Source organism: Trifolium pratense, linkage group LG2 (genome assembly GCF_020283565.1).
Source record: "Trifolium pratense cultivar HEN17-A07 linkage group LG2, ARS_RC_1.1, whole genome shotgun sequence".
In the NCBI taxonomy this organism is placed as follows: Eukaryota; Viridiplantae; Streptophyta; class Magnoliopsida; order Fabales; family Fabaceae; genus Trifolium; species Trifolium pratense.
The window spans coordinates 52,050,241-52,193,014 of record NC_060060.1 but is presented as its reverse complement, the minus strand read 5'-3'; the positions used below and the strand labels follow the sequence as shown (position 1 = coordinate 52,193,014).

General features: G+C 31.7%; 16 protein-coding genes and 2 pseudogenes across 20 annotated transcripts in view; 9 read left to right on the top strand and 9 right to left on the bottom strand.

The window, feature by feature from the left end:
• LOC123905964 (cyclin-dependent kinase G-2-like) overlaps positions 1-1,796 on the top strand; it is a 6,462-nt gene extending 4,666 nt beyond the window's left edge. For both annotated transcript variants that reach the window (XR_006808655.1, XR_006808654.1), the window contains exons 8-9: positions 550-627; positions 802-1,796. The gene's annotated coding sequence lies outside the window, so the exon portion shown is untranslated. The remainder of the gene's footprint in view (positions 1-549; positions 628-801) is intronic.
• Positions 1,797-5,059: 3,263 nt separating this feature from the next.
• Positions 5,060-12,107, bottom strand: LOC123907718 (urease). The gene is made up of 18 exons (XM_045958086.1): positions 11,578-12,107; positions 11,408-11,481; positions 10,980-11,025; positions 10,734-10,839; positions 10,450-10,595; positions 10,088-10,198; positions 9,727-9,890; positions 9,247-9,625; positions 9,048-9,156; positions 8,686-8,825; positions 8,440-8,577; positions 8,086-8,177; positions 7,514-7,643; positions 7,261-7,419; positions 6,749-6,916; positions 5,996-6,130; positions 5,673-5,744; positions 5,060-5,534 (listed from the first exon to the last, which is right to left on the bottom strand). Exons 1-18 carry the CDS (start codon positions 11,701-11,703, stop codon positions 5,313-5,315), a joined length of 2,517 nt encoding a protein of 838 aa, XP_045814042.1. The 5' UTR covers positions 11,704-12,107; the 3' UTR covers positions 5,060-5,312.
• A 4,729-nt stretch (positions 12,108-16,836) lies between these two features.
• Positions 16,837-21,974, bottom strand: LOC123904260 (ankyrin-1-like). The gene is made up of 4 exons (XM_045953943.1): positions 21,496-21,974; positions 19,914-20,189; positions 19,518-19,655; positions 16,837-18,675 (listed from the first exon to the last, which is right to left on the bottom strand). The coding sequence occupies exons 1-4, from the start codon at positions 21,814-21,816 to the stop codon at positions 17,104-17,106; spliced, it is 2,307 nt and encodes a 768-aa protein (XP_045809899.1). The 5' UTR covers positions 21,817-21,974; the 3' UTR covers positions 16,837-17,103.
• A 5,379-nt stretch (positions 21,975-27,353) lies between these two features.
• On the bottom strand, positions 27,354-29,735 carry LOC123907669 (OVARIAN TUMOR DOMAIN-containing deubiquitinating enzyme 4-like). 3 transcript variants are annotated; one of them, XM_045958026.1, is made up of 5 exons: positions 29,506-29,735; positions 29,095-29,216; positions 28,336-28,376; positions 27,847-27,945; positions 27,354-27,692 (listed from the first exon to the last, which is right to left on the bottom strand). In XM_045958026.1, the coding sequence occupies exons 1-5, from the start codon at positions 29,531-29,533 to the stop codon at positions 27,566-27,568; spliced, it is 417 nt and encodes a 138-aa protein (XP_045813982.1). In that variant the 5' UTR covers positions 29,534-29,735; the 3' UTR covers positions 27,354-27,565. The 3 variants fall into 3 exon arrangements, with proteins under 3 accessions (XP_045813982.1, XP_045813983.1, XP_045813981.1); XM_045958027.1 differs by having other exon boundaries at positions 27,354-27,706; positions 29,506-29,731; XM_045958025.1 differs by having other exon boundaries at positions 27,354-27,762; positions 29,506-29,729.
• Positions 29,736-30,594: 859 nt separating this feature from the next.
• LOC123907668 (U-box domain-containing protein 45-like) lies at positions 30,595-35,380 on the bottom strand. The gene is made up of 6 exons (XM_045958024.1): positions 35,082-35,380; positions 34,398-34,573; positions 33,876-34,061; positions 33,592-33,699; positions 32,222-33,384; positions 30,595-31,602 (listed from the first exon to the last, which is right to left on the bottom strand). The coding sequence occupies exons 2-6, from the start codon at positions 34,449-34,451 to the stop codon at positions 30,807-30,809; spliced, it is 2,307 nt and encodes a 768-aa protein (XP_045813980.1). The 5' UTR covers positions 34,452-34,573; positions 35,082-35,380; the 3' UTR covers positions 30,595-30,806.
• Positions 35,381-40,756: 5,376 nt separating this feature from the next.
• Positions 40,757-42,369, bottom strand: LOC123910994 (annotated as a pseudogene).
• A 4,245-nt stretch (positions 42,370-46,614) lies between these two features.
• Positions 46,615-50,020, top strand: LOC123910995 (protein kish-like). The gene is made up of 6 exons (XM_045962307.1): positions 46,615-46,748; positions 47,062-47,120; positions 47,346-47,452; positions 47,979-48,013; positions 48,788-48,878; positions 49,675-50,020. Exons 2-5 carry the CDS (start codon positions 47,118-47,120, stop codon positions 48,853-48,855), a joined length of 213 nt encoding a protein of 70 aa, XP_045818263.1. The 5' UTR covers positions 46,615-46,748; positions 47,062-47,117; the 3' UTR covers positions 48,856-48,878; positions 49,675-50,020.
• Positions 50,021-58,834: 8,814 nt separating this feature from the next.
• Positions 58,835-63,499, bottom strand: LOC123910006 (nuclear pore complex protein NUP54). The gene is made up of 9 exons (XM_045961029.1): positions 62,941-63,499; positions 62,776-62,829; positions 62,135-62,194; positions 61,931-62,041; positions 59,906-59,971; positions 59,724-59,810; positions 59,517-59,618; positions 59,297-59,446; positions 58,835-59,148 (listed from the first exon to the last, which is right to left on the bottom strand). Exons 1-9 carry the CDS (start codon positions 63,343-63,345, stop codon positions 59,026-59,028), a joined length of 1,158 nt encoding a protein of 385 aa, XP_045816985.1. The 5' UTR covers positions 63,346-63,499; the 3' UTR covers positions 58,835-59,025.
• A 3,445-nt stretch (positions 63,500-66,944) lies between these two features.
• Positions 66,945-70,722, bottom strand: LOC123907858 (F-box/kelch-repeat protein At1g67480-like). Its single transcript, XM_045958276.1, has 3 exons — positions 70,545-70,722; positions 68,061-69,105; positions 66,945-67,848 (listed from the first exon to the last, which is right to left on the bottom strand). Exons 2-3 carry the CDS (start codon positions 68,594-68,596, stop codon positions 67,221-67,223), a joined length of 1,164 nt encoding a protein of 387 aa, XP_045814232.1. The 5' UTR covers positions 68,597-69,105; positions 70,545-70,722; the 3' UTR covers positions 66,945-67,220.
• A 19,706-nt stretch (positions 70,723-90,428) lies between these two features.
• LOC123908675 (small ribosomal subunit biogenesis GTPase RsgA 1, mitochondrial-like) lies at positions 90,429-94,398 on the top strand. Its single transcript, XM_045959389.1, has 5 exons — positions 90,429-91,203; positions 92,626-92,847; positions 92,939-93,133; positions 93,214-93,407; positions 94,003-94,398. Exons 1-5 carry the CDS (start codon positions 90,583-90,585, stop codon positions 94,181-94,183), a joined length of 1,413 nt encoding a protein of 470 aa, XP_045815345.1. The 5' UTR covers positions 90,429-90,582; the 3' UTR covers positions 94,184-94,398.
• A 2,782-nt stretch (positions 94,399-97,180) lies between these two features.
• On the bottom strand, positions 97,181-99,095 carry LOC123908623 (probable signal peptidase complex subunit 1). The gene is made up of 2 exons (XM_045959316.1): positions 98,936-99,095; positions 97,181-97,645 (listed from the first exon to the last, which is right to left on the bottom strand). The coding sequence occupies exon 2, from the start codon at positions 97,643-97,645 to the stop codon at positions 97,364-97,366; it is 282 nt and encodes a 93-aa protein (XP_045815272.1). The 5' UTR covers positions 98,936-99,095; the 3' UTR covers positions 97,181-97,363.
• A 1,602-nt stretch (positions 99,096-100,697) lies between these two features.
• LOC123910105 (60S ribosomal protein L17-2-like) lies at positions 100,698-102,684 on the bottom strand. Its single transcript, XM_045961153.1, has 7 exons — positions 102,566-102,684; positions 102,438-102,474; positions 102,290-102,330; positions 101,439-101,669; positions 101,221-101,323; positions 101,056-101,123; positions 100,698-100,977 (listed from the first exon to the last, which is right to left on the bottom strand). The coding sequence occupies exons 1-7, from the start codon at positions 102,566-102,568 to the stop codon at positions 100,912-100,914; spliced, it is 549 nt and encodes a 182-aa protein (XP_045817109.1). The 5' UTR covers positions 102,569-102,684; the 3' UTR covers positions 100,698-100,911.
• Positions 102,685-104,420: 1,736 nt separating this feature from the next.
• On the top strand, positions 104,421-107,747 carry LOC123910134 (probable arabinosyltransferase ARAD1). Its single transcript, XM_045961186.1, has 4 exons — positions 104,421-105,184; positions 105,763-106,059; positions 106,162-106,257; positions 106,642-107,747. The coding sequence occupies exons 1-4, from the start codon at positions 104,723-104,725 to the stop codon at positions 107,056-107,058; spliced, it is 1,272 nt and encodes a 423-aa protein (XP_045817142.1). The 5' UTR covers positions 104,421-104,722; the 3' UTR covers positions 107,059-107,747.
• A 2,391-nt stretch (positions 107,748-110,138) lies between these two features.
• LOC123910192 (ELMO domain-containing protein A) lies at positions 110,139-114,522 on the top strand. Of its 2 annotated transcripts, XM_045961273.1 has the most exons (10): positions 110,139-110,383; positions 111,445-111,557; positions 112,466-112,534; positions 112,732-112,847; positions 112,946-113,000; positions 113,355-113,478; positions 113,780-113,827; positions 113,938-114,032; positions 114,122-114,259; positions 114,299-114,522. In XM_045961273.1, the coding sequence occupies exons 1-9, from the start codon at positions 110,323-110,325 to the stop codon at positions 114,218-114,220; spliced, it is 780 nt and encodes a 259-aa protein (XP_045817229.1). In that variant the 5' UTR covers positions 110,139-110,322; the 3' UTR covers positions 114,221-114,259; positions 114,299-114,522. The 2 variants fall into 2 exon arrangements, with proteins under 2 accessions (XP_045817229.1, XP_045817228.1); XM_045961272.1 differs by having other exon boundaries at positions 114,122-114,522.
• Positions 114,523-124,708: 10,186 nt separating this feature from the next.
• On the top strand, positions 124,709-129,089 carry LOC123908091 (TSET complex member tstD-like). The gene is made up of 6 exons (XM_045958604.1): positions 124,709-124,818; positions 125,412-125,477; positions 126,518-126,631; positions 126,736-126,815; positions 128,156-128,280; positions 128,750-129,089. Exons 2-6 carry the CDS (start codon positions 125,425-125,427, stop codon positions 128,819-128,821), a joined length of 444 nt encoding a protein of 147 aa, XP_045814560.1. The 5' UTR covers positions 124,709-124,818; positions 125,412-125,424; the 3' UTR covers positions 128,822-129,089.
• Positions 124,709-133,502, top strand: LOC123908092 (TSET complex member tstD-like). The gene is made up of 6 exons (XM_045958605.1): positions 124,709-124,818; positions 129,816-129,881; positions 130,931-131,044; positions 131,149-131,228; positions 132,569-132,693; positions 133,163-133,502. Exons 2-6 carry the CDS (start codon positions 129,829-129,831, stop codon positions 133,232-133,234), a joined length of 444 nt encoding a protein of 147 aa, XP_045814561.1. The 5' UTR covers positions 124,709-124,818; positions 129,816-129,828; the 3' UTR covers positions 133,235-133,502.
• Positions 133,503-134,166: 664 nt separating this feature from the next.
• LOC123908093 (TSET complex member tstD-like) lies at positions 134,167-137,918 on the top strand. The gene is made up of 5 exons (XM_045958606.1): positions 134,167-134,294; positions 135,347-135,460; positions 135,565-135,644; positions 136,985-137,109; positions 137,579-137,918. The coding sequence occupies exons 1-5, from the start codon at positions 134,242-134,244 to the stop codon at positions 137,648-137,650; spliced, it is 444 nt and encodes a 147-aa protein (XP_045814562.1). The 5' UTR covers positions 134,167-134,241; the 3' UTR covers positions 137,651-137,918.
• A 370-nt stretch (positions 137,919-138,288) lies between these two features.
• Positions 138,289-142,256, top strand: LOC123908095 (annotated as a pseudogene).
• Positions 142,257-142,774: the final 518 nt, after the last annotated feature.

Below are 142,774 nucleotides of genomic sequence, written 5' to 3'. Positions count from 1 at the left end.
TTAATTTTGTTAAGGTCATGACTATGAGTTATATATCTTAGACCTCAACATTTTAGAACCAACGTTTACTTGTGGATTTCAAACTGCCGAAACTTCATGTAAACTACAAATGACCATTGTTTCAAGGAAGTATCATGTTTAGAAAGGAATTTGTTAGTAATTTATTTATTTATTTTGCTGCCTTTGTAATATTGAAGTTTCTCGAATCTAAGTGTGAGCAAAGTGGATGAATTTGGTAGAATTTCATGTAATTTTTGGTGTAAAAATTTGGTACCATTGAATAGGGATGGCTCCAGGTTTCATTGTTTGCAAATTGGCTTTTTTGGTTGTATCTTTTAGTTATGAGGACTCAAGCATCAAATGAACATGGGAATGTGATTTTCAGTATGTTAATCTCTAACGTGTTGTAGTACTGAAGAATATTAACTAATGCTTGAGCACAAGTTAAAGTAAAATATATTATTGTAGTATATATTCATCATATAAGGATTGAAATTTTCAAAAGTTTGAATATTCTTTCATGACATTTGTGTATGGATGTCACTGCAGTATCAAAGCTAGCAGGTTGAGGATGTTACCTGTATACCCTGGAATATATGGAACTTTGTTCCATCAGGCTCTCTAGAGGTACCATCCAAAACTTGGTTTGTTATAATACATCTCTGCAGTTCTATCAATTACCGAGAATTTTAAGATCACAATCGTTTATTTATCTTGCATGTTCTAGTGATTCCTTGTATAGTTTATTCTTATTTCTTGAAATGATGCTTCACTGATATTTGGTGGATTGCAACATTTCAGTGCTATTGCTTATTCAAATGGCTTGTTAAATTGACGGTCAATTAAATGATTCAGCAGTAATTCATGGAAGAAGTCTCGTCATTAAAATGGATTACCTAGGATAATGGTTGTCAAACATTAACTGAGCAAGTAGGAAGATAATTGACCTCAGTCTGGATTTAATTAAAATTGATTTTTTCCCCTCTGGCTCTAACAACTGTAATCTGTGCCTAAAAAAAAGGTAAAACATGGTTTTTGGGGTTGGATGCAGTGAAATTCGATCTTGGTAACTAAAACTGAAGTGAAAATTTCATCATGGCAAATAAAGTCTGTTTTATTTGTCTAAAATGTTGTCAACATTTTTATGGTAGTGTTGATATGGAGTCTTGAACTGGGTCTTATTTTATTAAATCATAAAATTTTATGGTGGTCAAATTTAGTGGAATTATTTGGAAGATGGTAGTAAGGAGCAGTTGAAGCGTCTGTACTTGACGGATGGTAACAGTTTGAGAATAAATGGTTACTCTATTCTTTTTATCTTTGATTTCTTATTTTCCCAATTTATGTTGACAATTGAAGGGGTGCATCTACAGCAGTTGTGGACTGTGGTGCATTATTTTGCTGATGGCAGGCTTTTAGTCATTTTATTTGTGCCACAATACTTGACCCTTATGTTAGAACTATGTTTTTCTTCTGTTTTCGATCTTGGTATGATCGATGCCATTCTCGTCAACTTAGAAGTGGGATCCACTTGCTGCTTGATTGCTTTATCCAATGATGGAAGAATTTTGACAACCGTCTGTATTAGTTTATACGGCTGGCTGGGAGACGGGCTTGCTAGAAGGTGCAAGTGTCGTGCAATTAATAAAATCTAGACATTTTGTTGTATTCCCCAAAATCCTTCCCCAGCTTTTTTTTTTGTTTGTTGCATTGGGCATGCTGTAAGTAAATAATAATTTTTTTTTACCCAACTATATTTTACATATAGTATGTTACCAGCCGGAAGTTTGTAGCAATGTGCACCCTGTATGTTATTTCTTGATTACAGTATGAGGCTTGTAGCAATATGAATTTACCGGCATGGCAATTGTCACGATATTTCACTACCATGATTCGAATGGGTTGGTTTATGTATCTACTGTCTAGGATTGTTGTCTAGCCACATCTCAGTTTGGGTGGCATTTAGTATGGCGAAGTGTATTTTTTTTTCCACCATGGTCAAGTTAGATTTTAACCATTAGATCAAATAAAGAACACAATTGTATCATAGTCTCTCAACACTGAATTTTTCCCCTTACACTATCTTCCACAATCCACCACTATTCTCCTCAACTTCCAACATTTTCACGGTACAGTACACTACTACACCCCATTCCTAGTAGGGGTGGGCAAAAAAACCCAAAAATCAAACCGAACCGTCAAACCAAACCAAACAAAAAAAATTGAACCATAACTAACGGTTTTAAAACTGAACTGAAACAGTTCGGTTCATGATTATCAGTTTGGTTCGGTTCGGTTTGGCTTAATGGTTCAGTTATTTTTAGTGAAAAATTAGTTATGGTTTGGTTTAAAACCATAAAATCGAACCACTTTAACAGTTCGGTTCAGTTCCAAAGACAAACAGTTCGGTTCAGTTATTATAAATTTTGAAAACAGTTTGGTTCGGTTTGATTTTCTTCCAAAACCGAATCATGCCCACCCCTAATTCCTAGTATCACCCCCACCACACCAAATAATCCATATGAACAAACTCTTGGTTTTTTACCCAAACTAATAAATTTGACCACTAGATTTAGACTGTGTGCTTGATTTTTTATCTTATAAAACTTTATTATTTTGAGAATTGGTACCATTTATACTAAGAATGAAGAACAGATAAATAATGGGTATAAGTATGTTATGCTTTGTAAATTGTTGAACACTTAAATCTCTTAAGCTTTAAAACCATTATAGGTGTGATTAGATCCGGAAAAAAAATACTCCATTTGTACCATTTTTTCCAACAAAAAATCATCAAGGTTCAGATCTAAAAACTTCAGTGTTGTAATTCATTTTTGCAAAAGAAAGTAATGTCTCAAATTCCATATCTCACAACAATCTTTTAAATCCAAAGATTGTGTTGTTTGGGATGAATCAGTTTAAGTGAAGTTGCTAAAAGTATTTTTAGTCTATGAAAATTTGTGTTTGGTAGAAAATATAGCGAGGTTGAATTTGAAGATAGTGTGAGAAAAGATATAGTGTGCACATACTATAAAAAAACCCATGGTCTTGTAGGATCTAATGGTAAAAATGTAACTGGACCATGATGGGAAAAAAGTATACTTCCCCATGCTAAATGCCACCCTCAGTTTGGTATTTAGATGGGTTGGTTAAATGTATTTGGCACCCGTGATATTAGAATTTTCACAAATACCATACGGTAAAAGAATATTCAGATGATGCAAATGATCAATGGCAATTCTTCTTTTTAACACTTTCAAATTGATCCTGTTCTATGCATGCATGCAATCGGGCACCAATTGGATGGGTATAAATGTGGATTACCTGATTATCCAGTTAATAGCAACTGACAAGGAAGTTGGATTGCTTGGGTTTTTCCTTTTCTACTTTAATTAATTGGTTTTGTCATAAATTAAACCTAAGAGATCGAAATCAATTTAATGTTTGTTTTGTTTAAGAATTTTACTATATTTTTTCAGTCACTTTTCCAGTGTAGGATATATTAGTGGATTTTTGAATCTTGTTTGAGTTTTTAAAAATTAACATATCAAGATAAGACAATGTGTCAAAAAAGTTATATTGTTTGAGTATGTAACAATTAATCTCATAATTTTCCTTAGAAAAAAAATATTAATAATATAATATCTTTAGTTTTGTTCACTATTTAATGAGTATGTTTTTCTCATGGTAACTCAAGTAAGCTTGTTTCGATTTTAATTGTTACTATCCATGAAGCACACTAAAAAAAAATCAAGGGTTAAATAATGTTTAACCCTTGTAATGTTAGCGAATTTTGATTTACCATTCTATAATATTTTTTTTACGATTATCCTCTTGTAATGTCAAAATTGTGTTGTTTTAAAGTTCCGTCCTTTTCCCCTATGTAGTATTAGCGAATTTTAATTTATCTCATTTACTAAGCATGTCACATCATCATTTATGAGGAATTTTAATCCAACATATTTAACGAAGCGTTAAAACATAATCTTGACATTACAAGAATAATTGTAAAAAAAAAATAGTACAAGGATAAATCAAAACTCACTAAACGATATAAACACTATTTTACCCAAAAATCAATGAAGCACACAAACAATTTCTCTCGTGATTCAATATTTTTATATAATTTTTTAAAATATCCATGGATTTGCCATTTGAGTTTTCTAAAACCAAACTAAGTCAAACTATATAATTTGATTTAGATTACCAATCCAAATTAATCCAACTCGTCCACCCTACAAGAAAGAGTACCACATGACACACTGTTGGATCATTAAGAAAGAGTACCACATGACATGACATAACTGATGGATTTGCTTGTTGGAGAAATAAAGAAAATCATGTGGAGGATTTTATACGACCTGTTAATACATTACATCAGGTCCTGACAGCAGCAAAAGAGTATTGGCATGCTTCTAAAGTTCATGGTGTGCTCTAGGCTACTTAACCAAAAAAGTTCATGGTGTGCTAGTGAAGAGAAGGGAGGATACAATACAAGTTGGGTGGCAGCCTCCTAGTGAGTGTTGGGTTAAATTGAATAAGGATGGGGCTTGTAAGGGTGGAGGATTTGCCGGTTGTGGTGGTGTGGTTAGAGGTCATCATGGAGAGTGAATCGGAGGTTTTGCTAAACGGTTGGGGGCTGTGTAGTGCTTACATAGCGGAGCTATAGGGTTTATATGAAGGTATTTTGTATGCTAGAGAGTTGGAATTGATGCGTGTTGAGGTGAATGTGGATTCTGAAATTGTGGTCAATGTGCTCTTGTTGGGTTTATATGAATTCGGATTGAGATGTAGTTTTACATCATGCTTATTGGGAATCAAATCATTGTGCAAATGCGTTAGCAAATATGGGGTGTGCTTTGGAGTGTAACCGTATAGTTTATGTGACATGTCCGTCTCAATTTGAGTCATTTGTTGCTAGCTGATTTGTTGGGGATCGCTACCCCTTGTGTTGTCGTTGTTTAGTTTTCTTCTTTTCCTGGCTTAGGCCTCATTGTAACCAAAAAATAAATAAATGATAATGCATGTGTTTAAAAACGAGGATAAAGAGATTGAATGATGAAGATTTAAAAACATGACCTCATTTTATTTTCTAACATGAGACAATCCATTCCTGGTTCTCATGGCTTTTTGCTGGACACGGGTGATTCAGTCCCGATTTTACAGCTTATTTGTTGTGAAATCAAACACAAATTACAATAAAATATCAAAAGTCCTTCTCCTTCTAAGTTGATCGGATACTGAACGCAGGATGAAAACATGTTGCTCTTCTAAGTCCCATGACCGGTCACAGTGCGGAAGAGAGTTCGAGCTTAGAAGAGGAAGTAATTTCGAGAAAGAGGAACAGTAGTGGCTGGAGTACATGATAGAACCTCTCCATCTGCAGTGACTGTGTATGTCTCTGGGTCCACAGTGATTTCTGGAAGGGTGTCATTCAGTTTCATGTCTAGTTTGGTGAGCTTCCTCACATTGTCCACGGCTTTCACCCGCTTGTTAAGTCCATATAAAGCTTTTACACCGTAGTCCAAAGCTGCCTGTTTGTGACAAAGCAACAATTTGTGATGTGAGTATGTAACATCGTTGATCACCCTTGTGATGTGAGTTTGTTTGTGTGTGTGCACACACGTGGATGTGTATATGTGAAAGAGAAGAAGAAATGAAGGGTTACATGCCTTGCTCACAAAAGCAATAGAGTTTGCACTGCCAGCTTTGCCAAATGCTCCAAACATAGGTCTCATAATCACCTACAAAATCGAGTTTTCTAGTTTAGTTGAAGCATTTCAGATTAAACAACTGTAAGAAGACCGGTTACATGTACACTCTCCTTGAAATTTTGTAGTTATGATCTAAAGTAATGAGAATTTTCATTTTAACAATTTGATTTCCTAATTTCATATTTTCTTTTGTTTAAATTTGTTAATTTTATATTTTACACAAAATTAATGAGCTACGCTAAGTTTGACGCCTAATGTCAAGACATATAAGAAAACATTACCGGTTCAGGTGTTGGGATGCTAGCGTTTGGGTCACCGATGTTAGCCCATGTAATGTCACCACCTTTGATCACCATTTCCGGTTTTGCTCCAAAAAAAGCCGGTTGCCATAATACAAGATCAGCTAACTTTCCCACCTGCAAGACTAGGTATACTATAAATGAGGCACTCAATCTGGTAGCCAAATTAGAAAGACGAGCATCGGCTTCATAGTTGCCGACCAATAGATATGAGAAAATTGTAGTTAAATTATGAAAGAAAGAAGCTTCCTACCTAGACGCACATCTATAAAGGGTGAGAACTCCATCCAGATAGTTAAAAGTTCACCGAGGACCACTTAAGTTATAACTTATAAGCACGCGCGAGTGCACACACACATATACATATCAGAAGTTAGAAAGTTAAATTTCTGAAAATCAGGTCCCACTTTTACTAAGCCAGTAACTTATAAGTATTGTAATTAGAACTACTTATAAAGTATACTCATAGTTTTGTAAAATTATGGACACAAATACATATCAAAAGCGAGATTTCCGAAAATCAGGTCTCACTTTTGATAGGCCAGTCAATCGCCTGTGTATGCTTCTACAGTTTTATTTATTTTTTGCTTTGTATCTTTAATTACAGGTGAGTAAGTTCTGATGGCATTGACAACCATGTTTTTCACATGATGTATCAAAAGAACTTCTTGTATCTGTGTTTTCCAAAAAAGTTCATGCTCGACTTGACAAAGGACGAACAATCAAACAACATACCTCAACTGAACCAATATATCGTGACAAACCATTTGCTATAGCTGGATTTATAGTATACTTTGCAACATAACGTTTGATTCGAAAGTTGTCATTGTCTGAATCATCAGGCTGCAGAGGTCCTCTTTGCGACTTCATCTTATTGGCAGTTTGCCAAGTTCTGCTTATCACCTAAGGAAGAAATTATTCATCAATTTAATCCTGAGGATACAAAACTATTTTCAATTATCAAGGGTACAGTGTATTATTTTTCCTCTTCAAAAAGTGAAATCCAAAAGACAATTATGGGAATTTCGTAGTGACAGTCGCATCGCATCAATAACAGATATAAAGGTACTGCTCCACAGACTACACGAGACAATAACATGAAAGATCTTCAAACAAATTGAGAAAAATGCCGCTAGCACACACCATTTCTTTTTTGTGATTTAATTCGGCAGTTTTAAGCACTCAAATTCTTTATTTCATAATAAATGAGTATAATATAGATGAGAGGACTTGAGTAAAGGAAGGACCTCTCCAATTCTACCCATAGCCTGTGAATCAGAAGCTATAATGCTAATTGCACCCATATCATGCAAAATATCTTCAGCAGCAATTGTTTCGGCTCTTATCCTTGATTCTGCAAAAGCAACATCTTCTGGAATATTCTTATCAAGATGATGGCAGACCATCTGTACATCAACAAGTCTAAAATAAGAATCAAATATTAATAACTTAAGTCTTAAGCTACAATGTTGCTACTGTGTTTTTGTCTTTCTTTCATACCAACATGTCAAGATGCTCATCTATGGTATTTGATGTAAAAGGGCGCGTAGGATTTGTGGACGAGGGTAAGACATTCTTCACACCACATACTTTGATGATATCTGGAGCATGGCCACCACCTGCACCTTCACTGCACAGGAAAGTAATAGAGAATAGTAAATAACCAGCTAGCTTTGGTCGGAAAACGAACTCAATAAGCCATCCGGTTTTCCGTTCTGATGGGAAGCAAGATGTGAGCATATACAATATAATGAATCGTGGCCATCTTGAACCCTCCAAGGAGCTCGAAAGAAGCGTTGATGATTTAAATTTTTAAAAAGACAGAGTATGTACAAGCACCGACATGTACAGAAGTGAGTGTTCTATTTTGAGGAAAACAAAGGTTTGAGTATAACCTACTACCTATTTCACATTACAGATAGGATTAGAGTCATAAAGGATGAAAACAGTGTTCTACCAAAAACTTTTATATTAGCTCCTTTTTGCAATGGTAATACTTCTATACAATGAAATTAACAAATAATCGTGCCACATCTGTGCTTAATGTTTTTCTTTCCAAAGTTCGCATATACCTGTGGTAAGTATGGATAGTTCTTTCTTTAAATGCAGCAATTGTATGTTCCACAAATCCAGATTCATTTAAGGTGTCAGTATGTATGTTAACCTGTTATCGTAAAAGTCAGTAAAAAATAAGTAGAATACTGTAAAGATGAGAATATTACACTTAGTGAGTGGATACATTAAACCATAAAGGGTTAGAATGAACACATTAGGGACAAAGTTGGAGTAGCACCAAAAGCAATTCCAGTATTTAGACATAATTTATGATTAAATATTGTGTTGTGTGGTTGTATAGTAAAAGTTAAGAACAAAAATAAACCAAAATTACAAAAGTAAATAAGTAAAAATATTGAAGAAAGTTGTGCCTGTATATCATATTGTTCTGCAACAGTCAAACAGCTGTCTATTGCGGCTGGTGTAGTTCCCCAATCCTCGTGCAGTTTCAGTCCCATAGCTCCGGCCTTGACTATTTCATGTAATTCATCAGGCTTGGCACAATTTCCCTAAAACAATGAAGAGAAGTTATGATTTAATTAATTAATTTTAAACATAAAAAGGTGCAACACATAACAAGCATTGTATATGCAAAAACGGAAAAAGGAAAAACAGACTTTTCCATTAAAACCGAAGTTCAGAGGCAGCTCATCTGTTGATTGCAGCATCATTTGCATCTGAATCGGTGCCGGTGTACAAGTTGTAGCACGCGTTCCATATGCTGGTCCGGTTCCTCCTCCCACTAACGTTGTAATCCCTATATAAAAAAGCAAAAAACGACTTGCTAAAATCTACTAAGCGAGCTTTCAAGACAGACAAATATCGTATTGCACAGCCAAATGATCTAAAAGTCAAACAACTAAAATTTCATTTACTACCAGTCACGAATCCAACACATTAGTGCAAGCGTGCATTAAATATTTAAAATACATGTTAATGAACATTTTCAGCAGAAATTGCTTTCAGTTGTGAAACTCACCACTTGATACGGCTTCATATACTAATTGAGGGCATATAAAATGCACATGACAATCTATAGCCCCGGCTGTTACAATAAAGCCCTCTCCAGAAATAACTTCAGTATTAGCCTAGATATCGGACGATGCACATATAAGCTGTATCAAGATAATGATGTAAAAATTCAACTCATTTCCTCGGATATTTGGAATGAAACTTACCCCAACGATCATATTATCAGATACGCCAGTCATAACGTCTGGATTTCCTGCTTTTCCAATTGAGGCAATAAGGCCATCTTTAATACCAATATCTGCTTTGTAAATTCCGGTGTAATCAATGATCACTGCATTTGTTATAACAGTATCCAAGGAGTGATCAGGATGATGGCCACACGACTGACCCATTCCATCTCTTATTGTTTTCCCACCTCCAAAAACACATTCATCACCATAGACAGCAAAATCTTTTTCAATTTTCGCAAACAAGTTAGTGTCACCAAGACGAATTTTGTCACCAACAGTGGGACCATACTTGTTAGCATATTCCTCTTGAGGAATTACTTTAGTCAACGAATAGTCTTCTCCGGTAATACCTTCCCTAGGAAATTCACATTTGAGGTAAGAAATCTTCTCAGACAAGGAATTGGTGAAGATGTACGCAAATTTATATAACAATAACTTAAATAACAAATCATAAACCTTGCATTTTCATCGTCTTTATGCCCGAACCCCCTTGTTGTCACAGCTTCCATAGCTGCTATGCAATTGGAATCGTTAACTGGACCATCAACAATGTTGTTACCTCCTCGGATGACTTTGTTACCTCCAATGCTTACAAGTACAACACTTTTACTTTCCCCTGGCTATCAAGAGTAAATGTTTTACGATTAATGGTTTGTAATCTAATAAATGAATTAGTTCACCAGAAGGTTGTGACCAGAGTGCTCACATGAGAGACCGACACTGAATAAAAAAATATCGACAGTGCGAAAAATTCAATGAACTATACATTATAATTACTGTGCTAAATTAAAAAATTGACATAAGCATAGAATTTCACCTCAAAGCGCGTGGTAGTCCCAGAGGCTATATTGAGGCGTTTGCCAAATGCTTTTCTTCGATCAAAGGTTAAGTAGGGATTTACTTCAATAAAATGATAGTGGCTTCCAACCTGGAAATTTTCAGAAATATTGTAAAATGGTTGCTTCAGTTATTTTCTATGGTCAACAAAGGAGTCAATTAGCTGGAATATATGAAACAGGAAACTTTTCATGTTAATATTTGACAAGCTTCAACAATCAAAATGCATGTTTCACTGTTTCAAACATTTTTAATCTGTAGAATAAACAAAAAACGAAAAAAATGCATAATTTATTTATCCAAAATGCTAAGGTGCTAGGTGCGCAACACACTGGAAAACACCTGAACTGGCCTGTCTCCATTGTTTACAACTTTAAGAGAGACTGCCTCCCTTCCAGCGTTAAGAATCACGCTTCCATCTACAGATTTTAGCTCACCGGGAATGATACTATCTTCTTTGTTCTCAATAAACATGTCAAGTGAAGGTACTGTAAACACAATTTCCATCAATCAAAAGCTAAGACACAATATAGAGTGGTTACCATATAGCATATGCTTAAAGATGGAAGCACTCAGAAGAAATACATAATAAAACCTGTAGTTTTAATATCAAAATAAAGGCATACCTGGAAGAAAAGAACCATATAATGCTAGTTCAAGGTTTCCATTTTCACTTGCAATTGGGTTATGAACCGTGATTAACTTAGTCCCATCATGAAATGTAGCTTCAACCTACATTCAATTTTATTCGATAAAAACGATTTTAGGCACAAAAGACGGAAGAAATGCAATATATTAACAAGTTGTCTCAGATGAGTTCATGCATGAAGCCATTTGGGAAAGTGGTTTTTGAACAGTCTCTTAAAAAGTACCTGAACAGTTTCCAAGAGATGCGGAACAGCCGAAAGAACTTGTCTCCTGTTAAAATATGAAGACAGATAGATTTAGGCTAAACAAAAACACTACGAAAAATATGAAGACAGATTTAGGCTAAACAAAAACACTACGAATGTAGACCAGATTCATTAATTATTCAATGAATCTGAAAAGCAGTTTTTTTTGCTTAATCCCTCTGATTAGTAAAAAAAGCCTGATATTTGGTTGTAAGAAAACATAACCAAAACTGAATTAGTTCATAAAATAGAATAATACCTTTGAATTATTATTATAGACTTTATTTTACAATTGAAAAATAAATAAATCCTAATTAGCATAATAAATTTAGATAGTTTTGTTTATAATCGAGATCAGGAGGATATGGATGAAACAGGTGATGAATGAGCATAGTCATAAATAATACCTTCCTAATAGTTCTCTCCCAATTGACATTAGCTCTGCAACAGTCTTATTGCCATCACGAACAAATTCCACAATCTATTATGCAGAAAACAAAAACATAAAAAAATTGAATCAGATAATAGTTTTTATGCTTGTGCATGCAATTAACATCATAACTAAGTAACTGAATACCTGTGTTGCTATGAGAGCAAGAGCTTCAGTAGAGTTGAGTTTCAAACCACGAGCAAGACGTTTCTGAGCAAGATAGCCAGCATTGTGAAGCACTAGTTTTTCGATTTCTCTTGGACACAGTTTCATTTCCAACTTCTCACAAATCAAATCAAATCAAATCAACCAAAGTTCTTGTGTGTGTTGATAATAATGGAGAGAATTGAAATTGACTAAGCTTATGACTTAGGAGGACACCATAAATAAATAATAATATTACTTTATTTATGTTGTGCAATGAGAGAGAGAGAGAGAGAGAGAGAGAGAGAGAGAGAGAGAGAGAGAGAGAGAGAGAGAGAGAGAGAGAGAGAGAGAGAGAGAGAGAGAGAGAGAGAGAGAGAGAGAGAGAGAGAGAGAGAGAGAGAGAGAGAGAGAGAGAGAGAGAGAGAGAGAGAGAGAGAGAGAGAGAGAGAGAGATCCTCAGAGCACAGCGGACACAAACAAAACAACAAATGAAACAAGAGCTTCAGAAACTACAAATCTTTTCTGAAACCTGCCACGGTCTCACAGTTTCGTTTTATATTTATTCTCGTACTTGGAGCCTCCCTCATAGTCACATTTACCGTTATAGTAATTATTACTGCCGGACTCCGGCCAAAATGAGTGAGTCATTTTGACCATATGCACTATTCACATATCTTATTTTGACCATAATTTGATGTTGTTGGATTCATATCGATAGTATTTTCAAAATATCATATTTTTATAATTTTTATTATTATACAATTAAAAATATTAATCGTCAAAGTTATACATTGACATGCATGACGCAGTCAACTGACTCACTCATCGTGGGATTGAGGGAGTATTATTATTTTGTTGTCAAGTATGCTGTTGCTAGTCATGTTTCTTACCAATCGAGGTAAGCTCACGATGATTTTACCGATATCATAGTTTTAAAAATCGGACCGGACCAGCCGGGAACCGGTGGGGCGGCCGGCTCAGTTAGCATACAGAACCGGTTCTGCTTTTAAACCGCCGAAAACCGCTGTGAATTGGACCGGTTTGGAAAGGAAATGAAATTATTTCAAAAAAATGGGCTAAAAGTATTGAATCTTCGTATTATAGGGGATTTTTTTTTTTTTTGCAGGGATAAAGCAAAATTCAACAACTTTGCTAGGGGGTAAAAAATGGGACGGAGAGAGTATATTAGAAGTTCTGATTTTCATCTCCAGCTTCATTATAAAAAAAAATCATGTTAATACAAATTATATATTAAAAAAAAGGTAAAATTTTGGCTTTTAAATAAATACTCCACTTTTAGAATAAATAAATATTTCTATATTCATATTAACCAACGGTGCGGCTCCTATCCATGTGTCTCATGTGCCATGAGCCCATGACATCGGGTAAAAATGAAATTGTCAAAAAAAAAAAAAAAAAAATTGTAAGTGAATTACTATCTCTCTCTGATCTTTTTTATAAGAAACTTAACTTTTTAATTTATTTGTCTATATTATAGATTAGGTACATGATTATAATCTTTTAAAAATAGTGTACTACTAATAACTAGAGGCATAATTGAAAAAAATTATTTAATTTTCCGTTTTTTTTTTACTAAATTTAATTTTACGTTGAAAAGTGAAAATAACGTTTATTTTGAAACAATTTTTATTTGATAAGTGATATGATGGTAATTGAAAAGATTATGAGAACGTTGATTCCTGAATTTGATCATGTGGTGGTAACAATTGAGGAAGGAAATTTGATGGACACATTGAAGATTGAAGATAAGAAAAATATCCAATGTTATAACTGTGAAAAATGGGGACATTATGCAAATGATTGCTGGCATGGAAATGGAAAGCGGAAGGCAAAATATAGTGATGATGATGATGCAAACTTGGCACAAGATGATTCAAATGTGCCTATGATGATGAAGCTTACTAGCTTAGTTCCTTGATTCTAGGTGCTCAAACCATATGACTAGTCATAGGAACTAGTTGATAAATTTTGATGAATCAAAGTCTAACAAGAACAGATTAGCATAAAAGCTGAAGGAGCTGGAAATATGATCATCAAGAAGAATGATGGTAAGAATGCTATCATAGAAGATGTTATATGTCCCAGGCATGAACTGCAATCTTTTGAGTTTTGGTCAACTAGCTTAAAAGGATTTTTCTGTCATAATAAAGAATAGAGTATTTGAACTTTTTATCCTGAAGGTAAACTGGTTTTAAAGTCACCATTGGCAAGGAATAGAACCTTTCAGACGAACTTCAATGCAGCTGATGAAGTGCAATGCATGAAGGTTGTAATTGAAGACAAACAAAGTTGGTTGTGGCATCTAACATTTAAACTTTAGATCTCTAGATCAACTATATCTCAGCAAGATATGGTAATTGGATTACCTAAGTTCAAGTACCAGAAAAGCTATGTGAAGGATGTTTAATTGGAAAGCAGCCAGGGAAAGCATTCAAATCTCATCCTCCGACTAGATCAACAAGGATATCAAATGTGGTACACTCGTGGTTATATCTCGTTAAGTCACTTGGTGGAAACAGGTACTTTACCTCATTTGTTGATGAACATAGCAGAAAAATGTGGATATATCTCATTAAGTCAAAGAATGAGGTGTTTGGTGTTTGATATATTCAAAAAGTCGAAGGTGCTAGTTGAAAAACAAAGTGAAAGAAGCATCAAAGTTTTAAGAACTCATGGAGGTGGTGAGTATACCTCAAAGGCTTTTTAAGCATTTTGTGTTGATCAAGGTATCTAACATGAGATTACATTTACAGCTCCATATACTCCTCATCACAATGGTTTATCTGAGAGAAGAAATAAAAACCATTTTGGATATGGCTAGATGTATGTTAAAACAAAACAAAAAAAACTTCCCCAAGTCATTATGGGGAGAAGTTGTCAATACTACTGCAGCTTATGTTCTCAATAAATGTCCAACAAAGAGATCAAGGAAACAAAAGTACCAGAAGCAGTTTGGAGTGGTAAAAGGCCTGGTGTGAATCACTTGAGAGTATTTGTATCACCTTGTTACAGACATGTACTTGATGCTAAGAGAAAGAAATTAGATGACGTGAAGTTTTGATTATAATAGGTTATCATGTGACTGGAGCTTATAGACTACTTTATGAACCTGTTAATTAGCAAATAGTAGTTGGCAGAGATGTTATCATAGATGAAAATGAGACCTGGGATTGAAGCTTAAAAAACAAGTCTGTCACACCAACATCAAACACTTTGTTTGATGGCTCTGATAGTGAATCAGAAGACAACATCAGGGAAAATGATGTGGCCATAGTAATTGGGATTGGTAGAAGTCATAGAATTAGAACATTACCAGCTAGATAACAAGATTGTGAAGTGCTAAATGATAATGAAGCTACAGAAGATGGTGATTTAGTTCACTTTGCTTTGCTAGAAGATGCTGAACTTATAAATCACATAAATGTTATGAAGAAAGATGAATGAAAGTTTGCTATGAAAGAAGAGTTAGCAGCTATTGAAAGAAATAACACTTGGGAACTTGTAAAGTTACCACATGAAAAGAAAGCTATTGAAGTCAAATGGGTGTATAAACTGAAGCACAATCATGATGGTTCTATCGCAAAGCAAAAGGCAAGACTGGTAGCAAGAGGTTTTCTTCAAAAGGTAGGTCTTGACTACTCTGAGGTTTATGCTCCGTTGCAAGGACAGAAACAATAAGGTTGGTGGTAGCTTTAGCTTGTTCAAGAAACTGCCCTACTTTTCATCGAGATGTTAAATCTGCATTCTTAAATTGTCCTATAGTAGAATTAGTTTTTGTTACTCAACCTCCTGGTTTTGTAATAAAAGGAAAGGAAAGCATGGTGTATATACTTCATAAAGCTCTCAATGGTCTTAAACAAGCCTCTAGAGCTTGGACAAGAGGATAAACAATTATCTACTGGAGCTGGGTTTTGTCAAGTGCAAGTCAGAGTATGGTGTGTATGTAACCAAGAGGTTCTGATATAACACTATGTTGATAATTTGTTGGTGACTGGTAGAAATGTCAACAATATGAGAAAGTTCGAGAGGCTAATGATGGCAAAGTTTGAAATGACCAATTTAGGAAATCTATCATATTTCTTAGGCATGAGTGATTCTGCATCAAAGAAACTATGCTAAAAGGTTTAGAATATGAGTGATTCTGCATTAAAAGGTTTAGAATGATTGATTGTATAGTCCTGCAGCTTCACCAATTGAAACAAATATAAAGCTTGAAAAGAATGATAATGAAGATGAGGTAGGTAGATCCCACCTTGTTCAAGCAGACAGTTGGCTCATTAAGATGCTTGTGTAACAGGCTAATAGCAGGCCAGATATAGGATTTTCAGTTGGTCTAGTAAGCAGATTCATGGATGATCCTAGAAACTTCTCACATGAAAGCTGCAAGGAGAATTTTGAGATACTTGAATAGCACACTCAACTATGGAATTTCGTTACCAGGATCTTCTGACCAAACAGATGCAGTGATATCACATTATTCAGATTTCAGATGCAGATTGGTGTGGGGATAAGATAGATAGGAAAAGTACTACGTGCTATTTCTTTAACGTCTTTGGAGCACCTATCTCATGGTGTTCTAGAAAACAACTTGGTGTTGCATTATCCTCTTGCGAGTCTGAGTATATTGCAGGATCTTATGCAGCTTGCCAAGCAATCTGGATTGAATAAGTGTTGCAAGAGTTGAAGGTTCAAGTTAAAAGGCCAATCACTGTTGAAATTGATAATAAATCAGCAACAAACTTGGCAAGGAATCATGTTTTGCATGGCAGACGCAAACATATTTAAGTCATGTCCCACTTCTTGAGGGAGCAAGTCAACAAGGAAGACTAAAAGTAAAGGATTGTCCTAGTGAATCTGAGCTTGCAGATATTTTAACCAAGGGTTTGAAGACTGATAGGTTTCTAAGTCTTGGAAATAAGCTAGGCATTATAAAACTGTTTGAATGATGGATGTTACAAAGTTGAATATAGGGAGCATGTTATTGTATTAATCAATTATAACTTAGGAGTTACTTCAATATAATTAACTTGTCCTTTTGTTAGTTGGTCAGTTACTTAGCTTACAAGTAATATGGCTATATATAGATGAATATATAATCCAAATGAATCACTTAATTCAATAGATTCATTTTTCACCAAATATCACCTCTCTCTCTCTCTCTCTCTCTCTCTCTCTCTCTCTCTCTCTCTCTCTCTCTCTCTCTCTCTCCCTCTCTCTCATCATTTAGAATCTACTCTCTCTTCTTGTAGTGCAAGAAACCGCTTCTTCACTAACAAATAACAATTTTACACTATGGTTGTATCTCAAACTCAATTTATAATCTTACACACACACACACACACTTGAAGATATTAACAAAATTAAAATCTACAATTCATACAGTCAATTAACCATAACCATGGTATGAATTATATATGGACATATTAATCTATATGTTCAAAATAAAAAATGAAATGATATCAATCTCAAAACAGAAAATGATTTTCTATCAATGACCATAATCCCTTAACCAGTATTAGCTTTAGAACCAAAAATAGCTTCTCTTGTTACTAATCTAATCCCTCTAACCCATAACTCAGCCATTTCAACCCCACCTTCACAAACAAAATGTACCTCCTTATTTTTAGCAGTAACAATATAAAACATTCCTGGCTCATCAACATCGAACTTCTTCCTACGGTTCCATCGAAATCTTTCACTTGGTCCAACCTCAGCCACTTTACAAACAACATTTCTCTTATTCGATTTCCCCCAACGTAATATTCCAGCAGCACCAACCATTACCAATTGTTTCTTATGAGGAAACCCTTTACCACATTTTGTATGTTTCTTCACACATGCACCACACGTCACTACTCTTCTAGCTAACTCATCTAATATCACACTCTCTGCATCATTTCCTTTGCCATTTTTTCTTGCAAGTAAAAGTGCTGTTTCATGTTTTTCATTCTTGATATCGAATTTCGCTCCATAAGATATCAAAATCTCACACATTTCTCCTTTGTTTTCTCTTGCTGCTAACATCAATGGTGTATACCCATTTCCATCAAAACCATTCACATCATAATACCCTTGTTTTAATAACTTTTCGACAATGTTTATGTCTCCATAACAAGCTGCACGGTGAAGAGGATTCGCCTCGGCTAAGGTAATAACATTGCATCCCTTTTTAAGTGCATATTCAAACATCACCTTATGGAATTTTTCACCATTTTCACCTTTTTGGTTCAAGTCTATGAGATTAAGAGCTGTTAAACCATGTTTGTTTTTGAGATTAATTACATCGGCTCCAGCATAAAGAAGCAACTTGAAAGCTTCCACATTACCCCCTGCACAAGCTATCATTGCAGCTGAAAATCCATTCTCGTTTTGTTCATCTAGATTTATGTTTTTATTTTCAATGAGTTTTTTCAAAGCCTCTATGTCATTCGCGTGAGTGACCAATAACAAAGCTGAAAATCCAGACGCATTGCTTGATTTAACAACCTTTCCGCCTCTAATTATATCCAAAATTGCTTTCTGATATTCGTTACTCCACTGAACAAAATTTGCTAATGAAGTTGCACATTGACCAGACGAATTTACAATCCCCAAATCAGCTCCCGAAGATACTAAAAGTCTTAGACACTTCTCATTTTTATACCTTGTACAAATCATCAATGCTGTGTCACCAAATTTTGTTTGTGAGTCCAAGTTACACTTACCATCAATCAAAGACTGAAGAATGTTGCATGATCCAAGTCGCGCAGCCATGTGAATAGGGTGTACATTGGTTTCTTCAGTAGTTTGAAGTACTAATTCTGTATCCACGCCATTATTGAGAAGTATATTCAATGCTCTTTCATTGTTACAAACAATGGTGTGGTGCAAGAGAGTTCTTCCGATGTGGAAACCATTAGGTGAGAGGTGTTGGAGAAGCATATGAAGTATAGTTCCAGTGTATTCAAAATATTCTACAGCACACCATGTGATTGGATAAGGCTCGGCTAGTCCAACACCGACTCGAAATTCTTCTCCTGTATCGGTTTCCCAAGACCAAGCTCCCAATTTCACCTTGATATCAAGTCTTACACCAACCTGTATGCAGAAATCAGAAAATTAGTACCTCTTTTAGAGATTGATAGTGCAATATAAAACAATTGTACTCGATGCAGAAACTGGCAGGCCAATATTTTGATTTTTAATCAATTTTGTTCAGAGACCAGTAGGTTAAATAATTAATTGGAGCAATGCTGAAGTTGGCATCATGTTTTTGAATATGGCAGCAATGATTAATTAATGCTGCTAAAGATGATGTTTATGTCATTTTAATTTACAACTTTCTTCCTTGTTGAGTTGAACATAATGTTTGTTTTCTTTTGCACAAGTGTGATAAATAAGGTGCATGTTGGCTCTTTCTCAAATGAGATGAGAGGAAGTGTAATAAGAAAAACTTAACTCCCATGTTAAAGAGAGATAATGTTTGAGAATAGTTTATAAAGAGAGACATGACTCATTTTATAAACGATTTTGTAAGTATGAATAAAAGCAAAATAAAAATCTAATAATGTATCATAGCTATAGAACTAGGTCACCAACCAAATTATCCATGCACCAAGCCCAACAGTGTCGGACATGAGAGTGTATTGGAAAAAAAAAAGATCTAAAAAGAGTTTATAAAAAGTGAAACTCTCATCTTACGAATCAATTTTGTAAGGATGAGTACCAGACTATGTTCAAGACTAACTTGTACTATCAAAACAGTATTTTCCTTTTCCATGATGATGATAATGACATTCCCAAAAGTTAAAAAATAAAGTTGACTTGCTGTGCCGTATGAACCACCACAATTAATCAATCAATTATAACTTCAAAAGTTAAAACCTAGGCTTGTTATTATCCTATGTGAAGTTTATTACTTATTAAAGTCAGAACCCCACCTGCAACAATAGTCTAACAACATTAATCTGCCTGCTGACCACAGCAGCAAATAATGCATTGCAATCAACATTAGCGTGAAGAAATGGCTTTGAAGATTGAAGCAGAATCCTATCCATTGCATTGACATCCACTCCATGCTGCAAATAAACCGAAGAAAACTTGTCATTTAGTAATCAATTATATTCATAGATATTTATTTCTTTTTGTATAGTTGAGCTACATTTACCATAAAGCGGATACCAAGTTTTGGCGTAACCATTTTTTATTCCAATTTTACCTTTCATTTTAAATAAATGCACGAAATTTTGTACTTGTATAATTTTTTGACAAATTATTAATGATGTACCGAAAAAAGTGGATGTCAGTACGCCCGCATGTAACTATAATGGTCTTACCTTGATGAGTACATCAACAACCTCAATGAAGCCTCTGCAACAAGCAGAAACAAGGGCGTGAGTTGCAACCGGAGGACGGATCATGTTGGACTGCATGAGTAGTTCCGCAAATGTGGCCCGTCCTACGTAGCTTGCTTCAAGTATAGCTTCTTCACATGCAAGTTGTGACGCGCCACCGTTGATAAGAACCTCCAATACTTTAAGATGTCCTTCCCTCACTGCTGCTGTTGTAGCATAGCCCCGGAACAATCTCACATTTACATTAGCTCCCACATTCTATCACATGAAAATGTCAAAACTCAGTTAATAATAAATAATAATGAATGGTGTGACAATTTGAACACAGTAAGATAAGATTTGCTGTAACACAGGACATCACATCTAATAACCACCATCTGACAAAGATGTATGATATGATGATGAATATCTCATAACCATATTAAGGTTGTTAGGTTAAAAAGAAATAAATGGTCAAATATGAGAGTAGACCAATTATCCGTACGAATAAGGATTGAAAGATACCCCTAACATAGATGAAACTAAATCCAACCAAACCCACACAATCTGAATTGTATGTTTTTCACACAATTTATAACATTTTGTGTAAAAGCTGAATATCATTAATCCAATCATTGCCTTGTGTGTGAATAGTAGTAACATTGTTGAAATATGCAAATCACTCAACTTTTCTTTCAAAACTAGTTTAGCAACGAAGGGAAAAATTAAAATAACAAATGTTTTAAGTTTTATCTGTTTTTTTTTTAACCGATAAATAACCAACACATATATGTTTTGTTTCCCTTCTAGAGGGGCCAAAATTGTAAAATTGATTCTATTTGAAGCTAGAATCAACTAAGTTTTAGTCGGAATCAATTCACTCAAAACTTAAATTTTTTTCTCCGAAGAACCAAACATACACTGTGAAAAGAAAATAGAGTGAAGATCCATTTTGGTCATTTAGAAATTTTAGACAAGACAATTCACCTACAAAAATAACAATAAAACCCAAATTGTTCCTAACATTTTCATATTGTGGACAAATTAGTTTCTCTGTCGAAACGAACAGGAACTAGTTTGTCTTCAATATGAAAATGTCAGGACTAATTTGAGTTTTATTGTTGTTCCCATAAAAATTTTGTGAGGAATCAAAATGTAACTTCAGTACTTCTCTCAAAAAAATATTATTTTGCGTGTCATTGATGCATTGGGAATGAAATGATCAAACATTCACACGTGACAATTCCATCACATATTTAACTATTTTCTTCATTCATTTTTCATAGAATATGATTTTCAAACACAGAGATGATCTAATTTGCACATTAGCTAAATTGATCAGAATAAGCTACAATTAAACAGAAAAACGATAATAAATCATAATTTAGATCATGAATTTCAATTTTTCATGATTCAAAACAGTTTTTCAAAAAACTATACAATTTAAGCCTCAAATCAACAAAAAAAAAAAAAAAAAAACAGAGCAGACCACTAGCACTAATCAATCAGTAATCACAAAAGCGCGTTTCAAATAATCTAAACGCAAAAACAATATTCAGAAACAATACATTACAACATTACATACCAGTAATTTACGAAGGAGTGGCAAATTTCCAGAATGTGCAGCCAAAAACAGAGCAGTAACATCAGTTTTAAACTCTTCATACACCGAGTTCACTCGGTGAGGTAACTCATCTTGAAGCTCAATCTCCGTCGTTTTGGATTTCAACAACACCGTTCCAATGAAGTTAACATCGACAGAAGGATTCAATAAACATTCAATGGCAATATCTGTTTCACCGTTATGAACAGCATCTACGAGACGCTGTGACATTTCTGTTTCGTAATCAATTGGAAAAACTCGTTTTCTTAAACCTGTAGTATTAGAATTCACTAACACAATCATTTTTGTTGATTTCACACTAATCTATTATTTACTCTCCTTAATTACAGTGTTTAGTTTTCGTTAATTTATATATGCTTTTTATAAGGAATTTTAAGGAAGGATGCAAGAGACAGAGAGAGAGGATGGAAATTGGGTTTTTATCGGTATTTATATTGTATAGTAGGCCGTGCATCAAAGTTTAATTTTATTAATTTTTTTTGTTAGTTGGTCCGTTTGATCTGCAAAATATAAATACTGGACAGAACAGTACATGACAGTACAAGACAGAACAGCACAAGACAAACGTTTAAGGTATTGAACAAACTTTGTGTTGTACGATGTTTGATGGACAAAAGGTTATTTTGGTATTTTAGACAACTTGTGCTGAGGACAAAAAGTTGTCATGTGGTTCTGTGGGGGACAAGAATTTCAAGTTTTGTCCTGTGCCTTGGCCCCCAGTTTGTTCAGTAACAGGAACAGTTTTAAAATCAAACACAGTACAGCAGAAGTTGTCATGTCCAGTCCCTTATTTTTTAGCAGATCAAACGCAACCAATAAGTACAAAATTTAGCGATCGTTAGTTGGTTCAGTAGTTATCGTTGAATTTTTTATATCGTTCCATCCCCTACAACTGTGAATGAGAGGAATCTGAAACCACTTAATGTCAGAACTGATTTTCGAACCAGATTAAGCAGTCAAGTGCACTAGATACTGGTGGTAAAAAAAAATAGGTACGGAATTTTTCCGTAATAGTAGTGACTAATCTCGGCCGAGGTGAACCAACCTGGTGAACATACAAATGTGTTTTTTTTTTTTTCAACCAAATATTTTCCATACATATGTCAATCACTTGATTACATGTGAAAGACTTTACAATTTAGACCAATTTATTTTTGGTATGGAATAAGTTTAATTATTTCAGGGAAAAATATTTTTGGAAATTTTAGTAAATTTTTTTGCAAATGAGTTGGCTGAAAGATTTTGTACTCTGAAAATAAAATATAACTTGTGTGAGTTATCAACACTTGTGTTGTGTTGTGTATGAGAAACGGCCTTATCCCATAAGGCCTGCCCTATACATTTGTAGTCAAAATATATTTAGAGCTGGTGTCTTTTTTCAGATTATCATCATGATCTGGGATGAGAAAAAATATTAATGAAAGAATCAATTTCATAACTGATGTCAAATTTCGTGTCTAAAATTCATTTATGTAGTAGATATGGAATTGATTTTATAGACAAAATTTATTTAAAATTTGAAAATTTTAAAAACAAATTAATATAAAAATATGACATGTTTTCTTTAAGAAATTTAGGATATGAAGATGTTGGTCCAATCTAAAGTAGAGAATATTCTTTCCATTTAAAGTCTATTTGATGCGTAAGATATGATAATGACATGATAGAATATAAAATAGGATAAAAGTATAATGAGATATAAACAGAATAATGATTATCCTACCATATGTTTGGTGTACACTAGATAACAACGATGATAATTATAATATTATATTTTTTATACGTACCTTATGAGAGAATTGTGTATATAGTTAGTTACAAAATTAATTGTTTTATTTTAATTTAATATCAAATTATTTTATATATACTTTTTATTAATTTTATTTTTTTATTTTAAAATATATTTTATAGAATAAATGAGTAAATTATTTTCTTATTTTATCCTGCTGATAACTCAACTCAAATTCAAGATAAGAAGAAAAAAAAAAACTAACGAATATGCTTGAACCTAAAACATTGAAGCAAGAATTGGGAAAGATACACTGATTATTATTTATTTATTTTTTTGTAAAAGCGTGAATGATGATACACTAATTAAGAAATGTAGATATTGTTGTTTTTTGTATTAATGAAAAATATTTTACTTTAAAAAATATCTTTCATTAATTCCATTCATAAATGGTATGAGAAAGGTAGTAAAAAAAAAATGGTATGAGAACGGAATATTATAAGAATTTAGGAAAGAAAAACCAATATTTAGTTGATAAATAGTAATTGACGCTGGATTTGGTAGGAGGACTAATATTCGATCTCCCGCAATAACGATTAAGAGGAGTTGGAATCACTTGATTGTTAGAACTGACACCAAATTAGATTAGGTGGTTAAGTGAACCGAATATTATGGTGAAAAAAATTTAGGAAAGAACCAGAGTCCCAGATAAAATGTGTTATGTTTGTTGTTAAAAATTAAAATGATTTTCCTATCAAAAAAATAAATTAAAATGATTTATATTGTGGAAAGATCCTTTACTCTATCTTGTATTATCTTCATCATAAAGTACAAGTCATTTTAATTATTTCACACAAATTAAAAAATATAATTAATAATTAATTTTGTATGAAAAAGAAAAAATATGAGTTATTTTATAAAATTATCGTTTTTTTTTTGTGAAGTAGCTTAGTCCCAGTGATTAGAAAATTCACTCTTAAAGTAAATAAGTGTGGTGAGACAAAGTTAGAACTCCAACTCCTGCATATAATACAACGTCCTTATGCACTAAGCTAAGCTCACGAGAACTATAAAATTTCCTTTATTAATCTTATTAAAAAGACACATTAAAGAATTTTTAAAAAAAAGTAATAAATTAGTTAAAAGTATAATAGAAAAAAAAATATATAACATTAATATTTTATTGATATCATAAAACATTTATAATTTGGGACAAAATATTTTCTTAAATTGACTTATAACTTAGGATGAAGAGTATATTACAGTATTGATTATTTTTTATGTTAACCCTTTCGAGTTTTAGGTGAAGGGACCCTAGTAATTTAGAGTTCGACTACGAGGTTAGTAAAATCTGATTAAAAAATTGTTTCATCCAGAAATCGAATTCGGATTCTTCTGAACGATTCATCATTTGGTGAAGCTCATTAACCACTTGAGTCCAATATCTTATTTAGAGAGTATTAATTTCGAACTAAAAAAGAAAAACATGTCGGTCATAAACACATTAATAAGAGTTCAACGGGTACGTTTAGAATACATAATTGATATTGAATGACAGTGTAAAATATTTTACACTGCTTGAGTATATTCTATTTTCTCTTTTAGTTACATTTTTTTCTTTTTCAGGTTTTTTATATTTCAAAAAGAAAAAAAAAAGTTTCGTAAAAAAAAAAAGAAAAAGTTTTCATGATTGATTTTAACATTTAGATAGTAAGTTTATTTCGTTAGTTTAGTTTATATAAAAAAAATGCATCAACTTTTTTTCTCTCACTAAAACAGAGTATGAATGAGAGTGCAATCTACAAATATTATTTGAATTTTCCTTTAAAAAAAATATTATTTGAATTTGAGGTAAATTCTAATATGAACCACTTCTTCAAGTGATCCACCGTAGACAAGTGATCAATACTATTGTAACGGATAAGAATTTTACAAAACTCACCGTTGGATTGAAAGTTTATATCCTATAAATCATTCATAAAAAATTTAAAAAACATTTGATATATTATTAAGGCTCATTAAGATTAACGAACTCATAAACCGTTAATGGACCACTTATGAATGTGGTCCACCGTAACATAACATTCAATTATTATTTTTTGTACATAGCATAGCATTGAATTTGAATATACAAAATTACTAACTTTCTTTTTTCACAAAAAACTGAAATTACTACTAGAAAACATAAATTTAGATATAGGTATTATTTTTTTTCTTAAGAAACTTAACAGCAAATATTACGCATATTAAACACCAAGAAGAAATATATTGTGAGTTCAAGCTCACTCTAACCCATCAAATATCACTTCACTCTTTTATCATTTGAGATTTAATTACAATATTAAATACTTCTCCATCCCAAATCTTTAGTCTTTTTAGTTTTTTAATTTTGTCTCAAAACTTTAGTCCTTTTAAGAAACCAATACACATTTAGTGATACTTTAACATTTGTACCCTTACAAAAGTTAAAGTATTAATTAAATATATTTTCTCTTTCTTAATAAAGTAAGCGTAAAAATGATTTTACTTATCATTTCTTAATCTCCGTTTAAGAGGAGTGCTAGCAACACACTCTTTAACAAACACACTCTAACACACTCTTTTCTATTGGTTAAAATTTATATGGGTCCCATAAAAGTTATATGGGTCCATATTTTTTTAAGGGACTCATGTGAATTTCAACCAATAAAAGATAGTGTGTTGGAGTGTGTTTGTTAAGAGAGTGTGTTGCTAGCATTATTCCTCCGTTTAAAACTCCAAAAAAACTAAAGTTTTGGGACGGAGGGTGTATCTCTTCACACTTTTATCGAATAGTTTAGTGATTAAAATTTCAGTTTTTAATATGGATAAGTAGGAGTCCCAACTCTTTTATCAAGTATTACATACAATGTTACTATTATTAGTACAACCATGCACACATAGATATAGATTCTATATAAAAAAACTTTTTTTTTGGTACATAAAAAACTTTTTATTTTTTTTTTATCTCCAACCTATTATAATACCTAGTTTTGGTTGCGAATGGTCGAATTTTGGTTTGACCATAACCCTAATCACAAACCATCCATATATCAATGTCTCATGGACTCGTTTTGCATTTTTTTCAAACCATACCGCCCAAACTTTACACAATTAGATTAAATTTAAAAGCTTAGCGCATAGAAACACTATTGTCCGCTTTTAAGGTAGATAAGTGGATGTCCGGAGTTTGAACTTCGGTTCATGCATACATAATGTAATGTTCTTATTAACTGAGTTAAATTTACGAAAAAAAATATTTTTATCATTAAATAAAAAATAATATAGATAATAAAGGTTTTATAATACTAGCAAGTAGCAACCCTCACTCTTATATGGAAAAACATTGAACCATATAAAAATGTTGTTAAATGTAGATGAACTTTATATTACTAGCAGCAACTTTGGGAAATATTTTTGTTAGATGTCAGCATTATAGATATTTCCTATGCAAACACTTTCCTCCAAATCCAAGGTCAATTTACCATCATATATTAATCCGGATTTGGCCTGCACATCATTTTAGCTCAAAGCAAAGTTGTAGAAAATGAAAAATATACAATCCTCGATTTAAGCTTTGACAATGTCTCATTCTTTCTTTAGTAGATTATACTGAAAAATGTTCCACATGGCTAACAAAATTTAGCCAGTACGTACACTTTCATCATTTTCTGCTTCTTTGCTCATTTTTCAGGTGAACTATGACCGTTTAATTATTAAAGAAAAGAAACTAACTTATTTATGGTACTTTATTATTATTTGAATGAAGACAGCAAAGAAAAAAATGACTATGTCAGTCAAAGCAAGCAGAAGTCCGAGTCTTTTTTACTTTTTTAAATTAAGATATCTTCCGCATAGACTAATCTCTCAGAGGTCGAACGTTAGACCAAATGATTAAGACACTCAAGTATTCAAGTGCCCGAAACTGTTTTTATTTTATTTTTCGTTACACTTGTTTTATCTATTAATTAATAGACCTATGCTGTTTTATTTTACTAAAAAAGATAATTTATATTTAAGATAATAGCACATGAACGAAAAGTAGAAAGACAATAAGTTGCACCGTTAAATCTTTCTGTATAGAAAAAAATATGATTAATAAAACATTTTCCTTCTGAACAGAAATTCAGAATTTCCTATGTTTTGGTACTATGAGTCTATGACATCATAAGAAGTGTTACTAGGTTACAATAAATTGCGGCGTTACCATGAGTTTAGTATACGCGATTTAGTGTGTACTGTATTTGAATGTTATAAACTTCAAGTACTGAGTTCGATTTCTACTCATAAAAACAAAGTTACAACATTAGGACTGCGCGTTATGCGTATGATATCATGTCGAACACTTGAATACATCATAGTGGCCAAATCCATCATAAATGACTCTAATAGGCTTCTCCTTCCCATACTCCTGACCATATTCAGCTATAATTTTAAGGTTATTTGAATTTGTATCATGCATAATCACAGTTATAGGCATCCTAAAACCATAAGATAAATCATGATTAAAAAAATAATGAATATTTGTCACATATGAATGTTTTGCAAATGAAAATTGACTTAACTGTAAAACATGTGATGACATGAGAAGTTCAGGTTCTCCACCCCATGCTTGAGACTTTCTCATTTGTACGGTATAGGTGTTAAAGTCGCCTTCAAGAAACCTATGCAATATTGATTAGATACATCAAATATTTTATGAACAGCAGCTGGTAACAAGAGAAAAATAAAACCGAAAATTGCAAACAATGAACACAATCGTTTAATTACGTAGTTTGGCAAAGTGTGTCTATGTCTACGACTCTCTCCCACCGCCCCTTGCCCGCCTTATGTGTCTATAAGCCATGTCAAGAGTGTAGTGAGTATTTTATGTACTTTTATACAACGAGATTAGTTTGCTACCTAACATCACTAACCTCAAATTTCTTACAATGAACCAAAACTTGCTTGCATCATAATAACTGAATATAGTCACAAACTCAGTCTCATTACTTATACTATTACTTGTCGTAAATGTGTAATCGAAACTTTTTCCTTCAAGATAATTAACTTACCACTCAGTGTCTGCTCTCCTCTTGATGAATTCATCCACAACCTGCAAATAATAATGTTATCCCATGATACTTATAAAAATGCGTCAAAATTTTAAAAAAGTAACATATAATTAGGAATTATATATATAGTTACATGTAGAATTGAGAATAATTTGATGCACTGTTTGTGTAAAACTTTTTACGATGTCAATCGATCACAAATCATCATTTGTATGATTTTAAAGTTAGTTATGAGAAAAGTAAAAAAAAAAGTTAATGATCAAACGATTATAACTAACTTGCAATCTAAAAACTCTTTACACTGTGCATATATAATATATATGAATTCAATTTTATATATTTGAGGTCTAAAGTATGCTCTATTAGCACAAATGTTGCTTATTGTCCATACCATAGAACAGCTTACAATGCATACTTTCAACAATAAGTATGCCAAAGTAGAAACTCTTAGAACTGAGAGTTGAGTTTAACTTAATCCTACAAAACCGACTTGTCCGGTGAGGATTCCCCTCACTTATAAACATACATTCAATCCATTTCGCAACTGATGTGAGACTTCTTAACACACACCCTTGTGCTCAGCACTATTGGGCTTGGGGCGTAGATAAACATGGGGGATGGCCCGACCAGAAAAATAAACATATAATTCAAGCAGGACCCTATTAAACATATATTCAGGTCAACTCACATCCGATGTGAGAGTTCTTAACGGAAACTATTAATTTGATGAAAAATAAAAACAACTAGTCTGTGAATTACTTTGGCTCTTAGTTCATCTGCAAGTTCTTTTTGCCTGGTGAGACTTGGAGGTGGGTCACCTGTTCTGAGGCAGGCACCATAGACCACAGATCTAAACATACATCTGCCATCTCCTGGTATTCCTAAAATAATAAATAAACATTCCAAAATTATATAGAATCAGAAAATTATAAGCTGCAAGACAAGTGCATATTTTTCAAGTCCTTTCCATTTGAAATTGGATGCATAGGTTTATAACCATGCAGTTGCTACTTACTATATACTACTACTAATAAATCTAATCTAATAAGTTTTGATTTAACAAAACTGTGCTTTTACCAGAAATTTAATCCAAATCAAGCACTTAAATATTTAAGTTATTCAAGCAGAATAATAATCATAAAGAAGTAAAATGAAACAATCAAGACATACGAATTATGGGAAGGTTGCTACGAAGCATCACTTGAACCGCGAAACTAAAGCCAAATCAAACACAGCATAAGTTAAGAAGAAGTAGAAGAAGAATAACTTGTGTGTTGCTCTTTCTTTTGAGCCATAATTCATTTAGAATATTTATTACTTTTAAGTCATAAATAGATTCTTAAGAACTTCATAATTTTGAAGTAAAAAAACTATTAGTATTGGTTTATTTATCACATAAAAGAGGAACACTTTTAGATTTGCTATATATCCTGCATCACACTTCCTTCAAACTTTTCTAATGCTTTCCATCTTTTAGTCGAATCGGATGCTTATTTTTCTGAGTCTTTTCTTTTTAGCCTTTCATTGTGTCAACTTTATAATCTGTTTCATAAATCAATGGAACATATGTAAGTGATTTTTACTGAGACTTTTGGTGTAACTTTATTATGGTTAATTGCTTGAGTAGACAAATTTAGTTCAAAGAATAGACAAGACATGTAATGAGAGGACGATGAACCAAATTTATGGGACCCCAGGCAGGTAGAACAAATTCTGGAAAGACAGCTATATAGTATTCCAAAATGTGATGAATGAATATTAGAATCTTACCATTTCATCCTGATAAGGAATTGGTTCTTTCATCTTTGTTCTCTGTGCCAAATAGTTGTAATTTTGGACTTTATGTTCACTCCTCTCTTTTATTCCAATAACATTCATGCCACAAATAGTGTTCCATAAATATTGAAGCAATATTGTTTGTCATCTATTTCCAATCATCTTTTTACTATGATTTTGAGTAATTTTAACTAGTATATACTATATAGTTATATATTTAAGTTGTTACAATAATTTTTATAATCATTTTACATCCCAAATCTATCAAACTCAACTATGTTGATAGAACCTCCCTTTTACAAGCTAATTTTGTAATATGAACCTCCCTCGACCATGAGGCATAATTAACGCTTACCTCAACCTTCATAATAAACTAAATATAACAAAACTCCTGTACAACTCAGATGGTAAGGTTGCACCAACATTTGATATGTTAAGATGCAAGCTTGAACCATAATTCCCCATTTCTCAACACTTTGTGTGTGCAAATTTCGCCACTAAGCTCTTTGAAACAAAAAATAAATCTGACTAAAAGAATCCATAGATTACACATGCCTGTACAACTCTTCGATTTGGAATCCAAAAAATAAGCAGCGATTTACATGAGAACATGAGTGACAGGATGATAAAAAAGGAAGGCCCCCAGAAGGGTTAAGAACCAAACAGAGATTTACATCGAACCTAAAAGGCTAAAACTAGCACTGGTAAACAGAATAGCTCTTGCTTTTCCATAGAAAACTTAAAGCTTTCCCCACTCTTCTTCTAGATATTGATTTACTTAGCGGTTTCGCTTCTGGAGAAGGCATGGACAAATCACCAGCTTCAGGTGAGCAGTATTGAGTCTTAGCAGGTGAATTGTCTCGTTGTCGCTGCTCTCGAAAGAGCATCAACAGCTTTTGAGCTTTCTCTCTTCCTCTTGAGGTTCCATTTACCGATATTGACACCAATGCAGGTATAGCCCCTTCTTGCAAGACCATCTCACAACATTTCTCACTCCTGTTACATAATATTAGGAGACAAGACACAGCTTGTTCCTGCTCTAATGATTCACCGGTATCAAGTATAGAAGCCAACGTGGTTATCACTTCAGGATTCAAGATCATTTCATCTCTTCCTACCTGAGAAACCGCCAAATTAACCAAAACAGCTATGCTTTTTTCTGACCACATGCAATCAGTTTGGCCAACAAGAAGGGATTGTAGGCCATTGATGATGCCAGAAGAAATAAGGTTTGAAACATTCGAGGACACAGTAGAAATATTATAGAGTGCATGAAGGGCATCCATCTTGCACTGGACTTCTGTCTTAGGTTGAAGCATCTGGATCAGGAACTTCACAGCCTGACTCGCGCCAATCACTGGCTTGGCTTCTTCGAGGCAAGAAAGATTCAGATACAGGGCGGTTGCACAACTGTATGAACTGGTGCTTGAAATCATTACCATTTCCTCCAACAATGATAAGATTCCTGCTGATATCATAAGTTCCTTATTTCTGTTAAAGAAAAAGAGATTGAGTTTATGTTAATGAATTGCACAAAAGAAAAGAAAGAAGCAAGAACAGGAGAAATAACACGGTAACCATTATGCTAATTCAGAAAGAATTATTTATTGGAACTTAACACTATTATTTCTTAAAAAAATCTTCAGTCCAGTTTGAACATCCTAATTCCTAACTAAAAGTTGCAATTCAACAGTGACAGTATTAATTTTCACTGCATTTTACTATGCTTGTCTTCTCTGCATTTTTTACCTTTAAGCACTTTTCTGCAAGTTATTTTACAAATGAAGTTTAGACAAACTGTAGTTACGATACCATTGTCTTTTTCTGAAATATACGGGGTCAGTCAAGAACAGCAGTAGCTGATATATGCTAAGGTTCTTTAAGAACTAGAGGGTGTCAATTTTCAAATAACGATATCTTCAATTGTCAATTTTCATATAACAGTATCTTCAATTTTGAAGGTGATCAGGCTGAGATTGTCTTTTTATTATAATTAGATAACAAAGTGATCAAGGTGTCAATTTTCAAATAACGGTAAGTGTTTTAAATTTGTGATAATATAAAAAGCAGATTCACATTACTGTTCAAATCTAGGAACATTAATTCTTACCTGTTGTTATTCACAGCCAGGTTGAACAGAGCCATAGCTCCATTTTCCCGAGCCTTCACATGCCCTTCACGCACAGCTGATTGCAGGAACTGAAAAAGTGCTTCAACAAATCCATTAGCCCCCATAAAAATCCTGGCTTCCTCATCGTCCCGCAGCAACAGCCTCAACCTCTCTACTACTTTACACTTTTTCTTCCAATTGTTCCCTTCAGTCAATACTTTCAGAAAACTAAGATACTGCTCACTGTCTTCCTCTTCTTGTGTAGACAAAGTTTCAGTTACATTTCCCTCAGTTTTCTCTAAGATAACATTCTCTTCGAGAGGAACAACTTTGACACCCTTCATTTTGCAAGAGTTGACACTGTTTACAGATCTTGAATTTGTGGATTCAGAATCTGATAATGCCAATCTCCAGTAATTAAAATCAAGAGATTCGGGAGGACCTTCGGGAATAGGAATTCCATTCTGTTCACACCAACTAGCTACAAGACCCTTGACACAGTAATTAGGAGTCAAAGAAAGATGTGTGAGTTTCTGTTGAGTCTTTGGGCAGGTGTTGTGCCCATCATTGAACCATTTTTCTATACAAGCTTTTTCATATGTCTGTCCAGAAGCAATTATAACAGGATCACTCATAAGTTGCAGAGAGATTGGACACCTTAATTCTTCTGGTGGAAGGGGCATTTGTCCCGATTTCTTATTGTTCGGCTTAAAATTAAAGGAACTAAGTTTTGACATCTGTCTATCAAAGGCTTGACAATGACCAGCAGGAACACCATCCTCGAGGGGTCTCTGAACGGTGGGAGAACAAGGTTGAGAACCTTGAGAATCATTATCATCAGAGAACTCACTTCTAAATAACTTGGAGTATTTCCTCATAAGGTGTAATAGATATGCAATAATTGATTCCTTCCTCTTGTCTTCCTCGGCCCGAGCCCTTTCAATGAGTTTTTTTAGAGCTCTTCTTTCAGTGAGAGCTGCTCTGGAAGACGTGATTCCAAGTTTAGTAGCAGCCATATGAAAACACTCAAGTTCACTACTGTCATTAGAGTTGTTAAACTTTCTATCCTGCTGAAGCAATGCAATTAAATCATCCCCAACTTGTTTCTCTGATGGATCAAGCGCAAACACCATACCAGAAATTTCGTTCACAATTTCATCAATCTGAACAGAGAAAAATAAAATCAAACTCTGAGTTCAGAATATTGCAAACAAGGTGGCACTCAATTATTTTGGAATGAATAAATGAAGCACATAAAATCGGTTCCCCGTGCTCATATATCGAAAAGGAAATTAGCAAGGCTGACATAGATACAGCCAATTCAAATGCGGAAAGAGAAACTATAAAACCATATTGTTGAAAGTTATCACCTGACATGCAATTGATTGGGAAACAATATCTTCTACCAGCTTAAGACTATCTACAATAGCACACTTGGCCTTCTCAAATTTTACAAGAACGGAATCTCCAGTTATAGCCTGCATCATAAGTGAAGTCATATTTAATATACTTTAAAATGTATTTCAGCTTAAATAACCGCACACAAACCAACAGAAGTAAAAAAAATGAAAGAGTTGTTATGGTAAATTAAATAGGACTTATATACTAAGGGACAATTCATAAAATATAAGTAAAAAAACTATAATGATCATACCAAGTAAAGTTTACTAGACTCTGTGCAGTGCTGAAGTACGTTCTTCGCCTTCTCTAAGGCTACATGCAGTGAACATAATGCTTGAATTCCAGATTTGCTCCGAGGCCTAGCTGCTTCTAAAGAAGGAAATATTGACAATATTTTACAATATATTGCAGAAAGACTTCTGCACATTTCTGCATGTAACTGTATAGGAAAAGATATATATTAGTTAGATTATAAGATAATATATTACGGCAACCAATCAGAAAATTACTCAAATAAAATGTCCAACAAAATATATACTCTATTTTATTTTGTTAGGCATGTAATTCAAATCATTTTCTTAAAATCTTTAAAAAATAAAAAAAAAAAACTAAAAAACTCATTTAAGCAAGTTAACTCCTTATCCTTAATTTACACATTTGCACAAGGATTTAATCACTTTGGTTTTCTAACTACCCTCATCGACAAATTAACAACTATCATTGCTAATACGATCCCAAAACATCTTTTGCAATAATTAAAGATGAATCATTATACCTTGGCATCACTTGCTGCAAAGAAACTTTCCTCGACCTCAGAAACATCCATCATTCACATCCACTGTGTAAAACTTGGAGCTAAATAATCTCAACTTTATCCAGCATTAACCATAATCAAAAGTCCGAAAGAAATAAACTTATCATACTTTGAGATGCTAAAAAAACTGCTTCAACCTGTTTAGAATAAATAAAAAAAACTTCATTAGCTCATACCATTGCTACATCTAAACATTTACATTTTAAATTTTATCAACACTACAAAAGTAACATAATTAAGTGATTTAAACATCTTTATAAAAATCAAATCTCATGATATCTTACTTCAAGAAAAACTGATTAACCAATAAACAACCAACATTTTTTGTTTAGTGTTTTCATCATTTCCTCTCTCAATTCAAATAGACCAAATTAATGCTTAAAAAGAAAGAAAATGATTTCTTAAAATGACATAAAAGTTTCATAATAGACCGTTTAAACCAAAGATTACAGAAATCAAATTGAACATTTTCCATTGATGTTGATAAAAACAAGTTCAGAAGAAACAAAATTGACCAATACATTTAGATAATTAATACCATAATTTCCAGCTAAGACATTGAATTAAACAATATGATGATTAATATTATATCTTTGATTCAGATTGAAAATTGAAAGGTAATTAGGGTTTTGAAGGAAGGTTTACCGGCTCAAAAAAAGAGAGAATAATCAGAATCATATGATAATGAATATTGAGGCAATGAGAATGAGAATTGGTTATGGTGTGATATTATTGTTGGATCTATGAGGAATACAGAGACAGAGAAGCATTGAGGTTTGAACAGAACAGAGCGAAATATTGGGAAGACAGAGAGGACGAAGGAAGAAGGGAGAGGAAAGAAAAAAAATACAGATTTGGTTACTACCACTCCCTTCTTCGTTGTGATGTTTTTGGTGTAAAATCTAAATAACTACTAGTACAATATTATAATGATTTTTCTCTTCAAAAAATATTATGAGAAAAAAAAATATATGCACACAGTGTAAAATTTTTACGGCGTAAACCAATATCAATCATGTTTTCTGCCATATCACCTTACTAAACCATATTTTTTTAATATAATGTATAATTAATTTACACTGACGGTGCGTAATCTTTAAACTCAAATATTATATGAATTTTTATTTTTATTAATTAGATTTTTTGAATTGGATCATAAATAATAAATAAATAACTCAAAAAATTAGCAGAGATATTTTTCGAGTCAAATATATAGGACTGTATAGAGTGCAAATCGAATTCAAACTCGAGATTTTTTTCCACCATCATTATCCGATCCACGAGATCATCTAATCTGATTTAAATGAGGGTTAATTCTGACATCAAGTGTAGTTTATCATCTCAGTTCTGGCTCGAGATTTCTAATTAAGTTAAAAAAATTCGTTTACCATTTCATTGTTATTTGATGGACTTTATTTTTATTTTTTAGTGTAAATCAGATATCTTTTATATGCGACTGTAACGACTAATCTCGATTTACTTTTGTTACAACTAATCCTCGAATTTTGTATGAATTTTGTATGAATTAGATATCTTGATTAAGTTTGTACCAAAAAAAAATATCTTGATTAAGTTAAGAAAATAATTTGCGTCATTTCAAGTTCTTGAGTAGATTTTATTATATCATCGAGATTCTTGGGTGGATTTTAATATGAATTTTATTATGATTTATGAAAGGGTTTATGGTAATTAATTGTGTTTATTATTGAAAATTAAAACTAAGTGAGGGACAAACTATGAATTTTTAAGAATGAAATTAATGATTTGTAAAATCGCTTTCTTTCTCCCGGATCACCGGCCGACAGTTGCCGACTTCCTTGTTTGTCGCTTAGTGGACCTGTAATAAATTATTATAGTTGCCTCCTGACAAACTTGTCCTTTTCATTTTTTTTTCTTTTTTTATTTATTTATTTTTTTGAAGGAACTTTTTTTATTTATTTAAAATTTAGTAAAATCTATAAATAATAGATCGATAATTTTTTACACAAAATAATAGATTATCTAGAGGTCTCTAGAAGCGGAATGCCAATCGACACAGGTAGCCAGATTGAGTTCAGCTGTTTTTTTTTACGATACTGACGAATGAAAGAATGAATGAATCAGATGAGCTCCGATCTGGACTCTCATTGGTCAAACAGACGGGCCAAGAGATGATAAAAGGACACCATTGTAAATTTTATGATAAAAAAAAAATTTATGATAAAAATCATTGTAAATTTTATGATAAAAAAAAATCATTGTAAATTTTATGATAAAAAAAAAAATTATATATTTTTTTAAAATCTACAAATAACACATTTTTTTATACAAAACAATATATCATTCCAAGGGTTATGCTAATGAGTCAGTAAAGAAACAAAAATAATATTAAATTTTATAATGAAAGAAAAATATTATTTTTATATTGTTTAAAAATTTACTATACAAGTTCTAAAATAATTTGTTGTGTTTGATTTCGTGCTAAAAAGCACTAATTAACTTTTTTTTTATTCCTAATGGTAAGAAATTCGGTTATGAGTTCTATATATAACGGAAATTTGTGTAGAAGAGAAAATCGTATTGTGTGTTAAAAAAAAATCAACAGAAATTAATTACTGTTAAACAATTATAAATTTTTTACATCTATTTAAAAAAAATTATTCTCTCCATTTTTAAATATACGTAAAAAATCGGTCAAAAAAAATTAACATATTTAATGTTAGAACTGACCATCGAATTAGGTAATCCAGTGAATCCGATAACGAAATAAAAAATTTAGATAAAATATATCACTTTTTTATTTTTTATTTAGAAAAAAGTTAAGGACACATGTTAATGATTCAAAAATGAAAATATTTTATTATAATTAGTGTATTTAATTCAAATATTTTTTATACGTATTTTTAGACGGGTAATAAGTAAAATATTAAAGGATCCACATATACTATTTTAAGATTCTTTTTGGCAATTAATTTAAGTAGGGGTACCATATTTATGTTATTTAAGTACAATCATAAATACTTGTGAAATGTTTAGAATCATACATTAATTCAGTCTTTTTTTATTTGGTAGAAACATTATTTCAGTATTTTATTATAACTTCTAGTGATTTTGTGGGTTAGAAAAGCATACGTATTTTGCAATCCAACGTGCTTGGTGGTGATGAATTGGACTATATATGGTCACATGGAAAAGCATGTGGGTTCATTAAAATTTAAGTAGATTCATGTGCTTTACCAAAAAAAAAAAAAAAGTAGATTCATGTGCTTGGAATATTAAACCTCATATTTTTTTTATAGAAATTCAATCTTATTTATATTGTTCTATTTTGTTACAAGATATTTTCATATACATTAATGCAAGATTTATCTTTCAATTTTGGGCTTTGGTAAGTAAGAGATATTCTTTTTTAATTATAAAGAAAATGAGTCTTTAAGTCCAAAAAAATTACAAAGTAACTAGCTAGTTTGAGAAACTAACCGCAATTGCTTCTGCTACTAACAAACTAATTTGAACCAAACACGACTCATAATACATTATAGTATTACCCAACTCACAATTTTTATGTGCAAAATCCGCACACTTGTTTATTTCACGAAATATATACATATCTGCACTTTCCAATTTAATTGAAGAAATATTCTTAAAACAATACTTTATATCTCAATTTTTCTATTTAAATCTCTACCAACTATTATTTAAAGATACATAATTTCACTAGAAACGTAGAGAAATTACAGCCAGAAGATATAAAACTTGAAGGGTCCCCAAAAAGCTTTAGCATGTGTTGGTACTTCACAAAAATCATACCACAAGTTTACCTAATCTTGCAAATTGGTGCATCACAAAAATCATGGCGGGAAGTGAGAAAAGTTAATTTACTGAACGTGTAAAAGCACTTTAATTTCATGTCTTTAGAATTATAAAATCACAATCCTCATTATGGAAACTAATTAAGGTAAAAACAAAATAAGCTAACACCACCAAAGCTAGATCTCAGATCCAGCTAGCATAAAGATTTTTATGCACCCTTAGAGGCATCTACACCACTTTGAGAAATTGATGTGTTGTTATAAAGAACTATATATGAACCAAGTCTAGGACCACATTTTGCTTAAATTTATTTATAACATCTTTGATCGTGTTTTGTTGGTGAATATTTATTGAAAAGGTTGAATTTCAACTATATGTAAGAATAATTTAATTATTATAATTAATTTATGGTAACTTGTTTCCTTCAAAAAAGAAAAAATTGGTAAAACAATGTACTCGTATAATATTCACGTAAAATAATGCAAGTGAATATTTATAGATATATGTAATTTGATAAAAATTGCTGACAAATGTCGTAAAATACTAGTTTTATCTTTAAGTAAAAAGTTTATCTATCATACTATCATCAAGAATAGGGAATGAACGGGGAAGAGATAAAATAGGACTTGGAGAAATATAGACTTTTTTTTACCAAAAGGATATATTTTTTACATTATTATATTATAATATATGTAAATCAATTTAAAACAATACAATTCTACTAAATAATTACATATTTTTAATAAAAATATTTATTTATAACATAATATAAAAATAATGTGAATATTTAACATAAATATGAACTTTAACATAAGTTTAGTAATAATTTTATTTATAATTTTCATTAGTCAATATTAAAATCTTTGAAATTTTTTTAATTCAAATTATATGATATTTTATAATTGATCAATTTATTTTTAGTAAAAATACGGGTAACAGGTACGGGTATGAGTACCTAGGTACCCATAGTATATGGAGACGGTGGCAAAAGTTGTTACTCACACGGGTATGACGATGAGTACGGGTATTTTTTCAATCCGCGAATATGAGTATGGGTACTATAGTATCCTACCCATATACCCTACTCATTGTCATCCCTAAATTATCATGTAAAAAATAAACCCTTTTGGTAAAAAAGTCAGAAATATATCATTTAAATATGGTGTTATGTAAGAATCATATATTTCAAAATTCTTATATGTGTTAACTTATAAAATAAACATTATATATTTATGGGTAATCAACCCCTTCTTTTCTTTCTTCCAAAAAGAAAGTCAAATAATTTAAAAATTCGGTTGAAACATAAAACTTTTATTTGATTAACAATTGTTCGAGCTCAAATATAGCTACATATATTATATACGATTGTGTATAAAACGTTTGATTAACAATATTTTTCTTCTTTATGTAAAAAAAAAAAAACAATATTTTTCTTTTTAATAACGATTGATTAATAATTTAACAAGTAAGTATAATTTTTAGGTAAAATAATATTTTCAGTAAAGTAAAGAGTAATAATGATCAATGAGTACAACAAAGACGAGAGATATTTTCCAATCTATGAAATTTGAGGCTTGTATTGAAGGACGTTGGTAGGGGAGGGGTAGAGACTTACAGTATGTTTAGTTTTTTATTGTGTTGAACAGTCAAATTGATCTTTCTAATGGCATTCAATGTATCCACATAGTCGTACGGAAAATAGGAAGATTCAACATAGTAAATTAGTAATTACTAGTACTAATTATTAGGTTCTTTCTATCATTGAAAATAATGTGGGCCCGGAAATTGTCCATGTTGTTGTGTTTAAAACCGCTAATATCAGCTGACCTTTGTTGACTCCGGCGGTAATCATAGTTTTAGTACCCCACGGGCCACGGCGTCCGTAATTTTAGGACGTGTCTCTCATTGACGGTGCAATTTGAAGCTTAATTAAGCTGTAGTAGTAGTAGTAAAAGATTTCACTTCTCTAGAATTAGATTGGATTGCGCGCACTTTACAAGTTTAAAATTTAAATATAGAAAAATAGAACTAGAAAAATAGACTCTAATAATTATGATGACAAATTTTTACAGTAATATGCACCAATGATTTTCTTTCATTTTAGCAATAAAGCATGATTTTTAAATGAATGAACAAACATGTTATATTGGAAAATTGAGATGACTAATTCGGATAGAGTGTTTAACATAGTAAGCGTTTCAAGTTACAATGCGATGAAAAGTTATGTAAGTTTGTATATGAATGGTGATTTCTTCATAAGACAATATGATAAACTTTAAAAATTGACAAATGCTAACCGTGTTTCGGGACACTTTTTAAAACCTATCTCAAATAGTAATAATATTTTATAAGTACTACTAGAACATCGACCCGTGCGGTGCACGAGTCTAATTAGCTGTAAGATATGTAATTATAAATTACGATATGATAATTGCAATAATATAATATGAAATTTTTTGAGTAACATTAAACGAAAGTTCAACAATAATTTTGGATAAATATTCATACAAAGAAAATTATGTTATATTACGGAAGACTTCCTTGTAGACCACATTCGAAGTCTTAGTTGTATCTTCACCGTCGTCATCGATGATCAATATTTTTAATCATTTTCTAGAAGTAACTCTTGAAATTGCAACATACAACTGACCATGTGAAAACACTGGCGACGAAAGATATATCCCAACATGCTTTAAAGATTGTCCCTGACTCTTATTAATAGTCATCTTAAAAGAAATCATTATAGGAAATTGTCTCCGTTAAAATTTAAAAGAAATTCTCACGTCAGATGTGTCAGAGAAAATCTAGGTATGAAAACCTGATCACCAATATTACTTCCTGAAATAATTTTTCCTTCAAGAGCACGTTTTCTCAATCTCGTAATAGTCAGTCTTGTTCCATTGCATAATCCTAATTTTTTATTCAAATTCCTTAATAGCATAACTCGAACTCCAACTTTAAGTCTTAACTTGTGATTTGGAAGTCCCGACGTAGAAATCGTGTTCAAAAATTCGGGAGTATGAACATCATCCACTGTTTGACCGTCTACATTTTGTGTGAGTGGAGTATCATAACTCAAATATGTTTTTTCTTCACCAGGAATTAAATCCAACATATAATCATTTATTGTGTCGACTATTGAATTTTTAGGAGCTAGTATAGCTCTATTTTGGAAATACGTTATATCGTTCATGTTTTGTAAAATTTGGGGATAAGTGCTTTCAACGATAGAGGCAAGAGGATCATCTGAATTTGGAATCAATAAATCTGATGGAATGTCAAGTTCCAAATCATCGTCGTTGTCATCTTCAATTTCTCCATCGCCAACACCCAAAACCCATTCAGAAAACAATCTTCTTTGTTCAACGTCTACACTCGAAGCACCACCGAGAATCCTCATGTTTTTACTCAATGTTAAAACTTCACAAAAATTCCAAAGAACCGAAAAATTAATAGTAGCATGAACAACTTCTGGTCTTGTACCTTTGGGTATTACTGGTAGAATTTGTCTAAAATCTCCGCCAAAAATAACAACTTTTCCACCGAAGGGAATGTGTTTATTTTTTTCATCAATAGACTTGAGAATATCTTTTAAAGTTCGATCAACAGCTTCGAAACATTGTTTGTGCATCATTGGTGCTTCATCCCATATAATGAGCTTTGTTTTTTGTATTAATAGCACCAAAGGGGTTTTAGGAACTATGGTACATGTTGAAAACTCGTCAACATATACATGAATAGAAAACCTTGAATATGTTGTTCTACCGTCAGGTAAAAGCAATGCAGCGTTCCCACTTGAGGCAACTGTTAAAACTATCTCACCTTTTGAGCGTAATGCGGCTGACATGACCCTCAAGATAAATGTCTTCCTTGTACCGCCATAACCCTAAAGAAAAAACACACCAGGTTTGTTTTCGTTAACTCTTGTCATGATTGTGTCATATACTTTACGTTGCTCCGAAGTCATAGTTGACATCAATCTAACATGTTCCTCAGCTAATGATTGTCTGTTATAATTCAATTTGTCGTGTATTAAACTATTTTGTATATCATGAACTAATGATGTGGCTGCTCTAGGCATTGGAGGATAATCTTTTAAACTATTCCCACAACTATGTAACATCATCTCAATATCTGCTAGTGCATATTGTATCAATTGATCACCTCAGTTAATATTAAATCTGCAATGTTAAAATCAAAATAATGAATGTGATTAGTGACATGACTAAGGTTGTGTTTGGTTGTATTGCAAAAAAAAATTTGATTTAACATAATTGAGTTTGATAATAACTTTCCAAATCACACGTTATAATAACTTTCCAAATCTCACATGATAATTATTCTCTAAATTTATGATCCGGTAGAAAAAAAATCTTTGATCAGGAAAGACATAAAAATATTTCGTGATGAATAATATAGTCAACAATAATTTTGATATGATATACTTTTAAAACTGATGGTGCTTATCAATTATTGCACATAATTTTAATTATAATTGATATATTTGCCATAGTGGTTGGAAATATTGTCTTGTACTGAAGGGTTATAGGTTCGAATCCTTGTCAAGACAAAATTGTATTATTTTTTAATAAAAATTGCAAGATAAAATGGAGGGAAAATATGGAAAACAAATTAGGATTTATAGTTTGTTTGTGTATACAAGCTTATAATATAAAAGATATGCATATATTCTACGAGCTTTCTTAGGGCAACTTTATTAAATCAGTAGTAATAATAATATAATATTTTTATGATTAACCACCTGAATAGTTAGGGGACAATCTTTGTATACACTTCCACCGGACTCCAAACATAGCACACATAATTTTTTACTCGAAATCATATCATCTTGAAGTACTCCTCTTGTAAAAACTTATGTATTACTAGCTCCGTTGTTTTTTACATGTAGTTTTAGAAAAAAATATTTGTTTCAAATTACTTATCGTCTTGATAATTTAAGGTTATATTTTGTCTATTATACCCATATGTAAATTCTAAATATTTAGAAGTAATTGTTGAAACCGTAAAAGATTTAATATATATTTGAAAAACTAAATAATTTTTTTTTGTACATAACATATTGATTTTTTTTTGTACATAATAGATTAAATTTATTGGAAAGAAAAAATGTGTGCAAAAAAATTGGTGAATTAAAATAAGGGTATAATAGGAAGGTTAGGTGCAAAAATACACTTTCTTAATTTATTATTATTTTTTTTCTAAAACGACAAGTAAAAAGAAACGGAGGGAGTATTAAACACGTTTTTGTTTAAGCAATTATTTCTTCCGAAAATCGTCATGAGTTTCCTTCAAAAAATTTGGCCAGTTTTTTTGTGATGTTGAGCCTCTAACTCTAAGCTCATCTGATTAAATAAAAAGGAAATGTTTTTAAATTTGAATTAAATGAAGGTCATATAATATTTATAAAAGAAATCATATTTTTCATATAATGTATTTGATTGATCTGGAAATATTTGTCATTGTTAGTGAACTTGAGGGAGGGGAGGCATGAAAGTGGCTTGAGTGGAATTTTCTTATGGACTAAAATGGATTTGAACCCAAAAAAAAAAAACCTCTTTGTAAGTATATGCAAAAACGTGTGATCATCCAACCACCAATTCTAAATTAAGGGATGATGAAGAAGAAGAAGAAAAAGTTGGTAATTTTTTTGTTTGTATACAACAGCCTAATTTATTAACTCAAATTATTGAGGAGAAACACCACAGGCATACAAAATTATAATATACTGCAAATAAGAAGGAATATAATCGATAGAAGTAATATGAAAAGAAGCAGAGTGTAATTCATTTTGAACAAGCATATGAATACAACTATTAGTCTCTCTTGGAGAAAAATAAATCGAACTCGTCTAATCTATACTATGAAGTAAAGTGTTCAGATTGTTATTTTAGGATAGATATTAGCCCCCACTTTTTTTTTTCTTTCAACCAAACTCAAATGAATGAAGTTTTTCTATTTGGAATCGTGTTAGGTAATTTCATTGAGAATGTTATAATTGATAATTGAGCCTAACTCAAACTTTATAAAACCGATTTTTAAAGTGAAAATTGTATTTGCTTATAAACTCATGTTCAAGTCATCTCGCGTCCAATGTGGGACTTCTTAACACACCTCTCACGTTAAATGCTATTGAGTTTAGTGCGTGAATATAAATGATGGGTGGTCTGATAGCGCAAACCTGATATCAGACAGCTAAACGGGTTTTGGAGAGACTTAGATACCATGTTAGAATTAGGAGTTGTGCCTAACTCAAACCTTACAAAATCGGTTTGTAAGGTAAGAATGACATTTTTCATGACCATATCAATATTTTTTAAATCGGAACGAACCGGCCAGTTCGACCAATTGAATTGAGAATCGGGTCAATCATCAGTTTGGACAACCCACTAAACTGCTAACCCAAGTAACAGGAAAAAAAAACCGATGAAATCGGTCAGACTCACACTAAATAAGAAAAAGTAAGAAATTTGAATTCAAACCCAGATTCCATATAGCTCTCAAATGAATGATGATTCAATTCAATCTTTTGCAAAAATAAAATTCAAATAATCATTGATATTTCATATTCAAAACAAGTTAGTTTTAATTCAAAACGAAATTGTCTCAAATGAATTATCTTTTTTTTTTTATGTTTGTTCTTATTAGGATAATTATATGTTATTATTAGAGCTGTCAAAGGGGCTGGCCCGGCCCGGCCTGGAGGGGCCCGGTCAAATAAAGTGGTCGGCCCAGTCCGGCCCGTTAACTTCATGGTCCGGCCCGCTTAGCCCGGTTCGATAAGCAAAAGCCTACATGGCCTGATGGGCCGGCCCACTAATTTTCATAGTTTTTTTTTTTGAAAAAAAAAACATTCTACTAAATTTATGTTATATTTCTCAGATAAATCTTCAAGAAGGTAATTCGTATCGCTATATTTTCTCACATAATCTCCCAAACAACAATATCTTCCTCTTTATCCTCATCAAACAAACAAACAAATCTCTAACAAATAATCTCATTATAAAATCTCATTATAATCCAATAAGTTTTTTGTCATATTATTATTATTATTACTACAAAAAAAAATTCCAAGTTTTATATCTTTCATTCATCCATTGTAATTTAAGTAAAAAAAATAAATAAATATAGAAAGAATATAAAATAAATACAATAAAAAGATGATAGGCTTATAATAAACATATTCCAAGTTTTATATTTTTCGTTGTAATTGCACAAAAAAAATTTAAAAAGATGATATGCTTAAAAATAGGAATAAAACAGATTATAGATAGGAACAAAACACAAATAATAACAATAAAACAACAAAAATAATAAAAAAAAATTTATATATGAATTTATGCATAAAAATAGGACCAAAATATAATAATAAAAAGATTATAAAATTTTTTTAAATAATTTTTTTAATTCTTTAAGGGGCCGGCCCAAAAGCCTGTGGGCCGGCCCATGAAAAAGTCTGACCCGATAAGACCCGGTCCCCCTTTTTATGAAGTCCGGCCCGTGTAAAAGGATAGGGCTAATGGGCCGGCCAGATAACCCGGCCCTTTTTGACAGCTCTAGTTATTATCTTTTTTGTCTTTGTTATTATTATTTTTTCGATGTTTATTTAAATATTGTTTACATCGCTTTTTATAAGTTTGTTATTTTAAGATAATTATCTTTTAAAAATCAAGTCTCTACATCTTCTATATCGAGGATACAATTTTTTTTTGTGGACTTTTCAGTTTTCATAATACCAACAATACCCTTTTTTTGCCGCAAAAATATTTTATTAACAAACTCGTCATAACATAAAACTTTGTTTTTTTTTTTGAGCAGCAAAAATCTTTTAATAACAAAGTTACTATAACATAAGTCATGCTTCTTTTTTTTAGGCTTGATTAGTAAAATAGTTCCTTAAAGACATTTTTGGTTTCACATTGGTCCCTTAAAGAAAAAAATATATGAATAGGTCCCTTAAAGAAAAAAAAGGTCTGAATAGGTCCCTTAAAGATATATCCATTAATCAGTTTGGTCCTATTCAGACCTTTTTTTAGGGACCAAACTGATTAACGAAGATGTCTTTAAGGGACCTATTTGGACCTTTTTTTCTTTAAGTGACTTATTCAGACCTTTTTTCTTTAAGGGACCAATCTGAAACCAAAAATGTCTTTAAGAACCATATTACTAGTTAAACCTTTTTTTTTATATATAAATTTACATAATAAACAAGACAGTAATAATAATTTTTATTTAAAAAATAATTCCATAAGCATTTTATTTATATAAATATGTACTATTAAATATCAAAACTTTTATGTACCAACAAAAAAAAAATCAAAACTTTTATTATTTATATAAATTTTTAAGGAAAAAAAAATCTGAAAATAATTAAGTTGATAGTCTTTGAAAATTTCGACTTAATACTCAAGAGTGGTGTGGAGAGAGGGGGAAGAGAAGAGAGAGTAACGAACAACGATACTTCCAACCGAAGCTTCATTCTTTTCTTAAGATTGATTTCAGGTTAATTTCTTCTTTTTTCTCTAATCCCCTTTTTATTAAGATCAATTTATACATAGATCTATTCTGAATCCATGTTATTCCAATTTCGTATTCATTCTTAATAATAATCTCATAACACTTTTAGGTATTAATGATTTTTTAGGGTACAAACTTTAATTGCCTTTTTATCATTGATTTCAATTTCAATTGAGATACTGCAAGTATAATTTTCAGACTTTTCATTGTTTCTACATGCAATTCGTTGGTTACTTTAATTATTGCATCTTGTTATGGATCATATTTCTAATGTGATTGTTAATTGCATGTTTTGTAGACTCAAAGGGTGGTAAAAAGAAGGTGAAGAGTTGTAAATTCTAAGAATTTGTTAATATGGTGAGGAAACTGTAAATTACTAAATTCTTAGTCTTTTTTGTATGTGTGTTTGGAATCGCGGTGGGTTTGGCGAAATCACAGTGGAATTGTTGAAGCTATGAACTGTAGCTTTTGCAAAATTATGGTGGTTTGCTGTGATTCTGTCAAAGTCACTGTGAATTCAAACAAGCACGTAGTTTATAAAGTGTTCGATTCTTTTGACATTCGTTTGGTATTTGGTTTCAGTCTGCACTTTTCAATTTCCATTCATTTCTTACCGTCATACTTTTGGGAATATGTGCTTGCACTTACTTCAAGATGCAATTTCCAGCAATCCTTGAACAAAGAACTGGGTATATATATATATACTATACTTATATCTCTATATTGCTTTCCGTGTACTCTATAATAGCATGTATCAAAATGCTGTAAACTGTAATGTCTTTTGGTTTCTGCCTTTATTTCCCTTAAACCTTTCTCTTGTTTGGGTTTTTTTTTTTGTTTTCCCAACTGGGTTAAAGACTGTGGAGGGCTTACTAGTGTCATGTAACCCCTAAAAATCATCCCTTTATTAGTTTTTATGAACATTTTTATGATCTGTCAAATTTGAGGATTTTAAACATCTGTACTTAGGCAAAGAAAATCATTACTTAACCCTGCGTTCCTTTCCCCCACCCTTCCTGTTTTCTTTTCCAAGTGTTCCATAACATGGACATTTGAATTTTACATGTTCAATTAATAATATGAGGTCTTCTATACCCTAATTACTATTTTTGGACCATTTGATATGTACTTTGCACTAGTGTTTTCATTCTCCGTAACAGAATTTTAGAACTTGATGAACAAACAGAATTGATGACACGCATGTTTTCCTGACAGATTTCGTGGTTTCTTCTGGAAGGCGGCAAGAATAGGTAGATGTCTCCTATTTGATTTGCTACTGACTCAGTTATAATCTTTATGTCTATTTTTATATGCGCTTTTAAAATCTGTTTACTTTTTATTCAAGCATTGGAAAAAGATTGGAGTGGAAAGCAAGGGGTGAAAGGAGTCATAGTTTGGGTTCATGTTACCCTTGATGTTTTATTTTGCTCTCCTCTGTGATATCTTATGTGCCTTTTATCCATGTGATTGATGCCCTAATGACTTGTTATGATTATAGTTTTTGAGTTAATTTGGGTCAAACAAACAGCTGCATACTTCTCTTATAGCCTACACTACACCCCAATTGGCAATGGCAAAACTCAGGGATATATTAAGGTTGATGCTAACAGAAAAGGATGGATTATGGTCAAATCTTAATGTTTTTAATGAACTAAATCATGATTATATTATTTTCAATCTCAACCTTTTAGTTAATTTGGAATGTTCATCATTCTCATATAAGTCTGTTCTATATCCTTGTGAGCTTCAAAATGATATGTTATGGTTGTTTTTGATATCACTTACTAGAATTCTAGGTTTGTTTTGTAGTCCTAGAATGTCATCGTCTTGCATTAAGTGCTGCACCAGCATGTTGGGATTTGTTGCGGAATAAATTGTCATTGTTAATTTATTATATTATTTTTTTATTAGTTAATAACGAAAATAAAATGCTACAAAGCAAGCGAGAACAAAAATATATTTCATGAGTTGTGGAACCTGTCGGAGATATTATCTTGACCATGTTTGTATGGTTACTTACACAGGTGAGCGTTTAAGTCCGTGGGTAGCTATGGGTTGTTTCATGATGGGTGTTTCAATAATCTTCTTCTAAGCTTCATTTTCGTCTACTCAATAGTAAGTTCTCTCTTCTTTATCTAATCACACTGAGTAGATTGTCTCTTCTTTATCTAATCATACTGATAAAGTAAACAAATTGTTAAGAAATAAACGTGCTTAATTAGTATTTGTTCCATAAAATATTAAAAAAAAGTTTCTAAACCATATATGGGCGCCACACCTTTCAGTGGAGATCTATTGATTTGTACGCATGAATTCTTCTGCACAGATGTTCAGAAGTTGAACTGTTTGTAATTCCCAAATGTGATATGGGAACTTACTGACAGATGCAAATTGTTCAATACATTGAATCAGTTATGTGAAACATTTTTGGTCAAAGCATTAAGCATGTATATATTTTGCTATCAGCACAAATGAAGCCCTGAATGGATGTTCATTTGATGCTTACGAGAAGCTTACCGTTAGCTTCAATTTGCTTTTAAGACTTCCATCAAGGAAATGGATAGCTTTCCTAGAATGCTCTTCCAAAGTGAAGACTTGTGGTCTTCTTTTGTAGAAATTTCATGTCCTGGTTTTCTCTTCCTCCATCAAGGAAATGGATAGCTTTCCTAGAATGCTCTACTCTTTTAATCCGGACAGAATTGTTGATTGTAGTAGCATATTTCTGAGTACGGGGATGTTGGGGACCTTGGGTAGGAAAAGTAAAGCCCATAAGTAGAATAAGCTAATTTGCGGATGGAAAGTAAGTGTAGCATTCTCACATTCCCCGCCACCTGTAATTAGCCCTCATTTTCTTATAAAGTTACACATGGTAATAGTCATAACTAATAAATTAGAAATTTTATCTTTGCAGGGGCATCTGTTCTATGTTCTACTTCAGTTTTGTTTGCTACATGGTCTGCAGATCTACAGTATGATAGTTTGTAACTAAAATTATTTCGTTGGAGCCCCCAAAACTTGGTTGTTTAGCACTTTTTTAGTGTAGCAGCTTGCATCCGGTTAACCGATTTTTCTCTAGATAACTTTATGCAACTTTTCTGACACTGCAATTGTATTTGTAGAATATGCTCGCCCTTTCCTTAGGAAGTAGGTTGAATTTTTTCTGTTCATCTCTTCTGCATACTTTGTTCGAAGGAATTCATATAGCTACTCTTTACACTCCTAAATTTTTGCAGTTTAAGCATTTTAACTTTGTTTCAAAATATAGTGTTTTACAAACACAGATATAATTGACATTTTTCTTCTAACTAAACTATACTCCAAGATATTCGGAGTAGATTAGATACACATGAAAATTTGTAATATTAAATGAGTATATGTTGGTACAATACACATCAAGTGATTTTTTAATTTATATGCAAACAACTTAAACTACGAAAGCGTTAAGAATGGGGAGTATTATATATTTGTGACTTGGGATCTTCAAGCTCGATTACTAAGCCCTTTCTCTCAAGTTATTTTCTCTCATGTCTTCAATGTAGTATTAATTTCACCATTGATTTTATTGCTCTTTTTATATTAAAAACTAATTTCACCCTTATATAAAAAAATAAAAAAAAACTCATTCCCCCCCTTTTTTTTTTTTGTCATGTCATTTCCCCTTGTTTTATTCAATGGTGAGATTGATTATAAGTTTATAACACATGAGAGACATGAGGAGAAAAAAAAACTTGAGAGGATCCATTTCCGCTAGTATCAACATCTTTCTCTTAATGCTAATAATTATAATTATTTATGAATCAATGGTGTCCAGGAGATTACTAACTCTAAATAATTAGTATTAGTATTTAGATTGAATAGACTACCTGGATTAATACAATTAGTGATTCCACTTGAATGATTTTCTGTTGGAAAACTTGAACAAAATGCAAGTGTAGTATATGTAGTATATGTTAAACGTCAAAAAACTATGTCCAATCTGTCCAATAGAAGTATAATAATTAATTGCTCAAAAAAAAAATCGAAGTATAATAATTAAAATTAAAACAAAAATTAATTGTCCAACCAAGTACGATTTTTTTTTTAAGGATATATATATATATATATATATATATATATATATATATATATATATATATATATATATATATAAAGGGAGATTCTATGGTGCATTTCTTTGCAGTCCTTTTTTTTTTACCAATATAATTCAATTTAATTCCCACATCAGCGCAACTCCATGGTGAGTTCTTTTTTTTAACAAACTTTTATTTATTGCATATGAGTCCCCCATCAAGTAAATATTCATTTACAAATTACAAATAAAAAAAATTATTTCAATTAAAAACAAATCACGCGTAAAAAAAAAAAAAAGGGTAAATAGTGTCATACCCCCCCTGCAAAATAGGCGAGTTTTGCGTTACCCCCTGCAAAATATTATTTTGAGATTACCCCCCTGCAATGTCAAGATTCCTTGCGTTACCCCCCTGGCTCAACAAGTGGGCATATGACATGGACGAATCTTGACGTGGCATGACACGTGGAAATTAATTTATTTTTTAATTAAAAAAAAATGAATTTTTTTTTTTTTTTAAAGAAACTTTTTTTTACGGTAACTTTTTTTTTAAAGAAATCTTTTTTTTTTAAAAGAAACTTTTTTTTTTAAAGAAATTTTTTTATTTAAAGAAACTTTTTTTTTTCGTTCCGTTCATATGCAGCGATTGTTCTTCGTTTTCAATTTCAATTTGGGGGTTAGGGCAAAGCGATTGTTCTTGCGTTACTATGTGATTGCAGTTTTTTTTTTGGGTTACTATATTATTATTAGTTATTATTATTATTATTATTATTAGTTTTTTTGTTACTATTATTATTATTAGTTTTTTTTCATCTTCATTTTTTTTTTGGTTACTCTATTATTAGTTATTATATATATATAAGAATTTTTTTATATATATATAATAACAACTTTTAGTAAAAAAAAAAAAACTTTCTTTTAAGTAAGTTCATAAAAATATAACAACTTTTAAGTTTTTTTTTCATTTTTTTAATTAAAAACCCACATTAATTAATGAGTTGGCAATTAAAAATAAATAAAAAATAAATTAATTTCCATGTGTCATGTCACGTCAAGATTCTTCCATGTCATATGCCCACTTGTTGAGCAGGGGGTAACGCAAAGAATCTTGACATTGCAGGGGGGTAATCTCAAAAAAATATTTTGCAGGGGGGTAACGCAAAACTCGCCTATTTTGCAGGGGGGTATGACACTATTTACCCAAAAAAGAAATATAATATATGTGATAAATCTCAACGATATATTTCCTTTCTAGCATCAAGTAAAGCTAATACTTGCCCAAATTAAAAACCCTAAATCCCAAATTGAAAAACCATCGTGTGAGCCTGAAAACCCATGACAAATTTAACCTTAATTCCATCTTCTTGTCCCCATTAGAAATTCCATCTATTTCACTCACTCAGTTGCGCTATCAAGCAATCCACCAACATAATGAACAACGACGAATTCATCTTCTTCATTCCAATGTTTTTTCGAATTCGTTCGACCTTCACTCCTGCCCTCAAGCTTCGTTCAACCTTCAAGCTCCAGGTTCAGTATTCAAATTCGTCTTCGATCTATCAAGGTTCGTTCAACCTTCAACATTCAGATTCGTTGAACTTGAAGATTCGTCCAATTTTTTCATGATTTGGTTTCATAAATTGTGTTTTTGAAATTAGTTTATTGGTTTTTTGTATGTTTTGATTGAGCCTAAATATTTAGGCCAAAACCAACATTGAATAGGAAAAGGAAACTTCATGTCATGAACAAGCATGGACTAGCACATAATTATTTAGAATATGATTTAGAATAAATAAACAAATAATAATTTGTATTGACATTGAACCATTAGAACAATACATGAGTTGATATTACTATAAGCATTTGACAAAAATTAGTAATAACTAATACGACAAAAATGCTTCGTTTTGATATACCAGGAAACTGTGTGTACCAAGAAACTACTTACTTTGTGACTGATTATTATTTATGCCAATTGAAGCCTATTGTCATGGAAAAGTGGAAAAAAGAATAGGGATGATCAAATAGGAAAGCCAAGTTTCAATTTTATGTGACTTTTTTTTTTTTTTCAATTTTAGTTTTAATTGATTTACGATCACAATTAAAATTAAAAACAATTTAAACATTGAGGTAATTTTGTAACTTTTAATATGATAGGAATTTAGTTGAAATATTAATAGATATAAAGATGCATGGTAAGTACTATATAAGGGGTTTGTAACATATAATTCAAAGTAAGTCAACAATGCATCCTCATTTGCCAGATTAGGACTGCACTAAAACAGTCCAAAAAAGGGGTTGCACCATAGAATTTTCCATATAAAAAAGAGTTGTTAATTTACATGGTGGTATAGATTAGCATTGCGCATATTTTCTTTCTTTTCTTTTTTTTTCTTCTTTCACCACATGTTGAATCTGATTCGGGGGTCAGTTTTGGTATCAAGTAGTTCCAGCCCCCTCCCGATCGCAGTTGCGGGGGATCGAACCGCAGTCCTCCCTACCAAGTTAAGCGCCAATTGTAACGACCCAATTTTCATATTATTATTTTTATGTGTTAAAATATTTTATTAACGTGGAATTTTAATTAAGTTAATAACTTGAGTTATTTATCGAATACTTTAGTTATTAAGCGAGTAGAGTGAGTTAACGCGTTATTGGGCCAAGCCAATTGGGCTTGAGGCCCAATGGGCCTTGTGTGTGTGAGGGGGCGCCATATGGCCATGAAGGAAGGGAGAAACATTTCATTTCTCATGGTTCTTGTGTTCTTGAGAGGAGAAGAGGAGAGCTTGGGAGCTAGAGCAAGGGGAGAGCTAGGGATTCGAGATCTTCGTCGTGTTTTCTTCGAATCCAGGTAAGAGAGTAGATTTCATTTTCGTGGGTGACTCGAGGAAGGGGAGAATGTCGATTTCTCCTCACCCGAACTTCCTCCACCCCATTTTCGTTTTAGCTTAGAACGGATTTTCTTGATGGAAATCGTTCCTAAGGTTCTTAATATGTTTAACATGCTTTTAACATGATTAATGAACGGATTTAATGGTTAAAAACGAGTTTTATAACAGATTAAACTCAAGAACTTTGTGTTCTTGAGAGTTTTGATGAAAAAGTGTCAATCTTTACTTTTTCGATGTTTATGACGTAGATCTGAGAAATGAACTGTCCTTTTGTGTTTATCCATGTTTGTTGCACTTGAATATGAACTTATTTGGGGTTTATAACATGAAAAATGGTTTATGTGAGAGTCTTGAGAGTTTAGAGTTTGAAATGAGAAATGTAGAAAATTGTTATCTATGAGGTCTGAACCTTTACGTGCAATTTTGACCTCTTTTCGTTGTGAACTGGTTTTAGTGGCCAACATAAAAGTTGTAGCCCTGTTTGTTAGCTTTCCAACGAGTATATGTGCGTCTCCATTGGACTTTCGTAGCCCAAGTTATGATCGTTGCAATGAGAGGCTGTCCTGCAGAAATCAGAACCAGTTCATTCTGCAGAGAATTCGCCCCAGGCGAAATATATTTCGCCCCAGGCGAAAATTAGTCAGTGAGCAACCAGTAGAATTTCGCCCCAGGCGAAATTTGTTTCGCCTCAGGCGAAAATGTTGCAGTTTTCACCAGTTTTTCATCTGCGATCTTCCTTTGCATGTAGTTTCGAATCAGTGTCTTATTCTTACATGATTGTTGATGATTGTTGATGATTGTTGATGCTTGTTGATGCTTGTTGATGCTTATAATGATTGTTAATCATGTATGAAGAATAAATGAAGTATATTAAGGTGTTAATCAACTTAATAAAGAAGGATATTAGAATTATGTTATTCTAATAAAGAAGTATATCGAATTATGTTATTCGATAAAGAAGGATATTAAGGTATAGTGTTATCTTAATAAAGAAGTAATGTTGGATAGTGTTCCACATTAGTAAATGAAGAGCTTAATGCTAATTAAAATGATTGTGAGTGAATTCATGAAAAACATATACATGCATTCATGAATATATGTGATATTGGATATTCCAATAAAGAAGGATATCGGATTATATTTATCCGATAAAGAAGGATATTAGAGGTGAGATACTCTGATAAAGAAGATGGTACCACATGCATTAGAGGTGTCTAGAGGACATAGCATGAATGTGAAGCATTAGATTGCATTAGGGATTATGTGTGCATTTTATGATAAATAATGTTTGACACGTACTTGGTAAATGTTGATTGTTAATCCGTATGTGAGGAGTAGAGTCCGTCATGACTATAAAATGAACAAACGCAGGGTCCGTCATGACCATAATCTGAACCGTGTATTTGTGGTGTTAGATTACATTAGGAACTTTATGTGTATTCCTATTTGTAATTGAGTTATGTATTTGTTGATGTTTTGGTATTGTCCGAGACGACGTGAAACTATATGTTTGGTGTATTTTGTGGATGATTGATTAGGTGATAAATGAAGTATATGCATGATATATGAATATGCATGAATGATGGTGATGTATATGTATAATGTATGATTATGCATGTTTTTATGAAGAAGTGTTTAAGTACAATTTACTTACACTTGTATATTTTGAGTATGTTATCTAACTCTCTTTTATGTGTTATGTGCTGGACCATTGGGGGTCCAGATTTTACAGGATTTTGTGGTATTCGATGTCGAGTCGTCGGTGAAGCTCCGCTCTGATTGTGACACGGGAAAGGGTTTTATATTGTATATAAAGTCTATTGTCTAGGTTGTTTTGTATAATCAATAAATACATTATTTGATTCAAAGATTTGTATAAACACTATTTTTACTAATTAATTACATTAGTATTATTTTGATAGAGGAGTGTAATACTCGAACCGATATTCAATAAATTAAATGTGATTTTCCGTTGCGTATTTTGAAAAAGATTTTACTAAAGGTAGAAATATATAAATAATGGGTTTGGGTGTTACACCAATCACCACTGAACCAACTAACGATTGATCTTTTTCTTTCTTTTTTTGACTCAAAAACCATTCATCTTTAATATTTAAAGATAATAAATTGAGAGTTATTTTTGTAAATACATCCATTTTATTAATTTACATTCACTTTACTAATTTACATCCACATATATAAATCTACTTTATCTATTTTTTTTTAAACAATAAAAAATAACAACTATTTTCTAATTTTATGTAAACCCTAAATGCTACTTTTTTTTTTTTTTGACAAAAACTACTTAATTATGGTTATAAACGTGAAATTCATGTGTGTGGCTTAATTAACGCCAATTTACACAGGTCCAATAATGAAAATCAACTTTCAATTGCAGTTCAAAAAAATTATTCAATTTGAATAAAGCCAATGATATTCGTAGGATATTCTTAACAACTAGAACTTTGACCCATGCGGTGCATGGGTCTAATTAGGTATAATATGTAACAATAAAAAATAAAATACAAAAATTCTAAGAGCATTTTCAATAAGAGTAGTATAGGGAATTTCATGGACTAATTATTCTATATTTGTTTTATGTGCTTATTTTATATTTTATATATTTTTTAATAATTTTGGACCCCCATCGTTTTGTTTACTTATTAAAAAAAATTGCTGATAACTAAAGGTTAAAAAATTGATGATAATTAAAGATTAAATAAAAATTAAACACATAATCAAGAACATAAACTTAAGTAGACATCCATAAATAAATAAAATTGTGATTAATTTCGTTGTTCAAATTTATTGAAAACAGAGTTAACATATTAGGATTCATAAATTCTTTCATAATTGAAACACATGTTTTAGCGGTTGAAAGGTTTTATTGTAAGTAAGGGATGCAGGTTCGATGACAAATCTGTATTTTTTTAATATAAAGCTGCAATAAAAAGAAAGAGAAAATGAGAGGGGAAAAAATTTGGTTTAGGGTTAGCTTATGTTAGCAAGCTTATAATATAAGAGATTATCGGTTTTTAATTGTTTAAATTGTGCAATGAAAATTGATGGTGCTTAATTGTCATATGAAATATTTCCTATGAAAGTTGATGGAGCTTAACACTTTGTGGACATAATTTAAATCACAATTGGTCTGCTAGTGCATATTGTATCAATTGATCATCGGTTAATATTAAATCTGCAATGTTAAAATCAAAATAATGAATGTGATTAGTGACATGACTATGGTTGTGTTTGGTTGTATTGCAAAAAAATTGATTTAGCATAATTAAGTTTGATAATAACTTTCCAAATTACACGTGATAATAACTTTCCAAATCTCACATGATAATTATTCTCTAAATTTATGATCCGGTAGAATAATTTTGATATGGTATACTTTTAAAATTGATGGTGGTTATCAATTATTGCACATAATTTTAATCACAATTGGTATACTTGCCATAGTGGTTGAAAATATTGCCTTGCAGTAAAGGGTTGCGGGTTTGAATCCTAATCAGGACAAAATTGTATTATTTTTTAATAAAATTTGCAAGATAAAATGGAGGGAAAATATGGAAAACAAATTAGGGTTTAAGATTTGCTCGTGTATACAAGCTTATAACATAAAAGATTGATATCCAATTTAATTTGCATGGTTATAACAGTCGAACTTAATAATTCCATACAAAGTAAGATGACGAAATTAGGATAAAATTTAAGCTTAGTTTATCACATGAATATACTTTATAACATAGGATTTATACACACAAGTAACGGAGAACATACAAAAGCTTTGGAATACTATTTTCGGGCACTCAATAAAATCGTTTCTTACCTCAAGCTTTTAACAATATGGCCGTGATTTGATTTGTCATTACGTGCGACTATCTCCACTATAGAAAGAAAAAAGAAAAGAAATAGTAAATTCAAAATGAGTTTCTTATAACTAAGCTAAACGCTTGTTACGCAAAAGCAGCTTAGATTAGAATCTGGATTGGGTGGTCTCTTCGATCAACAACTATATTATGGGATTTTCTCTTTCAAAGGAAAAATTTCTAATGTCCAACGAAAAACCATTGAATCTATAATAAAAAACGTTGAAATTGAAAGATTGATTAGAACTCTTGGACTTGCAAATTATCATATTAGACTTGCTAAACCTCAATGCCAATAATTTCGAAAATTTCTCATCCCACCTACCCACTTTCTCACTACACCCCTGGAAATTTCATTTTTGCCCTTGGTCAAAAAATTCGGAACGCGTTTTCCGAATTTTTTTTGCCTTAAAAAACAACTTCGGAATGTGTTTTCCGAATTTTTTCCAAATTTGAACTAAAAAAATTTGGAAAACGCATTCCGAATTTTTTGACCTAAGGGCAAAAATGGAATTTCCAAGGGTGTGGTGAGAAAGTGGGTAGTGGGATGAGAAATTTTCAATAATTTCACAACTTAAAACTTGTTAAGAAGTCCAACAAAAGTATATATCTAAACCCAATCCAAACAGATCATATTTTAGTTCTTCAGCATGTCCCCTCATCAGCCTTTCGTGACATCTCCAACCTTCCGTTCCCGTGTTAATTGGTAGACTATCATTGGATGGTTGGAGAGCAGAAATTGAAATCGGCCAATTTGACACACAAACCATTCTCCGAATCCGAACAGTCAAATATCATGATATTGTGGGGTGTTAAATTGTGTTGAGGCACTCCCTCGTCTTGTAAATATTTGAGGGAGTCAATAATATCTTTTATTATGCTAAGTAACAGCGTGGATGAGTGGCCATTTGCTTTACAAAGTTGAAACTCTACCGTTTTCAAAAAACTTTTGCAACTTTCGTTCCTATGCTCAATGATTCTGTTTTTACACGACTGAATAAGGTCAAACAAGTTGCATTCTCGCTCGTTCCAACACAAGATAGTGATAATCATAATCCATGCCCTTCGAGTCAAATAAACATCTTACGATCTTTGAGGCATATCGTTGGTAAACTTCAATCCCTTTGAGAGCTTTTTGTTCTCCCATGCCATCACTTTTTTCTCCTCTCATAAAAAAATTTTAAAAAAAAATCACTTTTTCCCCCAAAATTCTCTTGACAAATATACACTTGCTGCTAACCAAGTCGAACCTTCAACAATGTCGACGAAGTTTCAAATAGCCAAAATATTTCATCACAATATGAAGTTAAACTACTCCGCCAATTAGGCAAAAAGTATCCCTAAAAACTATTGTGCTCACTATATTACCAAATCATGATACAAAGGCAAATATGAAGTAAGAATATTACAGAATTTCTTAAACAAGTTTACATTAAATGTCCATTTTCTGGCGTTCCTGTGTCCTCAGCCATCATAATCTCCAAATCCCGTGCATCTCGCTTCATAACACTGCCAAGTCTTGCTATGGCATCCATCTGCTGTTGCAAAACCTGTTCTCACAAAGTAGAGCATAATTATTACATTGAGTTCTTTTGACTTAAAAAATGCATGATCACGTACAAACGATCGATGAAAAAATATGTAAAAAGAGTAAACAAATATTTCAAGTAATAAACCTCAGATTGGTAATCATCTTACCTCCTGCAGGTTAGCCAGACTCTGATCATGAATTTTGGTTGAGCCCGGAAGATGAACGGAGTTGCCAAATCCATTGCTATTAGCCTTGACACGAGATACACCGAGTAGATTTTGTACCCTTCTAGATAATTCCGCTCCAGATCCTTTAAGCTGAAAAGACATTTTCATGTTAGTTCCACCCAAACAACAAAATTGAAGGGCAAAGTTGCAAAAATCCTACCTGTCTAGTTATTGTGGCTAATTTCTCAGCAAGTTCAGCTTCCCCTTTTGTTAAGGGGATACGGCAGCCTTTTCCCTCCAACGCCTCGACTATTCTCATCACCTTCAATGACCACATGACCACATATGATTAGACATAATGAGGGGAGAACTAGACAAAACAAGAAATATGAAAGCTGTATCTCAAATACACAATAGTTGTCCCTACTCTTAAAATACGTTGCTGAAGAATCTGTTCTTTCTGTTTTAGTCTTTGAATCCAAGGAAGAGTATCAGCTTGAAAATGTCTTTGGAGCTGCAAATACCATCAGAGAAACGAAAAGATAAGTTAGCACAAAAAGCTGGTAAAGGTTCAACATTTCTCTTGGGAAAGCAGGAAAAGGGCAATACCATTTTAACATTGCTTTGGGTTACACTTAATCTCTCTGCATCAGAGACAATGACTTCGTCTTGGAGCTGCAAGACAATGTGAGCAAAAATGTATCATCAAGGCTTTCAGCAATTTCTAATTTTCTAAATTGGATTTTGGTAAATCTCTGTTTTTTGCATGAAATAATGACTGGTGAATACAGATTACAGATCATCAAAGCATCAGTTTTTTGCCATTCTGGCATATTTCGATATCTCCAATAAGGAGTTATATCTAAGCAAATGATTATTGATCTAATACTACAATTGGAGCAGACATGTTCCTAAAATTATGCATATGTTTGGACGTGCCTTCTGTGGGACATCAACCATGGTATCAAACACATGCTATATTAATAACCACAGTTTTTCGTTTGGACCATATCATGTTTCTCTCTTTTCTAAAACAACTAAAATTAATAGGTACCAACAACTTTTTCTTTCTTCTTTTCTTTCATGCTAGTGATATGCTGTTAGCATTGCTACCTCTTTCTATCATCAAATGTAACTCATCAAGTATTATATTTTTTCAATGGTTGTTGTGAGCGGCTTCTCTTAGTTTCAATGCTTTTGAAAATGACTAACATACCAATCTTGCAGCTGCTAACTCACATACCAATACCAAATATGAACAATCCCCTCCCCCCAGAGGATTAGACGTCAGTAAACTTTATTAAAATGCCAACCATATTGAAGACATGAGTAGAAATGTCATATAGTTTATAGGCAGAATACATTAGACTTGGACAATATTTATATTTCCTATTTCCAATGTGCACAGTTATAAAATGGAGCTTTACAATTAGAAGCATGTCAAACAGGTACTCTGTGTTATTAGGAAAATACATGTTGCTACAGTTTTTGCATGACTAATCTTTGATTGATAGCAGAATGGTGTGGAAATTAATGGCATGGCATTAACAAGAAATAGAAAATGTGAAATTTAAGTTACTTTAATAACCATCAATTTAAGTTGTTTTTGAAAAGGGAGAATGAGTTTTGGTCCAAATGAAAAAGGTGTACATAGCATTTGGTGCACAGACAAAATGAAACTGAACAGTGTATTCTATCTGTTTTCTTTAATTCCACCATTTTACGTAGAATTAAATTAAAACGCAGCACTTTTCTCAACTTCTGTCCTATTTTGTTCTACTCTTAACATGCACCAAACATGAAACAAAACCCAATGTTATGCCTTGTTTTAACTTGTCTACTACACTGTCATAGGATGCTAATGTACTTATTCTAAAAAGCATGGGAGTATATTAGCAGTTCTCAAGTGTCTATACTCTATATCTTTCATATCTGCCTATCACCAGTTTCTTTTGAAAATAGAACACCACAATTTATTATGATTTTTTTTAAAAAAAAATCAAAATCAAAATCTTGACATCAGCAGTGAAGTTCTATTCTTTGGTATGTGCCTAAATTTTGGAACTGATATAATTATTTAAATCTAAATTGCAAGGTAAGGTTGTCTATAATAGATTTAGAATGGATTTGACTCTTCCGTGGATCCCACTATAATGGGAGCTCAGTTGCGGTGGGTTGCCCCTATTTTTTTATGTAAAAACTAAACTGCAGATAAGAGTCAAAATGGCCACCGGCCAATACTGTATGAACAGCTATTTCCTTCGAAAGATCATATCTTCAAGATGCTAGTACTAGTCTAGTAGTTAACCTGTCAAATAATGCTGTAAAGTACAATGACAATGAAATAGAATGGAACAAAACTATCATGCCAATATTTGGAAATTTTATGATGGAATGAAGCAAAGTTTAATTCTGTTGTTTGGAAGTACCAGAAGATAAGGAAACGATATGTGGCCTCCATAACCCCCCCCCCCCCCCCTAGTTGGTAACGAAAAGTACTGGATGGAATGGATTCCATCCCATTCCACAGTTCCGCCCTATTTTAAACACTACACAACTAATGCCATTCCTTTTCAGTCCTCGCTATTCAAACCCTTCCAATCAATCAAACATAGTATAACAGATAAAACTTACCTTAAGGCGCTGGGAAAGATCCTTAAAACCCTGAACATGTTGTGGCCACAGACGCTCTCTATCAGCACTTTCCATACCCTCAAGCTTTCCCATTGCTTCCGCCCACATGATCTAGCAACATAAACTATTCCCCACAATTAGCCAGCGGCATGAAAAATAAGCTACGAACTAGAGTACTCAGTGTGGAAAAAAAGAAGAACTTACATCTGAAACACCGGCAGGTTTCACCCTAAATTGTGGATCTGTTACACTGAATAACAAATGCTGCACAACACACACAAAGATCAACATCAGATAACATGAAAACCGAGGGTCTGTCTGTATTGACTTATTTAAGCTTATCTATTGACTATTTAGGAGAGCTTATGGAAACAGCTTATAACATGTCAATAAATTGTTTTCACCTTATTATAAGTTCTCCAAGATAGCATATGAAAACAACTTATAGCATATATAAAATCAGTTTGCCTTTATTTTATAATATCAATAGCTTATACATATTACACAAGCACTTATTCCATAAGTGTTATAGTTTAGGTTCTGTTTATCCAAACATTTGACAGAACCTAAGTGTGAATAACAAGTGCAATTCTAACATTTAACACATAGGTTCCCAAAAAAGAAAAACAGTAACTTTGGTGTACACTTAGGTTTGAACCCTATATCCGGCGGCATCACATCCATTGCCCATAATTCCAAATAATTTTAAAATTATAAAAATGTGCATAATTATGAAGTCCAAACCCAAGTATATATCTTAACACCAATAATCAACCAAAGGGATAAAAGCAAAAACTTCAAAATTGAATTTTTCCAAATGAACAAGACAATGAAAAGAAGAAGACCTTAAAAGCATACTTGGGGTTTCCAGCATCTTCCTTATAAGAATCAAGGATTGCCTAGTTGAAAAACAGAGAAAACAAACAAAATTAATCAATACAAACCTAAAATTCAAATTAATTGAAATTGAAACCAATTTGAGCTATATATTGAAGAAAAAATATATATACTTGAATATCGCGATCGGCTAGAGAGAATGGAACTGGAGCTACATTAGCCATTTGAGTAGTCAATTGAGAATTTGGGAACGAAGCAGTTTGCGGCGTTGCAAGAGAATTCTGAAATCCGAAACCAGTAGAAGGCGATTGTTGAAAAAGTGAAGTCTGCTGTTGCTGTTGCTGCTGCTGTTGCTGAGAAGGGAACGGTGAGGAGAAGAGGGAAGAACTGCCGAAAGCGGGAGTAGAAGAAGCTCCAAAAGCAGGGGTTGAAGATGGGGTTCCGAACCCTGGGGTACCGAATGAAGATGGAGTTCCGAACCCTGGGGTACCGAATGCGGGAGTAGAAGATGGAGTTCCGAATGCTGGGGTTGAAGAAGGGGTTCCGAAGAGAGAAGAAGAAGATTGAGCTCCAAACATGGTGGGTGATGTGCGGTGTGTGGAAGATGAGATGAGAAGTTGAAAATTGTGTGATTGAAAGTTCTGAAAATCAAAAGGCGCGGTTAAATGTACTTCGCACTCTAGGTGCTTGATGAATTGCACGATGGATCTTCTTTTTTTTTTTTTTTTGGTTAAGTGTATGTTTGTGTGTACATTAACTTGCTGTATATATATATATTTTTTTTTTAATCAAATAAACTTAACGTATTTCATTAACCTAAAGTCTACGAAAACTAGTACAAGAATTGGCCGCCTGAGCAAGAGTATGAGCAACTATATTCGTTTGTCTCGAACAAACTTCACTTCAAAGTTTATACACGATAGCATAATTTGGATAGCTTTCAAAGTTTAAACTAAGCTTTGAATTAGCACTACGTCTGGTTCGAATAGCTTCAGTCAACACTTGTGAGTCGCTTTCAAATTAAACCTTATTCATACCTCTATGATTGGCTTCCTTCATGGCCTACAAGAGCGCTCATGTTTCGCCTTCCACCGTTGATAGTGTGGGTTGTTTTCTCTGCATGAAACCAATCACAAAGTTACCAACATGATCCCAAAAACAGTCACTCATCGTTGTTACCCTAGCTTTACCAAAAAAAGCAGCATCAACATTACATTTCACCCAACCATTGCGAGGTTTTTCCCATATATCAATAGTAGGAGGTGCAGGAATAAGATTTTCATCATGCTTAAATAAGGCAGGAGGGAGAATATTATCTCAAATTCTCGTTTCTCTTTTCTCACCCAACTCTCTCTCTCTCTCTCTCTCTCTCTCTCTCTCTCTCTCTCTCTCTCTCTCTCCCCCCCTCCCTCCCCCTCTCTCTCTCTCTCTACATCACCAACAACAAAATCACACAATCTTTCTCTTTCTATTCGCACTTTTAACTCGGAGAGAAAAAAGCCATAATTTTCTTGCCATATAAGCCCTAAAAAAATTCACAAACCTTAATCTTATTCTTCCTTTATGATAAACAAAGTTTATTAGCATGTTTGTATACACATGTGCGGCGTAAATTATTTTAACTTTGCATTTTTATCTTTTGATAATTATTTATTTGTTAGTTAATCAAGCGGCGTAAATTATTTTCACTTTGAAAAGGACAATTTGAACTTTTTCTAAAATTAATAGTAGATTATCTGGATTTGGTGCACTAAAATAATATTGTCTTTGACCAACACCAACCTAAAACAAGCTTGATAGATGTCACGGTTCAAACACAGCTCTAGGTTGTGCGTCAAGGATTTGGTTCAACAAATCTTTCGAATGTGTCTCGTCCAGGTTGTGAAGTCCGCTCAGTGGCGGAGCCAGGAATAACATTTAGCCCGGGCACAATTTTAACCATAAAATGTATAAATGTTTATTGGTTTAACCTTTACGGATCGGAGTTTAATCAGATCGGACTGTTTTTAACTAATAATATATATTATTTATATACCGAAATTATAATAAAATTAATTAATTTTAATATATTTTTAATAAACAATGAACATAAAATTAACTTAAAGGAAATAAACAAACCAAACCAAAATTATATGTAAACAAATAAAAGAAAACCAAACCAAAATAGACAAAGGTTTATTTTAGTTGAACACAGGTTCCCTGTGAGGTTCCCTGTGTGACAAACTCATAAACCAGCCACTGAGCTAGCGCGTAAAACAATATCTAAGTAATGATTCGTTAATATATAATATATATAACTATTAAAATAACCTTTAAAATACTGTTCATCATCTTCAACCTCCAATCAACCAAAATAAAAAATTGTATTTTCATTCTTGCACCAAATTGGACAAGTAAATATACCATTTTACTCAGAATTTCATGAGAATTATGAATGTACACTTAAATTTTATTAATTCTTACTCAAACAATCGAATTTTCAGATTAAAGTAACAACCCTAAAAAAAAAATTAGGTGTCGAGCCCGGGCACGTGCCAGGGCATGCCGGGCGGTGGATTCGCCCCTGAGTCCGCTAACAACATGTTGATGCGTAAACTATAATCCTCAATATTGATGGTAGTGCTCTTACAAATCTAAGTAAAGGTTTGTTAAATCTAAGTAGTGCTCATATAATCGATTATTTTGGTCTTACGTAGTAGTATTAGTGTTAAGTGTTAACCGTGATATCTTACGTAGTAGTATATCCTTACGAGTAGTGTTAGGGTCACACTCTCTAACACACTCCTTTAAACACATCCTATTATGTAAAGCCACATCAGCCCCTTATTTTATTTTTTTACCGGTTAACCAGTTCAGCAAGTTGTGACACAACATATTTCTTTAAAGTAAAAAACAAGAAAAATTAACAGCTCCATGGTCTTCTCCAAGCTCCATGGATTTCCAGATCTATCTCTTGTCTCTCTGTTAGCCTCCTCCTCGTCTATGTCGCAATTTTTTGTGGTCATGTCTGTCTTAATCAGCTTTCTCCTAAGATCTATTATCTTTGTTTTTCACGAACTCCGTCGTCTTTGTTGCAAGCTCTGATCTGGTTCCATCTCGCGCCGTCGGCCGACACTGTCTCTGTCGCGAGATTCGGTTTCCTTTTCTTGTTCAGTTATTTTTGTTTTGATCTCTGGTTGTCATAGATATCTTGTCGATCTAAATCGTTTTCTAAATTAGGGTTCATTTGCTAAATATGATGACAAATTGAATGGAGTAATGTTGCAGATTTTTCCAAATCAATTGTTAAATTGTTTGAGTTGGTTTTATTTTGTTAAATTGTGTGCGAAGGTGACAGTGAAGATTTGCAGGAAGACAATTGTGGGAGGTGGGAGCTTTTTTTTTTCTTTTTCAAACAAGATGAAAACAAAAAATATTGAAACCGGTAGCCAAGTAAAAGAACAAAAAATGGGGCTGATGTGGCTTTTAATAATAGGGTGTGTTTAAAAGAGTGTGTTAGAGAGGGTGACCCTAGCACTACTCATATACTTACTGATAGGTAGGTGGTCCATTGTAGTAGGCATTGTTTTCCACGATTAGGTTTATAGTATTTATTAATTAATCAATGTAATGTAAAGTGAGTGGCTAGCAACAATGACAGAACGCCATTGTTGAATTTCAATCAATAATTACATTATTAATTTTGAAGAGGGATAGGAATACAAGTCTCACATAAAATGGTGGGATCTGCAAAAAGGAAATATCTCAATAAAAAAAGTGAGTGTTGAAACCAGAGTATTTTTTGCATCATCTTTAATTTTAAATTTTGTAAAATAAAAAACTTCAATTTTTGGTCTTCTTATATTCAAGTGAAGGAGAAGATGTTTTTACTACCACCATAGGACTTTATCTATCATGAACAACATTTTTTTGTTAATCTCATCTGTGGAGCATATACCTTACACACTAAATCGCTCTCCATAATGCTCTAGGAATATGCTCCACTTGTAAACTCCACCAGAAGCATCCGCCTTGTTATAGATCCTGCAATCTTCTCCTCATCCAGCAAAAATTCCATGACCATCTAGCCAAGAACAAATATGCATCATAATTTCATGTAGCTGTTTTATCTGCTGATAAATTAGACAACATGCACTAGCCTCTAGATATGTTTATGCATTATAAAACCAAGAGAACGATCAACAGAAAATTCATCCACCATAAATTGAAATAGAGCTGCTTCAAAGTTATTAATATTACAATACAAAGGGAATTGATCCCTTACATGCAAGAGAGACATAAAGGGCATGCTCGAAAATCGACAACAACATAAATATAAACTAAAAATACAACAACAATAGTCAAAACTCAAAGCAAAAGAACCAGATGAAAATCTGATAATATAATAGACACCGAGCTTGAGACGATTTTAAACTTCAATTAAAATGCAGAAAACTTCATAACTGTAGAAGTTTCATGCCTTCATTGTCACACTGCACAAGCACAAACCAGATGGCTTTATGTCTGAAGTTTGCCACTCTGATCCCAAAGCTGCATTTGGATCATATAACAATGTTTGACTAGTAGGTTCTTTTTCCAAGGGAAATAGCAATAACTTTCCATCCAGTATCCCAAATCGAAAACCAACACTCGAGCTCCCTGTCAATGGGACAGGTACCATTGTCCATGAGTTGTTCTCTGGACTGAATATTGCCAGCTTCCGCTGGTTTTTCCACTCAATACAGAACAATTTCTTTTCCAATACTGCATGAGCCGTGACCATAACACAGCCATTCTTAATCTCGCACCAGCTGTGCTTCTCGGGGTTATATATATCGACAAACCTGGAGTTTCCGATAGTAAAGCTTGACCTTCCACCCATGACATAGAGCTTATCTTCAAATCCACAAGCAAAGCAACCCCACCTTGGGCGACGAAGGCTCTCTATCAGTGTCCACTTGTTAGTATCTGGATCATACATCTCAACGCTAGAGAGATTGTCACCATTCACCCCATAACCTCCAACAATATAAACCAAGCCGTTCACTTCGGCACAAGCGAAGTCATAACGAGCCACATTCATGTCTGATAATCTACTCCAACTGCAATAGCAATTGAGAATAGAGCAAGTCAAGAAATTAGAACACTATGACATCAGCATCTTAAGCATTAGAGACCATTATGTTTAAAAAATTATGAATAGGACAATAGGTCTACCATTAATTAACTGCTTACATTGGAAAATTTATTTATCATATATATAAACTCTATAAAGATTTCTAGATAGAAAGCATATTTGGGAAGTTAATTATACCTGTTAAGGTACGAATCATATTGGTAAACCTCTGCTGAGGCAACGGCGGTTCCTTCAATAGCTGAATAACCAGCTATGATAATAAGCTTTCCATTAAGAACTACAACCCCGAACGAAGCCTTACATGGACCAGGCATTTGTGGAAGGGATAGACATTTGCGACCGAGGCAATCCATTACCTCCCAATGGCTTTCCCTCCCTTCACTGTCCATTGTTAAGCAATAGAGCCATTCCTCTAGCAACCCTGCCAATTTTCGCACCATTACAAATTCTTTGCTTTGAATAAACAACCTCCATTTCTTACAGACACCACCCATAGTTGGGAAGTTAGAACGAGGAACAAGTGCAAGGCAATACTTTGCGACATCATCGGGCAGCCCAGGTAGAATAGCCATAGGGCTATCATCTTTATCCATAGACTCACTAGTTAAACTATGATTGCTTCGCGTATGAGTTGATTTATCTTGATTGACTGAATCGGCGAAACACATATTTGACTTTATAAATCTCTTCTTTCCAACAACAAAACCAGGCATTTGCCAAACCAACAATATAGCACGAAAATGTAGAGAATTTTGTTGTGAATAATTAACCAAATAATGCACAAAATGTTTTACTGAGAATCCAAAATCTTATAACTAAAGAAATTCATGAAATCCTTCACCAATTGGGATTCTACAAGACCAAGGCATAAAAGATGTTGCAGAACGAATCACTTGAGCCGTATAAGCAGATGACTTTTTATGCTTTGTCCAGTCTGATTCAGATTCCATACCAGTGGTTTTTGTTTTACAGTGATTCTTCTGAGTTGTTTTCTGCCAATTATTTCTTGATCTGCCAAAGATGTATCCTCCCTCACACATTGCCCGGATATCTACAAATTAGGACAGTTGTTATATTTGAAGGAAAAAAATAGAAATTAACCAATTCTCATCTCATCTACAAAATTATGAGTACATAAACACAGGTCATATACCAGAATAGGCCATAGAAGTTGCCAAGACTTAGCCACCCTTAACTTCCATTTTCTTCAAGTCTATACCAGCTGAATGGCATCAAACAGGATAAAAATAAGACAACAATAATTACATATATGTGAAAAAACAAAAATCATTTTAGAGGGTTGAAAAGTAAATCATCCTTCATTTTAAGGCAAACATCACTCGGACAATAACGTGTGTTAAATGTTACTATATAAACCATAACCTAAAAACCAAACTAAGGACCAAACATCTAACATGGGTAAGCCTCCACTGTTCTCTAGATTAGAAAGCTCATTAGTCATACATGTCACATGTGTGTCCTTTTAACATAAAAAATGACCAGTGTCAGAGGACAACAAATCAAGAAATTTTAAAGAGGACAAAGTAACTTTCACCCCTGTTAATCCATATCCTTGTTCTTTTTAAATTTTTTTTTTTTGAATGGCAAATTGTTAGTTGTTAATATATTACAATGTTATATTAGTTTTTCTCACTTGAACCCTTGACCTCCAACGCCTTAACCCTTAGCTCAACTAGTTTAACCAGTTGAGCTACCCATCCCACCCTCATATCCTTGTTCTTATGACCCGGACGGGTTGCGTGTTATGACCTTCTGACTCTGCAGCCAGTCATATAAAAGCCGGCTGATCAAGATCGGACAGTCCATATTTTAAACTCAGATTATTTAAAAAATAAAAATAAAATCTGTGCTTGAAATTTGTAGCATCAGGATCAGATCGGACTTCAGATGTGCATGCAGTCAAACTGCACCCAATCCAAATCCCTGTTTTGGTGGAACCAAATATGCAGTCAATTAAATCGCCTAAGGCAATAAAAGGGATAAGATCATAGAACATGAAAAATTAAAAAGCAAAATTATAATGAATTTAACAAACTATTACAACGGTTATATAAAAGGAATCAAAAGTCAAAATATCATTAGCCAACAAAATTAAGAGAAAAAAAAACAGAAGCATATTTAGCCAACAGATCTAATGTAAAATTGATGATATAATTTAGATGTGTTTTGCAAATATATAACCAGAAGAAAGCACCAAATCGATCAGAAGATCGAAAAACTCCAACATATTTGGTTGCAAAAAACTTTTTCCGATGTGGAATTCAATTTGATCTATAAATGAAATTTTAGCATTCAACAGATCCATATTGGTTAAATAAAGCGTTGGCTCAAATAAAAACAAGAGCCACCAAACCAGAATCAAAATTTCCAGAAAACAAGAAACGCGTTCTCTAATTCCATTGATAAAGACAAAATCAAATTATAGTTTCATTTAACATACATCACAATTGACAACACAAAACACACACACCGCTTGGAAACTGAATAACCAGATTTCAAATAGCATTCATTCTAATAAATTCAAATAGCATATTCCAATGAATGAAGAAAACGTACGTAGATCTGTAAAAGAGAGACGGAAAATATAGCAAAAGAAAAAGAAAAGTATATGTAAATATATAGAGAATAAAAGGAACTTACAGAGAAAATGAAGATGCAGATTGAGAGGTAGAAGAAAGTGAAGATAGATAATGGATTGGATATGGAAAAGGATAGGAGAATGAATGTATTTGTAATTGTAAGAAGTAGTAAAGGGTATTTATAGGATTGGTAGGCAGAGGATAACGCTCACATAAATAATGCGGCCGAGTTGGAGCCAAATACAATGGTGATCAGACAAATATCATTCTTGTAAGTAGGTTTAAGCTCTGCTCCCAAGATTAAGGAAATTAATTACTGTAATTTTTTTTTTTGCGTTAAATTAAGAGAAATGTTATATTGACACATTTTTTGAAGCAAAAATACAATATCTGGGGTAAATATCTGAGGTAATTATGTCATTTCACTAATAAAAAAACTACATGAGTGAGTCAGTTGACTGCGTCACGCATGTTAATGCATAATTTTGAAGATTAGTATTTTTAATTGTATAATAGTAAAAATTATAAAAAATATGATATTTTGAAAATATTCATCGAGATGAATCCAACAACATCTTATATGCTAATATTTGTTTTTATTTATTAGTAGAAAAATAATGTCAAAGTAAGATATGTGAATAGTGTATATACTATATAGTCAAAATGGTTCACTCATTTTGGGATAGAGAGAGCATAAGTTGGTAGAGAATAAATAATGATGGTGAAAGCGAGAGGATATGAAAAGACAAAATTATCCCTAGATATTATATTTTTGTCTCAAAAAATGTGTCTAGATAACATTTTTCTTAAATTAATTACTGTATTATTAGTATTTACTAGTATAAGCATTTTATTTCATCATAAGCTTCTTATAGAAAACAAATTTTATCATAAGCTTAAAATTTTAAATTCTTGTTTCAAAAAAAATAAATTAAATTCTACTTTTCTACTTTATACAGGGTTGTGTTTGAATCCGAATCTTTCACTTATTCACATCACTAGATGGAATTTTGGTTATAAAACTACTTAATAAAAAAAAATGAGATTATACAGATGTATGGAGATTGACATGGCGTTAAATCTTTTTGACTGATATTTTTATCATTTATTATAATTTTGTCGAATTTAAAATTATTAATCTAAGTATCATGTTGTACAATTAATATATATATATATATATATATATGGGGTTTTCTAACTTAGACCCTAGTTAGGTCTAAGTTAGCAATGTGCACCTTTTCAATTGGACCAAAATACCCATTCTTTTTAATTAATTAACCAAAATACCCATTAGTAGACGCAAATCCAGTGTCGCGCGCGTACCGAAGGACCATGGTTACAGACCATTGATTTCCATCAGACAGCCAAGATCTGATCTCATCAAGACTGTCTGATCCATCAGACAGCCCAGATCATCCTGATCCATCAGATTCCAGCGCCTGCGCCACACTGGATTACAACCTGGAGAGAGAAAAATTTGCTTTTTAAAAGTAGGACACGTGTCACACAATGGTTGGCTGGGCGTGATTTTTGTTCATTTAATACTTTGAACTCAATTATTTCGTTGTAAATTAATTTTTTATTTTTTTATTTTTATACCAAAATTCATAATTTTTTTTTGTCTACAAATAGAGACTTGGTTCGTTTGATTTGGACACCGAAAAAAAAACGCAATTTTTCACTACCTTAATCTCATTTTTTGTCTACTAAATACGTTACTTGTGTGTTGTAATTTAACACGCACCACTCAACCAACTCACTGAAACCATTATACCAGGAAAATAGTAGATAATATTCTGGAACTTTTGGTATATTTTATGAAATTTTTGGAGACCTGAAACTATTTTTAGTTAATTAAATGAGATAAAACGGTAATTAAAAACTAATGTTTGCTTCTGAAACCATTTTACTGGTAGAATGGTTACACATAGTTGTATTCTGAAACCATTTTACTGGTAGAATGGTTTCAATGAGTAATTTATTAATTGTGTTTGCTTCTGAAACCATTTATCTGGTACAATGGTTTCAGAGAGTTGTAATCTGAAACCATTTTGCTGGTAGAATGGTTTCAGTAAGTTGATTATTAGTTATTTGCTTCTGAAACCATTTAGCTTGTAGAATAGTTGCACATAGTTGTATTCTGAAACCATTTTACTGGTAGAATGGTTTCAGTGAGTAATTTATTAATTGTGTTTGCTTCTGAAACCATTTATCTGGTACAATGGTTTCAGAGAGTTGTAATCTGAAACCATTTTGCTGGTAGAATGGTTTCAGTGAGTTGATGTAAGGTAGTGAAAAATGAGATTAAGGTAGTGAAAAATTGGGTTTTTTTTCTGTGTCCAAATCAAACGAACCAAGTCTCTATTTGTAGAGAAAAAAAAATTATGAATTTTGGTATAAAAAAAATAAATAAAAAATTAATTTATAACGAAATAATTGAGTTCAAAGTATTAAATGGAAAAAAATCACGCCCAGCCAATCAGACAGCGACACGTGTCCTGCTTTTAAAAAGTAGATTCTTCTCTCTCCAGGGTGTAATCCAGTGTGGTGCACGCGCTGGAATCTGATGGATTCGGATGATCTGGGCTGTCTGATGGATCAGACAGTCTTGATGAGATCAGATCTTGGCTGTCTGATGGAAATCAACGGCCTGTAACCACGGTACTGCGGTACGCGCGCGACACTGGATCCGCGTCCATTGATGGTAATTTGGTTAATTAATTAAAAAGAATGGGTATTTTGCTAATTAATTAACTTAGACCCAGTTGGGTCTAAATTAGCAAAGTACACATTTTCAGTTGGACCAAAATACCCATTCTTTTTAATTAATTAACCAAATTACCATCAATGGACGCGGATCAAGTGTCGCGCGCGTACCGCAGGACCATGGTTACAGGCCGTTGATTTCCATCAGACAGCCAAGATCTGATCTCATCAAGACTGTCTGATCCATCAGACAGCCCAGATCATCCGAATCCATCAGATTCCAGCGCGTGCACCACACTTGATTACACCCTGGAGAGAGAAGAATCTACTTTTTAAAAGCAGGACACGTGTCGCTGTCTGATTGGCTGGGCGTGATTTTTTTCCATTTAATACTTTGAACTCAATTATTTCGTTGTAAATTAATTTTTTACTTTTTTTTTTATACCAAAATTCATAATTTTTTTTTCTCTACAAATAGAGACTTGGTTCGTTTGATTTGGACACAGAAAAAAAAACCCAATTTTTCACTGCCTTAATCTCATTTTTCACTACCTTACATCAACTCACTGAAACCATTCTACCAGGAAAATGGTTTCAGAGTACAAATCTCTGAAACCATTCTACCAGCTAAATGGTTTCAGAAGCAAACACAATTAATAAATTACTCACTGAAACCATTCTACCAGTAAAATAGTTTCAGAGTACAACTATGTGCAACCATTCTACAAGCTAAATGGTTTCAGAAGCAAATAACTAATAATCAACTTACTGAAACCATTCTACCAGCAAAATGGTTTCAGATTACAACTCTCTGAAACCATTGTACCGAATAAATGGTTTCAGAAGCAAACACAATTAATAAATTACTCATTGAAACCATTCTACCAGTAAAATTGTTTCAGAATACAACTATGTGCCAGAATATTATCTACTATTTTCCTGGTATAATGGTTTCAGTTAGTTGGTTGAGTGGTGCGTGTTAAATTACAACACACAAGTAACGTATTTAGTAGACAAAAAATGAGATTAAGGTAGTGAAAAATTGCATTTTTTTTTCGGTGTCCAAATCAAACGAACCAAGTCTCTATTTGTAGAAAAAAAAAATTATGAATTTTGGTATAAAAATAAAAAAAAATAAAAAATTAATTTACAATGAAATAATTGAGTTCAAAGTATTAAATGAACAAAAATCACGTCCAGCCAACCATTGTGTGACACGTGTTCTACTTTTAAAAAGCAAATTTTTCTCTCTCCAGGGTGTAATCCAGTGTGGCGCACACGCTGGAATCTGATGGATCAGGATGATCTGGGCTGTCGGATTGATCAGACAGTCTTGATGAGATCAGATCTTGGCTGTCTGATGGAAATCAACGGTCTTTAACCATGGTCCTTCGGTACGCGCACGACACTGGATCCGCGTCTATTAATGGGTATTTTGGTCTAATTGAAAAGGTGCACCTTGCTAACTTAGACCTAACTAGGGTCTAAGTTAGAAAACCCCTGTATATATATATTTAAATTTAACATAATACAAAATATTAATTGGATGTCAGTGTCGATACATCTTCTATTCTTTTAATTAATATTTTTTTTTATTATTATTATATTATTAAATAATAATAATAATAATAATAAATGATAAAAGTGAATTGATACCATGAGTTATGAAGGACGGACTCCGACACAGACACCGCGACACGACACGGACACCACGACACCGCTAATATAAAAAATATAGGACACCGACACCGCTACATATTTATAAAATATATAAATTGATAATCAAAATATATACATGTAAATCTAATTTGAGCAAGTTATATTTTAAAAAAAATTTAAAACAAGATATGATAGTATTTTACCTTTATTTATCCATCTACGATCGAAAAAATTAAAAATATCGTAATCAAAATGTAATGTCTTCAATCCCACATTGATCAATATTGTTGTTTCTACACATCTTTAACTCTTGTTGATATGTCTAATATGTGCCTAAAGAGAGTATAAGCAAAGAAAAAATAATTATTTTTTGGGACACTTGTCCGACACGTGTCATCCGAGTGTCTTACAGGTGTCGGACACCGATCAAAGAAGTGTCAAACTAAAGAAAAAATTGAATTTTTTCCGACACCGATATGAGCTATCCGACACGTGTCGGACGAGTGTCATACGAGTGTCGGACACTGACACGTGTCGGACATCGCGACACGCCTAATCATAGAGGTATCGGTGCTTCCTAGATCATGAGTGTAATATAGTTTTAGTGTCTCTTTGACCCTACTAACTTATTTAGAGAGGAACCTGAACTCACTTATTTAAAGACTTAAAAGTTACTATATTAAGAATAAAGTAAAATAAAAACTTTAAACTTAAAGTTGAAGTTGTTTTGTAATTTATTTTTTTTTTTAACTTAATTATCACTTTTAAGTTAAATCTATTTGATAAAATATTTTTATAAAAGTTTTGATATTTTAATATTTTAATTCAAATTTATCAAAAACAATAGGCTTGTGAAATTCATGTTTTTTTAATAAAAAAAATTATACTATGTAGAGATGTAATTTTTTTTAAAGACGTAATTTTCTTATAATGCAAATACAACATAATTCTAAAAGTGTAGGAAATAGTCCATAATTAAGAATATAAATCATCAAAAACTTGAACAATTTTGTTTTTCAACAACTTTTTGGCTATTGTATGATAATTAAACGATGATTCAATTTACTTTATTTCAAACATTAATGCCTTTAAATAGACTTACCATAGAAATCTAGTTAAAATAGGTTAATAACTAGCTTATCATAACTTCATTATCATTTAATTTTAAAGATAATTATCCTAATAATAACAAACTTAAAAAAATATAATAACAACTAATAATAACAACTTAAAAAAGATAATTATCATAAAAAAAAATAAAATTAAGTCACTTATATTGTGTTTTCTTCATTAAAAAAAATAAAAAAAATTCTTATTTTAAGAATTTTATCAAAATTGTGTTTGGTCATACTTCTACTTAAAAGAAATACAGAGGTAAAAATAAGTAGGGTCGAATAGACACTTATCCTAATATTTAATGAGAATTCATTATTTTAAAATTATTGTTGCAAAATAGATTTAAATTCATTCATTGTCGCCGCCATCTCCTCTATTTGATTTTTTTTCTCCTAGTTTATCAATTAGAGAAGGGTGGTTTAGTATCAATTTTGATTCGGAATCACCCCTCTTGATCGTTTTTTATTTTTTTGTATTCAAATAAGTGTTACCCACATATTTTTAGATTTTGTTCGACTCTTCTTCTTCATTGCTTTTTTTTTATCTGTTGTTGTTTTAATATCGTCTTAGTGCGGAGTTTTAGTTTTGTCCTGTCTTAGTGCGGAGTTTTGGTTTTGTCCCGTCTTAGTACGGTGGTTTTTTTGTTCATATTTGCATGTTTGCTTCGACCTAAATTAAGTGCAGACTCAATGACTTTAACGTTGTCAATGTTGCAGATCTGAATGCATGACTATTCCAGACATTTTAATTTTGTAAAATTAATTGTAGGCTTTGTCATAGACATTAGGTCGTTTTATTCTATTAACTCGGATGCTGTGAGACTATTTACAGATTCATTCTTATTAATTTTTAGCGAAATTGAACATGTAATGATTTTGATTGATGTATTCCCTTTAAATTTGCCAAAAAAATTGTCATTCATTGTCAATTTCTTTGAAGGATTTTTAATATTATACTATTTTTTTAATATTTGTCAAAAAGAAAAAGATTTATATTATTATACTATTTTTTTGTACAATATAATATTATATTATTATTGGTAGTATTTTGTGACACGATGAAACGATAATATATCATGCCATGTCTCATTAAGAAAAAATGATCTTACAAGATAAGAAGATTTTTTTCTTTTTGTGAGACCAAATGATCGACACGCGCTCCTCTTACAAGTTTTAATGGTGTTGTATACCCAAATTAAAAATCAAACTCCTTGGTTGAGCTGAGTAGGCCGAATTTGATCTCAATTCAAAATTAAAATGAATATACTTAGTGTCATATTATAATAAGAAGTTAAGCAATTGTTGATTGATTATTTACTAAATCAATTTGATTACTTATTTTTGACCAAAAATCAATTTGATTACTTGGTTATTACGGTATATAATATTAAAAAGTTTGTTGACAAAATTACAATTATAATACTTTTTCATTTTCAAACGGAGCAGGTAGTTGTGTTGTGTGTTGGTGATCTTTGTTTTTTTTTTTGGAAGGATTGTGTGTTGGTGATCTTATGGCTGGCGTAATATAAGATCCGCATCTTATTTTCCTGAACTTTTTTTTTTACAACAATAAATCTAACACATTTTATTAATCAAATAAATATCAATACAACGAGGAATCGACTCAAAAATACGACAATTAGTCATAGAATAGGCCACCATTGCTAAAGAGTGAATAAGCATATTCGCTTGTCATTTAACAAACTTAACATCAAAGTAGTTATTCAACCTAAGTAAGGATTTAATGTGAGAAATCAAGATACTAAACTCAAATAAACCAACTTGTCTATAAAAAATAGCATATACTATTATTTTTGAATCACTTTTAAATATGACATGAGATAAGTCCTCATTGAAAACCAACTTTAGTCTAAAAATTCATTCATTGTCGCGCTCCAGTGCGTTGTTCGTCGTCTGATTGGTACGACATTTTAGATTTTCAGTCTTGTTGTGATGTTCGTTTAGTTTATACTGAAATATCAATTGCATATTCAATCAATAATTTGGATGTCAACGTTGCAGATCTAGAAGTATGAATATTTCAGTCACTTTGATTTTATGATATTATTTGTAGACATTTTACAGTTGTATGCAATTAACTTGGATTATGTGTGTTTGTTCACAGATTCATCTTTTCATTTTAGCGAAATTAAATTTATAATTGATCTGATGATAATTAAATAAATTTAGTTTTAATACAAACTAAAACTACGGGTAAGAAAAATTTGACAACGACTAAAAATATAATAAAAATTAAGTAAGATCTAAAGTTATAAGTCGCTAGTTTCATATAACTAAAAACGGCGAGTTCTAGGGTGCACAAGTGGTTTAAGTCTTCCACCATGCACCACTTACGAATATTATTATAACGAATACGAATTTTACAAAATCCACCGTTAGATTGAAAGTTATAATATAGATCATCCATAATTTTTTTGTAAAAAATTAAAAATCGTTTGATGTGTTATTGAGACGCATCAAAATTAATGGTTTATGAGTTTTAATTGAATACTGTTAATCTTGATGGGTCTCAATGGCCTATCAAATGATTTTCAAATTTTTTAAAATTTGACATGGATGATCTATATGATACAAATTTTCAATCCAACGATAAATTTTGTAAAATTTGTATTCGTTACAGCGATATCACTAACTTGTTCACCATGCACCACTTAATGTGGTGGTGCATGTTAAACAAAGCCACTAAAAACATATTTAATTCAAAATTAAATATATGAACACCTGTTTAAACTTTAAAATGTTCGAGTCATTTACCTTCTAGACCAACCATATATACTACTATAGATTGTAGTTTACATTATAATATCTCCGTCCTTAATTATAAGACTTTGTTTGACAAAAATGTACTATTTATTTACCTTATTTTGACCGTATTTTTCTAATAATATATAAATGTAAATATTAGCATATAATATCTTGTTCAATTTGTTTTGATGGACATTTTCAAAATATTAAATTTTTATAATTTTTATTAATAGACAATTAAAGATATTCTTGATCAAAATTGTGCATTAACGTACATGCAGTGGTCAAACAAAGTCTTATAATTACAGAGGTAATATAAGGCTTCATTAAATTTATGTCAGAAAAAAATTAATTAATTATTGTGAACTAACAGTCACGAGTAATTAGAGTTTAACGCATGTTTAATTTGTGCAATATTTATTTGGATAAAAATGGCTATTGTACGGGTCGTTATGACCATATTTTTAGCAGTTACACTTTATTAATTAAAATTAAAAAAAAATTAATTGTTATTATGAGTTAGTAGTATAATTTGGGTACAAAAGAGGGGCGAAGTCCCAAAGAAATAAAGAAATTTTCAATAAATTAAAAAATAATAGTATGTTTAAATATGTAAAAACAAAATACATAAATTGTGTTAATTAAGAAAAAGTGAAAAAAATAATAGAAACTTATCCCGTATAAGATAGTTTATTTTTTTTAAAAAAAATTATATCGGTTAGAACTTATCTGGTATATACGATAATTATTTTTTTTTTTAAAAAAATTGTTATTAGTTAGAACTTGCCTCACATTTGATAATCATTTTAAAAAATTTTATCAGTTAGAAATTGCTTTGTATATTGAAATTCTGGTATACAATAGACAAGTGTTGTCCACGATGTTCAGAAACTTTTCGTAACACTTATCTTAGCAGTAAGAACAATAAAGCAGAGCATTAAAAACATATACTGAAAATTATAAACAACACACCATAATTGTTAACCCAGTTCAGCATAACAGCCTACTCTAGGGGCATACCAAACAAAGGATAAAGTCCACTAAATAGTATCAATTCGAAGACCACACAGCAAACTCCTCGTTTACGATCTTCTCACTTAACCACTACTCGTGCTATACTTTCTACCTAAGACTCACCTAGGTATGAGGGCCTCCTCAACAACTCCCTCTTCAATCACAGACAGCGATTGGATCAACAGAACAATTCTGAATAAACTAGAAGATACACTTCCATGAAATTAATACCTAGCCAACACCCTTGACTAAGTTCACAATTTGGAGTTGCTTAAAAGCTTCCTCCAAGTACAATACTCAACTCATTACCTACAAGTTTCTGAGTGAGGACATAGTGACCATCTCACAACCCGAGTGATTCACTTTACACCAACTCTCCTAGAGAGTGGCTCAAAGACACGAAACCCTAAAAGACTGCATCTTTGATATTCTATTTCAACTTCGGTTTCGGTGGAGGTACTCTAGCTCAAACCTTGAATGTTAATCAAAATGTTTTAGTCTGGCTCCCTTCTAAAGTCAGTGACATAATACATGATCAAAAATGGAATATTCCCTTTCATTTGGAACTGCTATTTCCTACTCTTAAAAACATTGTTCAGAAGGTCACTCTTCCTGTTGAACCATTGGAAGATCAACTTTGCTGGAACAATGATTCTTCAGGTGTTCTTACCATGAAAGATGCTTATGATTTTAAGAGACTTCATTTTCCTGTCAAAGCATGGGCCAAAACCATCTGGTGCAAAGAAGTGCCACCCTCAAAGTCCTTGCTAGTTTGGAGACTGATGCAAGACAAGATCCCTACTGATGATAAACTCATGGAGAGAGGTTGTAGCCTTCCTTCTATCTGCTCTCTTTGTCATATTTGTTCTGAATCTACTTTCCATCTATTCTTTGAATGCAATTTTGAGGTTAATCTTTGGCGATGGTTAGCTTCTATTCTAGGCAAGGCACTTCATTTTCAATCTTTAGAGGATATTTAGAAGTTTTGTGATAGCTCTTGGACACCCCAATACAAAGTTGCCATCAAATCTACTGTGATCAATATTATGAGTGTTATATGGTTTGCTAGGAATAATGCTAGATTCAATAACAAACCTACGCATTGGAAAGCTGCAGTGAATTGGATTCAATCCAATGTCTCTTTGGCTGGGAATAAAACCAGCTGTTGCTCTTATTCTTCCATCACAGACTTCATAATTCTAAAGAAATTCAATGTGTCAATCCATCCCCCAAAGGCTCCGGTTATTAAAGAGGTCATTTGGCATCCTCCTTTTGGCCAATGGGTAAAGTGCAACACTGATGGAGCTGCAAATAACATCACAGCATCTTGTGGAGGTATTTTTAGAAATTGTAACTCTGAGTTTCTTTGTGGCTTTGCAGAAAATATTGGCCCAAATTCAGCCTTCATAGCAGAGCTTTGTGGAGCTATGAGAGCAATTGAGATTGTTGCTAATCATAATCGGCATAATCTTTGGCTAGAGTCAGATTCTTCTTTAGTAGTACTTGCTTTCAAATCTCATGATTTAGTGTCTTGGTCTTTAAGTAACAGATGGTTTAATTGCTCTAGGCTTCTTAGAAACATGAATTTTGTTGTATCTCATATAGAGAGGGGAACCAATGTGCTGATGGACTTGCTAATGTTGGTCTTAGTATAGAAAATTTCACCATTTGGTATGAAATTTCTCAAGCTATTAGGGACAGTTATTTTGCTAATAGATCAGGTAGACCTAATTTTAGGTTTATCAACTTTTAAGGGAGGTTTTGGTCTAGTCCCCCTCCTTTTTTGTAAGCTCTCTCTCCTTGTTCTCTTTTATATATATATATATAATTTTTGAGGTAGTAGCACTTTGCTACTCCTCCTTTTTGGCTAAAAAAAAAAGGCTGGCAGGACCTACCAATAGTTAATTGGTTCGGTAGTGATTGACGCTGGATTTGTAGGGAAGATTACGGTTTGATTCACCGTAACTGCAATCGGGAGAGGGTTAAAATCAGTTGATGTAGAACTGATCTCTAAATCAGATTAAACGGTCCGATGAATCGAATATCAGTGGTGAAAACAAAAAACAGATGCAAGGGCCTAAATGACCAAGGATAATCAAGACAATGCTGTCAAAAAACACATGATCAAGAAATCTTATCTCTATTTTTCTCATTCTTGATTTCCCGACATCTAGAAAGAGAATCTTAGATTGTTGTTACTGCTACTACCAGAAAGAAAGAATCTTAGATTGTTGGGTTCTGTTGTATTAAGACGTGCCAGCTAATTAAAACCAATGAATGCAAGAATGAGAATCTGTGATAATCTTCTTAGTGTTTCCCAAGTCAAGGTGTGAGAAATCTCATGTAGTTTGGATTGATCCAACAACTACAACGAGACTGCGACATTTGTGGATGAACAACCGCAACTTATTCTTTTTTTTTAATTGTAGTTTTGTTCCCTATTTTTATTATTTTATAAATTTGGTTCTCCTATTTTAAAATAGAAAATTGCAAATTTGATGGTACATGTGATAATTTTTAATGTACTGGTACATCAGGTAACTAAATTAATATGTAAATGAATATTTTTAAAGAAAATCATTTTGCTTATCAATTAATATGTAAATGAATATTTTTTAAAGGAAATCATTTTTCTTATCATTAAAATAATTATAGTAACTAAATATTATTCATCAAAATTGTCAAAAATATTAAATTTGATATTTTTTGAATTCTTATTCATCACTATAGTCAATATTGAATTTTTTTCTAAGAAAATATTAGAAAAATTAGTATCATGCTTATAAACAATATATTGTGTTTTTTTTTCTTGTGATATTATTATTTTTAAAATATAATAATCGCTAATAGTTTTTTAATTCATAAAAAAATCGTTAATTTATCAATTTACTGACTTGATGTACCGGTACATTCAAATTATTCGAATGTACCGTAGAAGCTCCCATAGAAAAATGATAAATAATGTTTTCGGAATACTAGTTAAGCTTATTAATATGTTAAAAATATACAAAGTTATCTTTGTAACATTTACTTTACCCTTAATTTCCTTTTTAAATATGTTTCACAAATGTCTTGGGGCATTATGTGGTATGACTCGTTAAGATATGATAGTTTGGTCCCCCTATCATAATTTTTAACTATAAATGACGTGTAGGGATGACAAAAAGGGTCAACCCGCCCTGGCTCACCCTGTGATTAACTCATCTAAAAAGAGGCAGGCGGTGCGGGGCAGGCTAACTAGTGGTGGTGAGTTGAACATCTCATTCCGCCCTTTTTCTTGGTGGGATGGTGGGTTGGCGGGAGTGCCCGTCAATAAAAAAATTTAAAAAATAAATCAATAAATTTGCAAAATTATCGTAAAAATTTGTAAATAAAATAAAATTAAAAGAGATCTAGGAAAATCAAAATATAATTAGCAACCAATAAGATAAAAAAAATAAAATTATCAAACAAAACTTCAAACATCTATAATTTTATTATCATGCAGGATAGTTACTAGTTAGTACAATTTTCTTTTTACACATTTTTCTTTAATCAATCAAGAAACCAAATAAAATTAAAACTCTCTAATTTGGTACAAGATGTGGGATCTGGATTGCCTACAATAAAAATATCACACAATTAGCCGCTATTTTAAATCACGACCGTTGATCTTTAATCAGACGACTGTAATTATGCAGCACAAATTTCTATGATTTTTCACAGTTTAAGATCTCAACCACTCAGTTTTGATCAGACGATACTGGTCAACTACCGCGTGAAAACCGTGAGATAATAGACAGCAGAAAATCTGTGTCACAAGATGTGCACCATAATTATAAGTGCTTAGTTAGTTGCTTTGTTGCCAACAACAACACAACATGGGGTTGTTGGGGTGGGAGGTCACGTTTTAAGTCAACTAACAATATAATTTCAAAAGGAAAAAAAATACTAAAGAATGGAGGGAATTACCAATTGGAGCTCAGAAATTGGTAAGGAGAAAACGATGATAATGCTTTTATTTCTATTTTTATTTTTTTAATTTCTAAAACACAATACTCCATTGATAGAACATAGAAGGCAAAGAGGGCCACTAAACTACAAAATGATACTACTAAGGAAGGAGTTTAAGTTCTTCGTTACTATCTTTGTCAAAAAAAAGTTCTTCGTTACTATCTTAAGGAAGCACACTCTCACTATGTGGTTATTCCTAATTTAATGTATTGATTTATCCAATATTTTTAAAGTTTCGGGAAAAGTTGTTACCGTGGTATCAGAACCAGTTTGACTTGGTGAAAAGTAAGATTGATTTTCGATGTTTGATCAATGATGTGAAGAGTCTCCTAGCTACTAGGAAGGGAATGTTAGGGTATGCACTTGAATTAGAAATCTATATTGAATGAAAAATTAGATAGGTTGAGTCACATGTATGTGATACAACTCATATAAAATGTTTAGAGATTTTAAGTGAATATGTAATGTTCATAATCACTAACATGATTGATCTTAGTTTAATATGATGATCTATTCAAGTGTTTTAAGACTCCTCCAAAAATTATAATTAACTTACACTAAGTGTAAGAATATAACTAGAACTTTGACCCATGCGGTGCATGAGTCTAATTAGGTGTAATATGTAACAATAAAAAATAAAATACAAAAATTCTAAGAGCATTTTCAATAAGAGTAGTATAGGAAATTTCATGGACTAATTATTCTATATTTGTTAATGTGCTTATTTTATATTTTATATATTTTTTAAATAGTTTTGGAACCCCATCATTTTGTTTACTTATTAAAAAAAAATTGCTGATAACTAAAGGTTAAAAAATTGATGATAATTAAAGGTTAAAAAAAAATTAAAGACATAATCAAGAACATAAACTTAAGTAGACATCCATAAATAAATAAAAATTGTGATTAATTCCGCCGTTCAAATTTATTGAAAACAGGGTTAACATATTAGGATTCCTAAATTCTTTCATAATTGAAGCACATGTTTTAGCGGTTGAAAGGTTTTATTGTAAGTAAGGGATGCAGGTTCGATGACAAATATGTATTTTTTTAATATAAAGCTGCAATAAAAAGAAAGAGAAAATGAGAGGGGAAAAAATTTGGTTTAGGGTTAGCTTATGTTAGCAAGCTTATAATATAAGAGATTATCGGTTTTTAATTGTTTAAATTGTGCAATGAAAATTGATGGTGCTTAATTGTCGTATGAAATCTTTCCTATGAAAGTTGATGGAGCTTAACACTTTGTGGACATAATTTAAATCACAATTGGTCTGCTAGTGCATATTGTATCAATTGATCATCGGTTAATATTAAATCTGCAATGTTAAAATCAAAGTAATGAATGTGATTAATGACATGACTATGGTTGTGTTTGGTTGTATTGCAAAAAAAAATTGATTTAGCAGAATTGAGTTTGATAATAACTTTCTAAATTACACGTGATAATAACTTTCCAAATCTCACATGATAATTATTCTCTAAATTTATGATCCGGTAGAAAAAAATCATTGATCAAGAAAGACATAAAAATATTTCGTGATGAATAATATAGTCAACAATAATTTTGATATGATATACTTTTAAAATTGATGGTGCTTATCAATTATTGCACACAATTTTAATCACAATTGATATACTTGCCATAATGGTTGGAAATATTGCCTTGCACTGAAGGGTTGCGGGTTCGAATCATAGTCAAGACAAAATTGTATTATTTTTTAATAAAAATTGGAAAATAAAATGGAGGGAAAACATGGAAAACAAATTAGGGTTTAAAGTTTGCTTATGTATACAAACTTATAATATAAAAGATTTCCCGATTATCGATATGTTGTATGTAATAGAATATAAGAATAAAATAGAAATTGTTTATATATTTAGTGGACTATGATTTGATAATTCCCCAATAATGTTATGATAGATATTTATGGTGTCTTGAGTTTGAAATAGAGCTCTTCTATTTATTTGTGTGAGTTTCATGTAATATTGTTATACACAATTTGGTGGAGTCTATGCACCCAGAAAATGCCTCGTATATTAAACTTGATCATGTCATTTAAGGGTATCTTTAGTTCGATAAGCAAAAAGACTAACATAATATTCTAATATATAACTAACAATTTGCCATTAAAAAAAATATATTTAGTAACTTCAATAAGCTAGCTTATAACTTATTGTCAGAGACGGACATAAGGGGGGGGCAAGTAGGGGCTGAGGCCCCCCCCCCTCTTGTCATATTTTTTTTCTTCATAATATACTTGTTATTGATACATACTACATAAATTGATATTTGAGAGATGTGGTAAAAGATTAGTAACGACTGTTTGGTGCAAAACATGCAGCCACAATATAGTAATTGTAACAATTTACTTTAAAATATTTTGATAATATATATTATACACTATTAAAGTCCAAATTCAATTCTTCACCCAAAAAAAAAGTCCAAATTCAATTAAGTTAATTCTGATTGTTTGCTATAAGTGAAAAATTATTTTCTTGCTATACGAAGATTGTGAAAAATAGGTTGAGAAATAAGATAGAAAATGAATTTCAAACTAATTAATACGGTTCAGTTGTTGATGAATTTTATAATATAGAACAATATCGTGTACAATTTAGATAAACAATTTAATGTATTTTTTATTTTTTATTAAGCATATTTAAGTACTATTATAATTATTATGATTTATTTAATTATTTCGGCCCCCCATTTTATAGATTCCTAGATCCGTCCCTGCTTATTGCATTAGCTTATAAGCTTGTTTGATAAAATGTACTTGTTTGGTAACGATTATCTAAGTAGCTTATAACATTTTTTACATATGAACGTATAGCTTATAACTTTTTTACATTTTATTCCATATTTATCCTTATTATTATTATTTTTTAAAATTTATAATAACTATCCACTAACCATGTACTTTTATGTCATTTTTATTTGTCGTTTTAGAAAAAAATTATTTGTCTTTGATAATTTAAGATTATATTTTGTCGATTATATCAATTGTCTTACCCTTTTCAATAAAACTAATTAATGCTATATATTTGGAAAACAAAAGTTTTTTTTTGAATTTTTTTTTGTACATAACATATTAATTTACTTTTTTTGTGCAAAAAAACAGGTACTATTTATTGGTGGATTAAAATTAGGGTATAATGGGAAGATAAGGTGCAAAAATACATTCTCTTAATTTGTTGTTACTATTCTAAAAAGACAAATAAAAAGGAACAGAGGGAGTAATAATTAATTAAGTAGTACTCCTCTGTTTTTTTTGTCTTTTTTCAAATATATAACATTAATTAGTTTTATTAAAAATATAAGAGTATTTGACAAATGATATAATTGACAAATTGTACCCTTAAAATACGAAAACGACAGTTAAATTGAAACGCTAAATTCGACAAAAATGAACACTTAAAAAAAAAATAGATGGAGTATATTATTTTTTGTTTATAGAAATATAAACTACAAAATAACATGCCATAAACATTTATGATTTTAACAGGCAAAAGAATAGTTAGTAAAATTTCTACCAAAAAAAAAATAGTTAGTAAAATAAAATTCAAACAATTGTCACATATTCTATGCTAATTAACATTCTTTTCTTCATTGTGTCAAAAAAAAAACCGTTTTCTTCATCTCAACCACTAGTAGAATTCTCCCCGACTTACAACCACCAACAACTGTTACGTGTAAAAAACAAACCAACTCTAACTCCATGCTGGCCTAGTTGTACGAGAATATCACCCATAAAGGAATCATACATCATAATCATCATCATCATCATCATCATCATCATCATCATCATCATCATACTCATCATCACCATCATAATTGTCATCATCATCAAATGTTGAACTACTTGTCGTATGTAATAAAGTCCCGTCATGCGTAATAAAGTTGTCCTCATCAGGGGCATCAAACGTCAAGAAAGGTCCGTCGTATGTAATAAAGTTGTCCTCATCGGACAAATCTAAACTAGAGATTGAACGGTCATCTAAGCTGGTATTGAAAGATTTTAATTCTAATGACTCATGTTGAATTTGGATAAAGTCGGGGATGAATGTGATTTCCTTCTCGTCATCATAAGAGGATGGTAGGAGGTCATTTGAATTCGAATTTAGATTAGGGATAAAAGTTGAATAGTCTTTTAAGCCGGAATTGCAAGATTTTGATTTCAATGACTTATGTTGAATTTGGACAAAGCCAGGGAAGAATATGATTTCCTCCTCGTCATAAGGCGATGGTGGGACTTCAATTGAGTTTGAATTTAGACCATAAATAAATGTTGAATAACAGCCTTCTAAGCCAGTATTAAAAGATTCTATTTTCAACATTGAAAGCTGAATTTTCTTCCTTGAAAATTTGACTGTTCTGACTACAAACACCACCAACTTTGACTAATTTTACCTGTATTACTCTTCAAAGTCAATAAAAGTTGAACCAAGTTATTATAATTTTCATTTAAAAAAATTAGTTGAAAAAAAAGTTAAATGGTTTATATGTTATTAAAATTAGGAACCAACTTTGATAGTGTAGTTTCTCAGCTTAAAAAAAAGATGACAAATTGAAAACAAAACACCTTAAATCTTGGTGAATATAATTTTTTTTATTTTTATTAATCAAGAAGATAATAGTTAATAATATTAATATTATTTTTTATTCAAATTATACCGTATATATAAAAACAAACCAAAAATTTGGTCAAAAGAGCTAATTTATAGTATGAATTAAAGCTTGTATATATATAGGGTTTGCTAATTTACTCTCAACTAAAAACATGTGGGAGTAAGTTAGCAAGCCTACCTACTCCCACATGTTTTTGACTAAAAAACCATTCCAATTATTTTAAACCATTATTAAATTAAGACTAATTTTGTAAATGTGACTTAATTTTGTTTTTTTAAAAACAAACATCTGATAACCGTTTCCTTAATTTTCGTAAAATTTTTACATCAAGTTTAATTGCATTGCATTTGTTCATGATGTGATTAAAATTGCCACCGATTGGTTCGAGGTAGATTGAGGGGAGGAAAGGGAGGGAAGGGTGTAATCTCTACAAAAAAAAAGATTTCTTTTTATTAAATCATTTTTTAAAAAAAAACATTTTTTATTCTAGAAAAAAAGAAACAAAATTTAAAACAATTTTTTTTAAAAAAATGTTCCCTCACAATTTAAAATGTTCTATGAATTTAAAATATTCCTTTTGTCAATTTAAAACATTTTTTTTAACCAATCAAATCTCTCTAATAATTGAGATTTTTTTTTGTTTTTAATTTTTTTTCAAGAATAAAAAATAAAAAAAAAAATTAATAAAAGAAATCTTTTTTTGTCAAGATTACCCCCTCACCTCCCCTCCCATGGGCCCGATTGGTTCGAGGTAGATGTAGGAAATGTGATGGGAATAATTTTGACAAAAAAAGATTTGTTTTTATTAAATCATTTTTTTAAAAAAGAAAACATTTTTTATTCTTGAAAACCAGCCTAATGAATTAGAAGTAAATAACATGGGAGATAAATTACGTAAATTTAACTAGCCTAATGAATTAGAAGTACTTCTTATTTTTTTATTTATTTTGTTTACGACGGAATTGAGGATCGAACTCAGGATCACCAGTAGACCAAATCCAATGACTTTAACAATAAAAGGTTATATGAATTACTAAAACGATATTTGTGAAATTTATTTATCAATCTCTGGTATTGTGTATAACATATTTATTTAGTACTTTTGTTGCTAAAAATCCTTCACTTAAGATTTTCATAAGCTATTACGTAAACACACAAAAAAAAAAAAGTACATTCAGAAATCTACTTAATCTTCTCATGATAATAAATAAAGTAACTTGTATATGCATGTGATCAAATAAATAAACAAAATAAACATGGTGAAAATTTTTAGAGAAAAAAAAAGAAGTCAAATACATATATAAGATGAGTTAAAAAGCTTACCAATTGTTCTTCAAAATCTGAAGTCCAATCCTCTTAAAATTCTGATGTACTTCTTTAACTGATCATGAATTCATATTTATAGATTATTTTCTTTCTTATCTTTTTGTAACAACTTTAGAGATAATTAAGGTAATTATCTTATTTTGTATACTCATTTTGTTTTTATAATTAAGATAAAAGATAGACTATAATATTTAAAACTAAAAGATAAACTATAATCTAAACAAAAAAAAAAATTAACTATAATCTAGACCGAATGAAATAAGATAAGCTATAATCCGTTACTTTTTTCTTTATTATAAAAAAAAATCTGTTCATTTTTAAGGGGTTAGTTTTAAATGAATTTCATATTTTACATTTTATTGCTTCTCATTATTTAAATATTTAATTTTTTTTAAAACATAATTAAATATTTTTTTTAATAATACTCCCTCCGTATTTTTAAGTGCCCATTTTTTTTTTTTTTGAAAATTAAGTGTTCATTTAGAATAGTAATATCAAATTAAGAAAGTGTATTTTTCCACCTTATTTTTCTATTATACTCTAATTTTAATCCACTAATAAATTCCTATTTTTTTCACACACTTTATCTTTCCGATAAATTTAATATATTTTATACCAAAACAATTTTTTAAAAAAACTAATTATCCAAATATATAACATTAATTAATTTTATTGAAAAAAAAAATTTCCGTATTCTAATTTCTAAATTAGCAATGGTCGTTTCGTTTAAACAAATCAAGTCACGAATAACATTCCTCTGTCACCAGTCCTCACTGACACACACTTGTAAGAAAACAACTCAAAACTGAAAATAATCGCTTCATATCTCCGCTCACTCACTCTAACCGTTTCAGTTAGCTCTCAATTTTCGATCATTCTCTCTCTCTAGCATGTCACTCGCATCGTTCTCCATTATCCGCCACCACCGCACGGTGGCTACCGTCGTCCCTCAACTTCTCCGCCGATTCACTTCCATTTCCGCCAGACAACAAAACCCTAAGCACGATGCCCCAAGCAAGAATCTCCTGAAAGCAAAACACACATTGAAAAACTTCTCCTCTCTCGCTCCCATCCTATCCCGCGAAGAAAATCCTCCTCTCTCCGAATCTCAAGCCATCGGCGTCGTCGCTTCATCCCAAGCCAATTTCATGCGCGTAATCGTCCAACCAGAACATTCTGGAACCTTCCACGATTCTTCCGGAGGTTTGGAGCTTCTGTGCGTTGTGAGAGCTTTACTGAAGAAGATAAAACGTAGGGTTATGGTTGGTGATAAGGTTATAGTAGGTTCTGTTGATTGGGTGGATCGTAGGGGTATGATTGAAAACGTGTTTCAGAGAAATTCTGAAATTCTTGATCCTCCTGTGGCTAACGTAGATCATTTACTTGTTCTCTTTTCGCTTGATCAACCCAAGCTTGAGCCATTTACTCTTACAAGGTTCTTGGTGGAAGCTGAATCCACTGGGATTCCTTTCACTCTAGCGCTTAACAAGACTGAGCTTGTGGATAAAGAGGTTTGCTATCTTGCCACAATGACATTGTGATTATGATTATATGTAGTGTATATAGCCTCGTATTAGATAAAAATTATGGTAGGTTAGATTATTGATTGGATAAACAGCTTATTTGCAGCTTATAGCACAAACATTTATCATGATAAGTGCTTATGTATAAGTTTACATAAGCTGTTTTTATAGTAAAAGATAAAATATAGATAAATTGTTTCTATATATACTCCGAGCTGTTTTCGTAAGTTATATTGAACTTATGAAAATAAGCTGAAAAAAACTTATAAAAATTGTCATACGTTGTTTTCATAAATTCCCCCAAACAGTCTCACAAAACTTCTGCAAGTAGATAAGTTCAAAGAAGCCAATCCGAACAGGCCCCTATTAAACCAAGTTTGGATGTGCTTTTAGATAACAAGAGTTAAGGCCTGATTGGATAAACGGCTTAGTTAAGCACTTATGTTATAAGTGCTTGTGTATAAGCTATTTTGATACCAAAGAACAAAATAAGTCAAACTGTTTTTATGAGTTATTGTAGAGAATTTGTGGATAAAAGCCAAAAACAACTTATGGACATGTCATAAGCTGTTTCCTCAAGTTCTCTCAAACAGAGAAGTAAACAACCATAACAATTTATGGATACAAGAAGTAAATAACCATAACAATGTTATTACATGAGATTGCAATGGCATTGTGATTATAATTAATTTTATGTAGTGTATAGCCTTGTGTTTGATAAAAATTATGGTAAGGTTGGATGTGCTTTTAGATAACAAGAGTTAATGCCTGATTGGATAAACGGCTTAGTTAAGCACTCATAACATAAGCGCTTATTTTATGAGTGCTTATGTATAAGCTATTTTTATACCAAAGAATAAAATAAGCCAAACTGTTTTTATAAGCTATCCCAAAAAATTTATGGATATAAGCTGGGAACAACTTATGGACATGCCATAAGTTGTTTCCACAAGTTCTCCAAACAGTTTCATAAGTGTTTTTGTTGTTAGATAAGTTTAAATAAGTCAATCCAATGAGGTCCTTATTCAATTGAGATACGTGCTTAGTTCTTAACAGTGACACTTTTATGAGTTTGTACTTTGTATGTATGCTAGATGAGTTAAATGAGCGAGCTTCTTAAATAATTTTAGGAGGGGAATAAACTGATTTCAATTTAGCAGAACTTAAAGAAGAGTTTGTTCAAGATGGTTCTTAATCAATTTATATGAAGTTTTCAACTTCGCCCTTATTATGTAAAGATCCATTTGATGTTCGAAGGAGTGTTTACCTTTTACCAGAAAGCTTTAATCAATGTTTGGTTGTTGTGTTTGGCTTATGAAAATAATTTAGTTTTTCTTTGCTATGCTGCTAACTTGGAAAGCGACTGTGATCATCTTTTTATGTGAAGTAATTGCCTTCACTCTTGTGTAGGCCCTGGATTCTTGGAAGGCTAGGTTTCGTGACTGGGGATACCGGCCAATTTTTTGCAGCGTTGAATCCGGACATAACCTTGATCTTCTTGCGTTCCAATTGAAAGATCAAATAACAGTGCTTGTGGGTCCTAGTGGAGTTGGGAAGTCTAGTTTGATCAATGCCCTTCGAAGCAATCCTCGTACTTGTGATACTACAGATGGGGAGAATTGGTTTGAACCTGTGCGTTTTTTGTTTTCTCTCGACTCTTTATGTCTCTTATCTTGCATGACTTTGGTATTTGTATCACACGTGTGCCTGCATTGTTTCTCAGATTTTAGGTAGCAAGTGGTTTGATGACCAACGAGTCGCAGAGGTTTCAACAAGAAGCGGCAGGGGGAAGCATACTACCCGTCATGTCTCTCTGCTTCCATTATCTGGAGGGGGTTATTTTGCCGATACTCCTGGATTTAACCAGCCTAGTTTGTTGAAAGTGACAAAGCAATCTCTTGCGCAAACGTTTCCTGAAGTTAGTAAGTTTGTGTTATATCCAACCGTGTCCATACAATTTTTCCTATTTGAATTGTTTTGTTTTTTTGCCTTATTCAGATCAGGGAAATGCTTGGTGGAAATGAGCCTAAAACATGTTCATTCAACAATTGTTTGCATCTTGGTGAACCTGGCTGCATTGTAAAGGGGGATTGGGAAAGATATCCATTCTATTTTCAACTTCTTGATGAAATTAGAATCCGAGAGGAGTTTCAGTTGAGGACATTTGGAACTAAAAGAGAAAGCGATGTAAGGTATGAAGAGCAATTTGTCTTTGTGATTGATAATCAATGATTCTCAGTTTTAACTAAAGAATATGATACTTTGATCGAAGAATTCAATTCTTGGATTTCTTTTTGGGGGTATAATTCTTGGAATTTTTATATATTTATATTAGTTGTCCATAAGACGAGCATTCTGGGCTGTTTTTGTGATCATGGACATGAGATGCTATACATAGTTGAAAACTGATTATTACTTTAGATTCAAACATGAATTTCATTGATATAATAGCATTTGTTTTTCAGCCCAAAAGAAGCTACTAAAGTGAGTGAGCAATTTTTAAATGGCTAGGGTCTACTGTAGTTGAAAAATAACCACACACACTCAGAATAAATTATGGAATTTCCACACAACAATGCAAAAGATTTCTAACTTGGATATGAGTAAGAAATTTGCAATGCAACTCAAACTATGCAAAAGAATGCAATAAGGTTTCTAACAAGAAGTAAACAACCATAAAAATCTTACATGAGATTATTATGTTTTTATTTTGGGAAATTGCTAAATCAATGACCATACATGTACAGTATTTGGTTATTAATACAATTATATTTTTTTCTTTTTCAGGTTAAAAATAGGAAATATGGGTTCTAAGCAAGCAGAACCACGTTTGGAGCTTAAGAAGCATAGAAGACAATCTCGAAAGAAGACTAACCAATCTATTTTAGATTATCAGGATGATGACGACAATTTGCTTGACGAGGACAACGATCCCTTTTTAAATGCTACGAGGAATGAAAATCCTTAAATTTTCATTAATCCCTAGAATACTACTGATTGTAAATAGTTCCTTTTGGCATGTATCTCTAGGTCAACTGAGTTCTCATTAGTTCAATCTGAATTTTTTCACTTTGGTTCAATCTTGTACAGAGTCTGTAATGACATTAACAAACACACTGTTTTGGATCGTGATGATCCTTGCTGATTGCATATAGATAAAATTACAAGCAACATTCACAGTTCTTTTGTTATACGATTGTTTTAGGTTAGGATAGAGATATTATTTGACTTGTTACTTGAGGAACATGGAAAGAAGATTTTTGGGCCTAGCTAATAGGTAGAGTATACACTTGGTCCAATGTAGCACAAACACCGGATGTCGAGATACTCGGAGTATAACAAGTAAAACTTTTTAAGATGCTTACAAGGGCATATATATATATAGAAAGCAAAAACTCACATCTGGATACATACTCTCTTCTTTCACGCAAATTTCAACCTTTGAAAAGAATCATGTTCTTCATTCCAGTCTAATACTCATTGACCCAGGGATCTAGGTTTACTCTGCATATAAAATTCTTTCCTTTTTTTATGTCATTATGATCTAGAGATTATTCCAAATATTATTTATTTTGCTAGTTTGTGTAAGAGGGAAATTTGCTAATCTTTGATTTTCACTTTGTCACTGAATTGATGTTTTGATTTTCACTTTGCTGCTGCCTACTGTAAAAATGTTATTAACAAGTCTTATGTTTTGGCAATTGCAAGTTTGCTGTGCTTTGAGTTTTGACAAGTCCGAGGTCTTTGTCAAGTTTCGTATGTTTTGGCAATGGCAAGTCTGTCATGTTTTGAGTTCTGACAAAGTCTCATATGCTATTAGCAGATCAATTATGTTCACTTTGGCAAGTCTGTTATGGATGGTAGTTTATTTTATAACTTTATATTTTATTAATTATGTTCACCTTGGGTATTATTCCTGATGCTCATATATAACACACAATTTTGAGAGATGTGTTGAGGAAACGGTTATTTGAGCTTGTTTTGGCATTGTATAATACTCCCTCCGGTCCTTTTTATAAGGAACAATTTGGAAAAAAAATTTGGTCCTTTTTATAAGAAACAATCATTAAATTTATTCTTACAATTCCATTTCTACCCTTATTAAATTGTATCCATTCCAAAGTTATGCATTAATTAGAGTGACATACTCCCTCCGGTCCTTATTATAAGGAACACTTTGGAAAAAACACACATACCAAGAAACCTTATCTTTCTTAATAAAAATTCTAAAATTTTACAATCTATTCCAAAACTAACCTTGGTGTATTAATTTATCCTTAGGGAATATATCACTCTAATTAATGCATAACTTTGGAATGAATACAATTTAATAAGGGTAAAAATGGAATTGTAAGAATAAATTTAATGGTTGTTTCTTATAAAAAGGACCAATTTTTTTTTCCAAATTGTTCCTTATAAAAAGGACCGGAGGGAGTATTCCCTAAGAATAAATTAATACACCAAGGTTAGTTTTGGAATAGATTGTAAAATTTTAGAATTTTTATTAAGAAAGATAAGGTTTCTTGGTATGTGTGTTTTTACCAAATTATTCCTTATAATAAGGACCAGAGGGAGTACTATGGTTAAATGCAATGTTGTTCTGAATGATTATACTTATAACATGTTGATTGATGAGTTCTGTAAAAGTGGTAACATCACGTGATGAAAGAAATAAATTTGGAATTTTTATTTTTATTTTATATACCTACACACTTTTTTTTCAAAGTGTTCAGGTAACAAAAAAAATTAGAAACATTTTACATACCTGAACACTTTTTCCAAAGTGTGTAGGTAACAAAATAAATTTAGAAAATTTTTACATACCTACACACTTTTTTTTTCAAAGTGTTCAGGTAACAAAAAAAATTAGAAAAATTTTACATACCTGAACATTTTTTTCCAAAGTGATAAATTAGAAAAAATTTATATACCTAAACACTTTTTTCCAAAGTGTTCTGATAACCAAAAAAAATTTTACATATCAGAAAACTTTTTTTCAAAGTGTTCCGGTAACCAAATTTTTTTCTTCAGGGTTTTAGTTTATATATAGGGTAAATTCGTCCATTCAAAATTAATGTTGGGGGGTAGATTGACAATTATTGGGGTAGAAAAAAAACATTTCATTGCATGAATAAATTTAAGGCCCATTTGTTTTAGCTTTAAAAAAATTTCTTTGTTTTTCTAAAAATAATTTTTATGATAATTTAATTAAAAGTAGTAAAAGTTCTTTCAAATTCATTTTTTTATAAATTAAAAGAGTGATTTTAATATTCAATAACTTAAATATTCATATTACAGATTTTAACTTAATAAAAATTACAATTTATTATAAAAAATATCTCCAAAAAATAATTTTTATGAAAAGCTATTTTTTTTAGAGTTTTTAAAAATTTTATGATCCAAAAAATAATTATAACAAAATGATAAAATACTTAAAACAACATTTTAAGATAAACTATTTAAACTGATTTTTTATTTAAAATTTTTATAAAAATAATAATAATAAAAAAAACGAAAAGCCACCGGTTTTCTGTTTTTTCCATGCTTGTTTTTCACATGTAACCAAAAACAACACACCAGTGAACTAAAAATCGTTCATCAATGTAGCTAGGTCCATCAATCTAGCCGGATAATGAGTATACGTAGTTTGCATAATGAAGAGTCCCATGGAAAATCAATTTTTTAGTTGGTGTCATTTGATCCTAACCCTACTAATAATGTATACGATATATACAAACTGTAATCCAAACATGTATAAATTTCAACCCCAAAACCATGGTTTGGATCATTGATCAAAGCTATACAGCCAACAAGATTCAAGCTTTTACTCAAACCATGATTTGGAACTTTCCAAACAGAAATTCAAACATGCCAAACGGTGAGAAGATAAGTTATCCTCTCCAAGATCTAGAAAGATATTTAAGGTTGAAATTTGGCAGAAAAAAGGCAAGAGAACCAAGACAAATCAAATCATACCTAAAATGAAAATTGCTAATATTTTTGTAGTCCACAACAGTAAAGTACATTGTAAATTTGTAATAATATCCACCATAGGGGAACAAGAGGGAAAGAAAATAAGAAGCAAAATATTGTCAAAGCATGAAATTTTAACTCAAGGAAATACTAGCACTAACATATGTCAAGAACCCTACTTCTTAATGGGTTTCTTCTTTGAATTCACGTTTGACGATGGTTGTGGCTTTGGATGCTTTTCTACCTCACTTGGATCCAACCACTTAAGAGGATGGCGGTTGAAAACGGGCCAATTTGGGACAGTCACCAATGTGGTGAGAACGACACCAACAGCATATATGAGGATCATCATCTGGAAAGAAGCCGTAAGATATCCCGTTCCAAAGGCAATCACAGCAAATCCAAGCAACATTATCTGCATTAACTTCTCTGCTAGGCTTTGCCCTTGCCAATCCATCTGAAAGCAAAAAGTTAAGGTAAAACACTGAACAACCCATTAAGTCCAAGCAGCAAGAACAACAACCGCTAGAGCTAATACCAGTACTACTTCTAAGTTCTAACCATTTCTATCAAAGAATTACTTAGTTCTAAAGTTGTACAACATAATAAAGGATACATAAAAATCTTCAAATGAACATATTGAAGTCATCCAAGGGGCTATATGTTAAAATGAGAATGTTTCTGAATGAAATACAACAAGTGTGATATTGTATACACCCCAAAAAATACAATAAAATGCCAAAAAAAGTCTCAAGACAAATCTTTGTGTGTTTGGTTCTAAGAGGACCAAAAGTGATTCGGAATAAATTGATTTTATAAAATTGATTCTGACTAAAAGTGACTTGAATGTAAAATTATTTATGTTTGGATATATACATGTAAAAGAGAGTTAAACAAGAAATTCAAGAATAAGAATTAATTGTAGTGGCAAAAGCTAAAAAACCCAGCTTCAAGTTAGAATAAACTCTAGGGACAATAAATTATAGTCGAAAACATCCAAACACATCTAAATCAATTATACAGCTCTAAATTCAATTTTGCCTCCTCTAAGAGCCTATTTGGATTGGTTTATTTGAGCTTATCTGCTGCCGTAAGTTTTGTGAGACTTTTTGAGAGAACTTATGACAATTTTCACAAGTTTTATTCAGCTTATTTTCATAAGTTCTCCCCCCATATAGCTTATGAAAACAACTCGTAGCATATCATAAAACAATTTATCTTTATTTTATCATTTGTTGTAAAAATAGCTTATGTAAGCTTAAGCATTTGTGCTATAAGCTGCAAATAAGCTGTTTACTCAAACAGCCCTAAACGTGGAACCAAACATTTTTACATCTTGGCTTAGTAGGGCAACTATAAATTCTGATCAAAGCACTATATTACTGCAGAAAAAAAACAAAATTTAACAATTCTAATATAACCTATAACTAAAATTCATAAAAGGGACGTTCAGATTCATCAAAACACACTTGTAAGTAATACCCAATCCCAAATTCCAACATTCCCAACACAATGAACACTCACAGTAAAAGAATTAAAGAACATATAACAGAAAAAATTTAGATACAGAGACGAAATAAATAAAAACCCTAAATTTTCAAAATGGGGTTTCGTTAACGAAGAAATTGCAGCTGAATGAACAAGTGTGTGTCGTTCTTGACCATAAAAAATAAAAATGAAATTGGCGGAACAATTGAAACAGTAGTGAATGAAAATTGAAGGAAAAGAAAAGAAAGAAGATTGTTACCTTTGGAAGAATGAAAAGTGAATTGAGATGGAAAGGGTGAATTGTATTGATGGAATGAAGAAGAAGAAGAAGAAAAAGAAGTTAGAATTTGCAAAGAAGTGAGAAGCTTATGGGTTATGGCAAAAGGGGTTTTAGTTTTATGGTTTGGTGAAGTGACGTGGTCACGCCAATAATAATGTAAGAACTACTACTATATTGTTTTAGACTTTGGTCCAATAACAATAAATTATTTCTTTCTTTTTTTGTCAAGCAGAATAAATTATTTCTTACTGATAAACCATTTGTCAAAAAAAAAAAGAAAAAGAAAGAATACATCTATTTATTTTTTTATATAAAAAACATATTCATTAAACTCTTTTTTGGTTACATCTTCATTAAACTCTAATAATAATAAATAAAGATTACACTCAGTTCAATCCTCTCAATTTCATTCTTCATTGTAATGTAGTATTTGAAAATGATTCCCTTGTCTAATTTAACATGTTTAAGAAAGATTACACTCAGTTCAATCCTCTCAATTTCATTCTTCATTGTAATGTGGCTGTTAATGCTCTTTGGAAATATAGTAATTCATTAGTTTCTCAAAAACTATGATTCTGGTAGAAGACCTTTGTTACGAAACAAATCATACAAGAGACACTTATATGAGGGAGAGTGGACAAGTTCACACTACATACGTTCGGTAAAAATAAGGTATAAGCTAACTGATAAACTAGTTTATAGTTGATAGGTTGTAGTTGAAAAGCTAGTAGAATAAAATTAAAGTGTTTGACAAATTTAACGGTTAAAAGTACAAAATGACATAAAAATACATAGTTAGTGGGTAGTTTTTTTTTGTAAGTGTTAGTGGGTAGTTATTACATAATTTTAAAAAAAAAAAATTAATAAGGGTAAATATGAAATAAAATGAAAAAGCTATAAGCTATAAGCTACTTGAAATAGCATCTAAAAAAGCTATAAACTAGTTAGAGAAACTCGTTGTCAAACACTTCACATTTTTGTCAAACAAGCTTACAAGCTAATCCAATAACCTATTTAAACTAGCTTATTGGACTTACCAAACATTGCCCTAGCATACCACAAGGTCTTTTAGCAACCAACCATACACAGGTAAATGAAAAAATTATTCAAGATTAAATATCCTGGATGCAATTTTGAGTATCCCTTTATGTTATAATCACTCTGTTCATCTCTGAAATATTTCATAAATTTTGATTTGAAATCTGTATTACAAATATTTAAGCAAAATTACTTCACCCTCAAAGAAATCAATCATGTTAGATTATGTAAACAAACTTGACTGCTGGACGATTTTTGTAAGAGCACTAGCTAATTGACTTCACCTCGTTATTACGAAAGGTCTGAATAGAAATATTATAAGCTCTTTTTATACCAGAAAAAAGAAATATTAGAAGCTCAAAAATCAATCAAACCAACAATCGTCTTCAACTTCAAAGGAGCAATTACAATTAAAAAACCCTCACTTCGTATCACGATGTATCCATATTTCAGCCATACTTTGTGAAAAGGGTAATTAAAGCAATGTTCATTGCAAAATATAACTTTCTCCAATATTTTAGAAATAAAATAAGTAATATAAACAAATTCAACAATGTATAAATGATTAATACTAATCAAATGTTGAAGTACAATGAAATAAGAAAAAAATATTTTAACAGATTCAGTCTAATTCAGATTGATTAGGAAAAAAAAGGTATGGCAGCAATCAGAAAATCAACATTATACTAAACTCAGCAGCAGATCTTTGAAGCCCAGAATGTGTAAATAAAACTTGAATCAATCATGCAAGTACAACCATAAAATTTTCCAAGCAAGTCAATTAACATAAACCATAGTATATGAAACAAAAACTGCTGCCCAAACTTCAAAAACAGCTCATGACAAACATAACTGATAGAGTGCAACAAAAATGACATAATCTAGATAGGGATGCAACTATTAGCTCTGCTAACAATTTAAGATGAAGCGCCAGTTCGAAGAGCTTGAGACTTCTTCTTGTTTGTTGCCAACTGGGTCTCAGGCTGCAGGAATAAAAAACAAATAAGTTTGATTCAAAAGAAAAATCAAGTTATTACTACAGAAAAATAACAGATCAATACCTCTTTCTGGACAGCCTCTTCCTTCTCAGACAATATCAACTCAATGTGGCATGGAGATGACATGTAGGCTACACAAAAAAAAATACAGAGCCAACATATAAGAATAAGCATGTAATAACAATAAAAGATACATTTGGATATACTAATACAAAAAGCACAACATACGATTGATTCTTCCATGAGCCCTGTAGGTACGACGTCTTTGCTTTTGAGCTTGATTGACCTGGATATGAGAAACATAGAGAGCATCCACATCCAAACCTTTCACCTAAAAATAGACAACCAAAAATCAATGTTATTGAAAGTTGGTTTAAAATATCAAGCAACAGGTAGGTGTGCATAAAAAGCTCATCAACAAATAAAAAATACAAATGAACACATACTTCAGCATTACTCTCAGCATTCTTGAGCAAATCAAGAATGAATTTAGCTGACTTGGCGGGCCAGCGTCCTTGCCCATTGGAATGTCTATTCTTAGCTTGGGCGGTCCTGCCAACACCACGGCAGAAACGTCTGAAGGGAATAGCCTGTTTGTGAGCCAAAACATCTTCCAAGTATCTCTTGGCTTTGATCAGGGGCAACTTCCTGATGGCGAACGCTGTTTCCCTGGTGTTCTGCAAGGAGAAATTTAAACACAATCTCAAATCTTTGAAAACCCATAGTGAAAACAAAACAGCTGCACAAATTTACATTAAACTTTTAAAAACAAATAACTGCATACTACAGGCCTGTTTTGGTTGACTTATTTAAGCTTATTTGCTAAGCTAAACACTTGTGAGACTTGTAGCAGAACTTACGAACAGCTTATAGCATACTCATAAATTGGCCATATTAAAAAAAATGCTCATAAATTGTGATTCAACTTATTCCTAAAAGCTCTCTAGGATAGCTAACAAAAACAGTTTATAGCTTCAATTAATACAATTTTACTTAATTTTATCTCTTGATGTAGAAATAATACAAACAAACTTATGCTATAAATGATTAATTAGGTTGTTCATCCAAACAGAGTCCTACTCAATAAAAATGGAATTTTCTTTTGGACAAATATTTAAAACACCTAAAAAACGCAGCCATGTTTTTTCATTTTTCTTTTGAATAATAAATTCACTAGATCAACTACTCTAATCGACAAGAATTGCATATGAAAATCACATAAAATTGTAAGACTTAACAATCTCATAACACAGTCTATCACTACCAATAATGAACAAAAAGTGACACAAATAGTTACCTTGAAATGCACCCTAAGGTCAGCACCTCTGGCTTTGGTTGCTGCAATTACAAAGCACAATCACAAATTAGGTTAAATTAATCTCAAACAATTATGGAAATCGAATATGAAAACATTTTATGAAAGAAGAAATCGAGAGTGGATTTACATTTGGTGGGATTATCAGGTTCTCTGGAGTACTTCACCTGAGAAAAATAAGAAACGAAACGGAACAGTGAAAAGAGAGATCTAAGAATGAAAAAGTATTGAAGTGGAATGAAGAGAATTGTTAGTTACCATGGTTACTTCTTCCGAATGCGCAGAGTTGAGGGAAGGAGGCAGAGAGGAAGAAGATTAGGGTTTATACAGAGGGGATTTTTGCACTATATAAATGGGTACCCTATTTCCTGCACGAAGATGGGTTTGGTTAATAAACCCGGCCCATATTCTGGCTGCCTGTGAATTTCTTCTTGGGCCGTACTAAAACAGAGTCCATACACAAGTTCAATCAGAAATCTGCTAATAGAAAAAAAAAATCAATTTCTACACAAGTTCTAGCTCAACTAAAAAAAATGTCAAAATTATTAGGTTAAACGTCATGATCGGAGTTCAAATCCCGGCTCTCTCACTTATGTGTATGAGTTTATAATAATTTTGTCATTTCTTCTATCTATAAAAAAAAAATCCAATTTCGAACTATATCGCAAAATTAGGTAAATTAATATATAATTTACTGTTAAATTAGTCTGTAAATTATATCACTTACAAACAAATTAGTTCATAAATTATTCATGTATTATATCACTTATTGATAAGTTAGTACTTATATGTTAACAAAATGACTAAATTGTTCGACATAATTCAAAATCAAATACTATCGTTTTGCTATTTCATGTGAATTGCTTGAGTTTGCAGTGGAAACATTCTCCCTTTGATTTTATTTTGTGTGTTGTAAACTGTGTATTCTTTGTACATATTTGTACCTGCTATGAGAGGTTCCTTGTAATGACTATGTGGTTGAACTATTATTTTTTTGACCATGTTGTTATGTTTGGAAATAAGTTTGACTGAGTTAGACTTTGCTAAACTTGAGAAAAAATTGTAGGTATGAGTATGACCTATAGCCTATCATAAGTTTATCTTTTAGGTCTGAGTCTGACCTTTTGAAAACCTAATATGATTTGTTAGTCTGTTTAAAAGTCTATTTCACATGAACATATTTAAATAAATAATTATATATATTTTTAAATATACTTATCAACTACTAAATCAATCTCCTTTTAATATTTATCATAATATTTTAAAGAATTTGACTATATATGTCATCATAATTCGATCCTTGAAAGTTGATACTTCCTCTATTCCTTAGTGAAAGAATACATCTGAGGCTATGTTGCCCGGGTGCGGGTACGGTACCGGTATCCGGTACGGGGTACGTAATTTTTAGAAAAATTAAGGTACGGGTACGTCCCTATATTTTTCTTTAATATAATTATATATATTAAATAAAAGAATTATATTGTTAAAACAAATAATTAAACATAAAAGTATCGCAACACACTTTAAAAATAATTTAAATTGTTCGAAACATCAAAATATGAAATTAAAAAGCAATTAGCTCAAAAAAGTCAATTGTTTCCTCTCCATCGTCACTAAAAAGAGCGACCTCTAGTTAGGTTCACCGCGAAAAAGATTAGCAATTTCAAGAATATCAACTATATATTAAATAAATCACATTCATCTCTACGAATATCGCACATTTTTGTTGCACTTTCATTATAAGTATTACTATTTCTCTTTCTCGAGAGAAGACGAAGATTGGTATGAATAAAAATTAGATCTTCATCTCTCTTTGAATTGAGCCTATTCATTTTTAATGAATGAGCGAATAATTCCGGCGGCTACTTTGTTATTGTTTTTTAGCGGTAATTGCTACCTTTATATTATAAACAAATAAAACACTTAAATCTTCCTATAAAACACAAACTAATACAAGAAAAAAAGAAAAAAAAACCATGTTTTTTTTATTGGTGTACCACGCGTGTACCACAAGTGTACCACGCGCGTACCCATTTGACAAAAAAAAAAAGATAGGTACGACGTTGGTGCATACCGGAGATGTACCATAAGAGTACCCGTAAAATGGAGTACAGTGTGACATAGATATGAGGTAAACGCGAAGTTTGAGTTCAAATACTGATTTCAATTTTCAATTCTCCTCCTCCCTTGTTCACGAAGTTATCCACCGCTTTCTCGATAATAGCTAACACATGCTACTTAACCTCCAAACTAAGCAATGCATCTTCACCATGTGCTCATATTAATTCCCAACGCCACTCAGAGCACAAATCGAATGAACCAACTATTCAATTTTACAACCTCACTAACCTCAGTCACCTCATAACATTTTCATACAATTTCTTTGTCAGATGAAAACTATATAAAAAAATAAATATGATAGGAAAAATTGTTATTTCTTTCATCTTGGCACTCTTAATCTTCATTCCATGCTCAATTTTAATCGGAACACTTGACATTCGATCTTATTATCAATCACCGGCGGTTATTGCATCACCTCCGTGCACGGATGAAACTCCGTTAAGAGTTTACATGTACGATCTCCCCCGCCGGTTCAATGTTGGCATGCTGGACATACGGAATACGACGGAAGCTCCGGTGACAGTTGTTGATTATCCGTTGTGGCCTGATAATTCTGGTTTGAGGAAGCAGCATAGTGTGGAGTATTGGATGATGGGTTCGCTTCTTAATGGTGGTGGGAATGGAAGTGTAGCGACGAGGGTTTTCGATCCTGAGCTTGCTGATGTGTATTTTGTTCCATTTTTTTCTTCTCTTAGTTTCAATATCCATGGTCATCATATGACGGATCCTGAAACGGAGATTGATCGACAATTGCAGGTATTTCATTCCTTTGATCCGAATCATATTCATAGCTCCGATTGTTGCATTCATTCATTGTAGGATATTGCAGTACTTAGTATAAATATCAGTTATTAATATCTTTGCACAGAAGTTGCTTGTGTATTTGTCTCTGAGAATATGTAAACTGAAAGTTCTGTAATTGGGTAATGGGTATTAGTAATAGTAGTTGAATTGGGATTACTGATTCAGAATTAAGTTATAACTTGTAAGTACAATTTTCCACGTGTCTTTTATTTTTTTAAACTTATGCTGTTAATGTTAGTACTCCTTCATCCCAAAACGAGCGACTCAAGTTGATCATGTGCACTATTCATATATCTTGTTTTAACTGTATTTTTTTACTAATAAATAAAAAACAAAAATTAGCATAGAAGATATTGTTAGATTTGTTTCAAGTTTTGATCAATATTTTCAAAATATCAACTTTTTATAATTTTTACTATCATAATGGTTAAAGTTATAGATTGGTATGTGTGAAACGGTCAACTGAGTCACTCATTGTGGGACGGAGGGAGTACTTTTTAGCGTTAAACATGGTTTGTTTCTTGTTCCAGATTGATTTGATGGGATTATTAAGGCAATCTATGTACTGGCAAAGGTCTGAAGGTAGAGATCATGTATTTCCTATGACACATCCCAATGCCTTTAGATTCTTGCGAGATCAACTGAACGAGTCTATTCAGGTTGTTGTTGATTTTGGTCGTTACCCCAAAGGCGTGTCTAATTTGAACAAAGATGTAGTGTCTCCATATGTACATGTTGTGGATTCTTATATAGATGATGAGCCTCAAGATCCGTTTGAGAATCGCACAATGCTGCTTTTTTTCAGAGGGAGGACACACCGTAAGGATGTATGTATTTTGCCTTTCCTGAGATTTAATTAATTGAAAGAATAGTGTGGACTTCATTAAATTTACAAGCAACTTGACTTTTGGGGTATGTGATGTTTGCAGAAAGGCATTGTTCGTGCTAAATTCACAAAGATATTAGCTGGTCTTGATGATGTTCACTACGAAAGAAGTTATGCTACAGGAGAAAACATAAAATTGGTATGAAGTAAGTTATGCATGAAGTTCATGACTTTTACTCTTTTCATTAGTTAAAAGGTCATTTTTTATTTGCACTTTCATATTCTGATTCCATTTGTTTTCTATGAACAAAATGAAATGTTTTTGAAGTGGGAGAGCATACTTTATTATGTTTTCAGCTAATACTACTAATTCTGCGAAGAAAATGTCATATTTGTAAAAGAGTACTTGTATGTCCTAGCATTTAGATGCTTCCTCTGCTACTGAAAACATTCATATGTTAACCTTTGCAGTAGGAGAATCAATTGTTTTTCTCTTTGGGTCTTTTTTTTGTTCTGTTGTCCTTTTTGTTGACGGTGAAAGGAACATTAACTATAGTAATCCTTCATGCTTCTGTTATAACAGTCATCTAAAGGGATGCGTTCATCAAAATTCTGTTTGCATCCAGCAGGAGACACACCTTCCTCTTGCCGCCTTTTTGACGCAATCGTGAGTCACTGTGTTCCTGTTATTGTGAGTGATAAAATTGAACTCCCATTTGAGAACGAGATTGACTACTCTCAGTTCTCATTGTTCTTTTCTTTCAAAGAAGCATTGGAGCCAGGCTACATGATCAATCAGCTTCGCAGTTTTCCAAAGCAAAAATGGACTGAAATGTGGAGGCAACTTAAAAACATCTCCAATCATTATGAATTCCATTATCCACCAAAAAGGGAAGATGCTGTTAATATGCTGTGGAGACAGATCAAGCACAAGCTTCCGGGGATCACACAATCTGTTCATAGAAGCCAGAGGCTTAAAATCCCAGATTGGAAGAGATGATTTTAAGATCCCTGTTCCATCTTACTAGTACTTGTACATTCATTCAACAATTACAGCGGCATCCCTGAAAGGGAAGATTATATCGACACAACCACTTCAAATATTAGAAATTTCAAATAGAGATTTGATAGGATTTTAATATGTGATTTTTTTGGTCATTGGCCTCTGATTTGGCTGACATTTTAACCTCACTTGGGATCATGATGGTCATCTACATTCTCTGTGTGGATGAAGATTCAATGATTTTCTGCCACTTCTGGAAGCACAATGGATGCTTATCTTTCTGGTCATTTTGGTTGAATGCGGACACTGCTACGCTCTCCGGATTCATAAACAAGCCAAAGGCTTGGGCTACAAGAAAATGGTAATCTGAGGTTTTTGAGTGTAACTGCCAGACTGATAGAGGTCAGTAAGTAGAGGAAGTAAAAAGACACAAAAGAAAGAGATTACAATAGTTTACTGTCATTCATGCTCTTTTTTTTCTTCTTTTGGTGAAAAGTCATTCATGCTCCTGTTACTCAACCAACCAGTTTGTAGTTTGTACATACTTCATGTTATTGAAATAGAATAATAAATTTCTTTGGAATTCCTTTGATTGGGGAGTTTATTTTCTATGTGATGCTTGTTGGATGTTTGTTGCTTTGCAAGATTTTTAGTCTTATATGAAGCTTAACAGATGTCAGTGACAACTTATAAATGATCTACCAATTAAGAATACATACAAACACCAAACCCAAGATCTTTTAGATGATGACCTGTTTACTATTAATCTGAGTTTGTGATAACAATCTAGTGGAGCTGGTCTATAATAGGCATAAAAACACATCCATGTTCAATAATAATTGAGGAGTGTTGTCAACACACTCACTCCAACACTTATTTTGTTTTTTCTTTCAAACACTCACATTTTTATTTGGTGAAATATATATATGACTCTCACTATTTTATGAAGTGATGGGTCCACATGTATTCCATATAATAAGAGAATGCAAGCTATTAGAAAGAGTGTATTAGAGTGAATATTGGTAGCACTATCTTCTTTGTGTAGCAATAGTAATATTAAGAGAATAAAATGTATCTGAACTGTTTTAAGATTGATTGGGATATATAGAGAATGATGGTGGGCAGCATGGATGTAGTTGCTGCTTAATGTGTTGTCTTGTACTCTTGTTGGTCCTTGAAGTCCATGAATTAATTGATGATTAATTTTTTCAAATGCTTGCTTAGAATTTTAGGCAAGGGATTCAACATTAGTCAATTCTTTATGGGTGGGGTGGTGGGGTGCTTCTATGATTTGGGACGATATTAAATGGTTTACTGACATTTTCATGAAATAAAATTTGGATTAAAAGAGACAAACTAACTATACAAAGTATGAGAGTGAAATTTCAGTATAGTCTTTTACAATTTATAATTTGCATAGTCTAAACAAAATGCAGGTTTGGTGTTGCACTGTGAAAATTGATTTTCCTCGCATCCTAATTCCTCCTGAGGGTAGAAATTTATCTCTTGGAAATCCAGTTTCGTCATGTAATTGTACTTATGCCACATTGCATGTGTGTGGGACATTGAAAAATAGAAGCTTGCCAAGTATGGTTGTTGACTGTGACAGTTTGACTGATCAATTATTCCCACCCTATCATAAATATTTTGTTTTTTTATGGGAAAGTAATAATTCTGTCAAAATCTGTCAGAAAAATAAATAATTCTATCATAAACGTTCTTTATAGTTAAATAAACAAAAAATAAGTAAAGGAAGAGTGTACTATATAAAGAATAAATTTCATTTTCCCTCAATGATTTTACCTTTCATTTTTATATATTTTCCCTTCTAATTTCTCCGGTGTAAAATACTTTCCCTTCTAATTTCTTCACCGTAAAACATGAACGTACACATTTTATCGACAAAAAAAGAACGTGCAAACTACAAAAAAAAGTCCCCAATTAGAAAAGGGTTTTTTTTTCTAATCTATTCTTTCATGATGCGAGGGTATTATGAAATAATGTTTTTATCAACGAATAAGAATAAGTCATATGTAAATTCATATATGCAAACTCAAAAATTTGTTTCAACTTAGTTGTGGTTACCACATGCAAATTCATTTATGTTGTTTGTTTTCATTGGTTGATGGTGATGAATAAATGCCTTTAAATTATAAATGGGTGGAGTAGGCCTCACCCTTGGAAAATCAACATTTATTCTATTTTATTTTGGAGTAATAATATGTGGAATAAATTAAGATATTTGCATTAAAATTAAACCACAAATTTAACACAACTACGTCTAGGACAATCGTTAGTTGATTTAGTGGTGATTGATGTTGGATTTAGTAGAGGGAACCACAGTTCGATCCCCACAACTGCAATCGAGAGAGGCTAAAACCACTTGATGTCATAATTGATCACTGAACCAGATAAGGCGATCAAGTTAACCGGATACTAGCGGTGAAAATAAAAAATAAAAAACTACCGTAAAAATTTATTTTTTACCAAACTGACCGTTATTAAAACTCAATTATGAGTGTAAAAAATCCAAGGAATGATGTTCAATTTTTCTTTTCACCACCAATATCATCCGGTCTACTGAATTATCTAATTTGATTTGAGAATCAATTTTAGCATAAATAATTTTAGCCTCATCCAAATCGTAGTTGCGTGAGCTCGAACCTAATTCAATTTTAGGTAATAATAAATTTTAACGAGATTATACTTATTTTGGTCTCATATACTATAAGTGAAAATTGATTTTTTAGATTTTTAAAAAAGTAATCTATCTGGTCAATATTATAACCAAAATACATTACTTTTTAAATAAATCTAAAATTAAAATTTTGTCTATAAATATACAAAAAGGAGAGAATATTTTGACCGAATTCAAGTTATCAAATCTCTTTCTCCTAAAACTCAGAAGGTTAACAAAAACAAATCATAAAAAATAGTTGTAATTATTGTTCAAAAAAAAAAGTTGTAATTAATAAATAGAAAATGACATTTAGAAATGGAAAAAGCGTCGGCAATGGAACACTAGGTCTGATTTTAGTGTCTTTATACGGCACTCAAACACATTATATATTTTCTTGAGTTCTATAAGTACTACTTGTTTGTTATGTATGTAAAATATACATAGCACTCCTATTACTATTCCTATATGATGATGTAGTACTTATACAAAGTGTGTAAGAGGATATTAGGATTAAGCAAGCACACTTAATTGTGAGAAGAAGAAGAAGAAGAAGAAGAAGAAGAAGAAGAAGAAGAAGAAGAATGAGACGCTCCTTGTTAGGAACAACTACTTCATCGCGTTTCTCTATTTCCTCCTCTTCAGGTCTCATCATTCGCTTCACTCATTTCATTTTCAGATACTTACAATCACTACTGTTATTTTTGCTGTTTCATTTGTTATTTTTTCGTTTAATTAACCAAAATATAATTGCTTCTGAGATGAGAGAAGAAGTATACTACTACTAAGATAATGTTATGTTATCAACCCCACAAACAAAGTAGATAGATTAGTAGTAATCAATTTGTTTGTTTTCGTCACGTCAACAATCATCAGAGAGACGTGGAGACTAGGGAGGCCCCACTTATATGTTAACTCAGTCAAACCAACCAAACTACTAGGATGAATGACAACAGGGTTGGTTATTAATGGAGTTGTTTTTGTTTGTTACACATGAACATGATGATAGGACTTAGGAGTGGTGGTGGCTGGTGGGTGCGACAAGTTACCAAACCAAAAGCAACTAAACTAAACCAACTTGAGGTCACAATTACAAACTTTGTAGCACCACTCTCATGAAAGATGTGTCGGATGTCCAACAATAACGTTCGATTAATTCAAAATTTTACTGATATTGACATGTCAGTGTCGTGTTTGTTTGTGTCTGTCTATTTATGTATTCGGTGTTTTATATAGATTACAAATGCAAAAGAAAAAACTCAAAAGACAAATGACAGGGGAGAAAAGAGTTAAAATTTTATGTGACACATCACATGGAGAGGATAATGTATTGTATAGTTTTATGCATAATTAGTATGCATGTATAATAATTAATCTTAATCTATATCTACGTGGTATTTCGTGGTCCCATATTCCCCCAACAAGACATCATAGCTCATGGCTTGTCTATGTCATTTTGCTTTTATATTTGTCGGGGCAAAAAACGACAATGAACACTATTGAAAAGTTACCACACTTTTTTCTTCTTGTTCTTCTCTACCATACTGTTTGGTTACCTGCTATGTAATGTAGTAATCAACTTGTATCATAAAATAAAATATAAGATTTTATATATATAATTTATTTCTTCAACTTAGTGATATTGGCTTTGTGGAAAGAAAAAAAGAGGGTTGAAATGAGGAACTCTGGTGATTGGTTATATGCAGATGATACAACATGTGGTTCTCCTCACTGGATTGGTAAAGGACTCACTTGTGTTTGCTTCAAGCCTAAGGGTGGAAACTGTCAACCAATCTGCATTACTTTGACCCCTTTACAGGTCAGTCTGTGTTTTACTTAATAACTCAATTTGTAATTAATTTCATTGATTAATTTTATAGTTTTTAAGCTTTTAGTTTCTGGAATGTGCTTAGTTTTGGTTTGTGTTGTTCTTCTTTTACTTGAATTGAATCGGTTGAATTGCTAGTTATTCTCTGGATAACCTTGAATGCCAGCTTCCAGCTAGTTAGTAGTTATTATTCTTTGTGCTTGTAAGTGCATGTTTTGTACCAGGGTGGTTTTGCCGAAGTCACGGTGAGCCACCGTGATTTTATAAAAGCTACACTCACTGTGATACTAAATATGCACTAAAAAGTCTTTCATGCCGGAAGGGTCTGATTTGGCAAGGGTGTTTTCAGTGGGAGATGTTTCTGTACTGCTTTAGTTCAGCAGTGTTCCGCTCTGGTTTCGGGTTGGAGTAGGACAATAGTGTGTTCTCGTAGAATTTTAAATGGTGTTGTTTTTATTTGATGATGTTGTTGTTCTATTGCAATTTTTTTTTTTTTTTGCAGTCATGTACTTTTTTCTCGCCATTTGTATGTCTTATACTTATGGTTGAGTATTATAATATATTTGCTGATTAAAATAAAATAAAATTGAAGTTAACAAAACTGCACTTTTTAACAATTTGATGTCTATATCTATATAAGTTTGAAATTGAAAAGTTTCAATAGTTGTAGTATATCACTACATGTCAGCTAGAATTTTCATGCTATTGGAAATCTTGTTTTTTTTTCTTTCTCTGAGATTAACTGCAGAGATAATCGTTTAAGATGCATCTGAAATTTGATACCGAAGTTTCCAATATTTTCAATACATGCATGTTTGTATTTTCCACTGTCACAAATTTTTTGAGGACAGATAGCAGTGGATAAAATATGAGCAGCATCTTTATAAAAAAATTTGCAGGAGGAAAGACTTAGAAGACTAAAACGCCGAATGAAAGTTTACTTTGATGCTTCCAAGCTTGATCACCAGGTATATATATTCTACAACTCTGTCGAGTAATTTGCTGCAATGTTACTCTCAATTAAATTTAAACCAGATGATTGACATGAAAAATAGACGGTTCCAACTTCAAACTAAATTTAGTAGTATTGAAATTTTGAACATTCATTCGCATGTTTTCTCTTAGCCTTTATATATTTCAAAAGCCACTCATTGATATTGGACAGGATGCTTTGAGAGCTCTTTGGTCTGCTTCATTCCCTGGTGAGGAGCTCAAAGGCTTGATTTCTGATCAATGGAAAGAAATGGGATGGCAGGGAAGAGATCCATCTACCGATTTCAGGTTATATTTTGGCTCATGGTTATTTTTTTTATGTTTTTAGGTTGTTTTTGTTCTTGACATAGTTACTTACTATGCCATTCTGAACCATACTTGAACAGAGGAGCTGGTTTTATATCCTTGGAGAACCTCCTATTCTTCGCCAAGACATTTTCGGTAAGCATCTGAATTAGCTAAACTCTTTCCAAAAGGGAAGCTTTAAATTAGTGTCGGCTTTATGGTGCAGCCGATTATTGACTGTTAGATTAAGAAAGAAAGAAAATTGAACAATCTATAGCCGTCTGCATCGTAAAGTTGACTATAGAGGACCCAAGATTACAATATCATGGTTCCATTGTTAACGTAATCTCTAGGTAAAAACGACAAGGCCGTGGACTTTTAAGAGTATAATATAACATTTTATAGAACAAATTAATTAGTTTTATTTGTATCAACTCTTCGGAGTTCTGATATTTACTCTGCAAAGAATTTATCTTCATTTATCTTGGAGTTTCTATGTTTGTGTTGCAGACTTCTTTCCAAAATCTTTTGATGAAGCAAGGAAGAAAGGGAGTTGTCTTCGAGTATCCCTTTGCTGTTGCTGGCGTAAATATTACTTTCATGATTATGCAAATGCTAGACCTTGATGCAGCAAGTACGTCACGTGGACAAACTTTTTTGTCACAAATTCATTTTTCTCAAAAGATATTTAATGTATGTTTGGATTGGCAGCGAGTTTGGCAAAATCACAGTGGTACATTGTGATTCTGCCAAATTTATTCATTCCAAGTTTGCACTTATACAATCGTTTTGTTAACATTTTCCCATTTAATTAAGCATGAGTCTAGTGGCTTGTGGCCCAAGTCTCTTATGAAACTCAAATTACACGAAATATATAATTTGTCATCTTATTGAACACAATATATTGCTAATGCTAGGATTTTATTCACTTGCAGCCAAACCTAGGACTTTCATAAGAACAGTTTTTCTACAAATGCTTTCAGGTAAGAATTAGAAACTATATTCAAATTGAATTGATCAAAATTTTGTGGCATGTACCCGAGTTTTGAAAGGTGATTACTTACCATTCTTATGTTATTCTCAACATTTGCAGAAAATGAATGGGCATTTGATTTGCTTTATTGTGTTGCATTTGTGGTTATGGACAAACAATGGTTGGAGACAAACGCTACGTACATGCAATTTAATGTGAGAAAATTGACGTTCAAATGTAAAAAAATGTGTTTCATTTAAGAGATTTGAATAATTGTGTTTCTTTTTTGTTCTTATTATTACAGGATATCTTGAAATCAACGCGAGTTCAGCTAGAGAGAGAGTTGATGATCGATGATGTTCTGCGGATTGAAGACATGCCTTCTTATCGTCTTCTTTTTTGACTAGTGGCTCAAGCTAATCATTACTAGCATATCTGTTATTTTTCACATCATTCCTTACACCATATGATATCTCTGAATTAAAATGAACTCCTTTAGAAATGTTCAAGAAATTCTCACTAAAGGGCACATGTATGATTTTGCATTGCCTCGGCGAGATTTTTGTTTGCAAGTTATTTCTAACTAGTGACAGGAAGAGCTTAGATGATGTGAAATCTCAACTAATCGAACAAATTGTTACACTAGTTCATATAGTCTTGTAATGGTTGCTGTGATTTTATACCAGATGAATTAATTGAACCAAAGTGTTGCCTATAAAACAAAGTTTAGCTACTTAGATTTAAAATTTCAGACATTATCATCAATGTGCCTTTAGTTGAAATATATAGTATTTACTATTTACAAAGCTTTTAGTAAAAGAGTGCAAAATGGGTGGGCGGCCCCTGAATATGGACGGTTTAGTTGTTGAGCATGGTACCAAGGCGGCCGTGGGGGGATTCTGAGAGAGAGCACTGGCAATTTTTTGGTGGATTTTGCGGCACATATCATCATTCTTCGGTGCTTGAAACGGAGTTTTGAAGTGTATTTTATGGTGTAAAAGTTGTTTGGAATCGTGCTTTATGTAGAGTTAAGATGTTTTCTAATTCTTTGATTGTTGTAGAGTTTGTTTAAGGATGATTGTCCGCTAACTCATTTTCAGCGTACTTTAGTGTAGAACATTCATCAAATTCACCATAACTCTGGTTTGGTTGAATGTCATGTCCTCAAAGAATCCAATCAAGTGGTTGACTTTCTAGGGAAGAATGACTTAACTTTAAGTGTAGATTTGAAGATTTTTAAAGTTGCTCCTAGCTTAATAGAGTTAGACTAATAGTTTACACTAAGTGCCAAGCTGGCAACCTGTGCCACGCTGGCACATACAGTAGTGACAGCTGTCATGTGCAGTTACAGTGCCAGCTAAGGCAGTTACGGAGTTGTTAGAGTTTGTTAGACTCTAGTTTAGTTAGTTAGATCCCAAGCATAGTATAAATTCAGAACACAGTGTAAATTGTAAACAGATTCAAGAATACAAAATTCAATCAAAGATTGAAGGTTGCAGAGCAACCACTTCTCTCATGTGCAATTCTATGAATTGATTTCCAATATAGCTTTTTTTAGCCTTTGGATTCTCTAACTTTCAATTCTTTACCTTTCTCACTATCTCTCTTTTCATTTCCTTTCTCTCATTTAATTTTCCATTCATTTTAAACATCATATTTTCTCTATTTTTTGCCTGAAGTTGCCCTATCTTTCTCTTCCAAAAGGTAGAAGATCATTTTCCCTAGATGTCGTGTTTCTGCACACCAACGCTTTTAATGTGCCTTGCTAGATTAAAATGCGATAAACATGAATCTATTGTTCAACAACTACTTTTTTTCTTTGAACAATTAAATTATGAACTGAATGCTATATAAGTGGTTATTTTGAGGAAAATAAATAAAAGGCCAATTATTTCACTATATTATAATTTTTCATTCACATCTAGTCTTCTACTTCTCATATAATCTAATATAGTAATATAATAAAATTGATTACTATCAAATTTACTAATTTATCCTTATTTGTTTTAATAATATTCCAAATTTTTATATTCTTCATGTAACTAGTATCCGGACCCGTGCCAAGCACGGGTAAAATGAGACTAAAAAATTAACATTTTAATATTAAAATTTTCATCATTCTGAAATAAAAAGGATGAAAAATGAAAAACTATAACATAAAAAAAGTAGGATCCCGTATTTGTCAAAAATAAAATAAATTAAGATCCCGTATTAATATATAAATATAGTCAATTAAAATAGTTTTAAAATCATTTACAATTCAATTAAAATTGTACCTCTGATTTTTTATTTTACCGAAAATTAAACGTACAATTTTAATATATTTCCCGCGTGAATCACAAAAAAAAAAAAGAAAAAGAGTAGGCCCCGTATAAATTACAAAAAAATAAATCATGTCTCTTAATATATACGTAAAAATATAGACTCGTGTGTAAACTTTTTTAAAAAAAACCCCCCAAACAAACAAAACAAAGTTAAAATAATCTCATAATACCCATAGTAAAATAAATATGAAACAAAAATACCCTAAAAAAATTATTTGAATATATCTTATATTAGTTAATTTAATTTCCACATCAATATCCTCCAAATAAAATAAATATAGAACATCGTATAAATTATTGGAAAAAAATATGTATTTGTGTTAATACATGAATAAAAATAACGTATTTATTTTAATATATTTTCTTTGGTATTAAGTAGTATTAACACTCTTGTTCTCATGGAAGAATTCGCTGATAATTCACAGTTCGACTATCAGGTAAGTATAGCCCCAAAGTAATACATGTGCAAAAATATATGCGCATGTAAATTATAAATACAAAAGTCTCACGTAAATTATAAAATAAAAATAGATTTCCGTCTTAATATATGAATATAAATATATAATCTTCATATAAATCAACAAAAAAAAAGTTATATATAAATAACAAAAAAAATGAACACAAACCCGATAAAAAATACAAAAAATAGATCAATGTATGAATATATGAGTAAAAATATAAAATCTCGTATAAATATCTTAAAATAAAGCCCTCAAGCAAACAGAAAAAGTTAAAGTAATTTCATAATATCTAAAGTAAAATAACTATGAAAAAATAGGAAAATGCTAACTTGTTCCCTTAAAATTAATGTAACACATATAATGATTTAAATAAAAAAATATTTTATTAAAATTCATGCGGTTAATTCAAGTTTAAATTTTCATAAATAAAATGCAGAAAATGCACAAAATTGAAGAGAATATTTTGATATTTGGATTCTTTAACATGTACTCTAAGAATTAACATGACCCAAAAAATTAGTCACAAATTGCGGACATAATTTTTTATTATTTAATCGTACACATTAATAGTCTACACTAATTTAATTGCGCGACATAATTTTTCTAATTTTGAGTTTTTAAGAGACTTGGGGTTGTTGTTGTTTAACTCCAGGAACACGAAGTACTGTGATGAGATCCTCTTCTTCTACTTTTCTATTATATGACTTTATTGGACAGTGCGAGTGTTCCGATTTTAGCATATCTTATGCCTTGATTAATAAAACCACCTTATGTAATAAAAAATTATCATAAATAATGCATTCGACACAAACATTGAAATTAAAAAAAAGTTATATATGTCTACATCATAAATCAAATTACATTACATTGCAACAACTGAACATAAATCTCCAAAACGTAAAAGTAGCAAATTGAAAAGACAAACAAAACTAAAAAATGTAAAGAATTATTCTTCAGTCTTAAACTCATGCCTTAGATGAGTCCGTCATTATTCTACCAAACAGATCTACATATAAAATAGATTTAAAAATTAAAATGAGTAATATGAATTTACGATAGAGAAATCGTTTACCACCCCAAGCTTTTACTAATCCCTTAATTTTTGAAATTGCCTTAATTTATGAGGTTCATTCTATATTTAACATTTCCAAAAATATATTGCATTACCATATTTTCCAACTATTTTAAATATACTACCGTCAATAATTATATACTACTACGGTCAATTTTTTTTTAATGTATTCAGAAAAAGAAATTAGTGTTGCTATAATTATTTATAAAAAATATTTCATTTAAAAAAAATATATTTCGATTTAATGTACCTATAGTTTTTTAAAAAATAAAATTATTAAAAAGCTTTTATTTACAATATAAAAATTAAAAACCTTTTCCTTACAATATAAAAAATCATTTAGATAAATACTTCTTTTAATTAGTTTTTTTATTTTATGTCAAAGATTAATACAAAATTATTTAGAGGATTTTATTTTATTCTTTGAATTCGAATTTACTATAATTATAGAGATTGATATTTCCATTTTTATTAAACAAAACGTGTGGCTAATTCACGCCCAAATAAATATATTTCAATTTCAAATTCATTTTTTTTATTTGCTGAAAAAAATGAGCTAGTAAACATTTATTAGAATTAGAATTCTTTGAATTGTTGCCTTATATGATTTTAATTCATTCTATTTTATTGATGAGTGAATCAATTAATTAATATCAATCAATTAATTGATATTATGAATATAGAAATGAAAAATGTATTTGCATTAAAAATATGCTAAAAACGTATTTGCTTTAATTGGTTTAATAATCTTATTAATAGAAATTAATAGAAAATATGCTAAAGATATATTTGTAGTACAAATAAGCTAGTGCAACATAATGATATATATGGTAGTGCCAAAATAGCCTGTAGTACAATTTTTTTTTGTTGCATTATAAATAAGTATAGTTTTTTTTTTTTTTGTGTATGTCAATTTTCATGACTTGTTATTTGGTCTATTTATAAAATTAAAAAATACAGCATGTTTTAAAATAATAAAATAAGGTTCTTTATTTTTTATTTTTTTTTTTAAAAAAGTTCCTTATGATTTGAAGTGGAAGTGGAGATGTTTAAATGACTCGGATCTCGAAATTATAAAACAACACTAAAATTGTGTTTTGTTAGTAGTTTTATGGACTAAATTGATTAATACAATTGAATTAATTGATTGTAAATCACATGTTTCGGTCTATTAAATGTCGCGTAGATGATGGTGGTCAGTAATAATTAGCTTGTTATATGTGATAATATTTTGGTACCGAAAAAAAAACTTGTTTTTTTAGAAAAAAAAAACTTGTTATATATGCAAATTTTTGTAAAAAAAATAAATGCAAATTTCTATCATACTCCCTCCATCCCATAATATAAGCAAAAAAAAAAAATTCACAATTATTAAGAAAAGTGGAATATGATGATTTGAAGTATGATTTTTTGTGTTTTTCTTGAAATAAGTTTCATGGGAAGATGTAAAAAGAATTTTTATTGGTTATTTATTATTGAGGAAAGAAGAGAGAGTAAATTAAATGCAATGCAATTTGCATTTAATTTTATGAGAATAAATAAAAGTAAATCTTGAAAATGATAAAAGTTAGTTTTTTTTGCTTATAATTTTGGACATAAAAAAGTGATTTTTTTTTTTCTTATAATATGGGACGGAGTGAGTAGTTGAATTTAAAGAGAAAACTTTCAATCAAATATTAAAGAGGAAACCTTTTTTTAAGGCACCAAAGAAAAAAAAAACGCCAGAAATTGACCGATATACACAAAAATAATTTTATTAATTAATATTTGACAACAAATGTGGTTTAGTTTTTTTTTTTTGATAGGCAAAATCAAAATTAAGATGCAGGAATATGTACTTCAACCCATTACAACAAATAATTAACAATGAAGACAATTAATATGATTATTACACTATCAAGCAAAAGAATAAACACTATTAGCATCCAAATTAAGAAGTTAATTTGAGGCCCCACAAAATGTTCTCAATATTCTTGTATTCTCCCATGAAAACAACTTTGTTTCTCGTGTTTCATATATTTCTTTATGATCACATTCCTGAAAAATAGAAGAAGAGAGAATGATCAACAAAATAATAGAATAAAGAAGAAAAAGTTGAAGAAAATTATAAAGACAACAAATTATAAAGACAACAAATATGATTGATAAAAAAGAGAATAAATTAAAAATTCAAGTAATTCAAGTAAATAAATAACAATGAAAATAACTAAGAGAAATAACCAAAAGAAAAGATTTGAAAAATTGTGAGTTGTAGTATTCACACAAAGATCATATATATATATATATAGAGAAAAAAATGGAGATATGAATAATTTTGTCTTTAATATGAAATTAAAATCATTAATAACAAATATGACCAATTAGTCAAAATAATAAATTACATGATTCATCAACAATCAAAAACATTAATATATTATCACATCTTTTTCAAAAAAGAAAATTCCATGATTCTTTTTTTTTTTTGTCAAGCCATGATTCATTTAAAAAAATATAAAATATTATTTTCACGTTTTTTCATTTTGTTTAAATCATTTCATCCACAAAAATAAATAAATAAATAAAAATTGGTTTTTAAAATTATTTGAAGTTAGTCAAAAAACAAAATATTTGAAGTTGAAATAATAATAAATGAAATATTTTTATTATTATTTTTAAATCGAATATTTTAATTAATTAGAATTATTTCATTATGAATTATTTCCTTTTTAAGTAGGCAATTTAATATAAGGCATATTTCATTCCTTTTTGAAATAAGGCATATTAGAATATTACTGTTTTAAAAAAAAGAATATAAGCCATATTCCATTTTATTATAAAAAATTGAATGTCTATGGAAAAAATTGGACAGCACGGGGGAATGTTTATGGAAAAAATTGGACAGCTATATTGAATGTTTATGGAAAAAATTGGACAGCTATTATTTTTCAAAGTAATTATGGTCATTTTTCAAAGTAATTGGACAGCTATTGAATGTATATCAACATTAAATGTGAGGAATGAGGTTGAATGAGGAGAGGAGAGAGAAAGACAAATAAGTCTGGCTTATTACATATTATAGATATAGATCAGAAACTAAAAGAGAGTATTTGGGTGACTTAATTATACTGAAAAGGGTATTATAAAATATTAATGTGCATAAACGGAATTTGACAATAATATTAATAATAGTAATACTAATACCATAAACGGAATTGGAGAGATTAATGATAGTTTGACCAACTTGAATGGTTTACTCATTATTTTAATTACCATATATACAAAAACTATCATTAATATTATTAGTCAAAATTGATGCGATCCTTAATAATAGTAAACGATAACATGATATGGACAAATCCACTATTAAATGGTAAATTGATGCGATCCTTAATAATAGTAAACGATAACATGATATGGACAAAATTGAATAGGGGAATGAGTAATTGGACAAAATTCAGTAATTGCATCAATAAAAAAAAACGTGAGGAATTGGAGAGATAAACGTGAGGATAATAAGTAATCATGATAATAGCTGTATCATTTAATTGGCAAGATAATTGGAGAGATAAATGTAATGTGTATATTGTTGCATCAATAAAAAAAAACGTAATGTATATTGTCGCATCAATTATTTAATAGTTGTATCATTTAATTGGCAAGATAATTGGAGAGATAAACGTAATGTGTATATTGTTGCATCAATAAAAAAAATGTGAGGAATTGGAGAGATAAACGTGAGGAATTGGAGAGATAAAGGAGGTAAGAAATTATTGTGAGGAATTAAATGTGAGGAATTAAATGTGAGGAATGAGGTTGAATGAGGAGAGGAGAGAGAAAGGGAAATATGTCTGGCTTATTACATATTATAGATTATAGATTTAATTTAATCTTCTAATATAATAAAATTGATTACCACCAAATTTACTAACTTATCCTTATTTATTTTAATAATATTCCAAATTTTATATCCTTCATTGTAATAAAATTGTTTACTGCCAAATTTGCTAATTTATCCTTATTTGTTTTAATAATATTCCAAATTTTATCTCCTATTTTACTCTATTAATAAGGTATGCACAGATTTGTCAAAAAAAAAGCATAAAAATAGGAACAATACAAATATCATAAGCTTAGTAAAAAATATGAAAAAACTGAAACAATAAAAAGATTATAGAAAGTTTAGTCAATAAAAAAATATTAAATATTAATGAAAGAATAAGATGACACATAAAAATAGGAACGTACAAACATAAACAATTTTACTACCGAAAAATTGAATAATTTGTCCTTATTAGTTTTAATAATATTCCAATTTCTACCTTCTATATAATTTTCCCCTAACAAGAACCAACTACTAATAATAATATAATAAAGTTAACTGTTTATCATAAATCAAGAAGTTAAATTTATTAACTTTTTAACATCTTCTAAATAAAAATTTGAATAATTAGAACATATTAATTATAATTTATTTAAAAATATGCATGAGACAATAACTTTAATATATAAAACAATTTTTTTTAGCCCAAAATAAAATTAGATTAAATAAAAACAATGAATTACAAAGACTGGGTTAATTTAATAAGTTTTACAAGAAAGAGCATAATAATTTCACTTATATTTTAATAATATTTTATAACAATTTTTTAAATATTTTATTCTAAATAAATTTTTATGTTAATATAATGACAAATCTAAATATTGAATAAAAGTCACGTGAATGCACGAGTCTCTAAACTAGTAGTATTTTATCAAAGAAATTCAAATGAACCAAAAATTGAGATTAAGATGCTCGTAGAGTTTATTTCTTTAATTTTTTTTAAGGAAATCACTTAATTTTTAGTGAGATAAAATAATTTTTTTTTGTATTATTCTTAAAAACTTGTGGTTGGTTTATCTAATGACTAATAAAAATTAGCCATATAAACAATATATATGTCTAGTCTCTATATAAAAAAATGGCCCACTAATATTTTTCAACGAAATTCAAATGAACAAAAAATTGAGATTAACACCTAAAAAAAAGTTTATAATATCTCAAATAAAGTCTATATCTAATTAGTTGTGTTTCTAATATCTCAAATAAAGTTTATCTTTTATCTATTCTCCTTTATCTTTGGCATGTTATCATCACTTTGATATCATAATAGTTAATATTTTTGTTTATCATAAGCAATATTGCAATACATCATTTTTTTCATTAAGATTTTACGATATGAAAAGTTGTAGCTCCAAGTCTGCAGAAAAGATGAGCAATGATGATAACAAAAATAAATACCAGATGAAGAGGGACTTTGCGTCAAAAATAGAAGAGATTAAGAAAGAAGATGTCTTGTCTCTGAAGCTAGGAAAGTCACAAGACGTCATAATGCCTGAAATGATTTACATGTATTTACTTTAGCAATGAACACAACTTCAGCAAATCAAGTAAAAGTTTTAGGATTTTAAATTTTAGCCATAAAAACGTGTAATATATAACAACCTTGGTGATATATTTATTAATGATTCATAAAACTTGTTTTTGTTTTTAACTTTTAAATAAGATAAATGATTGATTGACAGAAAAAGTAACACTTTTCAACCTATTTATATTTGGACCAAATATATAAAACCGCCTTGTTCACGTTTACCTAACAGTGCGTTTGGATAAATCAATTTAGGGTGGGAAAGTAATTTCCCAGAGTAATTAAATTGATTTGGGTCAAAATCCACCGTTTGGATAAAAAAAGGAGAGAATTTTTAAATTGACAGAATTTTAAGGAGTAATTTTAAAAGACCAATTCCAGAGAATTTACAATTCCACCCAAAATAAGAAAATTTTGCAAATTCCTCGTCATTCTTCACAGAGCAGTGCTACATGATACGACGGCTTCTCTCGTCAAATTTACACGATGTTTATAATTTTCTCATAAATCAACTTCATATAGTATAGTTTATACCGTTTCAAGAATAAATTAAACTAATTAAACAAAAAAAGCAAGCACAAAGTGACCAAATACTACCATACTCTTTAATTGGAAAAGTTACACGTATATACCTTTTCAAAGCCAAATGTCAATTTGCTAAGATAAATAATTGGTATGATTGATTTGGAGTACCACCATCGGAAGCTAGATGTTTGTGATTTGGTGATCTCTCATTAAACATGCAATAGAAGTATAGAACTATAAACCAAACATTTTCATTCATATAAAATAAGAGAGAAATATTAAATTGAAAACAAATGACTCATCGTGCAATTTCAACGACAAATATTGTCGTGCCATTTATCATTTTCCTTCTTCACATGCGTTCTCTCTCTCTCTCTCTCTCACGAAAATCTTCATCGCTCTCTCTCAACAACTCCAACTTCATCGCTTTATCTCCATCGATCTCTCTAACTCCAAATCGATCTCTCTCTCCCTCTCTCTGAAGATTGTTTTCTGACTCGATTTTACTCTCTCCAAACTTGATCTATCTCTGGTAAATTCTACTCTCCCTTTTCCGATTTATCTCATTTTTGTGTGTTGTCAATTTCTCTGGGTTGATTTTGCATTTTGTGATTTCATCGGTTTTTGATTTTAAGCAATTATAATGATCAATTTGTATTTTCAGTGTTGTAAATGCATAATTTCATATGGTTTTTGCATTTTGCTTTCAATATGTTTATTGTATGTTTTGGATGAGATTATAATTATCAATTTGTATATAAGTTCTGTACATACAATCTATCTATATATAATTGTAAATCAAACTTTTTTTTGCTGATGTGGCAGCCTAACAAAGCTTATCTTTTTTCTTTTTTTCTAAGCTTAAGTTGATACTTATGTGTCATCTCTCATACTATTATGATGATGATGTGTCATCTTAAAAAAAAATAAAAAATAAATATGACTAATGATATCAACTTAATGGAAAGAATACATAAGGTCAAGAGTTATCTTGCATCGAATCTTCTTTATTTACGAAAATAATTACTGTTTTTAAATTAAAAATAAAAAATGGTTACATAGATCTGGTGCATTTACATGATCAAATGGTTGACATTGTTTGGAAGTTATATAACTTTCCCGATTAAAGTTGGAGAAAATTTATTCTTCTTTCTCATCGAATCCACAGATTTGCTAGGGCACGCCTCTTCTCTCTCACTCTCTCTGCGGCCTCCTCTCAGATTTGCGCCGCCACGGTACTTTCACTGATTCTTCAATTTCCATCGTTTAATTCTTAATCATATTCATATTATTCATCGTTTATATCTATATATTTTGTTTGATTTCACTTTCGAAGTTCTTGATTGTGCGATTCATATGAATTTCGTGATTTCGTTATTTGTTTATTATTATAATCATAATCGTGATTAGGATTTTGTATCGTTATCTGTGTTTAATGTGCCCTGAAAAAACCTAAAATACCCATATCTAAAAATTTGACACCACATCAAAAAACCTAAAATGCCCCTAACTAACAAAAATCAGAAAACAAAGTCTCTCCTAAATTTGGTCCAAGGTAAATTTGCAAGTTTTGGTTAGGTTTAGGGTTTGCAAGAGTTGATGCAAGCTTAATTAAATATTCTTAATAAAAATTTATCCAAACAATTTCATCGCTTTATCCAAACAATAAAATTTGAAAATGAAGGGAATTTAATTGAATCAATTGAATTGTCTGTTATTTTAAATCCCTTGAATTTCTAGAATTCCTCATCCAAACACACTCTAAGGGTATGTAAGTAATTTGGGACACGGGAATTTAACGACGCACTACGGTGGTGTTTGTTCTCAGAACGATCAGAAACATGATACTCGCAGTGCTGTTTGCGAACGCTGAGGGCAACATCCTCATCGAACGGTACTCTCTCTCTCCATTTCTATTTTCTGTTTCTGATCTATATATTCTACTTACCAATTTCCTCAATTTTTTCTTGTCTCGTTATAATTTTCTGCAGTTTGTTTGATCTATACGCTTTTGAAAATTTTGATATTTGTTTAGCTTATTTTTTCGTAGGTTAACCCCTTTAATTCTGTAGCAATTAACGAATTACTAGATCATATACTTAATAGTGTTGTTAATCAGATCTTGAAAAATAGCAGTTTGTTCAAATTTCAATATGAAAAGAGTGCTATAAACAATGCTGCTATTGGCAATTTTTTATGACATTTGAGTAAACCGCCAAATTAGTCTAGCTCTGTAAGACACTCTCAAATAGATGCACGACTTTTATAAATATTTCAAAAAGGTCCTCGACTCTATTCAATTGTCAAGTTGATCCCTATATTTAACCACATACAAAGTCGAGGACTGATCTGTTTGGTAAAAAATAGTGGATAACTTATAAGCTAGCTTTTAGTTTATAGCAAATAAGCTAGCTGATTGAATTTGTAGTGTTTGGTAAAATTAGCGGTTGAATTAGCTTATAAGTATGAAATGACATGAAAAATATATGTTTAATTAATATTTAATTTTTTTCAAGTAAGCTGATAGGGGTAAAATTGGAAGAAAAATGATAAGTTATAAGCTCATAAGCTACTTGAAATAGCGTTTAAAAAATAAGCTATAAGCTAGTAAAATAAGCTATAAGCTCTTTTTTAAAAACTGTTACCAAATAGGGGTTTTAGCTTATAAGCTAAAAGCTATGAGCTATAAGCTAGCTTATTGGCCTTCCCAAACAGAGCCTAAATAGGGTATCACGGAACAATAGTGACTTAAAATTCTGCTACGCTATAGAACCACCGTATCCGTGTTTTAACAACACTGATATTTAGAAATTTTGATAATCTTTTGATGTTATCTTGCTAAATTGAGGACGGATTATTGTTAGATAGTTTCATACTCTAGAGTAATATAATAACTAAATTGATCATGAGAACTTAATGGATTTATGGTGGCAGTTTTCATGGAGTTCCTGCGGAGGAACGCCTACACTGGCGTTCTTTCTTGGTCAAACTAGGAGCTGATAATCTTAAGGGTGTAAAAAATGAAGAACTTCTAGTTGCTTGCCACAAGTTAGTATACTTCTTTTCTCTCTTGTGTATGTGATGTGTGAATGTATTTCCTTTTAGTATACATGATGATTTAGTATTTTACTTCTATTTTTTATCTTTATCAGATCAGTTTATATTGTATATACAATACTTGGAGATGTCAGTATATACGTTGTGGGGAAGGACGCGTATGATGAACTTGCTTGTACGTATTCTATGAACCAATCTTTAATTTGAAACTGCAGCAATATTTCATACTTACTGAAAGTAAAATAAAACATAGAAATGAATCATCTAAGTTGTTGATGCTTGAAAGTGGATATGCTCACTTTTTTAGATTGAAGTTATATAACAACCCAATATCTTGTTAGAAAAAAAATAGGGACAAACCCCATATTACAAAGATAAAATAGAACACTGCAGAACTTCGGGGGGCCTGCATCTGCTTATACCAAAAGTCCCCAATTCTTTATTAAATAACAAGATATCAATCCCTCTCTACCCCTCCTCTTATTTACAGGCAACATGCTTTATTTTTTCTAATGATCTCAACCCAACTAAATAACCCTCGCAGCAACAGTCCTTAGTTCTTACATACATCTAGCAATACTCCCCACCCCCCCTCCCCCTCCCCTGTCCAACCTTGTCCTTGAGGTTATCTGCTTGTGATTGATTGAATATTGTACAAATAGGGTTTACGGACATAAATATTAAAGATAATAATGGCCTCTGATATCTAGCAGTTGCTTTGCCTTTTTATCTCAGTAGCTGCATCAACAGTGGAATATTGTTTTTATCCCACCTCATCTCCGAGACATCAATTATTCAACCTTCTAATGTGTTGATTATTTTCTTGGCTTATCAATCAAGGCTGATTTTTCTCTGTTACTGTTGTGTCTTGCACCCACGCTTTGCCTCTCCTTATGTTGTCAATTGAGTTCCCAAGAATCTCATCCAGGGTGCACAATATTTCTTGTACCATAGCCTCTATATTCCTAACACTAGTGTCCATCCATAACCATTGTTCCATTTCCTTTTCTTTCTATTGTCTGAATTCTTGCAAGCTTCTCTCCGCAGTGTCCCTTCAATCCGCTCCACCATTCTCATTTAGCCATGAAACACGCCCTAGACAAAGAAGCTATTAATAGAAGATGGAAACTTTCCCCCATATTCTCTATAGTAATAGAAGATATACTAGCTATTAAAGAATACTCTTGTGGTGTCAGAAGTATGGCACTTCATTTTAAATAATGAAGTATTGAGAAAAGTTAGCAATCAAGTGAACTAGAAGGGACTTGGAAACTAAACTTAGTGGACAATTTTGTCCAACTTTCCAATGAAAGAAAAATATAAATATATAGTAAAAAAAACAAGTGACTCAAGCATATTGTTATTTAAACCAAGGTTTGGAATTTGGAAAAATTTGTATGTTTGAAAGCTGTCCAGTACTTTTGTAACTTTACATCGACAATACTAATTTCCAAATGTGCTTATAAAAAAAAAAATAACAAAAAACTAATTTCCAAATGTTTTGTTTTTCTCCAGTGTCGGAGGTGATCTTTACAATAACCTCAGCTGTAAAGGATGTATGTGGGAAGCCCCCAACTGAGCGGCGTTTCCTTGATAAGTATGGAAGAATTTGCTTGTGTTTGGATGAAATTGTGTGGAAGGTGAGAAGACATGCCGGACAATGTTTAGTAAAAGATCACAGCTAACTTTTGAAACTTTTCTCGGTTAACCCATTCATTTTACTTATCTTATAGACTCATTCATCCTACTTACCATAGAGACACCTCATTTTGTGACATTCACATTGTGTATACCATCATATGTATCTATCTAGTTACTACTATAAATTTTGTTACTTGATGTTAATTATTTTGCATGAGACCATCACATTATGATTATATTCTGCTATGATACTCCATCTTTATAAATGTGAACTGAAGCAACAAAATAATGACGGGTTTTCCTCGTCTTTTTATTTCAACTTTTTGTCTCTGTTCACTACACACACCACTTATCCAATCTTTGTTTTTTTTTGCATCGTATGTACTCCTGTGTTACATTGTTACAATTTACAAAGAGGGGTTTCTTCTTTGATGTCGTGCTTACTTTTTCGTTGTATATCTTTTGAAGGGATATTTGGAAAATACGGAAAAAGATAGAATCAAGAGATTGATAAGGTTGAAGCCTCCTACCGAGTTCTGAACGAGAAATTCTGAGGCAATCGTTATAGAATCAGCAATTTGAGTCGTGTGGTGAGCATCTTGTGACTTAGAATGGCATGTAACCAAAGCCAGGCAGATATTTTATTCTCTACTATGGTGCAGGCGAGGATTTTGGCTGGCCACTGAATACTTGTATTAACATTCTCAAATTTAACCATTGTTTTTTATGTTGTAACATGAGGATTTTATTCTATATTGTAACATCTATGTTTTTATATGATTGCTGGATGAGATCCTTTTTGTTCCTATGATGATGCTTGTAGCAGATATCGACATGTGTACTTGCTAGTTGCTGCTAATAGACTTAAAAAAAAAACTGTGATCTTGATGAAGGGATATTGAACAATCCATTGTAAAAACAAAGCAACAAGCAGCAACATCTAAGTAGAGTGAAGTTTTAACTTTGGGTCCGTTTAGCCTGGGGAAAAACATGATTTGGTGCATCTTGGACGCATGTAAAATACTGGGAATCTTTACTTTGATCCGGTCAAAAGATTCCATCTACAATAGATATGGTTACATAGTATTTCTCCCATTTAAGATTTATTTTTATTTTTAAAAGCAAAATACAGTTGTATTTAATGTGCCCTGAAAAAACCTAAAATACACATATCTAAAAATTTGACACCACATCAAAAAACCTAAAATGCCCCTAACTAACAAAAATCAGAAAACAAAGTCTCTCCTAAATTTGGTCCAAGGTAAATTTGCAAGTTTTGGTTAGGTTTAGGGTTTGCAAGAGTTGATGCAAGCTTAATTAAATATTCTTAATAAAATTTTATCCAAACAATTTCATCGCTTTATCCAAACAATAAAATTTGAAAATGAAGGGAATTTAATTGAATGAATTGAATTGTCTGTTATTTTAAATCCCTTGAATTTCTAGAATTCCTCATCCAAACACACTCTAAGGGTATGTAAGTAATTTGGGACACGGGAATTTAACGACGCACTACGGTGGTGTTTGTTCTCAGAACGATCAGAAACATGATACTCGCGGTGCTGTTTGCGAACGCTGAGGGCAACATCCTCATCGAACGGTACTCTCTCTCTCTCTCTCTCTCCATTTCTATTTTCTGTTTCTGATCTATATATTCTACTTACCAATTTCCTCAATTTTTTCTTGTCTCGTTATAATTTTCTGCAGTTTGTTTGATCTATACGCTTTTGAAAATTTTGATATTTGTTTAGCTTATTTTTTCGTAGGTTAACCCCTTTAATTCTGTAGCAATTAACGAATTACTAGATCATATACTTAATAGTGTTGTTAATCAGATCTTGAAAAATAGCAGTTTGTTCAAATTTCAATATGAAAAGAGTGCTATAAACAATGCTGCTATTGGCAATTTTTTATGACATTTGAGTAAACCGCCAAATTAGTCTAGCTCTGTAAGACACTCTCAAATAGATGCACGACTTTTATAAATATTTCAAAAAGGTCCTCGACTCTATTCAATTGTCAAGTTGATCCCTATATTTAACCACATACAAAGTCGAGGACTGATCTATTTGGTAAAAAATAGTGGATAGCTTATAAGCTAGCTTTTAGTTTATAGCAAATAAGCTAGCTGATTGAATTTGTAGTGTTTGGTAAAATTAGCGGTTGAATTAGCTTATAAGTATGAAATGACATGAAAAATATATGTTTAATTAATATTTAATTTTTTTCAAGTAAGCTGATAGGGGTAAAATTGGAAGAAAAATGATAAGTTATAAGCTCATAAGCTACTTGAAATAGCGTTTAAAAAATAAGCTATAAGCTAGTAAAATAAGCTATAAGCTCTTTTTTAAAAACTGTTACCAAATAGGGTTTTAGCTTATAAGCTAAAAGCTATGAGCTATAAGCTAGCTTATTGGCCTTCCCAAACAGAGCCTAAATAGGGTATCACGGAACAATAGTGACTTAAAATTCTGCTACGCTATAGAACCACCGTATCCGTGTTTTAACAACACTGATATTTAGAAATTTTGATAATCTTTTGATGTTATCTTGCTAAATTGAGGACGGATTATTGTTAGATAGTTTCATACTCTAGAGTAATATAATAACTAAATTGATCATGAGAACTTAATGGATTTATGGTGGCAGTTTTCATGGAGTTCCTGCGGAGGAACGCCTACACTGGCGTTCTTTCTTGGTCAAACTAGGAGCTGATAATCTTAAGGGTGTAAAAAATGAAGAACTTCTAGTTGCTTGCCACAAGTGAGTATACTTCTTTTCTCTCTTGTGTATGTGATGTGTGAATGTATTTCCTTTTAGTATACATGATGATTTAGTATTTTACTTCTATTTTTTATCTTTATCAGATCAGTTTATATTGTATATACAATACTTGGAGATGTCAGTATATACGTTGTGGGGAAGGACGCGTATGATGAACTTGCTTGTACGTATTCTATGAACCAATCTTTAATTTGAAACTGCAGCAATATTTCATACTTACTGAAAGTAAAATAAAACATAGAAATGAATCATCTAAGTTGTTGATGCTTGAAAGTGGATATGCTCACTTTTTTAGATTGAAGTTATATAACAACCCAATATCTTGTTAGAAAAAAAATAGGGACAAACCCCATATTACAAAGATAAAATAGAACACTGCAGAACTTCGGGGGGCCTGCATCTGCTTATACCAAAAGTCCCCAATTCTTTATTAAATAACAAGATATCAATCCCTCTCTACCCCTCCTCTTATTTACAGGCAACATGCTTTATTTTTTCTAATGATCTCAACCCAACTAAATAACCCTCGCAGCAACAGTCCTTAGTTCTTACATACATCTAGCAATACTCCCCACCCCCCCTCCCCCTCCCCTGTCCAACCTTGTCCTTGAGGTTATCTGCTTGTGATTGATTGAATATTGTACAAATAGGGTTTACGGACATAAATATTAAAGATAATAATGGCCTCTGATATCTAGCAGTTGCTTTGCCTTTTTATCTCAGTAGCTGCATCAACAGTGGAATATTGTTTTTATCCCACCTCATCTCCGAGACATCAATTATTCAACCTTCTAATGTGTTGATTATTTTCTTGGCTTATCAATCAAGGCTGATTTTTCTCTGTTACTGTTGTGTCTTGCACCCACGCTTTGCCTCTCCTTATGTTGTCAATTGAGTTCCCAAGAATCTCATCCAGGGTGCACAATATTTCTTGTACCATAGCCTCTATATTCCTAACACTAGTGTCCATCCATAACCATTGTTCCATTTCCTTTTCTTTCTATTGTCTGAATTCTTGCAAGCTTCTCTCCGCAGTGTCCCTTCAATCCGCTCCACCATTCTCATTTAGCCATGAAACACGCCCTAGACAAAGAAGCTATTAATAGAAGATGGAAACTTTCCCCCATATTCTCTATAGTAATAGAAGATATACTAGCTATTAAAGAATACTCTTGTGGTGTCAGAAGTATGGCACTTCATTTTAAATAATGAAGTATTGAGAAAAGTTAGCAATCAAGTGAACTAGAAGGGACTTGGAAACTAAACTTAGTGGACAGTTTTGTCCAACTTTCCAATGAAAGAAAAATATAAATATATAGTAAAGAAAACAAGTGACTCAAGCATATTGTTATTTAAACCAAGGTTTGGAATTTGGAAAAATTTGTATGTTTGAAAGCTGTCCAGTACTTTTGTAACTTTACATCGACAATACTAATTTCCAAATGTGCTTATCAAAAAAAAAATAACAAAAAACTAATTTCCAAATGTTTTGTTTTTCTCCAGTGTCGGAGGTGATCTTTACAATAACCTCAGCTGTAAAGGATGTATGTGGGAAGCCCCCAACTGAGCGGCGTTTCCTTGATAAGTATGGAAGAATTTGCTTGTGTTTGGATGAAATTGTGTGGAAGGTGAGAAGACATGCCGGACAATGTTTAGTAAAAGATCACAGCTAACTTTTGAAACTTTTCTCGGTTAACCCATTCATTTTACTTATCTTATAGACTCATTCATCCTACTTACCATAGAGACACCTCATTTTGTGACATTCACATTGTGTATACCATCATATGTATCTATCTAGTTACTACTATAAATTTTGTTACTTGATGTTAATTATTTTGCATGAGACCATCACATTATGATTATATTCTGCTATGATACTCCATCTTTATAAATGTGAACTGAAGCAACAAAATAATGACGGGTTTTCCTCGTCTTTTTATTTCAACTTTTTGTCTCTGTTCACTACACACACCACTTATCCAATCTTTGTTTTTTTTTGCATCGTATGTACTCCTGTGTTACATTGTTACAATTTACAAAGAGGGGTTTCTTCTTTGATGTCGTGCTTACTTTTTCGTTGTATATCTTTTGAAGGGATATTTGGAAAATACGGAAAAAGATAGAATCAAGAGATTGATAAGGTTGAAGCCTCCTACCGAGTTCTGAACGAGAAATTCTGAGGCAATCGTTATAGAATCAGCAATTTGAGTCGTGTGGTGAGCATCTTGTGACTTAGAATGGCATGTAACCAAAGCCAGGCAGATATTTTATTCTCTACTATGGTGCAGGCGAGGATTTTGGCTGGCCACTGAATACTTGTATTAACATTCTCAAATTTAACCATTGTTTTTTATGTTGTAACATGAGGATTTTATTCTATATTGTAACATCTATGTTTTTATATGATTGCTGGATGAGATCCTTTTTGTTCCTATGATGATGCTTGTAGCAGATATCGACATGTGTACTTGCTAGTTGCTGCTAATAGACTTAAAAAAAAAACTGTGATCTTGATGAAGGGATATTGAACAATCCATTGTAAAAACAAAGCAACAAGCAGCAACATCTAAGTAGAGTGAAGTTTTAACTTTGGGTCCGTTTAGCCCGGGGAAAAACATGATTTGGTGCATCTTGGACGCATGTAAAATACTGGGAATCTTTACTTTGATCCGGTCAAAAGATTCCATCTACAATAGATATGGTTACATAGTATTTCTCCCATTTAAGATTTATTTTTATTTTTAAAAGCAAAATACAGTTGTATTTAATGTGCCCTGAAAAAACCTAAAATACACATATCTAAAAATTTGACACCACATCAAAAAACCTAAAATGCCCCTAACTAACAAAAATCAGAAAACAAAGTCTCTCCTAAATTTGGTCCAAGGTAAATTTGCAAGTTTTGGTTAGGTTTAGGGTTTGCAAGAGTTGATGCAAGCTTAATTAAATATTCTTAATAAAATTTTATCCAAACAATTTCATCGCTTTATCCAAACAATAAAATTTGAAAATGAAGGGAATTTAATTGAATGAATTGAATTGTCTGTTATTTTAAATCCCTTGAATTTCTAGAATTCCTCATCCAAACACACTCTAAGGGTATGTAAGTAATTTGGGACACGGGAATTTAACGACGCACTACGGTGGTGTTTGTTCTCAGAACGATCAGAAACATGATACTCGCGGTGCTGTTTGCGAACGCTGAGGGCAACATCCTCATCGAACGGTACTCTCTCTCTCTCTCTCTCTCTCCATTTCTATTTTCTGTTTCTGATCTATATATTCTACTTACCAATTTCCTCAATTTTTTCTTGTCTCGTTATAATTTTCTGCAGTTTGTTTGATCTATACGCTTTTGAAAATTTTGATATTTGTTTAGCTTATTTTTTCGTAGGTTAACCCCTTTAATTCTGTAGCAATTAACGAATTACTAGATCATATACTTAATAGTGTTGTTAATCAGATCTTGAAAAATAGCAGTTTGTTCAAATTTCAATATGAAAAGAGTGCTATAAACAATGCTGCTATTGGCAATTTTTTATGACATTTGAGTAAACCGCCAAATTAGTCTAGCTCTGTAAGACACTCTCAAATAGATGCACGACTTTTATAAATATTTCAAAAAGGTCCTCGACTCTATTCAATTGTCAAGTTGATCCCTATATTTAACCACATACAAAGTCGAGGACTGATCTATTTGGTAAAAAATAGTGGATAGCTTATAAGCTAGCTTTTAGTTTATAGCAAATAAGCTAGCTGATTGAATTTGTAGTGTTTGGTAAAATTAGCGGTTGAATTAGCTTATAAGTATGAAATGACATGAAAAATATATGTTTAATTAATATTTAATTTTTTTCAAGTAAGCTGATAGGGGTAAAATTGGAAGAAAAATGATAAGTTATAAGCTCATAAGCTACTTGAAATAGCGTTTAAAAAATAAGCTATAAGCTAGTAAAATAAGCTATAAGCTCTTTTTTAAAAACTGTTACCAAATAGGGGTTTTAGCTTATAAGCTAAAAGCTATGAGCTATAAGCTAGCTTATTGGCCTTCCCAAACAGAGCCTAAATAGGGTATCACGGAACAATAGTGACTTAAAATTCTGCTACGCTATAGAACCACCGTATCCGTGTTTTAACAACACTGATATTTAGAAATTTTGATAATCTTTTGATGTTATCTTGCTAAATTGAGCACGGATTATTGTTAGATAGTTTCATACTCTAGAGTAATATAATAACTAAATTGATCATGAGAACTTAATGGATTTATGGTGGCAGTTTTCATGGAGTTCCTGCGGAGGAACGCCTACACTGGCGTTCTTTCTTGGTCAAACTAGGAGCTGATAATCTTAAGGGTGTAAAAAATGAAGAACTTCTAGTTGCTTGCCACAAGTGAGTATACTTCTTTTCTCTCTTGTGTATGTGATGTGTGAATGTATTTCCTTTTAGTATACATGATGATTTAGTATTTTACTTCTATTTTTTATCTTTATCAGATCAGTTTATATTGTATATACAATACTTGGAGATGTCAGTATATACGTTGTGGGGAAGGACGCGTATGATGAACTTGCTTGTACGTATTCTATGAACCAATCTTTAATTTGAAACTGCAGCAATATTTCATACTTACTGAAAGTAAAATAAAACATAGAAATGAATCATCTAAGTTGTTGATGCTTGAAAGTGGATATGCTCACTTTTTTAGATTGAAGTTATATAACAACCCAATATCTTGTTAGAAAAAAAATAGGGACAAACCCCATATTACAAAGATAAAATAGAACACTGCAGAACTTCGGGGGGCCTGCATCTGCTTATACCAAAAGTCCCCAATTCTTTATTAAATAACAAGATATCAATCCCTCTCTACCCCTCCTCTTATTTACAGGCAACATGCTTTATTTTTTCTAATGATCTCAACCCAACTAAATAACCCTCGCAGCAACAGTCCTTAGTTCTTACATACATCTAGCAATACTCCCCACCCCCCCTCCCCCTCCCCTGTCCAACCTTGTCCTTGAGGTTATCTGCTTGTGATTGATTGAATATTGTACAAATAGGGTTTACGGACATAAATATTAAAGATAATAATGGCCTCTGATATCTAGCAGTTGCTTTGCCTTTTTATCTCAGTAGCTGCATCAACAGTGGAATATTGTTTTTATCCCACCTCATCTCCGAGACATCAATTATTCAACCTTCTAATGTGTTGATTATTTTCTTGGCTTATCAATCAAGGCTGATTTTTCTCTGTTACTGTTGTGTCTTGCACCCACGCTTTGCCTCTCCTTATGTTGTCAATTGAGTTCCCAAGAATCTCATCCAGGGTGCACAATATTTCTTGTACCATAGCCTCTATATTCCTAACACTAGTGTCCATCCATAACCATTGTTCCATTTCCTTTTCTTTCTATTGTCTGAATTCTTGCAAGCTTCTCTCCGCAGTGTCCCTTCAATCCGCTCCACCATTCTCATTTAGCCATGAAACACGCCCTAGACAAAGAAGCTATTAATAGAAGATGGAAACTTTCCCCCATATTCTCTATAGTAATAGAAGATATACTAGCTATTAAAGAATACTCTTGTGGTGTCAGAAGTATGGCACTTCATTTTAAATAATGAAGTATTGAGAAAAGTTAGCAATCAAGTGAACTAGAAGGGACTTGGAAACTAAACTTAGTGGACAGTTTTGTCCAACTTTCCAATGAAAGAAAAATATAAATATATAGTAAAGAAAACAAGTGACTCAAGCATATTGTTATTTAAACCAAGGTTTGGAATTTGGAAAAATTTGTATGTTTGAAAGCTGTCCAGTACTTTTGTAACTTTACATCGACAATACTAATTTCCAAATGTGCTTATCAAAAAAAAAATAACAAAAAACTAATTTCCAAATGTTTTGTTTTTCTCCAGTGTCGGAGGTGATCTTTACAATAACCTCAGCTGTAAAGGATGTATGTGGGAAGCCCCCAACTGAGCGGCGTTTCCTTGATAAGTATGGAAGAATTTGCTTGTGTTTGGATGAAATTGTGTGGAAGGTGAGAAGACATGCCGGACAATGTTTAGTAAAAGATCACAGCTAACTTTTGAAACTTTTCTCGGTTAACCCATTCATTTTACTTATCTTATAGACTCATTCATCCTACTTACCATAGAGACACCTCATTTTGTGACATTCACATTGTGTATACCATCATATGTATCTATCTAGTTACTACTATAAATTTTGTTACTTGATGTTAATTATTTTGCATGAGACCATCACATTATGATTATATTCTGCTATGATACTCCATCTTTATAAATGTGAACTGAAGCAACAAAATAATGACGGGTTTTCCTCGTCTTTTTATTTCAACTTTTTGTCTCTGTTCACTACACACACCACTTATCCAATCTTTGTTTTTTTTTGCATCGTATGTACTCCTGTGTTACATTGTTACAATTTACAAAGAGGGGTTTCTTCTTTGATGTCGTGCTTACTTTTTCGTTGTATATCTTTTGAAGGGATATTTGGAAAATACGGAAAAAGATAGAATCAAGAGATTGATAAGGTTGAAGCCTCCTACCGAGTTCTGAACGAGAAATTCTGAGGCAATCGTTATAGAATCAGCAATTTGAGTCGTGTGGTGAGCATCTTGTGACTTAGAATGGCATGTAACCAAAGCCAGGCAGATATTTTATTCTCTACTATGGTGCAGGCGAGGATTTTGGCTGGCCACTGAATACTTGTATTAACATTCTCAAATTTAACCATTGTTTTTTATGTTGTAACATGAGGATTTTATTCTATATTGTAACATCTATGTTTTTATATGATTGCTGGATGAGATCCTTTTTGTTCCTATGATGATGCTTGTAGCAGATATCGACATGTGTACTTGCTAGTTGCTGCTAATAGACTTAAAAAAAAAACTGTGATCTTGATGAAGGGATATTGAACAATCCATTGTAAAAACAAAGCAACAAGCAGCAACATCTAAGTAGAGTGAAGTTTTAACTTTGGGTCCGTTTAGCCCGGGGAAAAACATGATTTGGTGCATCTTGGACGCATGTAAAATACTGGGAATCTTTACTTTGATCCGGTCAAAAGATTCCATCTACAATAGATATGGTTACATAGTATTTCTCCCATTTAAGATTTATTTTTATTTTTAAAAGCAAAATACAGTTGTATTTAATGTGCCCTGAAAAAACCTAAAATACACATATCTAAAAATTTGACACCACATCAAAAAACCTAAAATGCCCCTAACTAACAAAAATCAGAAAACAAAGTCTCTCCTAAATTTGGTCCAAGGTAAATTTGCAAGTTTTGGTTAGGTTTAGGGTTTGCAAGAGTTGATGCAAGCTTAATTAAATATTCTTAATAAAATTTTATCCAAACAATTTCATCGCTTTATCCAAACAATAAAATTTGAAAATGAAGGGAATTTAATTGAATGAATTGAATTGTCTGTTATTTTAAATCCCTTGAATTTCTAGAATTCCTCATCCAAACACACTCTAAGGGTATGTAAGTAATTTGGGACACGGGAATTTAACGACGCACTACGGTGGTGTTTGTTCTCAGAACGATCAGAAACATGATACTCGCGGTGCTGTTTGCGAACGCTGAGGGCAACATCCTCATCGAACGGTACTCTCTCTCTCTCTCTCTCTCTCCATTTCTATTTTCTGTTTCTGATCTATATATTCTACTTACCAATTTCCTCAATTTTTTCTTGTCTCGTTATAATTTTCTGCAGTTTGTTTGATCTATACGCTTTTGAAAATTTTGATATTTGTTTAGCTTATTTTTTCGTAGGTTAACCCCTTTAATTCTGTAGCAATTAACGAATTACTAGATCATATACTTAATAGTGTTGTTAATCAGATCTTGAAAAATAGCAGTTTGTTCAAATTTCAATATGAAAAGAGTGCTATAAACAATGCTGCTATTGGCAATTTTTTATGACATTTGAGTAAACCGCCAAATTAGTCTAGCTCTGTAAGACACTCTCAAATAGATGCACGACTTTTATAAATATTTCAAAAAGGTCCTCGACTCTATTCAATTGTCAAGTTGATCCCTATATTTAACCACATACAAAGTCGAGGACTGATCTATTTGGTAAAAAATAGTGGATAGCTTATAAGCTAGCTTTTAGTTTATAGCAAATAAGCTAGCTGATTGAATTTGTAGTGTTTGGTAAAATTAGCGGTTGAATTAGCTTATAAGTATGAAATGACATGAAAAATATATGTTTAATTAATATTTAATTTTTTTCAAGTAAGCTGATAGGGGTAAAATTGGAAGAAAAATGATAAGTTATAAGCTCATAAGCTACTTGAAATAGCGTTTAAAAAATAAGCTATAAGCTAGTAAAATAAGCTATAAGCTCTTTTTTAAAAACTGTTACCAAATAGGGGTTTTAGCTTATAAGCTAAAAGCTATGAGCTATAAGCTAGCTTATTGGCCTTCCCAAACAGAGCCTAAATAGGGTATCACGGAACAATAGTGACTTAAAATTCTGCTACGCTATAGAACCACCGTATCCGTGTTTTAACAACACTGATATTTAGAAATTTTGATAATCTTTTGATGTTATCTTGCTAAATTGAGCACGGATTATTGTTAGATAGTTTCATACTCTAGAGTAATATAATAACTAAATTGATCATGAGAACTTAATGGATTTATGGTGGCAGTTTTCATGGAGTTCCTGCGGAGGAACGCCTACACTGGCGTTCTTTCTTGGTCAAACTAGGAGCTGATAATCTTAAGGGTGTAAAAAATGAAGAACTTCTAGTTGCTTGCCACAAGTGAGTATACTTCTTTTCTCTCTTGTGTATGTGATGTGTGAATGTATTTCCTTTTAGTATACATGATGATTTAGTATTTTACTTCTATTTTTTATCTTTATCAGATCAGTTTATATTGTATATACAATACTTGGAGATGTCAGTATATACGTTGTGGGGAAGGACGCGTATGATGAACTTGCTTGTACGTATTCTATGAACCAATCTTTAATTTGAAACTGCAGCAATATTTCATACTTACTGAAAGTAAAATAAAACATAGAAATGAATCATCTAAGTTGTTGATGCTTGAAAGTGGATATGCTCACTTTTTTAGATTGAAGTTATATAACAACCCAATATCTTGTTAGAAAAAAAATAGGGACAAACCCCATATTACAAAGATAAAATAGAACACTGCAGAACTTCGGGGGGCCTGCATCTGCTTATACCAAAAGTCCCCAATTCTTTATTAAATAACAAGATATCAATCCCTCTCTACCCCTCCTCTTATTTACAGGCAACATGCTTTATTTTTTCTAATGATCTCAACCCAACTAAATAACCCTCGCAGCAACAGTCCTTAGTTCTTACATACATCTAGCAATACTCCCCACCCCCCCTCCCCCTCCCCTGTCCAACCTTGTCCTTGAGGTTATCTGCTTGTGATTGATTGAATATTGTACAAATAGGGTTTACGGACATAAATATTAAAGATAATAATGGCCTCTGATATCTAGCAGTTGCTTTGCCTTTTTATCTCAGTAGCTGCATCAACAGTGGAATATTGTTTTTATCCCACCTCATCTCCGAGACATCAATTATTCAACCTTCTAATGTGTTGATTATTTTCTTGGCTTATCAATCAAGGCTGATTTTTCTCTGTTACTGTTGTGTCTTGCACCCACGCTTTGCCTCTCCTTATGTTGTCAATTGAGTTCCCAAGAATCTCATCCAGGGTGCACAATATTTCTTGTACCATAGCCTCTATATTCCTAACACTAGTGTCCATCCATAACCATTGTTCCATTTCCTTTTCTTTCTATTGTCTGAATTCTTGCAAGCTTCTCTCCGCAGTGTCCCTTCAATCCGCTCCACCATTCTCATTTAGCCATGAAACACGCCCTAGACAAAGAAGCTATTAATAGAAGATGGAAACTTTCCCCCATATTCTCTATAGTAATAGAAGATATACTAGCTATTAAAGAATACTCTTGTGGTGTCAGAAGTATGGCACTTCATTTTAAATAATGAAGTATTGAGAAAAGTTAGCAATCAAGTGAACTAGAAGGGACTTGGAAACTAAACTTAGTGGACAGTTTTGTCCAACTTTCCAATGAAAGAAAAATATAAATATATAGTAAAAAAAACAAGTGACTCAAGCATATTGTTATTTAAACCAAGGTTTGGAATTTGGAAAAATTTGTATGTTTGAAAGCTGTCCAGTACTTTTGTAACTTTACATCGACAATACTAATTTCCAAATGTGCTTATCAAAAAAAAAATAACAAAAAACTAATTTCCAAATGTTTTGTTTTTCTCCAGTGTCGGAGGTGATCTTTACAATAACCTCAGCTGTAAAGGATGTATGTGGGAAGCCCCCAACTGAGCGGCGTTTCCTTATAAGTATGGAAGAATTTGCTTGTGTTTGGATGAAATTGTGTGGAAGGTGAGAAGACATGCCGGACAATGTTTAGTAAAAGATCACAGCTAACTTTTGAAACTTTTCTCGGTTAACCCATTCATTTTACTTATCTTATAGACTCATTCATCCTACTTACCATAGAGACACCTCATTTTGTGACATTCACATTGTGTATACCATCATATGTATCTATCTAGTTACTACTATAAATTTTGTTACTTGATGTTAATTATTTTGCATGAGACCATCACATTATGATTATATTCTGCTATGATACTCCATCTTTATAAATGTGAACTGAAGCAACAAAATAATGACGGGTTTTCCTCGTCTTTTTATTTCAACTTTTTGTCTCTGTTCACTACACACACCACTTATCCAATCTTTGTTTTTTTTTGCATCGTATGTACTCCTGTGTTACATTGTTACAATTTACAAAGAGGGGTTTCTTCTTTGATGTCGTGCTTACTTTTTCGTTGTATATCTTTTGAAGGGATATTTGGAAAATACGGAAAAAGATAGAATCAAGAGATTGATAAGGTTGAAGCCTCCTACCGAGTTCTGAACGAGAAATTCTGAGGCAATCGTTATAGAATCAGCAATTTGAGTCGTGTGGTGAGCATCTTGTGACTTAGAATGGCATGTAACCAAAGCCAGGCAGATATTTTATTCTCTACTATGGTGCAGGCGAGGATTTTGGCTGGCCACTGAATACTTGTATTAACATTCTCAAATTTAACCATTGTTTTTTATGTTTTTATTCTATATTGTAACATCTATGTTTTTATATGATTGCTGGATGAGATCCTTTTTGTTCCTATGATGATGCTTGTAGCAGATATCGACATGTGTACTTGCTAGTTGCTGCTAATAGACTTAAAAAAAAAACTGTGATCTTGATGAAGGGATATTGAACAATCCATTGTAAAAACAAAGCAACAAGCAGCAACATCTAAGTAGAGTGAAGTTTTAACTTTGGGTCCGTTTAGCCTGGGGAAAAACTTGATTTGGTGCATCTTGGACGCATGTAAAATACTGGGAATCTTTACTTTGATCCGGTCAAAAGATTCCATCTACAATAGATATGGTTACATAGTATTTCTCCCATTTAAGATTTATTTTTATTTTTAAAAGCAAAATACAGTTGTATTTAATGTGCCCTGAAAAAACCTAAAATACTCATATCTAAAAATTTGACACCACATCAAAAAACCTAAAATGCCCCTAACTAACAAAAATCAGAAAACAAAGTCTCTCCTAAATTTGGTCCAAGG

Bases quoted from the DNA above. Each gene is read 5' to 3' on its own strand.
- LOC123907718 (XM_045958086.1), bottom strand. From the start codon at position 11,703: ATGAAACTGTGTCCAAGAGAAATCGAAAAACTAGTGCTTCACAATGCT. The intron at 11,482-11,577 runs GTATTCAGTTAC...TCTGCATAATAG, and splicing joins TTGCTCTCATAGCAACACAG to ATTGTGGAATTTGTTCGTGA. The intron at 10,596-10,733 runs GTATGCCTTTAT...TTGTGTTTACAG, and splicing joins ATATGGTTCTTTTCTTCCAG to TACCTTCACTTGACATGTTT.
- LOC123904260 (XM_045953943.1), bottom strand. From the start codon at position 21,816: ATGATTGTGTTAGTGAATTCTAATACTACAGGTTTAAGAAAACGAGTT. The intron at 20,190-21,495 runs GTATGTAATGTT...TTCATGTGATAG, and splicing joins CACTCCTTCGTAAATTACTG to AATGTGGGAGCTAATGTAAA. The intron at 19,656-19,913 runs GTAAGACCATTA...GTTTATTTGCAG, and splicing joins TTGTTGATGTACTCATCAAG to CATGGAGTGGATGTCAATGC.
- LOC123907669 (XM_045958025.1), bottom strand. From the start codon at position 29,533: ATGCTTCGTAGCAACCTTCCCATAATTC. The intron at 29,217-29,505 runs GTATGTCTTGAT...TTATTATTTTAG, and splicing joins TAGCAACCTTCCCATAATTC to GAATACCAGGAGATGGCAGA. The intron at 27,946-28,335 runs GTAAGTTAATTA...AATATTGCATAG, and splicing joins AGGAGAGCAGACACTGAGTG to GTTTCTTGAAGGCGACTTTA.
- LOC123907668 (XM_045958024.1), bottom strand. From the start codon at position 34,451: ATGATGGATGTTTCTGAGGTCGAGGAAAGTTTCTTTGCAGCAAGTGAT. The intron at 34,062-34,397 runs GTATAATGATTC...TTTCCTATACAG, and splicing joins TTGCAGCAAGTGATGCCAAG to TTACATGCAGAAATGTGCAG. The intron at 31,603-32,221 runs GTAAGAATTAAT...TTTCTTTAACAG, and splicing joins CTGGCTGTGAATAACAACAG to AAATAAGGAACTTATGATAT.
- LOC123910995 (XM_045962307.1), top strand. The intron at 47,453-47,978 runs GTATATATATAT...TTTTCCTGACAG, and splicing joins ATCCTTGAACAAAGAACTGG to ATTTCGTGGTTTCTTCTGGA. The intron at 48,014-48,787 runs GTAGATGTCTCC...TTACTTACACAG, and splicing joins CTGGAAGGCGGCAAGAATAG to GTGAGCGTTTAAGTCCGTGG.
- LOC123910006 (XM_045961029.1), bottom strand. From the start codon at position 63,345: ATGTTTGGAGCTCAATCTTCTTCTTCTCTCTTCGGAACCCCTTCTTCA. The intron at 62,830-62,940 runs GTATATATATTT...TTTTTCAACTAG, and splicing joins TAGCCGATCGCGATATTCAA to GCAATCCTTGATTCTTATAA. The intron at 59,811-59,905 runs GTATTGCCCTTT...TGGTATTTGCAG, and splicing joins CCCAAAGCAATGTTAAAATG to CTCCAAAGACATTTTCAAGC.
- LOC123907858 (XM_045958276.1), bottom strand. From the start codon at position 68,596: ATGCCTGGTTTTGTTGTTGGAAAGAAGAGATTTATAAAGTCAAATATG. The intron at 67,849-68,060 runs GTATAATTAACT...TTGCTATTGCAG, and splicing joins TATGATTCGTACCTTAACAG to TTGGAGTAGATTATCAGACA.
- LOC123908675 (XM_045959389.1), top strand. From the start codon at position 90,583: ATGTCACTCGCATCGTTCTCCATTATCCGCCACCACCGCACGGTGGCT. The intron at 93,134-93,213 runs GTTAGTAAGTTT...TGCCTTATTCAG, and splicing joins TTGCGCAAACGTTTCCTGAA to ATCAGGGAAATGCTTGGTGG. The intron at 93,408-94,002 runs GTATGAAGAGCA...TTTCTTTTTCAG, and splicing joins AAAAGAGAAAGCGATGTAAG to GTTAAAAATAGGAAATATGG.
- LOC123908623 (XM_045959316.1), bottom strand. From the start codon at position 97,645: ATGGATTGGCAAGGGCAAAGCCTAGCAGAGAAGTTAATGCAGATAATG.
- LOC123910105 (XM_045961153.1), bottom strand. The intron at 101,670-102,289 runs GTAACTATTTGT...TTCTCCTTGCAG, and splicing joins ACCTTAGGGTGCATTTCAAG to AACACCAGGGAAACAGCGTT. The intron at 101,324-101,438 runs GTATGTGTTCAT...GTCTATTTTTAG, and splicing joins ATGCTGAGAGTAATGCTGAA to GTGAAAGGTTTGGATGTGGA.
- LOC123910134 (XM_045961186.1), top strand. From the start codon at position 104,723: ATGATAGGAAAAATTGTTATTTCTTTCATCTTGGCACTCTTAATCTTC. The intron at 105,185-105,762 runs GTATTTCATTCC...TTCTTGTTCCAG, and splicing joins AGATTGATCGACAATTGCAG to ATTGATTTGATGGGATTATT. The intron at 106,258-106,641 runs GTATGAAGTAAG...CTGTTATAACAG, and splicing joins CAGGAGAAAACATAAAATTG to TCATCTAAAGGGATGCGTTC.
- LOC123910192 (XM_045961273.1), top strand. From the start codon at position 110,323: ATGAGACGCTCCTTGTTAGGAACAACTACTTCATCGCGTTTCTCTATT. The intron at 112,848-112,945 runs GTTATATTTTGG...ATACTTGAACAG, and splicing joins GATCCATCTACCGATTTCAG to AGGAGCTGGTTTTATATCCT. The intron at 114,033-114,121 runs GTGAGAAAATTG...TTATTATTACAG, and splicing joins CTACGTACATGCAATTTAAT to GATATCTTGAAATCAACGCG.
- LOC123908091 (XM_045958604.1), top strand. From the start codon at position 125,425: ATGATACTCGCAGTGCTGTTTGCGAACGCTGAGGGCAACATCCTCATC. The intron at 125,478-126,517 runs GTACTCTCTCTC...TTATGGTGGCAG, and splicing joins GGCAACATCCTCATCGAACG to TTTTCATGGAGTTCCTGCGG. The intron at 126,632-126,735 runs GTTAGTATACTT...TATCTTTATCAG, and splicing joins CTTCTAGTTGCTTGCCACAA to ATCAGTTTATATTGTATATA.
- LOC123908092 (XM_045958605.1), top strand. From the start codon at position 129,829: ATGATACTCGCGGTGCTGTTTGCGAACGCTGAGGGCAACATCCTCATC. The intron at 129,882-130,930 runs GTACTCTCTCTC...TTATGGTGGCAG, and splicing joins GGCAACATCCTCATCGAACG to TTTTCATGGAGTTCCTGCGG. The intron at 132,694-133,162 runs GTGAGAAGACAT...TATCTTTTGAAG, and splicing joins TGGATGAAATTGTGTGGAAG to GGATATTTGGAAAATACGGA.
- LOC123908093 (XM_045958606.1), top strand. From the start codon at position 134,242: ATGATACTCGCGGTGCTGTTTGCGAACGCTGAGGGCAACATCCTCATC. The intron at 135,461-135,564 runs GTGAGTATACTT...TATCTTTATCAG, and splicing joins CTTCTAGTTGCTTGCCACAA to ATCAGTTTATATTGTATATA. The intron at 137,110-137,578 runs GTGAGAAGACAT...TATCTTTTGAAG, and splicing joins TGGATGAAATTGTGTGGAAG to GGATATTTGGAAAATACGGA.